Source organism: Corvus kubaryi, unplaced genomic scaffold, assembly GCF_017639235.1.
Source record: "Corvus kubaryi isolate FWS band 111438036 unplaced genomic scaffold, C.kubaryi_AGA036_p1.0 74, whole genome shotgun sequence".
NCBI lineage: Eukaryota > Metazoa > Chordata > Aves > Passeriformes > Corvidae > Corvus > Corvus kubaryi.
In genome coordinates this window covers 10,588,257-10,731,208 of record NW_024582061.1, presented here as the reverse complement: position 1 = coordinate 10,731,208, position 142,952 = coordinate 10,588,257, and the positions used below count along the sequence as shown (strand labels likewise).

Sequence of the window (142,952 nt, the reverse complement as noted above, 5' to 3'; positions counted from 1 at the left end):
CGCTACAAGAAAGACATTGAAGTGCTGGTGCATGTCCGGAGAAGGGCAACGAAGTTGCTGAAGGATCTAGTGCACAAGACTTACGAGGACCGGCTGAAGGAACTGGGCTTGTTTAGCATGGAGGAAAGGAGGCTCAGGGGAGACCTTATCTTTCTGTACAACCACCTGAAAGGAGGTTGTAGTGAGGTGGGGGTCAGCCTCTTTCCACAGGTAACAAGTGGCAGGACAAGAGGAAACAGCCTCAAGTTGTACCAGGGAAAGCATAGATTGGATGTTATGAAAAATTTCCTTGTGGAAAGGGTTGTCAAGCACTGGAACAGGCTGCCCAGGGAAGTGGTGGAGTCCCCATCTCTGAAGGTATTTAAAAGACATATAGATGTGGTGCTAGGGGACATGGTTAGTTGTGCACTTGGCAGTGTTTGGTTAACAGTTGGTCTCATTGATCTTAGAGGTTATTTTCAGCCTAAGAGATTTTATGGTTCTGTTTATTTTTGCTTGAAGACACGAGGGTTTTTTCTAGTTACAGGTCGTAGAGGCATACACAGGATGGTGGATAGCTAGCAAGCTCCCCAACTGTTAGCTGCATTGATGGGGTGTTAGGCTTCTGGAGGGAATGTTACAGCAGGTGATGGAGTGGCGTCGTGGAGACTTGGACTCTAGCAGCAAGACTCAGAGAATATCCAGTCCCAGAAAACTTGCTGAACATTTCAAAGAAAGTTTGTTTTTTTCAGGAAGGTCCTTTAGCTTGCCCAGAATATTTTTAGTTGTAGGCAAAATTTGTAAGCATTCTTTATTTTTAAAGTGCGGTTTATATTCTGCTCTTGTCTGCAACAACTCCAGCACCGTTGATGTATTTATCTTTTCCCTGTTAACACTTGCCATTCCTGGAACATCTCCTGCTCAGCAGCTGTTTGTAGGTGGTTTTTTTTTTCCCTCTCCCATCATCCTGTACCTTTCCTTCCTGTTCAAGGCATCCATAAACCTCTTGTAGTGACATCATAGCTGTTTCCATAGCAACAGATTATGATACTAGAACAGAGGATAATATCAAACAGGAGGAGGAAGAGATAAATTATGGTGTTTGTGTGCGTGTGTCTGAGGGCTTGATTATATTCCTACATTTCTTCCGAGGATGTTGTCTGCCTAGCTTCTCCTCTGTTTATCTTACATGCCTTTTAAAGGTTAGGAAAATGTGAAGGAAGAAAAAAGATCTGGAGGTCAGAACAATACAGACGCATATTTTTGATGGTCTCTGTGTAAACCTCGTAAGCTGAGATTTATTTTTTTATCTCTGGTAGCTCTCCTGTGTCTCCTGAGAGTAGTCTGGAGAAAACTTAGAGGCACAACAATCCCCTGGTATGGCTTCACTTTTACTTTAATTACCAATTATTCATAGCCACTGGCAGCTGGGATCCGAAGTCAAGGAGGTCTGTGCTGCAGATTTTCCAAAAGATGGACAGTTGTGGCATGGCATTATCCCAGAGAATGCACAACCTGTATTTGAGAAGGGATGGTCATGACAGGTGCTCAAATCAGCCAGAGGTGGCATGGGGAGAAGAGGAAGTACCCAGAAGGATGTTAGTGGGACTGTGATCTCTAGGCTGCTTCAGCCTGCCCAGAGAGAGGTCCGAGACTCATCCCAGGGTTAGCTTTTCATAGTGGTGTTTGTGGAAGAGCTGTGCCAGGAGTGGGCTGGTTTTTGACCTTCTGCACGGTTCTGCCATGGCTTTGGGCTACTCCTCTGTCAGGACCTGACAGCAGCAGGATTGTAGAAGGGTGAGTGCCCATATTGCTCCACATGTACGTGTGTAGGAAGGCTATCTGTTTGCTTAAAGCAATAGGCTGGAGGAGAAGAATGTCCAGCTAAAGTGCATGGGGGTTTACTTTCTCCTAGGCAGCATTTAGTGTTGACAAATTCCACATAGTTTGGCAAGGATTTTCAGCAGGTCTCTGTTTTACCTCCAAATAGTGGTAATTTCCAGCCATCATTGCTACTTCCTTATTTAGATGTTTGACTTCAAAAACTGGAGAAAAACTTCTAAAAAAACCGTCTTTGATATCCTCATAGCTCTGTATGTATGTGTGTGTGTGTGCAACCTTTAATCTTCCTCTTGTGACAGAATTTCTGAGGAGTTAAATAGCCATTACTAGGTCTTCAAAATACCCAGAGCAGAGTCATCTCTAACTTGGAAATCTCTGGCGGCACACTTGAGCACCTTAACGTTGACAAACAGAACTGATGCCATGTTGAGGCCCTGTGGGGCTCCAGGGAGGAGTGAAGTGGAGGGATCTGAGGACAGCAGTGCCAAGTGATGTGTCAGCTCGCCTTAGCAATACAGTTGGCTAGGGCAGTGCGTAATGGTGCTCTCTCCATTATGGGAACTCGGCAATGTGCTGCGGGATGAGCCCTGGGTCAGCAGCGGAGCAGTGCTGGGATTAGGTGATGCCCATCCTCCAGCTCCCAATATGTCAGTGCCCAGGAACTTTCTGGTAGTGGGCAGGCTGCTGGTGTGCTTGGTGGTGATGCAGAGTGAAGTTTTTGGTTGAGCTTAGAGTGTTGCCAGGATGGAGAGAAGGTGGCAGATCAGACGAATTGCTTGAGTCACACTCAAGCTCTGCAAGGCCATCAGGAGTTAGAGCTGTACAGAAGACATGTGAGCACACAACACCTTGACAGGAATTAATAGTTAAGTCACCTTAATGGAAGCTTATTGGGAGCCAGTAGAGACCCCAGAGACTGGTTGGGTGTGCTTCCCCTGCAAGCACCCACATGGCACACTAGGCCCAGCTTCAGAGCAGGCTGACAGCATTGTCCTGTGGGGAAGACACTGCCACAATCAGGCCTCAGGGTGATGGAGGCTAGGGAAGCAGCAACAAGGTCCTTTGTGGAGAGAAGAGAGATCACAACCTTTTCTCTGAAATCAAATTAAAACAAAAGGACAGCTCTTGGCTACAGCCAGTTTGTGGACAGCATGGAGAAACCCAAGATCTCATAAATCCTCCAAGGCATGTGTCTACAAAGAAACTAGGGATCACATTTTTTTCATGAGTACAATAAAAAACTTTCTTCATCTCTTCTAGCACTATCAGTGGCACCACCAGAAATCTGCTTTCCCACCTAACTCCCTCTCCTCATTCTTTCAACAGCAGAATATGTGTGTATTTAGCAAGTGGAGATAAGAAACAGGTTGCAACCCCCATTTTAAAATAGCTGCACCACCTGAGAAGGACCTGTGAGACCCAGACACAAGCATATCCCACTGATGGTGACAGTACTTCTCTTGCAGTGTCGTTCTCCTGTCACTTATCTGAGGCTGTGAGCACCTGTGTAATGAAAAGTGCACCTTCCAAAAGTCTGTGCTGCCTGAAAGCACGTGTGAGTCAGAAGGGACAGCTGGTGCTGTTATTGAGCAGTGTATGTGAGAGCACAGGTGGAATAGTATCTCTGTGTGTGTGTGTGTGTGTGGGACTCCTTCCATGTTTGTAGGCATGTGTAGGAGTGTACACATGTGTTTGGTGTGGCTTTGTCCTCTTTATCTACAGAAGAGCATGGGCCTGATTCTCCTTAGAGCTGTTACACCATGTTCCCAAAAAATTGTATTTGTACCAGGGCTCTTTTCCGCTGCAGTGAATGAAGAAGGGAGATTTATTATAAATATAAATTAGGCTTTGTGTGTGTTTGTGAGCTGTCACAGCCTGTAGAGGAGGAAATATAAACAAGGTGAATGCAGGGTGTTTACGTGGAGCGATGCTGTGGCAGAGTATTTGTTGGCAGGAGTGCTGTCTGCAGTCTCTGCGTAAGGGCTCGCATTGCTAGTGTTAGTGTGGAAGACTGTAAATCACAGTGTGTTCAGGAGGGGACACTGCCACTCTGCCTTTAAAAGGCAGGAAGAGATTTTTATCAAGCAATGTGACTTTTCAGGCTGAACAAAAGGGTTACTAGAAATCCAAGCTTGAGAGAAATATCATTCAAGACATTTTGATGGAGAATGATCTGTAATCCACATCCACCAGCTTGTCTCTATCCTGATCCAGAAGAGCTGCATGGCAGGCATCTTTTATGCATCTTCTCCCAGTGCCAGGTTTTGGTGTCCCAACTGGACCAGTTCGTGGATATATCTTCATCTCTGCTAATGTGTCTCAGGTCTGTCTCTGTATTCTCAGTTGAAACTTTACCTAGTGGTGTGATTTAACTGGGGTCTGTATGCAAATACAGTATTCCCTGAGGAATCTGTATCCCTTCAGATGTGTTTACTGTATCACTCACAATGTATTTAATGTAGTTGAGACTACCTCAACAAAGTAGCTGTATCTTTTCCAGTATCTCTGCTGGTGGGCGCCTGAATCCCGGCTTTGTTCATGCTCTACTGTGAACTCAAGCTACAGCGTGTGGAGTTCCCCTCTCCAGGACTAGGCTTGGCTTAAAAGTTATTTCATCTTCCTCTAAAATCACTGCTGTTTCCCAGAGGAGCACTTGAGTCATTACCAATCCTTGCATTTCCTCTCAGCCAGGAAGGGTTGAAGGGGTTTCAGGAAGAGGATGCTTTAGGAGATGTCTGCTTTGCCTTGCCATGCCCTGTTGCAAACAGTCACTGAGACTCCTGCCAAAAAGCTGCTGCCTGTAGAAAATAATGTGCAAGAGAAAAAGAAGATGGGATGTGAGTGAATGGCAGGAGAGGGCATGATTTCAGATGCAGATGCCTGGTGCTTTTGATACCGTGTACAATAAAGCAGATGCTTGTGGCAGCCCTGATGGTGAGCTAGGAAGTGCGTTTCCTAGCCACATTTGTTACATGGCATCACTGGAGCAAGTTGCAGGTCGTAATTTTTAATTTGGGTTTTGTTGTGGTTGATACTCCTGTCCTTCTTGCCTTCTTGTATTGCAGGGCTGGTGAAAGGGATGGGGCTTTTATTCTCCCAGAGTATTTTGTGTCCTTTCTCCTGTTTCTGGCAGCTTCTTCCCCTGTGCCACCCCTCCCCAGCCCAGCCCTGTCATATTCAGCTGTCCTTGCTGGAAGGTGGCCAGCCCACCTGAGGTGTTCACGGCTGAGGACATAGTGTGCTGTGTATCGAGAACATGCTGACTTCACATGGGAACTGAATGCTGCATGTCAGACATCCCAAGCCGTGGGCCAGAAGGGTGGGGACTCTGTGGTCACCCTGGGGCTCAGGGTGAGCCATGGGGGGCCAGCAAGGATATGGGGCACACATATGGCAGCACAGGCTTGATCGCAGAGGTAGAACACTCTGTGGTTAGCATGAAATTAATGAAGGGGTGGATATTGGAGTTATTTGGCTAACTGAGGCAAGGGAAGCAGGAGCCTGCCCTGGTGATCTCAGCCCTCCCATCTTGCCCTCCAGGGACATGGGAAGGGCTGCTGGGATCAGGTGCTCCCCATCCTCTGCTCAGGATATCTGGGTGGATGGACTGCCTGCCAGGCTGCCTGCAGGGCACTCATCCCCTTTTCTGTTGGAGGTGGAAACCTAGCAGCACATGAGAGCTGTGAAATCCAACCCTGTGTTGGGACAGGCTGCGCTTAAGCCCCGTGTAAGCCCAAATTTGAAGGCTTAAAGGGAGCTGAAGTGTGACACCGAGTGCTGTGTCTGAGCTTCACCCTTCCTGAGCCACAACAGCCTATCAGGAGGGGAATCAAGGGACAGGACAGCCTCTGCCTTCCCAGCTGCTCCAGGAATCTTCAGCTGAACTTCTTGGTTCCAACAGAAGTGTCGGATTTGGTTGAGTTTTAAACTGTAAATGTGATAAATCATGGCTGGCAGTTCTGACCACTGTAGCTTGCACTGTATGCCCGAAGAAGGTGTTGCAGTAACAGGCCTGTTCTGGCAGTCCAGCAGGTCTCCCTATGTCTAGGTATGTTCATCCCTATAGTTCTGCCCCTGATAACTGCTTTTCATCTCCCCAGCCTGGTCACTGCTTCTCTTTCCAAGCTGGTAGCAGGTAACAGCACCCCTGTGCCAGGCTCCTAAAGGCCACACAGCCACTGTGGTGGGCCACTGTCGTGGGAGCCCCCCACTTCCCTCTCGTGCTTGTGTCCCCTTCTCCCCACGCTTGCTGTCTCCAAAATGACCCCTTCTATCTGGTGCCTGCTGTGGGGATGCGTGGCTCCCCACACTGCTGAATGGGTGAGCTGCCCAGCACAAGGTTAGTTACAGCAGGCTGATGAGGCTCACCATTTCTTCCTTTTTCATTTGCAGCTGTGGTGCTTTTTTATTTATTTGTGCCAATTGTTGTTGCTTTCATTTAGGGTCACTTTAGCAAGGCATGCCTTCATTTATTTCAGAGCCTGGTCACTGCTTAAAGCACAGCTATAGTTTTAAGAAAGCCACAAAGTGTGCAGTGCTACACGTGGGCTTGGGAGGGAGATTCTGACAAGGGGCAAGTCTGTGGCCAGATAGCTTCTGAAGGTGGCCCCCAGCATCGTGCCTGCTGTATTGCTGGGAAGCACAGATGTGCATGTGTGTGTCCTTACAGACCTGTGTCTGCAGATGTCCCTGGGAGTGTCCTGTGACATCGTGTCCACCCTCCTCTCCCAGCCAGGGCTGTGGGACTTTGGCCAGTACACCAGAGAAAATATCACTGGTGTTTTTCAACCTTTATGAGAAAACAGATTGTTTTTAAGTCAAAGCTAAGACTGTAGCACTTGCTGGAGGCTGGAAGGTAACTGTAAATCCTGGGTCTCATTTGCACAAACACATTTGCTTCCAATCCTTAAGGGCATTTTCCCTTCCCCTGCTTATGCCTTCGTTTCAGAAACATGTAAATTTTGTTTGGATTTGTTTTTCTCAAAACACCACAAAATGTGGGAAGGGGGCTTTTAAATTACAGTTGGCACAGAAGGGATAAGGACTATTCTGTATGCTCCACCGGGTAGGAGCCCATGGATGGTTGTCATTTAGGCTCTGTCAGCAGGAAACACTGAAGAGACTGGATACACCAGGAGAGTAGTAGTGATATTTGCAGTCTCTTGGTTATAAGTCTGCTGCTCAGATCAGACCTCTTGGCTTTCTTCTGGCCCAGCATATGAGACCTCACATAGTGGGTCTTGCTTCAGGTGTGAGCCTTATCTGCAGGGTCATTTGATGGATAAATGTCCTGTCATGTGAAGGGGTACAGGCTCTGTTGCAAGGTTACCACAGGAGTGGGAGGTGATGCTGGCCAGTTAGGCTCCTTCCAGGGCAGAGACCTGCAAGATGTTCCTGCTGCTGTGGCTGTCCCTTTTGTGTCAAGGTCCATGGAGCAAAGAAGAGGGGCTTGATTTATGCCCTGAAGATGTGGGAGGTACAGATCTACCCAAGAGCTCAGGAGGAGGCATTGTGGCAGTGATTGCCAGGTTCACTGGGGGTCACCAGTGATGGCACATTTTTACTGCTGAAGGCCTTACCCCCTAGCAAAAGTTTTGTTCACATTTACTGGCTGCTTACCAGATCTCAGAATTGTTAAAAAGAGCAACAAACCAGCTGAGACAGCCTGCAAGCTGAGGGTGAGGCTGGGCTACCCTGCTGTGGCTCCCTCTGGGGAGGCAGGGGGACCACGCTGGAAGGGGTATGTGGTGGGAGCTCTGCACCAACATGGGTCATGCAGTGTGTGCTTTGTGCTCTGTTTCCAGAACTGGCAGGTCGGTGTCTTTCACCTGCACTGGCTCCCTAGGAGGAAAGAACCACAGTGGCTTATCTACACCGAGACTGGCTGCTGTAGGAAGCACCCCAGCCTGCCGTGACTGTTGGCAGAGAAGAGGGAGAGGTCTGTGTCCTCTCCCGCCTTTTAGCCAGAAGGAATGCATGTGCTTGGGGGCTTCTGCGTGCTCTCTTGCCGTGCTGATGGGTTTCATGACACAACTTTTAGCACCTGAGGATAGGTGTGAAAAGGGAGGAGGTAGAGAAGTAGGAGGTGGAGGTGGTGTGAGTTAATACAAGACCCAGTGGGAAGCAGCAGCAGGCAATATTATTTCTGTGTTTTGAGCCAAAACTTTCTCTCTCACACTCATTAAATTACAACTAATGCAAGTAGCATTGTGAAGGAGGAATTTGGGAACTGTCGTTCATCATCCAATAGCTTGTAGCGAATTTGCTGCTCAGTGCCATAGCCCATAGCCTCGCTGAGAAATAATTCACTTGGTATTTGCAGGCATGACATGCATGCCATAAGAATTCCACTGTTAGCATTATGCCAGCATTAGTGAGAGGATATGAAAATAAATGATGAGCTATTGTTTTTCATTATTAAGTCCAGGCTTTTTGCTCATCTTGCTTTTTTCTTCCCTCCATCTGTGAAAGGAGGGGCCTCTCTGTTCTTTTCGTTTTCAGAGCAGACAGGTTGTGCCCTCACTCATCCCAGATCCCCCATCTCCCTTCCAGACCAGCACCCTTTTGCTGCATCCTCCACGTGTTTCCTCCTGGGTTTGGAGATCAGCTGCAGCAGTCCTTTAAACTGCTGTAGGGTATTACTAGGGAATGATATGACATCAGAGGGGACCTCAGTATTTTGTTATGGGACTACAGAACTGTTTTGCCCTTGGCATCCCTCAAGGGGACCAAGCCCTGCTCTTCACAGTTGCATTGGCAGATTCCGACTTTGGTAGTGGGTCAGCAATTTGGTACTTTGAGGTCATCCACAAGCCTTAAGTGGCTCTTCTATTATTAAAAGAGAGGGAGAACTCTTGAGGAAGCTGTCAATCTGGATGTGCAGGAACAGAGCTGAGCAGCCTCTGTCAGGGTCTGCTGGCAGTGGCCAGTGCTTAAAAAGAAGTCCACAAGGCAGAACAAGAGGGATCTGTGACCCATAGTTGTGAGAGGCATCCCTGTCCATTCCAATGGCCTTTCCTGTGTTTCCTCCAGAGCTCTGTAAGTGTAAAGGACTTAAACATTATAGGGGAGTGAGATAGTTAAGTGTTATTTATCCCTGTTTTCCAGTGGGGGTGACCAAAGAAGAAAGCATAGCATTTTCAGAGATGACCCCTGTTTCTGGGATCATCAGTTCATGGGGCTTGTTTAAGCTGACACACAAACACCCACCTGTGCAAAATAAAATACTTGTTTGGAAAACTGGGCTTAAATATCCGAATGAAATCCCTGAACTGAGTCAGTACCAGCGCTATACAGGATTCCTGTGCTCGTAATCTTATTCTTAATCAACTAACCCAGGCAGTCTTTCATGTCAGTGAGTTGCTGCTCACTCCAGTGGCCCCAGCCCACACTGGCTGTTCAGCAGAAGGCCTGGCTGAGCTGGAGGCAGATGGTAGGGTAAGAGCTTGTGCTGATCCTACTGCTATTAACTCTACCACTCCTCTGCACAGCAAGCTGCTCCCTTTGAACATCAGCAGAACCGATTTTAAAAGCCCTGCGGCCCAGCCTTGTGTGACAGAATAGCTCATTTTGTCAGGGAAAAAGATACCTTGGCAAACTTTTGAGTGGAATCTGTCAGGGGTAACTTCAAGATGCTGGAAGAAACACCCATAGACTTTGAGGAAGAGCAGCAGCCAGCTGTACATGTCATGTTCCCACCTGAGAGGGGACACGTGAAAGCCAGTGCTTTTTTCGGCCGTATTCTTTATTCATGCTCTCACAGGAGCAGCATAAACACCAGAGTGTTCTGTGACGTTGCATTGCACATAGTCAGGGTTATGAAATCCAAAGCTGCTGGGTCGCTGTACTTGTCCCACCCCACGCTGTGCTGCCAGCACATCCTGGCACACAGCGACCTCTACTACGTTGTGCTCATCCAAGTCTAGCCCTGACCTATGGGTCTCCTAAAATGTCTCAGGCCAAGTGACTCCCTCCCCCACCTCACTGACATGCATGCAAGCACACACACAGTGCACAGCCTTCAGCACCCATAGCATGTGTGGCTCTTGACAGGTCACTTCAGGGTAGTTGCAGTGTCCCACGTCTTGGAAACAGGGAAGATGTGTTGCTTTGCCTGAGCTCCTCCACACAGCCCTCTCACAGCCCTTGCAGTGATTGCCAAAGTCCTTTCCATTGGGAAGCAACACCTGCATTTGATTCTTCTCGAATTTTGCAATATGCATAAGTGGGGTGGTGGTGACACTGGGCTTGAAGCCATCAACTCATATTTACTTGTGATCTAAGACAGTGATTTCTGTTCAGACCTCAAAGGGCAAGCTGCTGGGTGATTTAAAGTCATGCTACCAGCAGGAGCATATGACCTCATGGTATGAAAAAGCAGGAGGAGATTAGCAAAGAAGTTTCTAAGGTACGCAAATGTCCATGGGAAAAAAAAAAAATATGTTAACAGGAGAGTCAGTCTGTCTGTGTAAGAGAAGGCTGGGGAAATGACTAATATGTGCAGTTTGATTCAGATGTTCCCTCTTTGATTCAGATGTTCCCTCTTTGATTCAGGCCCCCTCCTTTGCTTTCTCTACCCCCTACCTCGCCTTGGTTTTTCTGCCTTTTAGAAGAGAGCGAGCGAGGGAGAGTGGAAGGATCAGTGAGGAAGGAGTTAAGGGAATGCTCACTGGGGATTATAAAACAGCCAGGCACTTGGAAACAGTTAAGAAGAGAGAAACAGATCTGCCAGGAGGGAGTGTGGCACTGGAGCCGGTGGTTTATTTTCATGCCTCCCTACACAGCAATGCAGAAGGCTCTCCTACAATGGGGTCGGAGGTAACGGTGGCGGGAGCGGGGTCGGTGCTGGGGTGAGGGTATCAAGGTTAAATGGGGAATAAAATACTCCAGCACCAAGTTCACCAGCCTTCCCACTGATACTTATTGATGTGCTCTGCTCTGGATGTGGGTTATTCCCTGAGTGGGTGGCAGCAGGTAGTGCCTACCATTGCCTGAAGGCATGGCCTTGCCCTGGGGGCAAGACATCCTCTTGGCATGTTGGACATAAGGAAGAGTGGTCTTTGTGCTCTTGGCATCACCCTGGAAAGGTGGATACAACAAACTTGCTGCGTGCTCGAGCGCAGCTCTGAGGGCACAGTGTGGGCAGGTCTGTGGGTATGCCTACGTAAGCATGACCTGCATGCGAGGTCTTCTGGGAGCGTGGCTGTGGGTGGGCAGCTTGTGCAAGCCCACCTGGCCAGGAGGAGCCTTCCATCATGCTCTGGTGAGGTGGCTTTGAGTCACAAGGAGCTGTGTTTTCACTCACCCTGTATTTGTGCCTCAGAAGCCCAGCTGAGGCCTTCTGCGCATCGTGTCAGGCACCAGGCTCTGTAATGGGGGCAGAAACTCTTGAGCCCGGGAAGGAAAGGCCAATGCAGGCACCTGAAGACAATGTCACCCAACAGACCAGGTGACTGGCAGGGCTGCAAAGAGAAGCGAGGTGGCTTCAGGCTTCCTCCATTGTGTTCTCCACGTGCCTGTGCTTGGGACAGGAGCTAACTTCTTCCTAGTTTGAGGGATACTGCTACTGTGATGGTGAATTCTGAAGTGACCTGAAAGCAGGCCCTGCCATCACCTCCTGGCTCTTTGGCTCTGTGCCTGAAAAAGTGTGGTGTGTACAGCCTCCTGGCAGCGGGAGCTTACAGGGAGTGACTGGTCACCCTTACAGTGACTACTGGAAGAACTGCGCGTGTGCAACAGCGAGATCCATTTTTCTTGAGGAAAAAAACCAGATGCAACTGTTGGAACCAAAGTGTGGGGAGAGAGGGTTAGTCACTCTGCAAGTGTCAGGGGCTTGTGAGGAGATAGCAGGAGTTTGCTGACTAATGCCGATGATGCTTAAGGAGTAAATGAGAAATACAGAGGGAAAGCCCTCTGTTTCTGAATTTGGAAGAGAAAAAAAAAAATTGAGGGGGGGAAAAAAAGGAAGGAAGATGTACAGAGTTACTAATCCACCCCCAAAGTCTCTGACCTATATCTCCCTCCTTTCCCTGGAGCCATTTTTGAAATGAAAAATTAATAGAGAACAACCAGGTTTTACCTCCAGGGTACCCTTTCAGGCTGCCATGTACTATGGGCTGGGACCAGTGGATAGGACTTTGGAGTCCCTCATCATGATGCAGAAAGCAGAATAGTCTCAGTCCAGGGTGTTGCAAGGATGTCCAGAGAGACTGAAAGCGAGAAGGTAATCTCCTCTCTGGGAAGGATGGTCTCTGGCGTCAGGTGGTTGAGAAAACAATGTTGAGCCGACGCATTAGATTAAAGCAGACCAAGAAAGAAGGATAGTCCTTGAAGTTACTGTAACTTTAGCAGGGGAAATGGAGATGAGAAGGAAAAAAAAGTATATCAGGTCACTAGTCCTCTGAGGGCGAAGTTCATTCTGTCTACAGAATATTCCTCCCTCTCTTCCCGTTTTTAGTTTTTTAATGAGGAAAGAGAACCCTTATTTAAGAAGCTAAAACCTAGGGTTGTGGGCCAGGAGGTTTCATTTCCCAGTTCTGATGCTCCTTGCTCTTTAAGCTTCAGCAAGTCACTACACTTCCTTCTGGCTCCATTTTTATTTCTATAGGATGTGGATTGTGATACACTTTGCAAAATATTTTCAAACCTACTGAATATAGGAAGGGCTGCATTTTCTGAGGTGAGGAGGGCCTGGGCATTGTGTGTTGTGTGCTGTGTGCTTTGCAGGAGGAGATGGGCTGATGCTGTGGGGTTTTTGCCTGCACTGGAATAGGCTCTGTGCCCACAAAACACACCCACAGCTTTGGACACTGCTGGATTCGCCCTCCCACATGACATGGGAGGGATGGAACCCTGTAGCTGTGGAGTGCTATGAGAAGAGGTGTTATCACCCACTGTGGCAGCAGGGCTAGGCAAGCTTTGAGGGGATCTGAACATACGGGAAAATCTGGGCCTTTACCATCTCCTTATGCTGGATGACCTCAACTTAGGTGCCCAAGATTACTAGCTCTATTTTATGTATAGGTCTGGATGCATCATGTTGTCTTCGTTGTGGTCCTTCAGAGCCTGCCTATCTCCTTAGATCTTTTCAAGATACCTCACTTACTGCTGTCTTCTGTGATAAATATCCTCCATAACCCTGAAGGGCCAGAAGCTGAGCCATCCATGATGTCTCTGCATGGACTTCTGCCTCTTCAATATTAGGATGCCTTATGCAGCTTGAGAAACTAGGTTATATAGCAGCTTTCATGGGGCTTTTTCCAGACACTGATTGACCTGATTCCTTGGACCAGCTGTTTTATTTATTAAGCAAAATAGAAGAAAAAGAATGCATCTCCTACATAAATTTGTTTAATTGTGGAGTACTTTTAAACTTTTTTTTTTTCATAAATTGATATGGAGCTCTTACTTTATATTGATTTTGTAGATATTAATTTATGCACTTGGAATGAGGAAGATTTGCCTCTCCATCTAATCCTATTTCTAGAGAGAGATTTACTTAATGTGCAGTGTAATTTGTCTAATGTGCAACTTTGTATGTAGAGTGTACCCAGATTCAGCAGAAACCGTGGGTATAATAAAAGAGAGCGCTGTAGTGCAGTGCCATAAATCCCTCTGTAATTAAAAATACTAAATTAGTCAAAGTTAGTGCAGTCAGGAGACATTACTAGCTCAAAAGCAGGGATATGTGGTGAGAGTTTTTAGTGCAGGACGGAGAAATTGGGTCTGTGTTCCTCTCTGTGTGGATATGGTACGTGTCTAGGGACGGAACTGTTCATAACATCATTTGCCAGGAATACAGCTTGGGTGGCAAAGAGGAATTGTTGGGAGTTATCCTAGGGTTGTCCTTGCATGCTCCCGAGGTGATGGAGGAACCCGTTCTGCCAGCTCCCACATTGTCTCACACTGTTGTCCAGTGCCGTGTGTGTGTGTCTGTGTCTGTGCGTGTCTGTGTCTGTGTGTCCTGAGTCCTGTGCACAGTTGCAAGGTTGGATTTTACTCTCCTACAGAAGTGTCTGTAAAATTACTTTATTTCTCTGAAGAAGGCTGGCACCAGCAGTTGGTTGAATTATTCCCACCCCCCTACCGTCTGTCTTTTTGTCTGTCTGTCTTTCTTTCCTGGGGTTAGCACAGATAAATCACTGCCTGAAATTTTCAGATGGGCTGTTTTTTTCTTATAGGAATTTGTGAATCTCCCTGCAAATAATCAGGGGAAGGATCGGTTTATACCAGTGTAAGATTCACTACCTCTGAGTACTGTCCATCTGCCTGGCCTATACCCAGTTTATGACCAGTGCTGCCTGCAGTGCCTGACACTTGCTTTCTCTTTCCGAGAGAACAGGAGGAAAGGTGGGGCTTATGCTCTAAGCTATTTGGAATTGAGTAACAAGACTTTGTTGTGCATTAAAGTTAAAAATAAATTGATCTTGTTTATCTGAACAGAATCAGGATATAAAATAAAGTTCTAGTTACAGTTTGCGTTTCAGTTTGACTTGATTCTGTTAGTGTAACATCTGACCTGTGTGGTTTCTTCCAACAACGGAGAAGAGAAAGAAAAGTGTATGCTATGGCAATGACCTGCTGTTGAGGCCATCCAACAGCTTCCCTATTTTAAGACCTTCATTTTTAGTTGTTCACAACTTTACTAAACTTAAACTGTCTGGGTAGAAATTTTCCATCCCAACTACCTGCTTCAGAATGTATATTTAGAAAACAGCTCTTTTATACCTCTCCTGAATTTTTTGATGCATGTTAAATAAAACAAATATACAAAGAAATGAGAAAGCAAACCTCCACGTTAACAACCCAATAAAATTTGAATGGTATATATGTCAGGGATACCACTTCTGCTATCTCCAAGACCATCAACCCAAAAAAATGCTTGTCACCACAGCCTCAAATGGCAAAACTTATCTCTCAGGGATTTGTACCTAAGAGTTTCAACTGAGCATTTAAAATTAGTGGAAGCTTTTCACATTAATCTCTCTCTGCTTTGGTTTCCTGCCCATCAAATATGGGTAATGCAGTGTCTTATTTTATAAGGGCAGTGTGAAAATACATTCCTTTATGTTTGTGAAACATTCAGCATACTGTAGGAAAGGCCATGAGTAAATTACTAATTCCAGATCAGAGCAGAGTGTGGCAGGTACACAGTAAACAAGGCTCAGGGCCACACCTCCAACAGTGCCAAGAAGATGAAATAGTGACTAGGTGCTCGCTAGGTGAGCACCCCGGATCCTGCTGCACTGGGTGAGGCCAAGGTCCTGTGGAAAAATAGCCTGTGATTATGTGATTAACAGCTCTGCCATGGTACACAGGCAAGAAAAGAGGGTCGAAGGTTGCACAGGTAGCCATAAAGCTGAGTTTTCCTAAGCCTTGTGTTCTTGATTTGCAGCTTTAAATAGTCTTGCTTTCACCTTTCTCTCTTTTCTGTGTAGTTGTTTGGTCATGCAGAGTGGGAATGGGAAACAATAAACAGTTGTTGCACCTGGGAGAAGAGACAGGAAAGCGCTTGGCTCCATTTGTCATCAGAGAGGAAAATTCTTGGTGAAGTGTTCTGTCCAGACATTCTGTGTAGGAGCAAGTGTGACCCTCAAGATAGAAGTTCAGGGCTGGAGGAAAAAAGCAAATTAACTGAGTTGCCTTTTTTCCCTTATGATAACCGTCTGGTTTATGCTGTTTTTCTCTAGTAATGCTCTCTAGCATTAAACAGCAATGCCACAAACCAACAGACTGGCAAGTTATTTTAAGGAAGAAAGTGATCATGCCGTTGCTTTTTCTTTGGGTCTTGTGGGAAGGCGTTTCCTGGTTTTACCCTGGGTACTCCCAGCTCTGGTTGCTCCCTCTCCCAGATCCTGCCCTGTGGAAGTCCCAAATGGTACACTCATGAGACCATAATCTTTAAGCTTGGGAAAATGATCCAGCCCTGACTCACAGGCAGAATCAACCCCAAATCCCTCTGCCTTTGTTCACTTTGTTACCTTTTGCTTTCCTTCCGTTTGTGTTCTACCCTCAGGTAGAAGGAAGCAGTGCTGCCCACAGCCTGTTCAGAGTTGTATGTGGGCAGCAGCAGGGGAGGAGAAAGCTCTGGTTGAAGGTTTGCAGTAGAGATCATGATAATGCCACCAATAGACAAGCTCTGGGGTGGCTGGGGTGCACACCTCAGTAGAAGTTTGCCCATGTCACAGTAGTATCAGCTATTTCTTCTGCACCAGCTTGGGTGGGAGTAGGCCTGTCACTCCAGCCCTGCAGAGGAGATGGGCAGGGAGAGCAAAGATTGCCATCAGTAGGACCTATGAGATACAAGAAGGCTGTATAGATACAGTGACTTTAAAGGGTTACATACTCACTGAGCTGTTTTTAAGTTGAGGAAAGTTGCTCATTCTCTGCCTACGTTATGAGTCAAACTAGGATGCACATTTTCTTGAAATCCCTAAACCCTAAAGCCCGTGCACAAGAGCCTGTTCTTGATGTCGTTTTCATAATTGATGTTTGGCTATTTCACAGTTGCTTTTCCCCATGGAATTTCTCTTAAAAATGCCCTATTATTTCTTTTTAATTTTGACTGTGTGTGGCAATTTTATATTTCAGAAAAAATATTCAGGCATGATTTTCTGTAAAGCTAGTATATCATTGGGGTACTTTGGGGAGGGAATTGCTTATTATTTGTGATGTCCCCTGAGAAAGTGATAATTGAAGTCCTACCAAGTATTTCCCCTTCTTCTGCATGTGAATTTTCAGAAAGGTTTGTCAAGACAGACATCAGTTTACCAGCACTGGCTGGTTATTCCAGTTGTTCAAGCATTAGGGAATTGCATTTTAGCAAGCAATGGTAGTCCTTCCCTCCCTCCCTCCCTCCCTCCCTCCGTTCCTTCCTTCCTTCCTTCCTCCCTCCCTCCCTCCCTCCCTTCCTTCCTTCCTTCCTTCCTTCCTTCCTTCCTTCCTTCCTTCCTTCCTTCCTTCCTTCCTTCCTTCCTTCCTTCCTTCCCTCCTTCCTTCCCTCCTACTGTCATGATGTGCCACTTGTTTAGTAGCCCTTGCTAAGGGGTGGAAAGTGTCTAACCCATAAGGTGCCTGTGTCCTCCCTCCTGCTCCACTCCACAGAGCAGCTCAGGGGTGCCACAGCCTGAAGATGTTCTGTGAGGCAGGAGGTGAGGTAGTGAAGACAACATCCCCCTCTGAAGATCTGGTACATGTTAGAACATGGGATGCATTACTCCATTTCTGACCTCTGAAAGTGACTTGTTTTCATCTCTTAACTCATGAAAACCTATTTGCCCCTTTGCCTGTCAGCCTGCCGAGTTCAGACTTAGACAGAGCACATAAGGCAGGGTAGATGGAATTGCTTTTCTTTCCAAAAAAGAGTTCAAGGCAACAGGAGCCCTTGTTTTAATTTATTCCTGCTCCCGGGTGTAATTACAACCTCTGGATTTCAGTGTAAAGGTGGAGGGGGATGTGGTTGAATGGAGTTAAGAATTTTTTCAAATTGCATTAATACGTGACCTATATGAAAAACAACCACCCTCACATAGGAATCCAGGCAGTACTTGCAAGTTGCCTGTGAGTTAATGAAACATTTGCAAACATGTGCATTATTTCCTGAGACTTATTTCTTTACACAGCAGTGCTGATTACTTATTCTGGGACAATGACCAGACAAGAAGGTATTAAAAACAAAAGTAAAAAAAGAATAGAAAATGTGTATTTCAAAAGCTAAAAGGGTCCCGTTTCTTAACAGAACAGGAGCAAAATGACAATTCTTTCAGTACTTTGTTGGACCTTTGAGATACTTGAGATACTTTGAGAGAACTCTGTTTATCATATGTTTATTTATACTTCTTTGAGAAAACTGTAATTGTCAGATGTGTATATATACTTCCTTCTTTTTTCCCCCTCTTTTTTGTGAAGGCTGTTTACACCAAAACAATATCTTTGTTTTCAGAGTTCATCTGCTCCTGCTGCTCCTTTTCCAGCTGAAGTCACAATACTCAGTCTGTGACATCACTGTTGGCTGCCGTGACAACGGAGAATTTTCACTCCAGGTGGAGAACATGCAGCAGTAGCAGCAGCAGCAGCAGCAGCAGCAGCAGCAACAGCAGCCACTCTGTCAAGAGCAGAGAGCATGTTTTGCTATGCATATTGCTAGTCATGGAGAAGGAAGGGAAGGAAATATCTGCAAGAAAACCAAATGTAGATTTTCTGAGTGTGCTGCTTCTGGGGTGGGCACAGGTACTGGAGACTTTACCTTCCACAGGATGTCTTTTGAAATCAGTCAACAGCGGTTAACTACAGATTATACACTTGTAGAGAAGAACTTGCTTTTTTAAAAGGGAGAGTGAAGGAGAGGGTTTTAATTTAGATTAATGTATCACTTGGATGCCTGAATTGTACCCACAAGTTTTATGGAGGGTTTTTGCTTTTTTTTCTACACAAACGCCCTTTCAAAAACCAAGGTAGATGACTAATGCCCTGTTCCTGCTAACACGCACACATGTAGTGGGCTTTCGGTGCATGAGTTGTCCTGATGAAGTCAGTTAAGACAATTCATGTGCTTAAACTCAGACACAGGCACATGTGGCAGTAATGTGAGGGTCTAGCCAGCTGTCCTAGGGGAACAGTTAAATCAGGATTTTATAGAATATTTTCTGATGCAGACACTGTCTTGGAAGACACTCGTCACCTGGAAAAGCTAAAGTCTCTGGACTGAATCTGCCAGGAAAAGCAAATAGAAAGGCCATAAACCTTTCCCCTGTGCTTATGTCTGCCTAATTCATCTCCTGGGTCACAGCCTTGTGGTTGCTGGTTGGAAGATGAGGGGGTGTCTGCAAGTGTTTGAAGGACTGTGGCTTAAGAGGCGACACAGTAGGTTCATTAAATAGCAGGGAGGAAAACAGAATGGAGAAATGGTCCCTATCCCCATTGACTGTATTGCAATGATACAAGTGAAAAATACATGTACATCCAAAGTGTAGTTATTAGTCACAGGTTCATGGTATGAAATAGTATGCCCTGATGGCCCACAAGCATCAATGGAGCAGTCATGCACTCCCAAGGCTGCCCCGAAGGGCAGAGGCAGCATGCAAGTCCCTCAGATGCACTTGTAGCATTATTTCCATGCTTCAGTCTCATGGCTGTACCAAGGACTACAGGGAAACCCTAAGCAGGAAAAGATGCTGCTGTTTCTCCTACATAACTTCCCAGCCAGTGTGGGAGAAGCATCACCTTCAGCTAAGTACATTCAGAGATGTGTTTTCTAAAAGGCCCGGAGCAACCTCTGCAGCCACATCCCTCGGTGACCGATGAGCAGTAGCCTTTGCTACAGGTGTTTTCTCTCACTTTCAGCATCCCAGGAAACCCAGGCATTTGCTTGATCAGGGTCCAGTTTCCCAGTGAGAAGAGACTCTGTTGGTCCTGTGTTCCCCTGGCCCCCTACTACAGCTCTGCTGAAACATTTCTGAGTTGTCACAAGTGAGGAGAATGTATATTTTTCCGGCAAGCCCTGTCATATAACTGTACTGGCAGCCTCAGGAGAGTGCCTTTTACCTACATCTGTATTTTGGGATGTCTTACGGTTGTCTGTTTGTTTGTTTGTTTGTTTTAGCAAGGCTGCACACGCTGGGTTGCTGTTGTGGCAGTCCATATGATTCATGTCTTGCGCAGTCTGACAGGTTTATTGTAGCTCGAGTGTGCTGAGCTGCGTGCTGCGGTTGCTGCTCTGCTCGTGGCTGGTGCCAGGCCAGCCTGTGGGGCTGGTGCAGAGTTGTTTGCAAGTGCCAGGACACAGAGGGTGATGTGCGTGGGAGGGCCACTCAAGCAAGCTGCTTGCCTTAGCTTTGGGAAGTGGAGAGGACATGAGAACACTTGCTTGGGCTTTATTTTTTAAAACTCCTCCAGGAATAGCATGTTCTTTGGAGCAGGCAGAGCAGAAAGCAGGAGGGTCAATTTTGGGATCTAGTGGTGATGTCAGGATCTAGTTTCACATTTATTTTCTGTCTCTGCAGAGCATGGAATAAGTTAACATTTCAACAGCTTGGAGTCTCTACCACTGAGCCTTTAAAAGACTAAATAATACGAAGTTCTTAGGAACTCTGGGATCAAAACACCATGGATTTTAGGTACTTTAATAGCTTTTGAATATTTTTACTTGAATTTCACTTAAACCTGTTTTTTACACCAGTTTATACCAGTTATCTCTGTTTGACATCTGTCTTCCTTAAGGCTCAAGCATTACTCTGTCTTGTGGAGCTCGTCATTCACTCATGACCACCTGAACCTTTCAGCTCTTATTTTTCCCTTTGTTTTCAAGTGGGGTGTTTTTTGGCAAAGGAAATAGGAGTGAAGGTGCAAAGGGCTGGGAGCAGAGGCACAGCAAGGTGAATACATCATGGCCTTGCTGAAACCCAGGGCTGAGCTGGCAGGAAGGATCAAGGCAAAACAGGAGTGCCATCATTAGTTGGGAAATTTTGAGCAGTTTCATGAAAACCTGTTCGGTGCCGTGTAGTCCCTGAGCACCATTTGCTGGTGCTTGGCCAGATGAAAGGAGTGTCGCTGGAAACTCCAGCCAATGGATTTTCTGGGTGAGCCACAGAGGGGCCTGTACTATTGATGTGCCACACGTGCTGTCCCTGTAACTCCCTGGTGCTTCAGGGTCCTCCATGCCTGGCTCAGCTGTAGCTTGTGGCACAAGGTCTGTGGAGTAACAGTGAGCTGTGCAGGGACAGGGTTCCCCCAGCAGCTGCGTAGTGCGACCCAGCCGCTGCCAATCAGGGTTGTTGTTCCATGAGAGCACAGAGAGACAGCTGTCCTGAATTCACTCGTTAAACTTTTGTAATCATCATAAAAAAACTGCTTGGTAAATACAGTTTCTGTGCCCAGAAGCAACTGCCCCACTTCCTTTTGTTCTGCAGATAATAGACATAAAAATGAAATATGGACCTGTGTTCTTAAAAGGTCACAGTTATTTGGTTGTCAGGGAGATTGCATATCGAAATAGGTCTTGTTAAGTTTTGATGATACGCTAAAGGAATTGAATAAATTAGGACTTTGGTTCACAGAAGCTGGAAAATGGGCTAGGAATATCTTATGATCTGGAAGATGGAGATGGCCATCCCATTTTCCTAATGCCACTGGAATGGGGAAACTGGATGGAGAAGGGCTTTGTGCCAGGTGCAGAACCAGTGGCCATAGAACCATTAAGGCTGGAAAAGACTCCTAAGATCCTCGAATCCAGCCTTTGACTGAACACCGCCCTGCCAACTAAACCATAGCACTAAGTGCCATTCTAGTAGTTTCTTGAACACTTCTAGGGATGGTGACTCCACCACTTGCCTGGGCAGCCCATTCTAGTGCTTAACCACCCTTTCAGGAAAAACATTGTTCCTGATGTTCAGCCTGAACCTGTCCTGGCACAACTTGAGGCTGTTTTCTCTTGTCCTGTTGCTGGTTGCCTGGGAGAAGAGACCATCCCCATCCTAATGTGCTACAACTTCCTTTCACGTAGTTGTAGTGAGTAATGAGGTTAGCCCTGAGCCTCCTCTTCTCCAGACTAAATAACCCCAGCTCCCTCAGCTGCTCCTCATAGGACTTACTCTCCAGACCCTTCACCAGCTCCACTGCCTTCTCTGGATATGCTGCAGCACCTCCATGTCTTTCTCGTCGTGAGGGTCCCAGAACTGAACACAGGATCTGAGGTGCACCCTCACCAGTGCCAGTTGCAGAGGGACAGTCCCTGCCCTGGTCCTTCTGGCCACAGTGTTTCTGATTTGGATGCCACTGGCCTTCTTGCCCACCTGGACCCGCTCCTGGCTCATGTTTAGCTGCCAATGGACCGGCACCCCCAGGTCCTTTTCCACTGGGCTGCTTTCCGGCCATGTTTGTCAGCTCTTGTTTTGCATTGTCCTGGTTTCATTTAAGGCATTCTTCTGCCTGGCTCAGAGTAACAGCTCATAGTGTCAGTGATCTCCAGCCCTTTCTGCCTAATGCATGGTTGGTTACTAGGGGTACTGCCGTCATCCACATTTTAGCTGTGGATGTGATGACCACATATTTTGTATTGCTTTCCAAGATTTGGCTGGATGACTCAGCTGGTCCTCTGGTGACTCATTTCAGTCTCCCATGAGCCCAGGAAGGAGTAAAGAGGGAAGCGTGGCTATTTTCAGATACGAAAAATGACCAAAACCAAGGACTGTGTCCACAAAGGAGTACTGCAAACATCGGATTAATTGGGCATTTGTGCTGGTTGTAAACTTGCTGCTTCCCACTGAAATTCTTTACACAGTTATTGTGCTTCTGCTGAATCTAGTTTTCAGTCTCTTCTTCCTTTTCATCCATATGGATGTTGGAAAGCTCTCAGTGAGTTTTGAGTACATAAGGTCTGATGGAAGTTCACAGGACTTTTGGTACTAAATTCCCCTGGCTGGTTTTTTTTGGTTTGAGGTGGGTTTTTTTATGGCAGTTTCCCCCTCTCATTTGCTGGGAGCATCACAATTTTTCTAGCAAAACCCATAGGCTCACCCCAGGCCATTTTACTCCCTAGTCATTCCTATGACTATCGCAAAGCTAAGATGCCCAAGGTTCTCCTGAACCTATTGAGAGCTCTTGTGATTTGACCACAAGTTGTTGTTAATCTGTTTTTTCTGGAACCTGTGGAAACAGTGGTGTATTGGCTCCTTGTGAGAAAATCATACAGAGCTTATTTTCACAGAAACTCTTCTTTCCCCCATGACTCAGTTTGGCCAGACTTCCCTTACATCGTTAGTCAAAACCCATAGATGTGACTGTGGACAGCTTGGCTGCGACATCACCGACACGTTGGTGATTCTGAACTCATTGTCCCACTACATCTAAGCTCAATCCTTTCATTCCATTGCGTAGGAAAAGGAAAGAATTGAATGTTCTGTGTTGAAAGCACATGGCTGCAGAACAGATGCAGCAGTGCCAAAAAGATGTTTATGAAGAGGTGGGGCAAGTGGCTGCATGCTGCTGGAAGTGCAAAGTGGCATGTCAACTCTTAAATGTAGGATCAGGAATGAGAAGAAGGCTTGACAGCCCCTTTAGCTAGTCTGTCATCTGCAGCCATCTCTCCTTTCTACTGTGGATTTTTGGTTCTGCAGGTTTGGTTTCAGCTGTTGGTGCCTTACCCATGAGTGCCGCACAGCAGGTACTCATGGTCAGCACTTGTACAGGGCCTGAAGTGTGCTCTGGTGCCTGGGTCTCTGCAGGGCACTGTGCAGGTTCTTGAAAGCACTGAGTGATCTGGAGTAAAGTCACACCTAGGGAGTGTTTATTGTCCAGGCTGGCTGTGGGGTCCCCCAGTCTAGCCCGTCTCAGTGGGCCTCAGGCTGCACTGCAGAAGGCATTTGGCCTGTGTCACACTGGATGTCCATGTTTAGCTTCACTCCTCTTCTGTCATGCTCTAATTTTGACAGTGCAAGAAGCCCAGCAGCCATGGTGTTAAGCACTGCAGAGCTGAGTAAATAAATATGTCAATAAATAATCATATCCTGCACAAAAGAGAAACCTGGGGGAGAGACTGATGGTAGCCAGGGAGTTCTGCTGATACAGGTGGAGATTTTTATTGTTTTGTTTCTCTTAATGACTTCCCTTGGACTGATTTCTTTTCTTTTAGAGCTTTGAGGGGGAGTAGGCTGTTAGTGCTGTCCCTGAGCTTCTTCATCACACACAAGAGCCTTATATCCTCCTTTCTCAAGTAGATAGCCTTTCCTGAGCTTCTGGATGTTTACTCTTCAAGGCTCTAAAATCCTTCATGTAGTTTATCCCCTATGCCTAAATCAGGAGTTTCTTCTGTGTAAGCAAGAGCTTTGTACATTACCTAGGCTGTCCTTCCTTGGCCAAACAGGCCTCTTCTCTGCACGCTGATCTGGCCTCTGTCCTATTAGACCTTGCTTAAAAATAAAGTTGCTGTGAAGACAGTGGGAGATCAGGTGTGCACCAGCCCCAGCAAGCCAGCCAGCAGTGAGGCTGGTGCAGGTGTCCAGAGGCACTTCTGGGGGGTTGCTTGGGGTAGCATCACTCATTTCTTTTGGAGATTATGACATTCATTGCCTTCGTGGGTCATCTGGCTGTGCAAGTGTTTACATGTCTATGTGTGCCTGAGCGTGACCACGTGTTTTGTATGACAGAGGTCAGTACAACCCCAAATATAGCAAACGGAATCATTGGTTCCCACACATAAACCTGTCAACACACCATATTCTCATGGAGACTGCAGCAGCTCTCTGTCTCTGTGGTCTCCTACAAGAGCCACTCACCAGTCTCAAAGGTGAATGGACCAAGAGAAACAGTTGTTTTCGGGAGAAATGAATCCACATCTGAATCCTGCACCCTGTGTGTCTCCTTGATGGTTTTCGCTTTGGGCCAGCTGGCTCAGTTCCACTGTGCCTGTTCTGGTCCCAGCTCATGGCCTGTTTCACATGATGCATTTCTGGGTTTATAGCCCTACTTTGGAATGCAAACCAAAAGCCACAGGTGACAGCAAGGAAAGGTTTCTGACTGTTTGCCCATAACTTTGGGGATGTTTTCTTGGCCTAAGTGATGAGGAAGATAAAGTCTGGAAGACAGGGTGAAAAATGCTCAAGGTGTGTTTCCTTGAGGAACTGAAGTCTTTTCTCTGTGCAGGTCAGGTGTGTGTTTGTGGCATGATGTGAAGGCAGGTTACTTACAGAATTGTTGCAACTCCTTAAACTGGAGGTCAGGTGATCAACCTGCAGTATCTTTTCATTTCCTAAAACACCCCATAGCCCTCAATGTCTGAGAGTGCTGTAGGTCCTGTGTTTGGTCATTCTTACTTGAAAGTGGTATGTGGCTGTCAGGAGGCCAACAAATCAGTCTGTCTCAATTTTCTGCTTTGGCAGAACCCTGTGCCCAGCTTCCCCACTTTTCTCCTTGCATCTCCATCTTCCTTTGCAGCCCAGATCCTGTGTATTCCATCCAGACCTCACCAGGGGCTTGTTTCTCTCCAGCAGGTCTGTATCCTGATGGAAATCAAATGAAAGAAGGGACCTTGTGAATAGGCAAACTGATGTTTTCAACCCATCTAGAGCTTGATCTGAGTTTCAGATTTCATAAACAAAGCAAGGGCTGAATGTCATGCAGTGGCCTCTTTGCAAATAAAACACTTAAGAAAAAATCCTGTGGGAGTGAGAGGCTCAGCCAGAGACTCCAGTGAGCCTTGCCCATGTCTTGCCTTCACAAGTAGTGTTGTTTCTAACAAGTGAGTTATGCGAGGTGTCAGGCATTCCCTGTGGTTTCACCACACTTGCAGGCCAGTTGGAGTCATTGGCATTACAAAGTTAATATTTACAAGTGGAAAGTCATCCAGGTGGGGAGACAGCCATCGTGGAAAAAGCCAAAATGACCTTTCCACTAGGCAGTTGTGAGAAGCCTCGAATATGCCAGTGTTGTGTGGGTGAGGGGAGCACAACCAGAGCAGCAAAGTAAACCTGATTCATTTTGGTTCCTTTTTGAGAGGCCTTGGTGCCCTCTCCCAGGAGCTAAGCTAACGGAGAGCCAGGTAGGATGGCCAGTGAAGTCTGGGGTCAGGAAGGTTGAGAAAGTCGCTCTTTCCCCTGTAAGATGGGGTACTGTGGTCATCTCCTGTTTGGAAGATGAACAGCAGTGACTTGAGCCATGCTGCCTGGAAAGCATAGCCATGCCAAGATCACCCTTCTTTCAGTTCTGCTTTCAGGATGCAGCTCTGTTAGCAGGTAGCAATCAGAGATGGAGCTTGTTGGAATCTAGAGGCTTCTGCCTTATAGACCTGCTTGGAGGTTAATTGTAGGGATGCAGACATTAGGCTGGACTACAAGGCAAACAAAGGACAGTTTCACATTTACTGCAGAGACTGTCTTGTACAGTTCTACAGAGGGAGCTTTGGGTGCTGTGGAAATGCCGTGGTTACTGTTTGTTCCACTTTGTGACTGTAGAGGACAGATGGGAAGGAGGAAGGTGGCCAGAACACATACGATGTTGCCAAACAGTCCTACCTGGCACATTGATGTGAGTAACTGCTTTTGGGCTCATCTGGCTCCATTTTGGCTTCAGGGTGAGGAAACATTCCTTGGTAGCTTGCTTTCCCCATCTCCTCTGGCTGTACCCAGTGCTTCAGGAGTTCATTCAGGCATGGCATTGTAGGAGCCTCAGCATGTCACGCCTCATTTTGCGTGGTGCTGTGGGTGTTGCTGCAGTCTTCAGCTCTTTAAACAGATGTGGTGCTGCTCCTAGGTCCCCCAGCAGCCTGCAGCACAGCTCCAGCCAGGCGTTCCACACTTGCTTCAGCTCTGCTGGGCCTCTCTCCAAGAAATCTGAAAGAGGGATTTCTTCAGCAAAGCATTTGTTAGACATCCTTCAGTGTCCTCCAAAGATAAAGCTTCAAAGCAGGGCTTCTGTCAATCCCACCTGTCTGATTTCATCTTGCTCTTTCTTTCTCATCCCATCTCTGACTCCCAAGCAGACTTCCTTCTCCTCTGAGGCCCTTGGGAGTACTGATCATTTGGTTGTAAAACTTCTACCTGACTTCCCTGACACCCACTTTCCTAAAATACCTTTATGCTTACATTGTGTGCAAGTTCCTTCACACTCTCATCCAGACCTTGAAGGCTTTCAGGTGCTGCCCCTGCCTCGTCTTTATTGTGTATCACCTCATTTTGCTCTTGGGACTCCAGAAGTCCTCCATGGCTTGGAGTACTGTTGCTCAGGAAGCTACGTCTGGTAGGGCTGTGATCTGCCTTATCAAGCCCCAGAGACCTGACATGGGCACCACAGACTCCCAGGTTTCTCACTTTATGTTTGGAGAGCACTTTGACATCTTGGTAGAGCATTTGCAGTGTCATTTCATGATTTCTGTGGAGGTGACAATCTTTCTGCCTGCTTTGATAGATACACTGAAGGGGGTTTACTTACTGGGGTCTGGCTCTGTTTTGTCAAGGCTGTAGACTATTAAATTGTATTCACTTGCTGTCTTCATTTGCTTTCCACTCAGTAACATTGAGGCATCCTGGAGAGAAGTTTTGCACTATTCCAGCTGTGCCAGGTTTTCCCATAAGAAGGTATCTAGGGGTTATCTTTCAGTTCAGGACTGCTGCACCTTCTCACGCCGAGATCTAGAAATTGGTGTCAGATCCAGTTGCTGCAGCATCTACAGGGAAGCGATGGGGCAGCCTCTGGTGAGATATATTTTAACCTGTGTCCTCAGGTGTTGCATAGTTAATTAACTATAATGTGAAACATAAACTAGTCACATGATTAACTGAGGAAATCTGTAATATCTCTTGTCATTACTGCAGTTCATTCCAGTGGGAGATGGAGGTGACCCTGAAAGAATCTTGCACTGAGGTGTAGTAAAGTATTCAAATGTAAATGTATGTATTTGTCCTGAGATTTTGCTTCATGTGCCTAAAACCAGGAATATGTCAGAGAAGCCCATAGCTTGTTATCCAGGCTCATCTGCCCCTGTGCCCACACCAAAAGGATGAATAAGAATCGTAATGTTTCTAAATTACACATAAGAAAGCTTTCAGTAGCCAGCAGACTAGCTGCCCTGGATTTAAGAAGTTAAAGGGAGAGTGAGGAAGGGAATAAAGATGGTTTGTGAGGAGAGACAACAGTATCCTGAGCCACATGCCGAAATAACCTGATCAGGCTGTGATAAGGAATAACTGCCTACACCACCTCCATGCTCAAGAGTACTAAGTAAGTCCAGGTCAATAATTTTCATCATACCTCTAAAGGAAAGTCATGACGTGCAGAATGAAATAGTAGGCAGGGTTGTTGATGCTATAAATGCACGAAAGGGATGTGTAAGAGGGCAGTTGGGGTGTTAGGGAGATAAGGGGTTTGAAGGTAATGATGGTGGGAGTGCCCTGGCCATTGCTCTGCAGGGATGTGCTTTTTGGGTGGGGATGAGAGGGAGGGAGATGGGTGCTCGGCTTTGTCCATTTGGTTTTGTTTGTGGCTATGCTGCGCATTGGGAAGTCTTGTTTTTCGTTTGGCCACAGGACATGGATCAAATATGGCAGGTTGGAGCCATGTGAATCCAGGTCTGGAGCAGTGCAGGGGACAGGCTCTGTCACATCTTACATCTTTGAGGACTGCTGTGCACTACATAGGCATTTAGAAAACTACTAATTAGGCTGAGACAATTTTACTAGCAGGACAGGAAAAGCAGAGCAGGAAGGCAGGGAGATTTTCACCTGGAACGAAGGCCCCCTTGACATCTTATGCTCACCAGGAACAGGAAGGAGCTGAGGTTGTTGAGGTCTGAGCTCTGCTTTGAGGTTGTCTCCAAACATTTGGAGCACAAGGGAAAGAATTTGTATACCCTCCAGGGACATAAATTTTCAGGAGGTTCTGAGAGTGCAGTGGTGCTGGGGACAATGCCTCCAAAGGAACCACACCAAGGCCACTGTGAAGAAGAGTGCTGTGCTTGAGACATGGCTATTTTGAAGGTGCAATGCATTAGCCATACCTGACAGATCCCCTTTTCATTTCCTTCTCAACCTGGGCGTGTATATGGGTTTGCAGGCTTGTGCCTCTCTGGGGAGAAGTGGAAGATACTTATTTCAGTATTGTCTTGTGAGCATCATTTATATGCTGAACACACGCCATGTGCTTTCTACAGTATTTTTCAAGCAGGCACTGTCATTCTGGCAGCAGCCAGGAAGCAGCCTCTGGTTACAGAGCACTGGCAGATCTGCAGGTACTGCAGAAGGTCTGACTTCCTACTTAATACAGGGCACCAGCTTGGTCTCTTGCCACCTCAAAGGCCACACTTAAAAATCAGCAGTAAGTGCTGGGAGTAAACCAGAAGAAAACATCAGTGACTTTCAAACTGTTCCTTCTTTAGTCCCCAAAGTGTATTTTTTGCCCTTTAGGGTGAGGTGGGTGGATAGGGAACTTTACCTCATTTGCTTTCCTGAAACCTGTTAGAAGTACAAGTGAGGCGGCTGCGTGATTTGTGTGTGCATGCAGAAGAGGGCCATCTGAATTGTAAATAGCACCTGCTAAATTATTATTAAGTGAAAGCTGACGTGGGAGGAGTTCTCAGGAACAAAAAACCTCAAGTCTTTTAATAAAAGTCGTTCCAGCTGTTTTAACACTGTCCCCTAGCTGCACACTACCTACTTCAGCTCATGTAGATGCTATGGGGAGTTATGTGAGTCATATCAAGGACAGGGGAGGCCCCATTAAATCCAGTTACTGTCAGTTTTGTGAGAGCTTTAAATGACTACACTAAACTCATTATTAAAGAAAAGAACTATCAATTTTATTTAATGCATGGTGCCCAACCCTGATTCTGCTCCCAGCCCAGAGATTCACCATGCTCAGGGGTGATACAAAACTTAGACCTACACTCTTCAGGACATGTATTTAGCTGTTGCAGAGTCCTGGCTGCATCCTGGCTGGCTAATAGGTGCCTGCCCTGCACCCATGCCAAGCTCAGTTGGAGTTGCCACTTGGCTTAGTCCAGCCAAAGCTTTTGGTGGGGTAGGTGGGGCTGCTGACCTGGGCTTCAGGTGAGCAGGAGTGTTCAGTGGGCAGAGCTGCTCATCCTGAGTATCCTCACCCGCTCCACTCCTGGCAGAGTGCAAAAAGGTGAGGAGCCAGGTGCCAGCCTTGGGCATGCCAGGCAAAATGCAGAAAGGTGACTGCTGGAATCTTCCTGTAGAGAAGAGAGATGATATGAGAGGCCCAACCTTGCACAGGTTTCTTGTCAGACCTGTGATTGGGGGGTTAAAAGAACTTTTCCCAAGTGAAACATCCCATTTTCCATCTCTCTGCAGCTTATGGCCCCTCTGCCTTTCCAAGACCCCAGGAGCAAGAACGCTCCCCAGGGGTGTCCCCACTGTCTCTGAGACATCAGTGTCACTGGGCTGGCATGGATCACCCCATTACTGCCGGCTTGTTTCCTCATGGACATTGTGGCAAGCTGTTGTCAGCCTATGTAATCAAAAGGCTGAAGGTGTAAATCATATTACAGGCTGTAATGAGGAATTTGATTCCTGTAACAAAACCATCCGACTTTTATTCACATTTATTATTGTTCCTGCTATTGCCATGGAGCAAAAATCCTTTTTGAAAAAAAGAATATGCCACCAGCACAGTTTTATTGTGTCCCCAGGAAATTTAGGATTGTGTTTTTCTCGCATTAACTGCACAGGAAAATTTGCAATAAAAATTACTTTGCTGCAGAAGCTGCCTTTTCCTATCACCAAGCTGTCAAATCAGCCTGTAATTTCTAGGTATCGGACTATGCTGAAGAACTCACTGAGTTATTCTCCCTGCAATGCGTGCCCCTAAAACCTCAAACATGAGAAAATAATTTTGGATGTAAGGAAGAAGATTGCATAGTTCTTTTTTTAGGGAAAAAAAGCAACCTTTTCTGTGATGAGATACAACCTCTGAGAAGGGCAGCACTGGCAGCAGAAGAGTCCAAAGTCCTCTCTTTATCCACAGAAGCACTGCTTCCTCCACCCCCTCCATTTTTGGGGTACCAGGGTGAGTCAGTGTTTATCCCCTGTTCCTGTCCTCTGCTGAGGCTGCCAGCAGTGTTTCAGGGACAGCAAGGGGCTGGTTGTCGATGTGGAAACCAGCCCCTAACAACAACTCGTTTCACCAAAGGGCACAGGCAGCCATCTGACATTGACAATGTTGAGTGACTGCTGACCTTGTTTTTAGCGTCAGCTGATATCAGCTGGAGCCCTGCCAGTTTGCACCAGTTGAAAGTCTGTCCCTTAATGGTGGTGATTATCCTGATTTTTACAGTGGCGCTGAGAAAGTTGCAGCTGCTGTGCTTCACATCCTTGACTTTAATTTGCTATGCCTCAGTCTTTTGGTGTTATCTTTAGAGGATCGTGCGAGAAGAACGTCTCTCCTTGTTCTGCATCAGTCATTTTTTCCCTTCTTATTTTGTACGAAGAGAGATTGCTCAAGCACACTGTGGAATGAAAGCCATAAAACTATAAATTACACCTCTGCTAGGTCCACAATATGTTACCAATTACATCTGCCATATTATTCGTGTCCAGGGGGAAAACATACATCAAACCACCCCCTCTCTCCAGGCAGGTCAGTACTGTACTAGAAGGAACACCGTGATTCTTCTTAATCAGTGGAAAAACAAACATGGTTTTGGCTCACTCACATGCGATCTTTGTGTCCAGGATGACAAGTTGAGTAGCACTGCTGCGGTTCTCCGAGCTCGCCGCCTGCCACATGCCATGGCATTCGTGACAGCATCATTGCCCTGTGGAAAGGAGAGAGGAGAGAAGGTACTTAGAGGGGCAAGGAGCTGGAGGGAGTCTGAGAACCCAGTTGCAGAGACCTTGGAAATTGCTGCCGAGGAGGTTGGGGGAGCAGGGGGTAGTGGAGTTAAAAAGAATGCCAGCAAACAATCAGAAATCCCCTCAGAGCCAGGAGTCATGTCTGCAGAGGGCAGCGCGCTGTGGTTTGCAGGGCTTCCTTGTTAGAGAGAGGTCAGCAGGGTGTTGTGTTGCGTGTTCAAGCCCAGGTGAGAGTTTCCCCGTGTATCCTGATGGGGTTTTCGTTTGCTTCTGCCCCGTCCTCGTAAATTCGTCACTGCAGCAGGGATGAAGGCAGGGGTGGTGAAGCAAACTGGAGTGATTGCTTGGCTGGTTACTTCTGAGTAGTTACTCATGGTGGGTTTTGGCTCACCACACCACCTCTCTCCTGAGCACTTCCTGGCCTTTGGGCTGCTGGGAATTAACTGGAAAAGAGTGTTGGGTATGTTTAGAACTGTTTACTTGACTACTGAGCTTTGTGAGTGTGGAGTGACATCCATATTTTTATGTATGGGTGTATAAGTTTATTTATACGTGCGTGTGAGTGTGTACACATGAGCTGCAGAGAATCTTCTGAAGAGGAACATGAACTAGTGAAGTATGAGGAGGCCAAGTCAGATGCTGTCAGGCCTCCACATGAAGAAGTCGTCCATGTGCACTGCAGAGTTTGTTGTGGTTTTGTTACTGAAGCATTCATTCAGCTTTTAACTTTTTAAAGTTGAAAACAAGTCAAGGTTATGTTTGTGCTTAATAATTCAACAATGGTGCCAGCTCAGCATATTGTCTTTTTCTTCCCTAGTCATTCTGGTTTATTAAAAAGAAACACTGATGACAGATAGAAGGGTGAAGGAGGCTGTGCCTTTCTGCTCTAACTCCTGCTGGGCACTGACTCCTTCCCCAGGAATCCCCATGGATTTGTGTTCTTCACAATACGTTTGCCCCAGCAGACCTATCCCTACCCTGGGCAGGGAAAGCTGGCAGCAAGTCAGGACTTAGCTGTCCCCTTCTCTGTGCACCACATCTTTTTCCTCTGAATAGGCACATTTTCTGTTTCAGTGGAATATTACTCAGAATCCTTCAGTAAGTCTGTCTCAGTGATACATTATTTTCACTTTGGTTATGAGGTTGTGGGGTTGTTTTTTGATGGTCTGGGGTTTTTTTAATAAAGATTTAGAAGACCACTAACTCTTCTGAAACCAAATGAGCTTGCAAAAATTAATTAATTTTTGTCTTTTCTGTAAAAATAAAGCTATATAAGGAGCTAATTCTGCCACATGCTAATGTGTATGTTGCTTCATAATCAATGCTGTTCACTTCCAGGGGATCTGCTTTCCATTGTCACTGTGAATAAGAATAGATGAACAAAATTTTATAAATCTGGGAGCACTGAGAGCACACAGTGAAGCTCATGTTGTGTAACTCCCATCTCCAGTGTCCCTGAGCACAGAGTAGCATTGTGCACAATTCCCACTCGCAGACTTGGCAAGCAATCTGAAACATCATCTTCTGTTCTGGCTCCTCAACTTTATCTATGCACCTCCATTTTGTCACAGTGTATCATCTCCTGGTCCCATCTTGACTCTGTGCAGGCCAGAAGCTACACGGTGGTTTTATGGGAATAAGTGGAGAGCGTAAATCAGATCCACCAAACTGCTTAAGATTGGATGAGCCTGAGGATTTGAGATTTGGCTTCTGTAGTCAGAATACTTTGCGGTATTTGACATGAGTTCTTCCAGAGAGCTAGATATATTCCTGGAGACAATGGGAATAGGAGTCTCTTTAGGCAGAGGAGGTAAAAATAACATGTACATTCCTGTTATTAAAAATGAAAGGGGGGAGAGCAAGAGAGCAGAAATCTTGAATGTTAGTACAGTTCAATCCGGGGTAAGGATTTATTTTAGAGCATAATATTTTATTTGCGTCAAATACACATATCTGGAAGAACTGGCTTTTTGTGTGTGTGCATGTGCTGTATCTGAAGCTCGTATCCCATTTTCCTTTTCTGCCACTGAGCAAATGGAAAAAGCTGGGGAAGGCATCTTGACCCTGGTTTCACTCTGATGTTGTATTGCAGGTATGGCCTCGCATGTGCAAGTTTTCTCTCCTCATACCCTTCAGTCAAGTGCCTTCTGTAGCGTGAAGAAACTGAAAGTGGAGCCGAGTTCGAACTGGGATATGACTGGGTACGGCACACACAGCAAAGTCTACAACCAGAGCAAGAACGTGCAGTCCTCCCAAGCAGCCGCCGCAGCAGCCGTCAACGCCTCCCTCCAGATCCCCAATCCGAGCATCCCTTACGAGCAGACCATCATCTTCCCAGCAAGCACGGGGCACATCGTGGTTACATCTGCCAACAGCACTTCTGGTGTGGTTGCAGTGTCTGGGCAAACACTGGGCGGGCCACACAACCTGATGCGTCGCAGCACTGTGAGCCTTCTGGACACCTACCAAAAATGTGGACTTAAGCGCAAGAGTGAGGAGATTGAGAACACAAGCAGCGTGCAGATTATCGAGGAGCATCCACCAATGATTCAGAACAATGCCAGTGGGGCCACTGTAGCCACTGCCACCACCTCCACGGCCACTTCCAAAAACAGTGGCTCCAACAGTGAAGGGGATTACCAGCTGGTGCAACATGAGGTGCTCTGTTCCATGACCAACACGTACGAAGTGTTAGAGTTTCTTGGCCGTGGAACCTTCGGACAAGTAGTCAAATGCTGGAAACGTGGCACTAATGAGATTGTGGCTATCAAGATCCTAAAAAACCACCCTTCTTATGCCCGGCAAGGCCAGATTGAAGTGAGCATCCTGGCTCGGCTGAGCACAGAAAGTGCGGATGACTACAACTTTGTCCGTGCTTATGAATGCTTCCAGCACAAGAATCACACATGCTTGGTATTTGAAATGTTGGAACAGAACCTCTATGATTTCTTAAAACAAAATAAATTCAGTCCCTTGCCCCTTAAGTACATTCGACCAATTCTCCAGCAGGTAGCAACTGCCCTAATGAAGCTGAAAAGCCTGGGACTGATTCATGCTGATCTCAAACCAGAGAACATCATGCTGGTAGACCCATCCCGACAGCCATATAGGGTCAAGGTCATAGACTTTGGTTCAGCTAGCCATGTGTCTAAAGCTGTGTGTTCTACCTACCTTCAATCCAGATACTACAGGTAAGAGACCGGGCTCATGTAACACTACTAGAAGTATTTTACCTATGGAAATTTTCCTCCATTCATTTAAATGAATGAGAGTCATCCCTTAATCCTAAACAGAGATGGCTCGTAGAAAGGCTTGTTGATGATAAGAAAAAATGATGTTGTAACCTCTTAGAGTTTACTTGCATTGAAAACCATTGTAAGTTTGTAAATAATCATAAAGTGTTGTAAAAATAGGGTTTGCCAACTACAGTTCAGAAAGCCTTTCACTTCTATCAGTACTTTGTTCTCTCTGGAACTGTTTCCAGAAGAGGGGATGTCCATGTTTCCATTCCAAGTCAATGGATATAGGTTCTTCATTTCAGAATTACTTTAACCTAAACAATCAATCTATATTTCAAATGTGTCTTACAGTCTGTACTCATATATGAAACCAGAGGCTTTACAAGTGCAAGGTTGGCCCACAGGAAGACTGTATGGATGCAGAAGATGGTTTGTCAAGGATTAGTTTTCACACAGGCTGTGAGTCAACAGTAGTATTCTGGCTGGCTCTTGTCTGCTCTCCTCCAGGCAAGTAGACAGCCTGGCCAGGCTGGAAACACCTATGGCCACGTGGGAAGCTGTTGGTAGAGGTGAATGAGTATTGTCAGTGATTTGGTGTTGGACTGAGGACCTGTTGTTGTCTGTGGATTTCCACTCACGGGGCTTCGTTACGTGCTAGGATGGGGTTCTGACCTCTGCAGAGGTGTGCCTGAAGTGAAATGTGTGAACCAGCTATAGCCCTCTTCAGTCTGTTGAACAGTTTCAGCAGAGCAGCCTCTTTTCATAACCCCTGGAGGGGCATCCTCGCCCTCTGTCTTGACTCCAAGACACAAAATCTCTCTGTAGATGTTCTCAGGTCCTCTCTTTGGTACCAGTCACCTTGATTCAGCATCCTAGGGACGCTGAATTCTACTGCAAGAAAAGCAATTCTACTGCTGCCTTGGGGGTGGGGGAAAATAGTGAACAGGGTGAAGGGAATTTGTCTTAAGATAACAGCTGAATTTAGAAATGTTCAGACCACATTTTTGTTGTTGTACTTCTGTGAAACAGGGGCAAGGAGAGAAAATGCGATCCTTCTTGATGACTGTTCTAATGAAAATCAGTCCTGGCAGCATCCACAGCTCATCAGATGGGTTACAGAAAAGCAGGGTGGTTGATCTCTTTGTAAATAGGAAAGAAATCTGTCTGCATGGGGAGGACTGGGGATGAACAATTAACGTGAGTTGATAACAGACCTCTTTCCTACTTCATAAACTTCACAGTGGCAAAGCCTACCTGAACTCTGAGCTTGGAGAGAGTTAATTTTCACAGGAACAGGAACTTCGATAGTGTAGCACTGCAGCAGCTGATTTTTATCTGCTTGTCCTTTGCTCTGAAGGAGGCCAGGAAAAAATCCCCAGCCCTAAAATAGTTTATACCTCAGAAGAGGGTTATTAAATAAGATACTCTACCTGATGACAGTCCCTTCGTCCTGGAGAGACATGTTTCTGTGGTAAATATGCAAAAGCTTTTAGAGTTGCAATTACCTGACAGACTAGAAAAAAAAAAAAGAAAGAGAATACAGGCATTTTGTTGCTGAGTTACCTGTGATTCTGCGTTAGCAGCCTAGGTCCCTAGCTAGGGGGGACCTAGGAGGGGTCCCTAGCTAGGAGGGGCACCCAAAATGAAATGTGTGACAGAAAGCAGAAATGAAAGAGAAAAATGGTTCATTCTCAGTGACAGACAAGGAATATTTTTGTGGCAGTCTCTGGGGAGGAAAAGGCCTGATAAAATTTGCTTTTTATATTTTAAATGTTATTCCTGCCCAGTCTGAAGTTGCAGCTTGATACAGATAATAAGTTTTGTCTGTCTAATTCTTTCCTTGTTTTCCATGCCTGAACTGGTGGGAGGAGGGGAAAAGGGGCAGCAGCTCACCAGGAAAAAAAAAAAGAAAAATCTCATTGGGTTGAATTACATCAGCAGGGGGCTGCTGATTAAGCTAAATTCAAGTCATGAGGAAAATTTATGTTCTTCTTCATTTTCTGATGGGGAAAATACAGCACAGAGTAAAACCCCTTCCACTCTAAAGTGAAGGAACTTTCATGCTAAGGGAAACACTGGGCTTTATAAAGATTTCATGTGTCTTCCATTTAATTTACACTTGTTTTGCTTACTAGAGTATAAAAGGCAAGGGGGGCTGACTTCAAGAAATGGCACATTTAAGCTGGATGTGAAGGAAAAGCTTCCTCAGACTAGTCAAACCTCTCAGACTCTTAAGCAGTTGTGCTAAGAAGGGACAGAAGCCCTGTGCCCCATGCATATGAAGTAGAGGCTGGATTTCAGCTGGAGGTTTTTTATCATGGACTTTTGCGAGCAAACTCCTAAGTTGTCTCCATATTTTATTAACAACCTGCTTTTTCTTTTTCGTATCACTACTTTTGAGAATGTGATGGCCAAATCCTTTGAAGGATTGAAAGGTGTGTGGGATCCTGCTCCTTCTCAGAGCGGTGTAAGGCCCTTCCCCTTCCTGTAAATGATAGGTCTGTTTTCTTCTCCTGGAGGTAGAGGACAAAATGTCTTTAAACAAACTCTGTGCTTTTTCTTGACCTGAATCTGCATAAACCAAGAGAGCCCCATGGCTGCTTGCAGACTTTCCATGAGTGATTGGCCATTGCTGCCGTGTAACGTGCTCTGAAGATGAACGGGATCCCTTGACCAAGTTTCTTGTGGGAGGAATGGTGAATAGACTTGCTGTCATGCTGCTGGCACTGCTCAGGGGCCCTCACTGGGTGCCCCAAGCCCAGAACTGTCTCTGTCCCACCTGGGATATTTCTAAGCAAATGCTCTCTGGAAGGATGGTGGTAGCATTGAGGTGACAGAACAGGATGAAAAGTATCAAAATGTCTTTAGTACAGCAGAATTGAGCTCCCAACCTTCTTAAGAGGATACAGCCTCCTCCAAGCTAGATCTGCTGCCACAAGTGGTACTCTGGAGATTGGAGATCTGTCTCCCTTGCTCCTGACTATAGGGAGCCCATGGGAGGCAGAACATGATGGTCTAAGGTGGGCTTTGCAGGAACTCCCCCGCTGCCAAGAATCCCTCTCTGGGAGGGCAGTGCCATTGTGTCGCCAGTGCCTGCTGCAGGCCTCAAGAGAAGGGAATGAGCCCCAGCAAGGTCACACCATGGGCCCTGCCTGACATGACAAAGGACATCACAGACACAGTCTGTGGTCAGAGTAGTCATCTAAAAGGGGAGTGCTGTGAAGAGGATCATCCCTCTTCTGCTCACCCATCTTCAGCCGGTGGTGCAGAACTCCCTGTGGTGCAAAGTGTCTCTCTCATGGTATCCTTAGCCAGCGTGTGTAGGACCTGACTGGTCGCTGTCCAAAAGTCCTTTCCTTGGGAGAGGAGTCCCAGCCTGTCCACTCGGTCACCATAGTCCTTCATCTTGTCCCTTACCACCAGCTGCATCAACCTGGGCCTGATTACTGACCCTTCAGGGAGGTTTGTGGTGACGTGGCCATGGTCTGGAGGTGCCTGTGTGAGGAACTGAAGCTAAAGATGAAGGGCTGCTCTGCCCAGCTCGCAGTGCAGGAGCAGGGCTCTGCACTTGGCAGTTTTAGCCAGACATGCTTAAGCTAGAAATGAAGCCCTGTTCACAGAGTAATGGATCAAAAAGCTGTGATAGCCTCTGCATCACAGGGTATCTTCCTGGGATTTTATTTTTGTCCTTCTCCTTTTCATGCTGCAGTTGGAAGGGGAGATCATTGAGCTAGTTTCTATGATATCCATTTTGCAGAGGGTCAGAGGAATGAATGACCAGAGAGATCCCTTCTGGGTTGATAAGCCACGTATGAACAGCTTCCTGGGAAAACCCACATCCTGAGAAATACAAAGCTCAGGCTGCAACAGATGGCGCCTTTGTTAGAGCCCCCATTCATGCACCCAGGTGGAAGAGGGGGTACTGCCCTCTGGGAGGTGGGGGTGGTTGGGGTGGTAAAGAGAGAGTTGAGGTCATCCCTTGTTGGAACAAGAGTGCTTTCCTGTCATGAGGTGGCAGCGTGGGGGTGCCTGGAGCAGTCGGGCTGCTCATGGGGGCACTACCAGTTTGTTACCTTGCCCTCTTGGCTTTTCTTTGCTGTTCAGCTGAAACAGCTACTGTGTTGGCACCTCAGGGATGATAATATTTTGCTAATTAATGGTGTAATCACCTTATGAGATTTAAGTCTTTCAGAATTTGCAAAATATTGCAGATATAAAATAATGGCTGTCACCCCTTCACTATTAGCGAATAAATTCAGGTTTGGTTCCTTGTTTCCAAAAGGCTTTTGGTATGTGGCTTGTCTGGCTTGGGTTGAGATGTGTGCTTTGTAGGTAAATGGCCTTTGATGAATGTTTGGATAACAGAGAATGAAGCTGAGTATCAGTTTGAAGAGGTGTTTATCAGTCTAGTTTCAGAGGCTGCAAGAAAATAGGCATGCATAAAGGCTACGTGCATGTTGTCAACTGCCCATACAGAGTGTGTAGTGAGGCTGTGTGCAGGCGTGGGTTTTAACTGGCTCTACATGCTTAGCTGGGTGAATGCAGGTCTGAGGGATGCAGGGGGCTAAACTGGATCCATCTTGCCACACATGGACATTGTGCCATGACAGGTATCCATCCCTCGGCCGTACTGACAGGAAGCCAAAGCAAGGTCGATTTCTGAGCAAAGTCACAACCTATTCCCCATTGTGTGACTCACAAATGTGTCATTCTGGTCAAAACTGCCCTTTAAATGAGGCAGTTGTAATGACACAGGGATGGGCTGTGCTTATTTGTTTACTCACTGAATTGGCATCTGGTATGTCCTTGTATAACAGTGTAATGCATTTGTATTTCAAAATCTTCTGCCATTCTGGACTTGCAAAAACTTCTCTATCTCAGATTTGACTGCTTTTGCAGCTGTGGGAGCCACATCGTTCCATTTCAGTCCTACCTGCAAAATTCACTGCTTTACTGGCTCTGCCTCGCCAAGGTAAAGCGCAGGATGGTTTGAGAAGGAAAGTTTCTTGTGAGGACTGGAGTGAAACCACAAAGTTCATTGCTGAAGTCTAAGCTCTGTTTCACTTGGTGACGATCACGCCTGGTAGGACTGCAGGCTTGCAAAACCGGCAATACATTGCAGAAGACTTTGTGGAGGAAAGCAGACTTCAAGCTATACTATTTTAAGCAGTTGTTAATTTCTTTCCCAAGGACACTTGGAGTTTGAAGATGTTTTTTTCAGAATCGAAATTCAGCAGGATTTTTTTTTCAAAACCAAAATCAGGATTAATTGAATCTCAGTTTTATTGTACCCAGACCACCAAGTCTTGGAAGGCAAGAGACATTTAGCTGAAAGCTTTTGGCTTTGGCCCACCTTTGGAATAGTCAGGCCAGATTGGTTTTTTGGTCTTACAGGACTGAAGCAAAGATAGTTCTTTGCCAAGTTCATCTGTATATAAATCACCTCGGAGAAGGGATGGTAAATCAGCGTTGTGCTCATGGTGCATCCAACAGGAGAGTCACTCTGCCTGTATTCCCTATCTGGGTTCTAATTTAAAACAGAAAAGCCTGTATTTCAGCCTGAACCATCTCCTCAGACTAGACCCTCCCTAGTGTTTTCTTTGCTAAAACCATCTTACTATTTCCGTAGTACGTTTTATTTTGCTCTGAGCAGACATGCCAGCTCCTCCTTTATCTCATCAAAGCTGGTGATGTGCCCCTTTCTTTGAGGCGCCACAGCACCTCCCTGCACAGCTCCAGCTCATGATGCTGGCCTTTCTCCGAGAGGAGCCCTGCATCCCTGTGTGGAGTCAGAAAGGCCATGTAACACAGGAGGGCTTTGTTTATTTATTAACTAAATGGATAAAATATTCCCAGTTACGTGCCTCCTGGCCCAAGAAGATTTGTAACAAAGGGCTGTTTGCAAGGAACCTGACAGGGAGCCTTTTCCCAGCAAAAGAAGTCTTCCGTAGACCAAGGAAAGGAGAACTGTCATGCTGTTTCCTTTTGCTTCATCTGCGTCTGAGAGGTGGAAAATCAAATATCTCAACTGAGTGCTGAGCCAAACGCTTCAGTCCCCTCTCCTCTCTCTGGCAACAGCTCCTATATGGCAAAGACAGGGCACTGACAGTAATTACTCCTGCAGATCTCAGTTTTGTCTCAGTGGCTGGAGAGGAAGGAACCTGTGTGTCCACTGGCAGGGATCAATTCATTAGGGGTGTTGTGGATCAGAGATGAGCATGTGAACAGCAGCCAGAGGCAGGTACCAGGGTCGGAAGCACTGTTCTTCCGTCAGCTGGTGCCACCCCTCGGGTGAGGGGCTCTGGGTCTGGTGTAAAAGAGCAAACAAAACCTGGGGAGAAGAAGGTAAGTGTAGTTTTCCCAAGGCTGCTGCAGCTTTTAAGCACATCAGTGATCCCCTCAAAGGCAAAGGCAGCCCTCTGGATGCAAGCAGCCCCCTTCACCCTCGGGGGCACTGCCCACAGCCCAGGCAGTGCTGTGTGGGCAGGAAACAGAAGGAGGAGCCACGGTGATGTGGCTGCTGACCAGGGCTCAGTGGTCAACCACCAGCTCTGACACAGGTCCTGCCCAAACTGGGGTAACTCATGTCATCCTTCTTCACATCACCTCCAGAGGGACATGATTTTGGAACTGTACTCCCCTTTCCCTCCACCCTATCTACTCCATGACTTACACGTTTAAACAAACCTTCCCTCTGTGGGCATTTGCACCACCCAGTGCCACGTAGTTCCAGGCCTGGGGCTGACCTCCCCAAAAGCAATACCTTACCATTTGGAAACAAATAACACTTCAAATGGGGCTAAGCTGGAGTTCCCTCATGCTTTCTTCGAGGGCTTGCAGAGAGGAGGCAGTGTGCAAATACGCTTGTTACCAGTCCATGTACTACCACCTGAAGTCATCTGGGAACTCTAACATGAACATCACAAACCTTTTTCTTTTAAACCCAGCAGAGAATCCTAAACTAATCCCTACCTTCTTTATACTTGCTGTCAGAGTAGTTTCAGTAGCATTGTGAAGATCAGGGAGTGGCTTGGAAGTCACACTCTCCCCACTTGTAGGTTGGCTACAGTACAGGTGTTGGGTTTATGGGGGTTTTTTTTTTCTCCTTTCTTCTCCTGCTACTGTTTCTCTCTCATCACCACCAAAACAAGCCTGTCACAGGATTTCCTGCTGTCTATTTTTCTTCTCTTAAGCTTTGTAAACACAGTAAGTCCTGTTAAGGCTGCAGCCTGGCGAAATGATGTGAAAAATCAAGGTCACTCTTGTATTTACTGTACCAGGGCAAGCCTGAAACAGCTGCAAATGGCCAGGTTGTTTTACTTAAAAAGAGCTATTTACCTACAAGAAATCAAAACCCTTCTAATTGCAGCTATTGGCTGTAGCACTCCGACTCCATCTCTGTAGGATGTAAAAGACATACTGTGTTTTGGTAAAGATACCTGTGCTCAGCCCAGGGGCTGGGACATGACCAAGCTCAGGACGGTGAGGAGCAGTTGCTTCTGCAGCGACAACATGAGTGGAGGTGCAATTCACAGGGCTGCAGCAAGAGCCAGCTGCAGTCAGAGACAGCTGTTTGCACGTGTAGGAAAAGCATAAAGTTTGGTCTCTGCTTCTAGTTGCTTACTTCTGTGGTTTTGTGTTTGCTCTTCCTCCTCTCCTCCCACTCAAGTCACTTCCTCACCAAGTGCAAAGGAAGCAGAGCAGGGAGAGGGTGCTCTTCTTTTCAGCTCCGATGACAAAACAGCAGCAGCTCACAGGAGCAGTGGTGTGGTGACCCACAGATGTTGCTCCAGCAATAGGTGGCCAGTGAAGGAGAGTGCACTGCAGTCACTCTTACACACTAGTAGCATTTTCTATGTCTTCCTACATTTATTTCAGTGCATGTTTGGGTCAGGGCAGTGATGGCTGCTGAGAAGCAAAATGAGGTGGGGGGCTGTTGGGATGAAATTGGTGCTCCAAGTGTGAAAATAAAAGAATTATGAGTAGTGAGATTCCTCATCCTCTCCTGAGTATGAAAAAGCATTAGCAACACAGTTTGCACAGGATTTCAGGGATACTTTGCTCAAGTACCATGTATTTAAATCCTATCAGGTTTTTACCTCCCCCTGTACATTTGCTCAGTGCAGGCAAGAGATGTAAATGTAACATGGAGGAAGCTTACTGTGTATGTCTGTGCATTCATTAGGTTCACAAGTTTTAGGCCCCAGCACAGCGGTACTGGAAAGCTGTGTTACACTGAAGAGCATTTTCTGGTTAGAAAGTATTTCTGCTCTGCTGCTTATTAGCAATGAGGTTAGAAAAGTGACTGACGTTGGTTTATAAATGAATGAGTCATTACCAGAAGAGAAAAATTACCTGAAGATGCGGTAGTTAACATAGGGTTATACATTCCCCATCTTCAGACCCCTGAATGACATGACTCCAGTCTCCAGTTTCTATCTTCTCAAGCCATTTGCTGCACTGATGCCTCCAGTTAGCCTAAGCTTGTGTAAAGGCACCTTATTCTCAGGTGGAGGCTCAGTAGCTACCTCCTTCACCAGGTTATGCTGGGGAAAAGGAGTAACTCTCAAGCAGTTGAGAGTGGTTTTCTTGCTTGAAAAACCCTAATCTTGTGGCCTGACTTAAGCTGAGTTATAGCCACAGCTGTTACCTGTTTAAGAAGGAAGGTCAAGAAAATGTCCTTGCCTTTTAGGCCAGATCATACAAGAGTTGTTCTGTGGTGCTTTACAAGGAAAAAAGAAATGCAGAAGAGAGGCATCCATATATATACACACACACACACACACACACACACACACTGAGAGATTCACAGTTTTAAGAGGAAGAAAGAAAAGGGAAGTGGCTCTAGGAACTGAGAGAGGGGAAGGGCAGAGGAGGAATCCTCTTACAGGCCATGGTTACCTGGAAGTTGGTGTTTCCCATATAAGGAAAGGTGTGGGAGGAAAGAAGATGAAGTTTCACCCTTGCTATTTGGAGACTTCAAGGCCAGAGATAGCCAATTTCCAAACAGGACAGCATCCTTCTCCTGCAGTGGGCTGGAAAGTAATCTGTGAGTCCCTGAGTGGCAGCTTGACCTTTGCTTTTTGCTTATTGAAGGACAAAAGTAATTGCAGACATAGTTTTACCTGCACAGACATGAGTCATTTTGCTTTACCTTTCATTTTTTGTTTTACCTTTACTTTGCCTTTGTGACTTCATGGGACCAGTACTTGGGTGGACATCCAGGTTCTGTCCCTGGTTCTGCTGGTTTGCATTAGCCAGAGTAGCAGACTTCTACTCACTACCAAATCTAGTGTTTGTCTGCAAAGGCTTCTGCTCAGGGAGAGAGGTGGGGTAGATGGGGGGGGAATTGACCTGAATCTAACTGGAGTGGCTCTGAATTGAAAACTCTGCCGTTCAGAGTGTTGGGTTAACTCCTTGTCATTATTTTGCTTTTTGTTAACCACTGCCATTTGCAGCTCATTTGAAGCAGAAGTTCTCAAGTGCAAGTGTAATACCCCAGGCCTGATAAGACATGAAGAGTGCCAAAAATTTTATAGTGTTATCACTGAATTTCTACATTTTTGAGAGGCTTGGGGCAGTTTTCAGATAACTCTAGTGACTTGCACAGCTTCTGAGCACAGAAGGATCATCAGCTGAAGCCTTTAGAGGAGAAGGAGAATTGTGTGTTCTAGCAGCTGATGCTTGTGCTCACATAGAGGCAGACAAGGAGAAGTTAGCAGTGTTTCAGTGAATTGACATCAGGAGCAGCTGTACTGCATTGAGTTGTTTTAACTGCACATAGCATGGTTGGATGGCTCGTGGTAGTAACTGCTGAGCAACACCATATTTTCTGCCTGTACTTTCCAGCCTAGATGTAGGTGTCTGTGCCATTTACCTTGTGCTGTTCTCCTGGAATGCTGTGTTTGCAGACACAGGGCTGTGTTTACAGCACCTCGTGCACAAAGGTTTTTGTGGCTGAGGCCCTTAAACAAAAGGGCAATAGGGTATAACAGTACATATGACAATGAGGGGTAGCACGCATGTTAATGTGACAGCTGGCGTACAGAAGGAAAGCTGATGGCCTTTTTTGGATTCACCAGGGTAAGAATTTGTGTTTCCAATAGTTGCTTCCATGCAGAGCTTTGCACTCACCGTCTGGGAGGGGGATGAGGGTGTGGAATGAGCATCTGATGAGTTAAGAAAAGTTTCAACATATTTAGTCTAAGAGTGTTTTACTTGCCAATGGGAGACTGCAAACAGAGAATAGTCATCCAAGAGGAAAATGGAGTATTTCTTTGATGCTCACAACAGTATTAAGAGGGGCAGATGAAATCCAAAATGTAAACAGGTTCAGCTGAGGCTAGATGAATTTGCTATGCTGTGCTAAAAAGTTAATGATGAAATATTGCCAGTTGATTTCAGTAGGAAGGAAGTGATGGTGACAGCCTATATCAGAAATAAAAGCTTATCTAAGTTATCTCATCCCCATAGTTGTCAGAAATACAGCTCATGTTGTTGTTAGCCTGTTAAATCAGTAGACTGGATTCTGAAGGGCTGCATGAGCACAAGCAAGAGCAGGAGGTAGTCATATTGTTGTTCCTGGAAATGCTTTTCTGGAGGCTCATTTGATAAGCTATCTCCTCTTGGCAGGTGCATGAGGGAGCAGGGAAGAGAATGGCAGTATGGGCTGGGTTTCACTTAGCAATGCCAGTATGGGTACAGGGATGTGGTGGCTCCAAATGTATTCCTTTGTAAGGAGGTCAAAGTACAGCTTGATGTGTAAGATATATAATGAGCGACAGAAAGAAAGGCATGTTAACTGTGTTGGAAGATAACATTCTGTCTTTTGAATGGATTCTTGTTATTGTCACTGATGTTACTTTCAGCAAAAAAATTATGTTGAAATTATTCTTTTTTCTCCATTGTTTAGCTCTTGTTCTCAGCTTTGTTATGGCCACAAAGAGAGGATAAAAATGGATTGGCACAAAGTTGGGTTTCCTGTATCATTTAGAGTTATGTTTTCAGCGCTTAGCACTTTGGTAGGGTCTGTACTTCATTTTGAAAATAGCAATAAAAGAGCAGAGAACATAAGAAAACACAATTCTATCTTTTTTTTTTTCCTAATGAAATTGTCAGTGCTAGCCTGAACTCTGCCTCTGATCTGTATGAAGTCTCTGAACTGTGCCGTTGGAAGAAAGCAGATCCAAAAGGAGAGATAAAATATCCATGTGCCTGGCTACTTTAGAAGGTAGTAAAAAGCTCCTGACGTCTTGCTTGTTTTTAATCTGTGTGTTTATATCTACATAAATCCTTTGGGAATAAACTTTAAACATTTACATTGGATTTAGGGAATTACCTTCCAGCATCAGTACCTATGATCCAGCAAGAGTAACTAAGATTATGTGGATGGCCCTCTTGGCTTTCAGAAATACGGGTAATGTTAAAGCATATGTTGAATGGCTGCTCAAATGAGAAATGGTAGTGATGAGCATGCAGTGTTGCAGTGGATTCGCTGTTCATATGTGTATATTGGGTGTGCATGGGGAGGTAGCTCATGCCTTGGGAAAAGGATCTGTCTGCAGTGTGTGGAAGCTGAGCACCAAGACACAGTGGACAGATCCCACCCTGTGCCACTTTGTTGGGCAGCTGCTGTTGAATGGCCTTTGAGCAAACCCAAGCTTTCAGTTCCATCAGAGAGGTGAAGAATTGCCAGCTGCTTCTTTCCAGCAGCTCTCGAAATGCAGCAGTGTCTGCCACATGTAAATTGTCAGGATCTTTTCCTAGCACCTTGATGCCCATCTCAGGCTCTGAAGGGCAGCCAAAGCAGAAGCTGGAGAGAGAAAAAGCAGCAGCAAACCCAGGATATGAGAGGTTGGTTCAGATGAAAACAGAGGATGGCAAAGGTCAGAGTTGCTCTAGATGGCCGACACAGCCATACAGACCACCCTTCGCAGCCCAGTCCTGTGGTTTGGTCTTACATGGGATTTGAAGAGGCTCATTTCCAGTTCAAGGTGTGCGCTTTTGAGCAACTGTGGAGCTCTAGCTCCTAGACACACTCACAGCTTTTACCTTAGCCTGAGGCTACAGGATCTGATTACTGCCCACAAAATGACATTTGAAGTTGTGTAAGAATCCTGTGTGCAGTCTGTAACTCTAGTCACTGCATTTGTAAGGGGGCCATCACAGCAGCCCAGTGACAGGGCGGACAGAAGAGCGTGGTGCTTGGTTCTCAGCAGAAAATGTGCCTGACTTGCTATATCACATAGATCACATTGCTTGGCAAGTGAGGGCTGGGGGAGTGGGGATGGTTGCAAACTTTGACTGGGGATTTCAGAGCCACTGCTATACTCAAGTACCTTGTGAAATGGCCACTTCCATTACATTTCCTCCATGCTTTTGCCTTTTGAGAGATCCACATTGTTGGGTTTTGCCTTCCCCAGCAGGAACGGTGCATTTGCTTGATCCTGTGTTGCCTTGCTGGCGTTTTGGAGCTGTGCCACACTATAGTATTCGCTGCTGTCGCCGTGTTCGTCAGCAGCGTGGCCAGGCACTGGGGTGCATTTCTGCACAATGCTTTGAAACGCCTGGCATGCTCTGAGTGTGCATCCCCACGTGCCTCGCAGTGAGCCAGGGTTCCTGCATGCCCACGTGGTGGCCGGAGAGCTGGCAAGTAGGTGGCATTGGCAGAAGCCCCCATGGCAGACAGAGGGGAGCAGGAACCCTGGTAGCAAGGGCAGGAGGCTGCTGTGGCTACAGCCTGAGCTTGCTTTGCTCGAAGCTGGCACAAGATTTTCCAACAAGGTCTTGACTGACCAGGAGCTTAAAGGCTTTCTTATCTGTGGAGAGTGACACAGACTGGTGGCAGCCCGTAATTAATAAAGATACTAACCCTCCTTATGCAACCAGGGGATGTCTGACAGCGTTACTAGGTAGTTGCTCAACAACAAGGCATGTTACAACTAACCAGCTGGGACCAATTATGAAAGCCTCACTAATGCTAGCAAGCACTTGCCTGTTCACATTGTTGGGCTGAAGTTGAAGAGATGAATGACTGCTGTGCAGCACGCGGGCAGGCTCGTGGTCGGGCAGTGCGTGGTGTGCAGCTGAAGCACAGCCAGCACATCGAGCACGGAGTGTCTCTGCACTGGGATGTGTTCCCTGAGCGTGGATGAGCCCCAGTGCCCAGCATCGGCACTGTCTGTAGCCTGTGCTCCCAGATGCAGGATGAGGAGGCACCCCCAGGGCTGCAGCACCATCTCCCTCCCCATCCGCAGCTTCTCCCACCCCCTTGCTGCTGCGGCAGCACCGATGTATGCCCAGTACCTCCTCAGCTGCTTGTTACGGGTACGAAAAGGGGAGGGAGGGAAGCGGGGGCTCCTACTTAAGGCTGCCTCATGAATTTTTAGTCACTACATGAAGATTTCAAGAGTGTGCAAATAAAACATAAAATGAAGCAGAAGACTAAGCGGCACTGCACAAAAGGAGGAAAAAAAAACCCAAAACACTGAATCATTGTCCAAAAGGTGCAGCCATTAGAGAATAATAATAGTTTTTGTGTGCAGTGCAGCTGGGGCCACAGTTGCAGAAGGAAGGTCCTCGGTGACCTGTGTGATGGCTCTGTTTGTTTAATGTGCTAAAACAAAGAACTGAAAAGCAGACAGGGTCCTTGCAGATAGTCGCAGGGCTTCTCTCTCAGTTCCTCTGTCTGTGCCCTCTTTCGCTGTGTGCGTGTGTGTCTTCATGCTCCAAATGCAACTAATCACAGCTCCATGCTCTTGGATGCCTTCCGTTGTGCATCCCTTGTCACTGCGCCCGGGCACTCCCTGGTTGTTGACTTGCTGTTTTTGTAATTTAGAAACTACAGCAAATAATAAGAAGTCAAATGGTTACTATTTTATTGTCTGTTTTTGTAATTCTCTGTCCTTCAGAACGAGCTCAGCATAATGACATTATTCCCACCCCTCCATCCTGACCTCAGTCTTTTTCTATCCATTTAGCAAATGCTGCAGCCTGCTCTGTTTTTAATGGGTGGGAATCAATGTGGCTTTTTAAAATTGGATTCTCTCTGCCTGCACAAACAAAATCAATGGTGTTACTGAGCATGTGCAGGTCTGTGTGAACGGGAGCAAGCCAGCGGGGTTTGCCACCTCAGCGAGGCTGGGGCAAAGCCTGTAGTTCACACAGGGAGGATCACTCTTCATTTCTCTGTCATTTTGGTAAGGGCTGACGAGCAGCTTGGTACTGTTTAGAAAGTAAAGCCTAGGCTGTGCTTTTCACCAGGGTAATAAGAGTTTTGAAGTGGTCAGTGTGAGGCTGTTAAAATGGGCTAAAACCAGACTAGTTTGAGTGCCCATAGGAGGTCTGAAGATCCCAGTAAAATGAGGTTTAATCCAAACCATGCTTTATTTCAGTATGACTTTACAATTGGTTTTGCCACATCTTCTGAGGTTCTCTGACTGTAGCCTGATTGGACCTTTACTCTCAGAAGTGAGTTTCAGGCGAAATGGGGTTTTGCTTCCTTCAGGCTAAGCATTTCTATACAAAAAAATGGGATGGGGAATTTATGTATCTAAATCTGTCTTTTGTGGCAGATTGAGTGTACTAATACTGAGCTGTTGTGGGAAAGTTGACTGGCAGAATTGGTCATGGCCTTGGGAGATGGAGGGAAGGGCAGATTCCAGATGGATGGTATTGTTTTGGGTTTTTTTAATTTACTGCTTCTTCAGGGATGATCTTCAGATTTAACACTATCAGGATTTTATTGCATGGTGTGGAAGGAATGGGTTCTTCCAGCATGTGCTCATGGAGACTGAAGTGTCATCCATGAGTTCACGAGGCTGTGGTAGATGATTGTGGGACTGTAGGAAATGGTAATGTGGAGGATATTTTCAATTAAAACTTAGCTGTGGAAGGTATATCACAATCTATACCACCAGTGTTGTCCTCACTGTGCAGAGCACCCCAAAACAGCGTGTATAGTTGTCTTCCAGGGGATAGAGTGATACTACTGACTCCGTGAGATGGAACACAGCAGTCTTCCAGCTGCAGCCAGTTCCAGACACCACTGACGCGGATCGGGTTCAAACCGATGACTTTAGTTGTATGTGAAAGACTCCAGAACCTTTTATCAACCTGCAGGGCCATTCAGTCATCTCACATAAACGCACATGCCAATGCTTGTTTTGAACAGGGCTTTGTTGGGAGCACAGCAAGCTCAGTGTTTTGAGTGAGAGCAAATTTCTGGCTGTATGACAGAATGGGTTTTCTAATCCTCCTGGCAGCTGAGGAGCTCTGGGTCCTGAACAGGAAAGGGTGGCAAGAAGGGACCTTCTCCTACTGACTGCACCACCAAAAGATGTTTGTTCGGTGCTCTACGTTTTCAAGATGAAATAAGAGTTCATTTTAAAATGCTGGAGTAGTGATGAGCTGAAAGGAAGACTTGTGTTTCTAATGTCTTCATCTGCACAAACAGGAGGAAAACTTAAACTGGTGTTTGGTTCCTGACAGCAACTTCTGCTGGGGTGACAGCCCTGGGATTTGTCCAGTGAAATCCTCTGACTTTGCTTTTCCTGACCCACTTCTAATTTCTTGATTGGTTTTTTGTTTTAAATACTGTAAATTCCTGTCATTCCTGGATTTCCCTTGTAAATGGGGGGGGTGGAGGGGGTGGGTGCATTTCTAACAAAACAAGGAAATTGATCTTCCCCTCCTGTTCTCTGTTGGAGTGAGGATTTCTTTATGGCCATCCTTTCATTGTGTGATTGTGAGTGGCCTGGACAAGTGAGACAGTTTAAGTATCCTGCACTCGGTATAGCTCACCCACGCATACATTATGAAGTACACAGAGTAGCTATAAATGATGCACAACTCGTTTCTCAGTGCAGGGCTTGGTGCATGTGTATGTACTGGTGGACCCCCTTTTTCGCTGTGCAGATACAGTTCTATACGTCCAAAAAGCTTGGTGCTCATTAAATATCATTTAAAAGAAGCTAAAAATGTGTCTTTATTGGCTTATTTTCTTTCCACAGACAACAAAGGTCCTACTTAATTATTTTCAAATGTTGGCAGCAGTGGGGTTTTCTGCAACTTGCAGATCAGTGCAAGAAGTGTTCAGCAAAGGGTCTAGTCATATAGCAGTTCTTTAACCGCCTAATTTCCACATGTAATGTTATTTTTAATCAATACAGTGGGGTTTTTTTCATATGAGCTGGTGTGCTGATTAACTCTGCAAAAAACTCAGTGTATTCTAGAATGTGCCAGGATGTGCTTTTTCTTTGTGAAGTCCCTAGGACAGATAGGTCATTTTTATTGTGGAGAGGCTTCTGTTAACTCTGAGAGCAAGAAGCTTCTCATGCTGCTTCTCTCCAGTGTCAACAGTGTGCTCTGCTGGGAGGGCTGGACAATGTTTAGACCAGGGCAGAGACTTCCAAATGTCCAAGCAGGAGTTCTGCTCCTTCCCAGGGACTCCTGCTATCCTGGGTTCCCTGTGTACTAGTACAGGAATGGGTGAAATATGTTGGTCAGTCTGTGTGTAGGGGAAAAAATAACAACAGATTCTTCTGTATTTCGGGTTGGTATTTATTGGGTTGGAGCCTTTATGATTAGAAACTGAATTAAAATGAAAAGCTAAGCTTCTTTGATGAACCCATGGTTGAGAATTAAAAAAAAAAAAAAGTACTGACTTTTTGAAAGAGTCATCAAATAATAGTAATAGTAGTGTTTGGTCTTCTCTAACTTGTTTTGGTGTGAATAAGTGATCTCATGTAAGGCTAATCAGAATGTGATTTCCCTCCAAAATTCCACTTCTTCAAATTTTTTATGAAAAAAACCCCCAACAGCAACAACCCTACCTTTTTCTTCCATTTTAACTGAAAACCTACCACTGAATGAAATTAAGTAAATGAAATTTGGGGGTTGGCTTTATTGTAACATTTTTGGTGGTTGAAGAACCAATCCAGTTTTACTTTATCGAGAGGAGAACTTTTGCCTTTTTTTTTTTTTACAAAGCAAACCAAGCCCTTATCCTCTTACTACCCTCCAGACTGTATGCTTAAACATTCTTCAACATTATTAGTTTTTTAATTGTAATTTTATTTTTTTGCAGTGGAGTAAAAATAATAAGCTGCAGTCTGAAATAGAATTGTTGCTCTTCAACTTCTCAAAGCAGTAAGGGAAAATAGAACACACAGTGAGTTTTAAAAATCAGCCAGTGTGTGGGATATGCTACACTGAACCTCTTTTCAGAAAAGAACTGGATTGCAGCCTTTAGGAACTGTGTTTACTGTAAGAGAAACTGAATTTAGACCAAGCAAAGGATGTGGGAAGCAGCAGCTTGGTACTGCTGTGATGGCTGCAAAGCAAAAAATTTAAAAAAAAAAAAAAAAAAAAAAAAAAAAAAAAAAAAAAAAAGAGCCACAGCCAAAACAGGGATTTTCCACCATGTGGAGAAATTACTGGAAATGTCTGAAAACCGTTTGTTCTGGGAACGTGCACCTCATAGTCATTTCTGCTCTCTGGCAATCCAGCAAAGGGTTAAATTGAGCGAGAATTGATTGGGGAGAAGACTGCCACAATGCTAAAGACTCATTTATTGGGAGAGCGTTATGCTGCTTACTGTAATTGCAAGAAATTAAAAGAAAGCAAATTAGCTGGGAGCTTTTCAGAACTCTTCCTCCTTTTGCTGACGTTAATGAGATTTTCCCCGTACCAAAGCAGCATTAATAACTTCTGCTGTGTGGCTTCTGTAAAGCCGTCGCTTACAAAATGAAGCAAACCCGGTGTGACAGCGAGGTGGGGAGCAGGGAGGGCCAAGGGGACGAGCACAAGGGGCTGAATCCTTTGGATAGGTTATGGATCTTGCAAATCCACGTGCAAGGGTAGCTCCAGGCCGAAGCTGTGCCGATGGGATGGATGTGTGTGGTGGATTGCCTGCTGCCACCCGCGCTGCTGCTCCGGGGAAGCGCGGCTCTCCCCAGTTCATATTCTGTGCTGGCTTTTGCTGGGATGATTTCGGCGAGTGGAAAGTTTATGTAGTAAAGGGGAAAATGTCACAGGCTGTTCTGAAGGGCTGTATTTATAGCCAAGGCATTTCCAGGAAGGTGAATTTCCTAAACTGGGGTGGAGGTCGAGGCAGAAGGGAAGGGCTTGATCGGGATCAGCTTCCGTAACAGGAATTCCTATCTTAAGCAAGAATCTATTGCTTTCCAAGAAACTGGGCTTTTCCACAGCTAGCAGAAGGGATGCTTCAGAGGCAGGGAAAGAGAAGAGTGAAATTATCCGCATTTGGAGGCCCCTCTGTGGGGAAACGCTGAGTTGCAAGCAAGTTGCATTGCAGGGAAAGGCTTTCAGCGGAGCAGGAACCCGTTCTGCTCCTCCATCTGCCCCAGGAGGGAGGTGGCCAACAGAGCTGTGCTGAGTGTGGTGCCTTGGGAAGTGAGGCACAGAGGAGTTGGGATCCCAAAGTACTTTTGGAATGAGGGGAGTGGATGAAAGCAGTGAGGATGTAGTGCTTGCTGTCTTCAAGTGCAGTCCTTTCCTGTGAAGGGATGGAAAAATACCTTTGTTTTTCTGAAAGCTCATGGATGCAAATGTTTGTTTATGGTGGGCATCTCTGTAGCTATGTACACACAGACCCAATGTATACACACATGAGTGCATGTTGAGTGGGAGTAATATTTTGTAATTTCTAAGGCACTCCTACATGAAGAGACGTGGGTGCCTAAGAAAACATAGCTGAAAGCAAAATCAACATGACCTAGTAAACAACAGCTATCTAGCACATGTGTGCCTACTGTAAAGCAGATCCTGCCTTCGTCTGTGGAAGCATATCCCGTGTGGGCTCTACATGCTTTCTTAGACAGAGAGAGAAGCCAGAGTCATTTGGACTGAGAGCTCTCTGTAAGATTTTATTGAACTTGGATGATTTTTCTGCAGATCTTCTTCTGCATTATTTTGCATGTAATACCCCACTGTCTCAGCAGAACAAATTGACACCCAACAGCTACAATGCCTGCTTTGTGGGAAGTGGTACCTGCTTGGTACAGTGAGAGTGGAACTGGCTTTTGGCTGTTGCTGCTTGGCACAGGCACCTTTCTGGTGCTGTCCTGTGGGTGACAGCACGATTTGCAAGTTACTAGAAGTTTAGGAGGATTCAGAACATCTTATTCCAAAAGTTTCTAAGTATTTCATGCCTGTCATCTAAACCAGTAGTGCTTCAAAACAGCAGGAGACAAAAAATTATGCACTGCATATTTATAAAACATGATTGTTGATATCGGTTGACATTTATCTCTGCTCTAGAGAGGAGACCAGATTACTCGTTTGTGGCAGGGAAGCTAAATGTCATAACCAGGATAGCCTGTTACAGATACATATTAACCCTTTCGATTAATTTTGTTAATCCTTTCATGGGCTTAATGAAGGGTCATGTGATGAATCAGGCCTATGCTTTTGTTCTGCTAGGTAAAGGGGTACACACTGAAATTCACACTGTTCTGGGTACAGGCACAGAGATGTGAAACATAGTGACATCCCGATGGATGATGGCAGGGAACAAGGAATGTGTATGGGACCCCACAAGTCCGTGGCTCTGTGTGCCTTAGCAATCAGTGAGGCCAGGTGGGAGATGGTTTGGAGAGCATATCCTTTGTCAAGGACCTGATGGCCATGGCTGGGGCATTCTGAGGGGTGGCTGATTTGGACTAGGTCTTGTTCAGTGGGTGGATGCTCATTTGTGCACTCTGAGACCGCTCTGCAGTGGAAGCAACTGAGAAGCTTACCTCAAAAGTGCCCAGCTGAAGCACTGGTATAGGTGCACTCTATTGTACTCTATTGTTTATTTTCGTCAAGTCTTATAATCTGCTTTTTTGGTTGTTGATTTGTTTGTGGGTTTTTTTTGGGGGGGGGGGCGGGGGGTGGTTTCAGGTAGGACATTCTACCTACCTGGGAGAATCTGGTTTTTAACTTTAAAAAGCAGGGAAGCATTTCTAGATCTCAGTGTTATTGCAAAAAGGAGTTTAAAAACAAGCTAGATATAAAAAACTGAATATGTTCCTGAAAAAACAAAGATATAATCTCATTATTTTGGTGAATAACAGGTGACTTTTTAGGTTATCCTTTCCTGGGAGAAAACCTGCAGGAACAACCTGGGTGGGAAAAGAATACCTCTCTGATTCTCCGTTACATGGAAGTCACAGGAATTGCTTCTCTCTTGATTTAAATCCATGCATCTCCAGTGCAGCAGTTGTTGAGTTATTTGTGGTTCAGGTTCACTGAAATGACATCTCTTGGAAAATCTGCTTTCAAAAGGAGCTGCTGAGGAGGTCCAGGGTATGGTTTTTTTGGTTGGTTGGTTGGGTTTTTGGGGGTTTTTGTGCTTTTCTAAGTTTTAGAGACCAACCTCCCTTTGCATGGGGGATGTCCCGGGGCCAGTGTTTTTTCTACCCCTTTTGCTTTCGGCGGGCCCCGGGGCATACCCCATGAAAAGGGGTTTGGGGTGGTAGATGTTATTTGCCAGCCCTGGCCCTGGAGAGTGGGAAGGTACCCAGGTGGGCATCCTTCCTCAGTGCACAGCTGCCCAGAGCCTTTCAGATTCTTAAAATCCTCAGCATCCATTGTGGGAAGAAATTGGGAAGAACGAGGGGGGAAGGTGATAACCCCTGTGCCAGGAATCCCTCATAGTGGGGCAGCCAGGTGCAAGATGAAACCCTGGAGCCGGAGAGAAGCACAAGGTCATTCCTGTTCTGTTCTTTTCCTGAAACCTCCTTGTTTGCAAATGCCAGGTTCCAAACCCTCCACTGCCTCCCTGCATGCTCACCCCTGCGCTTGCTGCTTCTCTCAGAAATATGCTCGTAGTAAGAAGGAGTTGAAGAGACCAAAGCAATGAAACACAGAAACCACGGGCACCCAAGGAGGGACAAAACCACCCTGCAGTCACAAACCAGCTGGGAAGGAGGGGTTTGGACAAGCATGGTGTTATTTCATCTGCACACTGGCCATACCAGGCAACACACGGCTTAAAACCCAGAAGAGAAAAACAGAACGGGCTGTAGTGGCTTTGAGGGGTGTCACTGTGGCATGGAGAGCTGCAGCCCGCCACTGAAGCCCTCAAGAGGGAGAGACAGGCTGGATTACCGTGACCTGGATCATGAAGAGATTGCCAGTGACTTATTAAACACATAAAAATCCCACTAGGGATTTTTGCTTCTCCTTCCTTCCTGCTATTTTGAAAATGGGGACTTCATGTGTAAGGTTTGAACCTTTCTTAAACAATACAGTAAACCAGAAGTCCAAAATGCTTTCTATAACAACAGATCACCACCCATCTGCTGAGATAACTTCTGGAAAACTATATGTTATGGCCAGGTTTTTTTAAAATATCTCCACATACAATTTTTAAAACGTGCTGATAGTTCAGACTCAAAAGGCATCCAAATTTCTAACTGCCTGGCTAGTTCTCTGACTCAAGAATCTAAATGCATAATATAAAGTTAAAATATTTTGTATATATATTAAATACTTTTTATATTTAGAGAAATTTTTTTTCAGATGAAATACTTCATTTGAGGACTAACCTGAAAAAAAAAAATCATATACCATTGTTTTGGGTTTTGTTGCCTGTGTGAGAGGGCAAGTAATTAATAATTTGTATTTTCCAAATGATTTCTAGTGTGTTGTAGTGACGTAAACTACAAAGCAATACAAGCTTTAACATCAAACTTTAGGAAGACAACAAGCAGGGAATGGATGTTTGCTGGATGAAGCGAATCTGTATTTTGAAAATTCCCAGAGCACTTTAGAGATAATGCTGAAAAGTTAAACGTCAGAAAAGGGCGTATTTGCACCAAAGAGGAAGGTAGTTCCCTTTGACTTGTATCTCCGTTAGCTTTTTTGAAGGCAGTGTGACTGTGGGAAGTACAAATCCACACTGAATTTGCATTAGGCATCTTCTGGATTCAAGGCAAGCCTTTCCACATCTGCAGTCCCTATTAATTTATTCCATTAATAGTGGAATACAGGTGAGGGTTCCTGCTGCTCTTGTCGGTGCAGTTACTGTCTGCCAGGCTGAGTGTCAGCCACTCCTTATTCTTGTGTCTTTGGGGTTTTTTCTCCCTTAATTTACGTTTCTGACTCAAGAAGGGGAACGCTGAAGAGCGCAGCCCATCACGGCTGGAGCAGCTGCCCACACAGCTGGGGTGTGACTCTGCTTGGTTTCACTGGTTTTCACTTGCTTTTCCTGGGGGCATTTCATTCTGGGATGAGCACCCACCCTTCATGGCACCTTTGCTTGCTCAGCTCCGACCGTCACATTGTGATCCATGGGGGTCAGGAGGGAAGGCTGGGGCTGAGGCAGGTGTGGACTGCAGAGGGAACAGGCTGGTTTATCTGCTCCCATCCCATGCCACAGCGGTGACAGTGAGGGCCTTGTGTTCCTCCACCATCACTGCAGGAAGGTGGGCATGCTGTGATGGGCCGCTGCCCAGGCAGCACCACTGTGCAGGGATGCAGTGGCCCAGCTCCTATGGAGGTCACCAGGGTTACTGGGGAAGAGTAGGGACACGCACCCTGGAGCAAGAGAATCTTGAGTGGCTGCTGAGGTCAAAATTGCAAGGAACTTGGAGAAAAAGAAGGCAAGTGTAGGATGTGAGAGAAGCTGAAAGGCAGAGATAATCTGCAGGATTAGTTTTGTCAATTAGAGAGAAAAGGGAAGTAATATAGACATTGCAAGTTTATTCAGAAGTTTTCAGTCTGGAAAGGGCCCTGCCTAAATCAAAAATAGCTTCCCTTTACGGAAGAGGCTTCCTTGCTCATTCTTTATGTATTTATATCTGACTTGGGCTGGCTCAATGGACAAAATGTTCTGTACTTATTTCCTCTTTTTTTTTTTCCTGAACGAAGGCAGCCGTCAAGTGCAGGAGAAGTGCAGCCACGGGAACTTGCTGTGTGTACCGCACCAGGGCTGCCTGGTCCTCACCGACCGGGGACAAACACCCTGTTTCTAGGGCAAGAGCTGGCACTTGATGGAAATCTTTTGTCTGTACCTTTGTGCCTTTGCCATCAGGCAGAGAGAAGAGAGCTGTTCCTCTGCCTTTTTCTCTAGGCTTTTTGCTTTATTAAGCAAAGAGCATCGGCCTCCACTGTGGTGGAAACAAGGGCAGAGGTGAAGGATGGTGAGACGGGCAAGGCCAGTATGAAGTAACCCTACAGGACTGCAAGAGAATGTGTGGAAATCTCCCCCTGACTTCTATCAATTAAAGGGAAAAGGGGAATAGTTTCGGCATTGCAATTAAAAAAAGGTAATAGAGTCTGATTTACATTTCAGAATGTATTAGCTTGGTTTTAATTGGAAAATAATTTGAATTGCAAGTGAAATAATTAGATTAGAAAGTCACCCAGCACTTTACTACTCGTATTCCCCAGAACTGGACTCATAGAATACTGTTGAACATTAAGGAAGCTGCGTTTGATTTCCTTCTTCTTGCCCTCCCCTTCACTCCTCTCCTAATGAATTACGTTCTGGAAGTAGAGGCACATCTTCATTAATGACCACATTTTATGTCTGAGCTCTTGGCTGTTTGCAGGTGCTTTTTGAAGGTATGAAATTTGTCAGGACTTGTGAAAAAAGGGCAAGGGGAGTTATTCTGGATTCCTCCAAGCCATTTATTCCAAATCTAGGTTGTAAAAGAAAAGTAATTGTCAGGCCCTCCTCGATATCCTTCTTGAAGTGGTCAGGGTCATTCTGGAGTTGTTAAATGCAGGAAAACTGGCAATGGAGACATGTAGTGCCTGCAGTGAATACATCCAGCATGTGTAGCTGGTGCTTCATTTCCAAAAGGCACAGCACATCCCCAAGCACACTGCAAGCCAGGAGCCCTAGTTCCATGCACTTGTATGCATGAGTGAGCCCAGCCATCATTTCCCTCCTCCTTGCTCCGGGGCGAGCACTCAGGGATGGGGACAAAGGCAGGCTGCAAACTGTGTTTGTGTCCCTGACAGGCACACAGGACTTGCTTTTGTGGTTACTGGATGGTGCTAATGGTTTTGTGAGATTCACTCTTCTATTAGAAAGGAAAATCTTTTCCATCCCTGTCATGGGGAAGCACACAGGGAAATCATATTTGGGGAACTTACCTATTGCTGCTTATTAATGTTATAAATCATTGTTTACTGGCTGATAAAAACAATCTGTCATAAATTACAGATCTCAGAAAAAATCCGCACAGATGTGAGACAGAAAGCAATCCATTACTGCTGCTTTTTCTCATTTCTTCTCTGATAGACCCCAGCAACTGCACCATCAGCCTGTGTTTATTTCTAATTATTTATTTACACACAAAGCCCCTGCCTTCTCTTCCAGGTCAGGAATGCTTCTTTCACTTGAGGAATAACTTAAAACCAGTTTGATTGGGCATGAAGAGTAATTGGACGTCATTTTGAGGAGCAATCCCTCTCCATAATCCATCACTGTTGTCACGCTAGCCTGTCTCTGAGGCTGGGCCGCATTTGCTCATCCGAGCCTGTTGTTCCTCCTAAGTAGAGGCCTCTTTTCCAAACCGATTCTTTTCCAGCCTCTCTTTATTTCTTTAATGACTGCAAAAAAGGCAGATATTGTTAGGTAAGTGTCTATAAATTATTCTGGCAGCTTTGTATAGAGGCGTGTGATAAATTTTCAGGAAAGAATTTGTTGCCAGGATAGCTTCTGGTGCCAAAATGTTGGTGCCAAACTAAATGGGAAGAGCACATACGAGACACGAGTAGGGGTGCTACGCTGTGGGGTTGCAGCCTTTCTTCAGGTGGGCACCCCTCTTGTGGTGGTGGGATGATGCTCTGGGACCTGACTTCTTCACCAAAGCCATTATCTGCCCCTCTTCCTGCTGTTTCCTCATCCCATTCGGTATGTGTAGTCCTATCTTATTCTTGGGGGGTTGTGTTTTCTTTTTTTGTTTTTTTTTTTTTCCCCAGCAACTCTTAACCCTCTACTTTGATCTCAGAAGCTGTGCCAGGAGCCCTCTGGATGTGCTGGTGGGATTTCACACGCATGTCCATTCCCAGTGGTGCTCTGTCCGTGTGACTGGGACATGACTGGGACATGCACTGCATGGGGTGAGGATGCTGCAGGTGCTGTCCTGGAGCTGGGCAGAGCTGAAGGAGGTCCCAGCACAGGGCAGCAGCGGGGCTGTGTCCTGGGCCTGTGGTTCACCACCAGGAGCTACTCCTCATGCCTTCCCTGGCATAAGCACCATAACCCAAGGCTCACAGTATCTCGGGCTAGGCAGCAATTTGAATTCCCAAGCTCAAAAGCTGCGGATTCCTCCATCTTAAACAGCTATTCTTCCATCTGTAAGCTGGAAACTCATTTGATTTTTAAATTGTGTTTTCCTGTTGAAAGTAGAGACGCAGGGGAAAGGCCCCTGTGGCAGGACCCTCACCTCCAGCAGCAATGTGCACACACTGTAGTTGCCATTAGTTCTTGTCCTCTCCAAGTGGATTTAACTTTCATTTTTAAATGGCAGCATTTGAAAGGCATATAGGGCTGAGCTAACCGTGTAAGTAATTAGACTAGGAATGTAAGCAGAGGGGGCCATCAGCACTCATTATTTAAGAGCCAGCTTCATTATTTTTACTGCTTGGATGCTTATCTTAACATCAGCAGCTGCTTTTATTTAAAGGGGCTTTGCCTTGCAGACTTGACGTGCCTTGCTAGGCTCGCCTGGAAGGGCACTCGGAGACTGCAAGCCTTCCTCAGAGAGGTGAAACCAATGTAGTTTGCTCCAAAAAAGATGCTTCCCAGTGTTGATGCTCCCAAAGAATTTACACCCTGTGCTGTCTCTGTGGGGATTTGTGCCCCCATACCTGGAACAGTGCTCCCACCATGATAAAAATAAGATGCTCTTCCGCAGCACGTGGTGGTTTTTTTATCAGACCAAAGCATGAAAATTGTCCTGGGCATCTAAAATTAGAAGATTATGAGGTCTGTAGAGAAGAGCAGTGTCAAATCACACTGCTGCATTCCCTGCCCCGAAGTGCTTGCAGGTAAACACCCACCTTCGGCTCCAAGCTTCCATTGGATCTCGCTTAATATTAGGGAGCTGACAAAACTACACAGTCCAGGGTGAGCCCAAGTGCAGTGGTAACTTTTATTCTGACACCTTTTATTAAGTATGTATGTGCCTAGAACTGTATTTGGGTGGGAGATTTGAAAGGTGGGCAAATAATGTAATATTGTATACCAAGTGGTTGTACCAGTGTGCTGCTGCATCCCTTCCCTGAGCCCTTTCACTCTCTCTCCTGGTTTTTATCATTGTTGTGTATGTGGTGGGTGCCTGGGCTCTGCTCTTGTGAGTGGCCTATAGACAAGGGTGGGTCATGAGGGAAGAGGGATATGCTGCCAGTCTTCAGTAGGAAAGACTAGTCTGAAATGCTGAACTCCTTTGTGAGGGGCTTTGAGATCTATAAGCATGTGTAATGCTCTGGAGTTCTCATGCCACCCAAAACTGCCTGGAAATTTGAACACATCATGCAGGATGTCTGGCTGTTCTTTCAGCAACCCCCTGGGTGCTGAGCAGTGTATTTTTCCAGGCATCCAGGGAAAGGAGAGGAGATTCTGTCCTTTACCTTTGCAGTTTCTTGAATGCTCTGGTCTTTTTTCTGCAAATTTGTGCCCAGCCCAGCAGAGTTAAATGCTGCCGCGTTGCGTGCAGGGCTGCTTTGTTGCCATGTCAACTGTGCATGTCATTTGTTTACATTTGATTTGGCAGAACATTTCATGATAAGAACCAAGGCCTCCAGCGACTTTGAACTGGGGGGTGACTGGGCAGGGGCACGGCAGGATGGGGAGTGAGGGGGAAGGTCTGCAGCCACCTTCTGCTGGTTGCCCACCAGATGAGCAAAGGGAGCTGCTGCCTGGGACCTTGTCATCATAGTTTCCAGGAAAATAGGAACAGGGGAAATAAGTGTTGATTCTCATATTAATACCCATAACAGTGTACCTGAATTCTCAGGTGGCTTCTTGCAGTTTGACCCATGGAGTGTGAAGGGTATTTCACAGCCTGTTGTGGCCAAGGTTGCCACAGCTAGGTAATTTCTGTGATCCTGCCAAATTCCCAACAACCAGATCTTGATTGTTTTCACGTGTGTTAGTCAGTGATGGGAAGAGATGAATCTTTACAGGCAAAGACCCATAATTCGAAACAAATCTGCAACAGACTTTCCTGAGGACTTTCCCCAAGTAAAAAGAATACCAGGGCTTGGCCCAAAGCCAGGGAGAAAATATGTCTGAAAGAAAATCTGCAAAGACTGGAGTAGTATGTGAACTCCTGAGTCAGTGCTAAAGCAATTCAAGAAAAGTAGGTGCAAAACTAATTATTCAAAATGCCATCAATGACAGTGGATTTTTTTTTTTTTTTTTTTTTTTTGTAAAAAAAAACAATCTGGTAAGAGTTTGGTAAAGCATAAGAGATTTTTCTCCCAACAGGGATGTTTTTCTCCCATATTTGTTACCTGATCAGGAGTGGTAAATTTTCCATTTCCTTCACACTGCTGTTCTTTGCCTTTTGAACATGAAACGCGTTATTTGTGCTGTTGGTGGGAAACACATTCAAGATTCAAGTGCTGGGAAACTGGGGAGGTGATGCAATTTCCCCCTTCCTTCTAAAAAGAAAGAGATTTAATTTACTGTGCGCTAATATGAAAAGCCAAGCTCACCTCCCTGGAGGCTCCACGGGTGAGGACAGAGGACAGCACAAAGTCTGTGATCCCTTATGAGGTGTGTGCCTCTGCCAGTCCCTCCTCTGAATGCTGGGTGAATCATAGCCTGCTCTGGCAGGCTGCCTTCTGGGGGGTTTCTGCTTTCATGAGAGAGAGAATACCCTTCATCTGTGATTAATGTCCAAACCACCGAGCACCACCTGAAAGACCACGGTGCCGGGAGCGTAGGAGAAATGAGCCGTGGGCCGGTGATGTGTTCCCCACTTTGATCTCCATCACTCTGCTTGTTGCTCTGGCTTGATTTTTACATACCTGTGTGTGATAGCTTGGTCCTGAGCTCACCAAGTTGTCTTCTTGGGGCATGCTCACAAACCTGCCCTTTGGTGACAGCAGCTGCCTAAGCACTGCTGCCTCCCTCCCCATCTTACCTCCGTGGTGCGTCGGAGCTGGTCCACCTGCCCGTGATCTGCTGAGAATTTGTACCAGCTTGTCATAAGCAGCAGGACAGTCTGGGGTTTGTGGCAGAGACTGGTTAAAACAGCAGTGCCACCAGGAGGAGATATATGTGGAAACCACAGCCTCCACAGCAGCCAGGCTGGGCCTGTGCTTCCCTGAGCCTTGCATGGAGGTGAGACTCCAGGTCCGCAGGTGGTACTCTTGACATCTGACTAGAGCTGTACAGGAGTTGCCTGTGTTGGTACCTTCTTTGTTACTCATCTTTGTTAATCAGGATGTCTCTCTCCAATACAGAACAGTTAAGCTCCTGCTGGGGAAGGAGACAGGGAAGGTGAGAAGTGAGAAGTGTGGTAGCATTACCAGTGTTGGAGCAGGGGTAAAATGCCTGTTCTCTATTTTATCTTGCCTGGCCTGGAGAGATCACATGTAGGTAAAGGGCTAAGCTGACCTTATGACTCACTTGGCTTTGGCCTTTCTAGGGCTGCCCAGCTGTGCTACCAGAAGTGACTGTTCTTTGTGAGGGGGGTCCAGCTCTTGGCCGTTGACCAGGCATTTTTTGATTTCTATTCATTCAGGCCTTGAAACAAGCCACTGAGTAATAAAGCCTGTCAGGTACTACCAACATGTGTAGGGTTCAGTCTGGATCCCAGCTTGTATAAGGTTTATTTTATCTTTAACCTTGTATAAGGTTTATATTATCACTGGGCACCAGTGATAATAATGGTGTTCTCCGGTTCTTGCTTTTTAATTTTCTACTTAAGGGTGAGACTAGGTGCTTACCTCAGAACATGAGATTCTTTAATTTTAGACACGAGGTCTGGCACCCTTTGTGGCAGCCAGCTGTCTTCTCATTTTCTTAGCAGTGCTTTCATTCTTCTGCATTGCAAGCCAGCTCTTTTTCTGTGTGGGATCCTTCTCACCCCAGCCCTTTCCCAGTTACATAAAGAAGGAAAAATGCTAAAAGACTGATTCCACTGAAATTTAAAAAAAATAACACTGTTGATCCCCTTTCTGATGTGTTGCTACATGCCACCCTATATTTCCAAATACAAGCCTTGCCCATGGAGCAGGTATGGATCTACAGGGTTATCTGTAATAAAAAGCAGTATGTGGCACAATAGTATGGAGTACAGTTAACAGCAAAGTAACACATCCTGGGCTTGAATCAATGATCACCAGAGACAGGATGTTGCTTTGCCAAGATTTCAGTTGTTATATTGTTTTGTAACCTTCTTCTCTCTCTCATTTTGAAGTTGGTATTTGCAAAAAATCTAAAACCCAGTGCCTGGAAGAAGCATGTGGGGATAACTTCTACAAGCCCTTCCTTCAGGCTCACTGATGAAGTGGTGTCAGCTGGAAGAGATGCCAGTAAAGGATGCAAGGTGTTCTGCTCAGTTCTTTCCTGAACTCCAGCTCCTTGGAGACTCACAGTTCTTATGCTAGGAGCAGGGATGTGTTGTTTCAGTATTTATTGGGCAAGACAGATGCCCTCGTTCCTTTGCCATTTCTAGCAGATGAACTTTCCAGCTGGGAACCTCATTTCCAAATAGTTCTTCAACAAAAATCACATTCCTTGGACTGCTTGTTCTCAAAAAGTGCTCCAAGTGACCTTAATGCATTCTCAGCTGTCCTTTACAGCTGAGAAATACTTCTAAATGCAAGGTCACCAATTGCAGTGATGTGCATTACTCCTAAACTTGGCACTTGTATCCAAAGATGATCTTTTGGCTAACATACAAGGTTGGGACAAAGGAAGTTGTTTCCTTGTTTGCTTCTGTGAACTTGTAATTATTTTTCTGCTACATCTCTTCGTCTTCCCAGCCATTAAGTGGGATTAATAAATTGCACTTGCCTTACCTGGGTATATTAAAGTTTCTGAAAATCCAACAGCTGTCTTCATGGAAATGCAAAATGCTTGAGTCTTTCTGATACCACCTGCACCCTAAGGGCTGACCTGCTGGCTTGCTTCTCACAGCTAGAGTCAAATGGAACTTCATTCTGCTTGCAGGCAGCTATGGTAGTTATCAGCAGCTCTGAGAGCGCCCTTGATCTAGATCCTGCTCCAAGGGGCCAGACAACAAATGTGTCAAAGTAAAATTTTCATTCTGTTCGTTCTCTTCAACACTCTCTGTTGAAATACATCTGCCCCTCGTCAGTGTTACACCTGGGGACCTGTTGATTGCCAGCAGCAATTAATGCAATGCTGGTAGCAGTGCTAGGGAAGGAATGGAAGTGATTGACTTTCAAATTCAGGGTTTCTGTTTGCAGGCCTGTGCTTTGGGGAAAACCTGTAACAAGGCTTCTGTCTAGAAACTAAGTATATCTGATGTGAAATAATAAACAGAAATAATGTACAGGAAAGCTGACTATTCCTTTAAGTGAGCAGAGTTGTACTTTTAAGTCCACTTTAGAGTTAGGTTTTGCAAGACAGAGCCTTAGATATTTAAGAGGGCAAGCCTCTCAGCATCCCAAAGAGAACCTTGCAGCCTCTAATTAAGCAAAGTATTAACTACCTTATCTCCTTGATGAAACTTGGTAAACTCTGCCCTTACAGACGTGCACACATGGCTTTCTCCCTGGAAATTTGGAAGCTAAGACATGCTTTCTCTATCATCTATATGATTTATTTTTCCCCTGGCTATTCCCCTGGAGTTGCAGTAACACACTGAACCAAGTGCAGCTGTCTTTGCGTTGAGCTGTATTTGCATAGAGCTCTATTTGCATGTTGGCTTGTGCTGCCGTATAATATTAATAAGGTATTAAAGGAGAGCAGGGAAGGGGGAGGGGCATGTTAAGATTTCAGTCTTGTCTAAGCAGGGCCATGCAAATACGTTTCCTTTTATCCAGAATTAATGACTAATACGTTAACTGGCCTCAGACTGGGATTTTGCTTTCTTGGGAAAGATGCCTGCAGCAAGAGGCTGTGTTTCCCTCTCTGTCTTCCATGCCCTTGGAGACACGAGTGGGTTTGTCCATTTTGGATGGAAGCTGCAAGGCAGCTCATGCAAGGAAATCTCTGTTACAAGCATGCATGTCTCTGGAAAAAAATGCAGTAGAAAGCCACAGCCTGGGAATGGATGAGGAGGGAGAAAGAGGAAAGGGGGTGGGGGCTGGAAACAAAGGAAAAAGTGTGGTGGCTATGGTTGGCATCCAGATCTGTCCTTGCCCCAGAGTCGGCCTGGCCTGGGCAGCTGTTGCCTGGTGTGCCGGGCTCAGCAGCAGCGTGTGCTAACCGAGGAGATGGTGCCATCACTTCACCTTGCCCTGCTGGCTGGGGCAGCATGGAGAGTGGGTGGATCCCTTGCCCGATGGATTCCCAGCAGGGGTGTGCCGCTGTGACCAGAAGAGACAGGGAGGGACATTGGAAACTCAGTGTTTGCACATAGTTAGCTCTTAGTGATGCTAATCTGATCGCAGGACTCTAGGAGCCCAAGTAGTAATGGCTCTTGTGAGGGGGATTAGTGTGATCTCTAGGCAGGAGTCACCTTCAGTCTGCAGGGGAAGGAGTACTTCTGGAGCTGCCACACCCGGTACCTTTATGTCAACAGCCTGGAGAAGAAGGGGAGCTGTTGTAGAAGGACCTGTTCATTACCAGGGCTTTATTAAGTTTCTCTGTTCTGAATACATGGGTGATTACAGGGGGACCAGAATTCCCATGTGTAGGAATAGAGGTGCCTTAGCCCCAAGCAGGTTTTACATTACCTGTCTTTGGGTTTGGTGGGCCAGAAGTTTTCCAAACCTGGCTTGTCACTAGTGTAATTACCTCCTGTGCTGTCAGAGTCAGCTTTCCTCGGGATGCTGTCCAGCTGAACCAGGCTGGCTTATCCCAAAGTCTTGGTGTTTTAACTCAGAATGGAAGGATAGGCAAGGTGGTAAGGGGGTGCAATGCTCCTGTCTCCATGCTCAGTTCATGCTGTGGACATTTTGGTACTAACCTGGTGTTCCCACAAGTCACTTGGGGGAACAGTGTGATCTTTCTGTGGGGATTGTGCCATATTATGGGGGAAGCTGTTCTTAATCAGTTCAGAAGCCGTGAGGGGAAAAACAAGTCTGCAACATCACTTGGCAACACAATTATTATAATAGGGTTTGCTTCTTCCTACACTGCCCAACTGAATTATTTTCTCCATATGGTGGAGCTACTCTGTTTTTAACTGGTTCTTCCTGCCCCTTCACCAGATGGCTGTTTTTCTGCAGGACCTCTCAGCTCTTGCGCATTGTGCCTTGCTGAGCTGAGAGCAGGGAGAGGAATTCTGGTGAAAGCAGGCTCAGGACAGATGCTGCCAGCCCTGCCTGGTCAGGGGGAATGAATATATCTGGTGCTGGACCTTAGGTATCAGTGAGATGAATATTCAGTGTTACCTAACAGGATAACTCCAAGCAAGCATCCTGTTTATATTTGGTGGTGGTGAGATTTTGATGAGATCATGGAATTGAAGGAGCTGTAAATGGGCTGCACGGGGGAATCTTTCCCTTCTTGGTTTCCAGCTCATTTCAGGCCTGACCTGTAACAGCTCATAGTCGTCCTTGTCTTGGGTGTTAAGCACAGCTTGGCTAATACATTGCAATCCTGTCTATCTTCTTGCTATTTTTGTCTTCCTAGGGCAGGGCACCCTACCTGTAAGCTTCTTGTTGCTCTCCAGCTGCCAGGGGATCCTAGTTCTCCCCACTCTGCTGCTTGAGTGCATCCTCGTGATGCCAAAGAGGAGAAAAAAAAGAATAGAGACGTACAGAAATTCCAACAGGAGGTACACAGTGTTTAAGAAAGATAAATCATTTCTGTGATTTACACTTCAGGAAAACTAGCCCACCAGGGTTCTGGGCAACTGGACACTCTGCATCTGTATGCAAGGGCCTTCCTCATTTGCTTTTAGTCTGCTTTTCTAAGGAAATGAGGTGTGTGTGATCACACTGCTGCTGTGTTCCTCTTAGTTTTTGAATCTGGTGAACAAATTCAGCAAATTTGATGCAGGGAGAGAGGTCTCAGTGGTATTGAGTCCTACATGTTCCATGAAAATAGGCAGCTGGGCCTGTTATAGGCAGAGCCCCTGTTAATGCATGGCCCAGAGGTAGGGCTGTGGTGTTGGCTTGCCAGTTCATACATGATGTTGGAGGAGTGTCTCTGTACAGGAGCTCAGTCCTGAGACCTCTCTCTGTAGGAAACAGCAGAAGTTTTTCTCTGGCCTTTTCTTTTTTGATTTTTTTTTCATTTGGTGAGACCTGAAAATAAAAATAACACTTTTCATCTTCAAAGAGCTTTAGAAACATCAGCTAATTAATCCTTCCCTCATCTAGCTTGCTGCTTCAGGGAAAAGTGGGAAAGCAGGGATTTTTCTAAAAGTGAGTGAGATGGATCCTCAGAAGACCCATCTCAATTCTGAAGGGTCTGTGGCTGCTGCTCCACTCCAGAGCATGTGGCTCTGTACCATGCTGTTGATTGTTCTTTGTTTCTGTAACAAGTAGTTAAACAATGGAATTCAAAGAAACAACCAAGAGATGTTCCCAAGCACATATGCCCCAGCTCATGGCTAAACCATTGACCTGAAAGAACTGTAAATGGGCTTAATGAGGAGAGCAACAAAATTCCCATCGTTGAATTTTAGATTTTTTAAAATTGACCATGCATGAGATAGAAACATTTTCTCATAAATTGCCCTGAAAACACAATAAAGGCATTTCCTTTTCTTCTCCTGATGTCCCTGAGGATCTCGCAGGCAGTGTCAAAACCAGAAGCTTTAGTTATCTCCTGGTCACTCTTGAGGGCTCTCTCCCCTCTTAGTCCAGCAAACCATACATGGGCACAATGTCAGTCCTCACACTCACATGGCGAATCAGCATTGCCTTAGGGATTCAGGGAGTGGTGAGCACTGCACTAACACTGTCCCTCTCCACTGGAAGAAAGAAGATCACTATAAACCAGGCCTGACTGTAGAAGTCAGCACAAGGGGTGTGGATGGAGAGTGTAGGTGGCTTTCACTCTCTTGCATTCAAATAAGCTCTGTGATAGGGGTTTTCTGCTGATGGTAACTCTGACTTCTGGTCAGGAGCCACCCATGCCTCCTCTGTGTGCGGGATGGGCATCAATGCAAAAAGCCAGTGCTTCTGGTGGGTTTTCCCTTGCTTTCAGCCATCAACAAAGTCTGGCAGGGTGCCTGGATCACCTCCAGTCTCAGGGATGTGTTGTGGAGCACATTTGACACAGTGAATTAGCCTCAAAGGGCAGCAGGTCGGCAGGTGCCATGCTTTTGGTTTTTCTTGGCAGTGTGAAGGAGTACTATACCTTCTTGGTTTTTCTGGATCCTACTTGTGCTTTCACAAGCAGTGATGCACACTTTGCTATCAGGATCCTAAAGTGTGCATCTCCAAGCTCAACAGCATCAAAGACTGCAAAAGCTTTCACTCTAGGTTTTTTTCTCAAGAGAAATTCTTTATTTAATTTCCTCTTGAGTCTACTCCTACTAGCTTTTCCAGGGTGTTTCTCTTTTCATTACCATTCAATGGGTGTGAACTTCTCTGGGGCCCAAAACAAGACACACATGCAACTCTGTGTTGTGCTAGCTTTTGTCATGCAGTCTTCTTGCTTTTGTCAGCAATTTTTTTTTCTATTCCATTTTCCATCAATCCTGACTTCTATTGTAGATATGGTTACAATTAGAAAATAATTATTTTAGTATTGCTAGAGCATAAATTAATTGTAGTTTCTGGTGGGATAGAATAAAAGGAAGAACAGAAAATACTTCTCAATCAAGCAGAAGTTTTCCCTATTTTATGCATATTTACTATTATTCTACAACTTAAAAGCCTGGATCCAGAAATACTGCAGAAGGATGAAGTGGTGATTACAGAATGCATGTTCTCAAAGGAGGCTATTTTAGGTTTCCTCAAAGCAAAAAAAAAAAAACCTCAGGCTCCCCTGAATCAGAAACGTGATGCTGTACTTTGAGTAGAAACATATCGAGTTCCCTGCAAATTTGTTGTCTTCAAATCATTGCCTTGCACTTCCCCTGCCCATCTCTGCATAACTCTTAATTTGGCTGCTCGTGTCTGTGTGCATAAATATGCAAGAAATGAATCCAGAGTGGTTCTTGAAGCTGTGGTTGGGTTTGCTGGGCTGGTAGATAGAAAAATTACTCTTTTTTTCCTCTTTTTCCTTTTAAACTGAGACGTTCCAATCGGGCATCAGGAAGACACAGTAAACAAGGTGCCTGGCGTTGCTGTTTTTAGGCAGGCACTGTTCAGAGTAGGATTGCACTTTAGGAGGTGCTAAGTATGTTCAGCAATATTGGCATTTTGTTTCAGTTGGATGAAGATCCAAGAGAAATCTGAGCCCTTCATGAATGGAAGCAGTCTTCCCTCATATGCCCCTACATTGCTTCTCTCTCTCGCAGGGCAGATGTAAAGAGCTGCTTCCCTCCCACCTCCATCCCACCTCAATGGGGTATGGAGCTGGTAGCTTCCCCTATCTGGTGAAGGAAAAACAGGAAAGCCCTCAAGCTCCTTTTCCCTGGCCACACCACCCTGCGGAGATCACAGAAGTCGTACTGCTTAATCCTGCAGCCACTGTAGCATCTTGGGGGGGCGGCGACAATGGGCGTGAGCAAAATACATAATTAATAAAGCAGTGGTGGTTGGCATTTGCTGCCAGGCGATGGGTGGGATGCGAGGAGAAGCGGCAGGGTAATTATAGATGTGAAAAATGAGGCAGGAACACGGGGTAACCTTTCTAGGGTAGCTGTCCCGGTGATCGATGGGCCTGCATTGTTTTCTCGCTAACCTTTTGGTGAACCTCCCCTTAGAACAACAGGGGAAATACAGTTATTCCCTTCCCCATCTTGTTTGTTGGTAAAGCACCCGTGTACCACCTTATTATTACACCCTAAATAGTGCGTTGTGCTGGTAGTAAATCACAGGTGGGCAGTGAGCTGCCCCTCATGCAGGGCCCTTCTATTCTGCCCCCATCCAGCTGGAGGCTCCTGCCCAGTGTGGGCATCAGCTCTGTCAAAGCCCCAGTTAAACCAAAATGACAGCTTTCCTCACCTGAAATGGGTGTCGGGTGAGCTGCAGGGATAGAGCTGTGGAAGGGTGCAGTAAAGCTAACGAAACGTACCCTAAGATTTTTGGATGGAGGCACAGGGAAGCTCCGAGACATTGGGGCAGTAAATTCACAGGCTTAGAACTGGATGAAGATGTCTTTAAGGGGAGGCGTTGGTCCATTTGCATCCCCTGCTGCTTGAGCGTACAGTGGTTTTACCTCTCAAAGCCAAACCTGCTCTGTTTTCACTGATTTCTAACGCAGCTCTCACGTGATGAGGTTTCTGAGAGCTGCAGTCAAGTTTACGAAGCCCAAACTCCTCTGTGAGGAGGAAGAGCATTCGGTTCAGGCCTTTTGGGGGGAAGCATATGATACACACCAGATAAAATTGCAACATGTAAAAAGAATGTGAAGAATGCCAGGAAATGTTCTTGAACCCTGCAGTTGACTTAACAGAGAGCTAAATGGTTACAGGCAGTCATGATAATTGAAGATAGGAATGTATATGTAAGACAGCCCCTTCTTTCAAGAAAGGGTGGATCTATGCCTTCATGTCCTGGGAAGTACTTTTGATTGTTGTATTTATTTCTCTGGAGTAATTACTAAACTTCCTCTCAGCCAAAAGCATTCCTGATATGTGGGGATTTCTTCGCCCTTTACAAGGACAGTACTGGCTACTTACAAAACAGTGAAATTAAAAAATGACATCCGTACTGCAGTGTGATCCAAGGACAAATTAGAAGTTCAAATTAATCAGATGGGAATCAGTTCAGATTCCCGTTGTGTATAGCAAAAAGCTTCTTTTGTATGATTTTTTTTTTTCCCCTGCAAAATTTGTCTCTCTAAAATTTCTGTCATGGCCACCTTAGATTTTAACATGCGGAAAATGTTTATATTTTTTCAGAACATTGGGATAGCTTTCAGAATTTGTTTTGGCAAGAAAAAAATGAAACAGTAAAAGGAGACATTTGAAGAGTCCCAGAAACAGATATATGACTATGTGTTGACATGTTATGAAGGTGTTGGGAGCGACTCCTTACTTAAAATTGTGTTGAAATTTGCACTTACTATAGATTTAAATTCATCAGCTTCACACTTTAATGATTGAATTTAGGCTCCTGGTTTGGTACAGAGACGCATTAGAGAACAATTGAATTTTCCATATGATGGTTTTAAATAAAGAATGAACTTAACTTTGCAGAAGACTTTGTTTTAAAAGTCTTTCTTCTGAAGTGGTGCCGTTCTTCCCGCAAGCACCATGGTTCCTTTGGGACTATTTGCACACCACACTTGCGTTCTTGCTTGTATCCTGGTTTTCTGTCCAGCTCCACTAAGATGTGTGGCATTAACCGGTAAAGTCAGAGCTGTTCCTCTGCTACAGCTACAAGGGCCCTCTTCCATCTCTGGACAAGGGAGCAATTGCAGTCTTTGGCCCTAAAATATGGTAGCTGCAGGATGTAGACTCATAGTGGTCACCCCAGTGGGTCAGGGATTGCGTTTTGTTCAGGCTTGGTTGCAGTCCTGTCTTAGCAGATGCTGAGCAGCAAGTCCCAGAGCTTTTATTTCCAGGGTGATGAGGGATCCCAAATTAGGTTGCAAGTTTTTTAGTGCAAGGACTGTTTTCATACATTTTTTTGCAGTACAGTAGGGCTCTACTTAACACTTCCAGATGTTAGCCCTAATATAAATGTAATAAAAATAGATTAAATTCAGAGTGGGTTTGTGTTTCTGCAATCTGTGCTGTGCCCCGCTGCTTGTACAGGGGGCTGTTGTCACCTGCTCTGCCGGCTGTGCTGACTCAAGTAGGACTTGAGTTGGAAGTGGAAATTTTTGACTCTCTGCAGCAGGAATGGCCAACTGGGGCAGCTCCGAGGTGTCCCTGCTGTTCCCTGCCATGTGTATCTCCATGTGCAGATGAGCACACATTCCCAGGCTTTTCCTTGAACTTTTGTGTGGACCAAGCAGGTCCTCAGAGCGTAGGCAGGGTGCTGTGAGTCACCAGGCAGGGCTTAAAAGTGGGCCTTGGATTTCATGAGCTGTTCCCAGCATGGCTGCTGTCTTGCTGGGTGACATCTACAGGTCATTTTGACCTAAAATCTGCCTTACCTCGGTAATACCCCTCTCTTTTGAAGGACCCTTCAAATCTGTGTATTATTGTTGTTGTTCCCTGGTATAAGAAAGTAGAAGACGTGGTCTGATAGATAGGGCACGCTGTTCACAAGGACCCCGCTTCTTTTCTTGGCTTTGCTGTGCTCTCACTGTATGATCTTGGGCGAACTGCTCCACCAATCTGTTCCCCTGTCACCACACATCGTCTTAGATCATCCATTCTCTGGAGCAGACACAGTCCCTTAGCACGGCGTGTTTTAGCATCTAGCATTGTGAGGCTCTGGGCTCTGCCGGGACTTCTGTGTGCTACAGAAATACAAATAGTTGCGGCTAATAATAATATTAAATCTGTGTGGCTCTTCAGAGATAAGTAAAGGGCAATGCTCCTTTCTCCAAGGAGCAGGCAGGATAAGTACTTTATTTTTGTCTTTGTCTTTTTCTAATTATAAAAAAAAAAAAAAGGCAGCCAGTAGACATGAGTAAAAAAAGGAAAAAAAAAATAAAGAAAGGCTGCAGTAATCTGATATTTTTAGCCTCAGACCTGCTACTTGTTCTGTGAAGCCAATCTTAGGATCATGGCCTGAGTCTGGTTCGTATCCGTGTTTGCCAGGGATAGAAATGGTTTGGAGCCTTATATCGTCAGTTGGCTCAGTATTTGGGCTAATCCTATAAAACCACCATACAGCTTGGTGCAACTTTCAGTATTTGCTGTGAACAAAAGTGTCAGGATCGTTGCAGATCACACACAAGCTTCACTTGGCCAATATGTGGCAAGGCTCTGGGCTGGAATGATAAGGGGTTGGGATGGAACTGAGCTTGGCAGAATGGCTGGAGAGAGGAGAAGTCAACTTTTGTTTGTTTCTGTGTGCTGTGGGATTTTTTCAATTATTATTTCATTTCCAAAGAAATGCAACAGCAACAACAAAAGGTCTTAAATATTCAGCAGTGAAAACAATAGATTTGAAAAGGAAAACAAAAAGTTAGAGCCAGCTCTGGCATTGGTGGACACTTGGCTCTGAGGGAAGCGAGAACAGCTTGGATTTGCATAAATTGCATATTGCGGGTCAGAAAGCAGAGTCAGAATTATGCTCTCATTGCAGTGGCATGAATGGGAGCACATAATTGGCATTCTTCCCCTCTTGATCAGACGCCTCCTTCAGGGGATTGCTGCACCCAATACGTTGCGGCTCATCCATTCACTGCCTGGCATGGATAGGGCTTTTGTGTTCAAATTATGATTTTTCTATTCTCTGATTTCTTCCATAACCTGGGAAAGCCCCAGCCCTCCCCCCATGCATGGCCCGTTGTTGGGGAGAACAACCAGAGGTCACTCTGTGCTGAATGTAGCTGTTATTGCATCACCCCCTGTGCTGCCTCTGTGCTTCTGGCTCAGTGTGGAGCTGCCAACCCCCGGGGCGATGGTCCTGGTGCTCCCTGTTGTGCACCTCCTCTCGAGTTTATGGAGTCCTGCATTTCTGATTCCAAAGAGGTGAGTATGATTGTGGTGAGTCCAGTAGGGCTTCCTCCAGGGATGTACAAAGATGCTTGGCTGGGACAAGCTTAGCAGGCTCTTGGTCAAACCCAAGGCCTGGCTTTCTTTTTCATTATTTGGTTTAATAGCATTTTTTTGCCTTTTATGATTTCCAGCTCAATCATGGCAAGGACTTGCTAGGGGATTCAGGTTCAGTAAAACACTTCAGTGCATGTTTTACCTGAGTTGCAGCCAGGCCCTTGCCAGGACTCAGGCATGTATTTGCTTCAGATGGTGCGTACGGTAAATGCTTCCAGCAAGTGCATGTGGTGCTGCTAAAAACTATCGCCCATCCAGACCCTGGTAGTCACGTGGAAGCCTTTCCAGCTGGATGTCAGGTCACGATCGTCCTCCCTGTGTGTTTCTTTCTCAGCACTGCTCACCCAGGGCTTCCTGTCCCACCCTGGATGCATGGTTGCAGTTTCCCTCTCCACAGAGCCACTGGCCAGACCAGGTGCCTCGTGCCCCTTTGTCCTGTCCTTTCCTGGGACCGTGCCCACCCTGCTGTTGATTTCAGATCTGTTCAGCAGCAGTGGCAAAGAGCAAACAGCAACTAACAGCTATTGATGGCTGAGGCCTGCCTCTTCATTTAGTCACAGACAAATGTTTTAACCTGTCAATGTTAAGAAATCACATTGATTGGAGAGATTTTGTTTTATTCCTTGGGTCTGTTAGTCAAAAGGGCAATTCCTCCTTTAATATCTTCCCGCCGCGGGCTCGGTTCTACTGTACCTTGTCCAGAAAATCTTTTATTTTCAAGGCACAGGGAAAATGATCTTTATAAAATATAAACTATGGGAATTTTCATTCCCCTCTGGCTTTAGGAGGAGGAGAGCAGCTGGTAGAGAGTGGATGAGAAAGGCTTTATCTGCTATATTTTGGTTACTGCGCTTTGAGTGATGGGTTTAATAATTGATAGAGCAATTTAGCAATGATCCATAATCCTGAAAGAAGCCTACGCTCCCCTCCCTCTCCCTCTCCCTCCCTTTCTCCTTCCCTTCGAGACTGACAGGCTGCTCTCAGTGGTTTTGTCTGCAAAATTTCATCCCTTGGTTTCTGTAAACAGCCTGACATGGGAGAAGGGGGAAAAAAAGCAAGTGTTTCTAAATCTTTTGTCTTGCTTCCACAAACAGCTGCACTGCCTTCTCCAGCTCTGGGTTTCAGTCATTTATTTGCTCACATGCTCTTGCTGAAGAGAACAGGAGGTTTTCTTTAAGGCCCTAACCTAAATGAAGTGTGTATGTGCAATGTATATAGGAGAGCAGAGAGGTGCAGAGCCTCCCAGCAGGGACCCCTCCCTCCCCATTCAAACCCAGGCTTTGTTCATGGCTGAATTCAGCTTTCTTAATCCCAAGAAAGGTGCATAGGGATGGCAAGTGCTTGATATGTAAGTGTGGTTTACTTGAAAGTCTTCCAGGATTAACCTATGGAAATTGCTTTTTCCAAGAGCCTTGTGGATGGTGGCAGCGAGCAGGGGGATCCTATTGGAGTGCCTGAGATGTGTCTGTGTGACTCGCCAGTTTTAAAGATGGATTCAAACCCATGGCAGCATGGGTTGAGTTTCCAGGTGCGGGGTGTGCACCCCCTTCACAGGGCTAGGGGGTTCCTGTGGGGGCTGTCCATATTAAGTGTGGGAAGAGAGCAGAAAAGATGGAGTGGAAAAAAGAGACTGACACAGTGAGCAAGAGAGGAAAAGAGACAAGGTTATAGGTACTGAGTATGTGCTGAGGCCAAGGCAGAGTGAGGAGAGGGAGGAGGTGCAGCCTGGCAGAAAGCCAGGTATAGGCAAAGTCAAGTGAGATGCATTAAATTATGTTTTTCCATATGTATTACATAGATGCCAGATTGACAACAAGTTGTAATTAAGCACGACATAAAGTTAGCTATGCACAGCTGTATTATTCCTTAAAATTACAAGGGGTGAGGTCCTTTGGGGCACAGCAGAGTTTATGGATGCTCCACCATGGGAGGTCTCTGAGACAGGCTAGCTGAAAGCTTGCCAGGAGTGACACAGGCATTGCTTGAATGGCCCAGGATCAGGGCAGAGAGGGAGTGGGTGACTTCCCTGAGCTCCAGGTTAGCCTGGTCCACCTCTGACACCATCCTCTGGAGTATTTTCATCCTTCCCAGTCAGCACCCTGGTGGAACATGAGCAGTGTCCAGGGGTGGGTAGTCTAGTCTGCTTCTATGATTTATTTGCTATTAAATACCCTTAGCTAGCAGTGAGAGGCTCACGAGACTCGGTTGATAATTACACCAGTCAAGTTCAGAAGTAATTGTTGTGTAACTTGCTCTCTGTTTTTAAAAGACAGAACTGTGTGTATGTACACTTGATTAAAACACCCTGGGACCTGCGCCTGTACCACCTGAGACACTCCCAGCTGTGTAGGATTTTGCCTGTGTGTAGGAGAATCGTGGTGACCTTCCTATTGAGAATTGTATGGTTACTGGACCTTACAGAGTTAGAGAAGTTCAGGTGACAGGGGGCCTTGGGAGGTCACTTAGTCCCACCTGATAGTCAAGGTAGGGTCTGCCATGAGATCAAGATCAGGACTTTGTTTTGCTGGGCCTTAAAAGCCTTCAAGGATAGCAACGGCAGAGTCCCTCAGGGCAGCCTGTGCTGGTGGTTCATTTATCCACACCGTGGAGGTGTTTTCCCAGAGGGATCCTCTCCTGTTTCAGTTTGTCTGTCATCTCTGCCTTCTGCTACCGATCTGAGGGAAGAGCCTGGCACCATTTTCTCCATGTGTCAGAGGTGGAGGAGCAGGCTGCTGTCGTGGACACCATGGCTCTCCTGGATAAACCCCTGCGGTACCTCACTGGTTACCAGCCTCCAGTATATATTTATGTCCTGTAACATAAACCATCACCGAGGGCTGAGTGGATCCAGCTTCCAGTCCTTTGAGTTGATTCAGATATTTTTTGAAGTGTTGCAGACTAATCCTGAGGGATGGGCAAGGGCAATGTGAGCAGTGCAGTGTTGGAGCTCCCCTCTAGTGCTGGTTGTACAGGTGGTCTGGCAGCCCTGAAAATGGCTCTGGCTACACCCACAGTCCTTCCCAGAAACCAGGTGTACCTGTGTTTGACCTGTGAAATACAGAGCCTGCTAGAAGGTCCTCTGGAGGCACTGTCCTTCCTTATCACTCAAACCAACACATCTTTGTGGGCAGACAGTATACTGTGACCAATTGGGTGGCATTCCTCAGGGGTCCTTTCCCTCCCTCAGGAATAATCCTGTGCTGACTGGCCTCTCCATGGTTGGAACTTGATGCTGGAATCTGAAAGGCATGATGTGCCTGCATAGTCTGGAGTGAGTCTTGACTCCCAGGGCTGTCCCTTGCTCAGGGATGCAGGAGAAAAGCACGAGTCCTGCCGTGAGGCCAGCAGTGAGGATGAGCCCAGCATTTCCCTGCTGAGTGACACAAGTGGGGCCTGGAGCTGCATGGGATGGGGAGTGAGCAAGCAGGAGCTGTTGGTGCTTGTAGGGATGTTAAGCTCTGGCCATGGTGGCTGCCTTTATCACAGACACAAAGTCTGCTGATGCCCAGCCCTGGAGCAGAGGATGGCCTTAGTCTGAGGGTCATCCATATTTGATGTCTGCATCCCTTCCGGGTGTCGGTGTGAGTGGAGAGGTGGAGGGGTGAGGGAAATAGCAACTGTAACCTTTTACTTCCAGAATATGGGCCTGTCTCCTTTTACATCCCTTCATTTAAGAAATGATTTGGAGTCTGAGAGGTACAGAGGAACAAAAAAAAGATTCTGTGTGCATTCCACCTCCATTACCTAAGAATTAAGGGTACTCTGCATTCTACAGTACATGGCAGTAAAAGGTGGACACCGCCACAAAATACAAGTGAGCAGGTATGAGAAGGAGTCCATAGAGATGCCAAAGAAAAGGTTCATCTGAGAGGAGGATAAAGCTCCATCACTTGAATAAAAACCCCTTTGTAAGACACACAGGATGCAGCTCTTCGTCCTCACAAGTGGTATCTTGGTGCCTAGGAGAGCACAAGCCCTGAGTGGGGTGAAGAAGCCCCGGGCATGCAGCTGGTCAGTGCATCCCTGCTCTGGCAGAGGAGCTCAGCTCCTGCCTCTCTGCCTCTGCCCAGGGTGTTCTGAGCGGAGATGTGCAATCTCCTGCTTCCAGGAATTCAGGCTTTAGCAGGTGAGACGAGCAGGTAGAGCAAGACAGGAGCTGTGTGTACCAGCTCAGAGACATCTTCACTGTAGGTCTGTCTGCGCTGCCTGCAGCTGGCCCCAACCTTCTTCTGGAGCAGGAGCACTCTCTGCTCAGCATGCCAGCAAGTATCAAGTTTTGAGTTATATTTTTGTCTGATATGTATACTTGTCCATGAAGGACTCTGCTGAGACTATCACGCTTGGCCATGGGACCCTACCAGGGGTGGTAAATTATCCCTGAGGAGGGCAGTTTGCAGGGAAGTTTTAAAATTCAGAAAGAGCCCAGCTCTCTGAATCCCAGTCTGTGGAAATTAATTTTTTTGGCATTTGTTTTTAATGTCCTGTGATGTGTGGGTGAAAAAGCCAGCGAGCTAGACTGGTAATTAATTTTCCTGACAGAAACACCAGACAATGAAATTACCCTGCCACAAAGCAGGGTTGCTAAAGTAAATACTCTGCCAGCAGCAGGCCTGAAAGCAGGACGGGGTCGTGTGTGTGGTGCAAGCAAATGATGAGATGGCACTTGTGCCTCTGGGGACCTGCGGGTGCTGCCAGCACGGGGACCCTGGCGCCCTGGGGCACCATCACCAGCAGCTCTGTGGTGTACACAGGCACACTCAAGCTGGGCTGCAAAGGATGGGGGACTGACTGGACCCACTGCTGAGCTGAGGAGCAGGTCACACTTCGCTGTCCAGGCAAGTAATTTGGTCAGAAAGGGGTAGGAGATGTGGGAAGTGGGGATGGGATGGCTGCTTTTATCCTGGAGACAGAGGCTCTTGGCAGGGCTCTTCAGTCTTTCCCAGGCTGGTGGCAAGTGGTTTCTAAACCCTTGGTCTATGCTGGTGAGATCTGTGTGAGCTGTAGAACAGGTTGTGCCTGTGCATGCAGGAGGGGAGTGCCTTTTGTTGGAAGACATCGAGGGTAGCTCGTGGGAGAGGAAGGACAGGAGGGCAAAGTTTTCTGTTTTCCTTCTGTGTGTCTTGAACTGGAGGCAGGAATTACTGTGCCAAGAGTGTTGCAGATGCACAGCCAAGAAATGGGCGGAGAGCGGGAAATGGGGATGTTCTTGCACGTCTTGAGGTATCTGGCAGCTGGCTCCATTGTGTGCTGTCAGACAAGATCCTCACCACAATCGAAAAGTTTGGTGAGCCTGTGTTAAAAAACCTGTATTGTTAGTACAGAAAATAATTCCCTGTTCAGCCATGGAGAGATCTGCTGAAGATCTTGGTGCTGTTCAGGAGGATCTGCTGCCGTGTGAATCGTCCTTCCGATTTATGATTGCAGTACTCGGATGCGCACACTTTAATAGGGCATCTTCCCTTGTTACATAGTGTTAGCAGCTGCAGAATGGAGAAATCCCACACAAGAACTGGTTAAGACATGGAAACTGTTTTCTTTCCCTTTGGGAAGAAGAATTACACCATTTTAATTGCTGAGTTAAATCTGAGTGCTTTTAGGGAGACAAGGGTCAGTTGTGGACTGCATGCACATTTTAGGACCAGAGTTATTTAATGTATTAATTAGCTGTAAAAACTGCTGGACCAGTAGCAAAGTGTTCAAGCATGCAGATATCACAGACTTGCTTAGGTTAGGCTGCAGAAAAGAGTGAGGAGCATTTAAAGGACTTGATCTAGATTACAGAAAATATTATGCCAGATCAGTGCAGTACTGAAAGGCAGTAAACATCGGAAGACAAAAATGAACTATTTCTGCATAATTCTATGTCCTAAATTAACTGCAGCTTCTCTGGAGAAAGGACTGTATGTCTCAGAGGATCTCCCAGATAAAACATCTGCCGAAATGCCTCGTGTCACTCCAAAAGCAAACAAAATATTAAGCTTAGGGAAGACTGCAACGCAAAAGCATTCTGCAAATAGTGGAAAATAAGTCTGGGGAATATCCTTGTGTTTAACTCTTTCTAGGTCTGTTCAGCCTGTCTCCAAGCCGTCATGTCAGGAAGAGGAGTTGTAGGGTCAGGCAGTGGAAGTGGATTGAAACATCCATGGGATGGTACACTGAGAAGCCAGAAGCTGCTGCAGGCATGGGAGAACAGGGCAGAGATACAAAAATAACTTATGTTAAAGGGCAGGTGATTCAATCACTTCCATCTTCACCTCTAGACCAGTCTATATGAACATGAAGTGAGAGGTGACAAATTCAAACCTGATGAAGGAAAATCAAGCTTTAAACAGCTGAGTTAAGATGTTATTGAAAGCAGAAGGTTGCCTGTGGAACTCTGTGCCGCAACATGTGATGGAAATTAAGATCTCACCTTGTCTTAAAAAAATGACATGCTTATGTTAAGAGAGGAGTTGCACATGTTAGATATTATGTGTAGAAGGATGTATGCATCCATAACTGAGCATAAAGAACAATATCCACCACAGAAGAGGTTCAAAGATACTTTATCAGCGGACAGGTTATTTCGTTGCAGAGCTCATAGCATCCTGCCCCAAAATGCTTGGCATTGGCCATCTCAAGCAGGCAGAGCACTGCTCCTGATGACTCCAGCTCCCTCTTTCACACAGCAAACAGGAGGTATCTGCTGGCTGAAAATCTGGAAGCCTGTGTGGTGTCCACTACCTGTTGTTCTTGAGGTGTCTTAATGACTGCTTAATTAAGTTAACAAGATCTTTTTGTCTTAGGGCCACTCCCTCGCCATGGCAAAATCGCAATTATGATGTGAAGGCTGGGAGAAAACCCCAGCGAGTGCTGGCTTTGGTGTACATAGGGCACCATATCACCTCGATCTAGCCCCTTCTCACAGGCATTCTCACCAGTGTTAGAGTTCATGGAATGAATGGTGTTCTGTTTAGTTGCATTTTGTGTGTTTAAATGATAGGGACATTGGTTTGTGCTTTTCTTCCCAATAGCAGAGATGGAAAGCTTCTTCCGCATGTAAAAAAGAAATTCTCTCCTAATTGCTGCACTCCCGAAAGTGGAGCTTTAAGGAAAACCCACTGGACAGCCAAAGACTGAGGAGAAAAAAAAAAAAAAAAATTAGAGATTTTGGAACCTCAAATTCTAGGTCATCCCTTCTTTCAGGGGTCTGAAGGTGTTGGCAGCATAAGTGTGGGGAGAGAGCGAAGGAGGTGTGTGCTGCATATGACAGCAGTGCAAGTGATTTTTATGAACAGGGAGTTTTCCTCACAAAATCATGTTGGGAATATCCCTATAGTCCACCCCTCCACTTGAATTAGTGGGAGGGATTTGAAGTTCAGGCGATGCGTGGCTGAGCTCTCATTAGTGACCAGGGACATTTCGTTCACAATGTGGAAGGCAGACAGGGAGAGGCAGATGGCTTTGAATGCAGGATTTACATAGTAATGAGATTCAGGTCACCATAGCTGTCTTTTTCTCTCTGCATTTTGTCTAGGTGTCGAGTAGTGTGTAGGGATGACAGGGATGATGGGATGACGGAATAGGGAGGAAAAGAGGAAAATTAACCCCTTGTTCATGAGGAGAGACTGCTGTTAGAATAAAAAGTTTGTCACAGTGGACTAGAGAACAGTAGGGTATGGCAATGGCAAGCACAGATGAAGCTAGAAGGGCTAAGGTAGCCACTTTTTAAGTTTCTGACTTGTTTTTTTGTGGAAATGACACAAAAAATTCTAACTTAAAAATCCCAGAATTTATTGTAATTTTTACATTCTGCATTGCTGGTTTGAGAAGAGATCGTTTGGGACTTTCGTCATGACAAGTCCACCCAAAACTGGGGAAGTTTGTGGACTGAAGATGGGGCATGGATTCTTGCTACAGGGCCTTTGCTTCTTTGGAAAAAAACTATTATTTTGCTTGGTTTCTTGGCTAAAGACTTGTCTTGACATGACTGTGTAATGGCGTGATTAAAACATAATACTTTCCACTGCAATTGGTAATCCTTAGTATGATCTCACTAGTGTCAGATCTTATCCTGATGACAGATGGGAAACTGGGAACCATGGGTCCTATTTCGAGCTTTGCATGGTGGCACTTGATTTGCTCAATAGCCAACCCCAGGCATTCCCAAAATATGCATGACGGCCTGAGAAATCCCAAGGCTATATTTGAAATGATGAAAGTTTTAAAGCAATGTTTTTTCTTTTATCTGTCTTCTGCTTTTTTTTTTCTTTAGAGGAGTGTGGGAGAGTAAGTTATTCTTTCTGCTTTACATCACCTGAAACCAGAAGCTGGGGTTTTAGAAGTGTTGCAAGAAGAACAGGAAAGAAGCTGTAGGAGGTCCTTGTGTAAATAAGAACTGTGTCACATAACTGCATATGGACATCTAGGCAGAGGTGGGAAGAGTAAGGAAGGTGTTTGTGTGTATAAGGTTTTCAGTATTTGAAAAATACTTTTGGTTCTTTCACACAGAAGTTTTTGAAATGCCTATGTGTTTGGGGCACATAGGTCAGGATTCATCTCGTCTCACCTCATCCTAAAGACCTTTCCAGCATCAGTGGAGAAGGATTCCAACCACCCCAAGGCAGTGGGACAGGTTCCCCCTGGAAGGGGAGGGAGCAGAGGTGCTTTGGTGGCATCTCCTGGAGCTGGCAATAAATGCATAGCCAGAGTGCTGGTGCATTTTGGCTGTTTGGGCTGAAAGGGAAAAGGAAATCTAATCAGGTGCTTGGGACAGACTGGGAAAGGAAGGCTTCTTGGCTACTTCCTCCTGAGGAAAAGGCTTAGGTCTAATAGATCTAATTACATTATTTCTCTATTTTATTGTTACAGCCATTTGTTTAAAAAGTCAGTAATCCTTTTATACCAGTCCTGTAATGATTATTTAATGTCTGGCTGTTTGTGAACCCACGGAGCTGTGTGAACAGAGGATGCTTCACTGCAGGGGATCTGCACAGTTCTCCACAGGACAGCGAGCTGAGCCTGAGAGCCTCCAGTGGGGGCCTTGATTGGGTGCCTTCATAGTCCCACTTGCTGGATGAAAGCAGTGGTAGTTCTCTGCTTTACAGAACACTGCAAAATGTAGGGCTGTCTCTTGGCTATATACGGCCACAGGACTCTTCTGCAAGGATAAATATTCACCAACTAATGTTTGGTTAGCAGGCACTGTGCCAGTGATCAGGGTGCCCCTCAGCTCTGTCAGAGCAGTGACACTTGTTGGCAGCAGCTCCACGAGTGTCACGATGGGCACCAGCTGCCCTACGCTAGCCGAGTGGCTCTGCTCCCCTTGCTGATGTTTTCTGACCTCTTCCTTCACAGAGCCCCCGAAATCATCCTCGGTTTACCCTTTTGTGAAGCAATCGATATGTGGTCATTGGGATGTGTCATTGCAGAGCTGTTCTTGGGCTGGCCCTTGTACCCAGGAGCTTCGGAGTACGATCAGGTGGGTGTGGATATTGCCCTGGGTGCTGGTAAGTGCACACATCTTTTTCCCTTCTCTTGTCAGAGTGAACAGATACCAACTTTTTCGCTTTTGCTAATGACGGATGTGTGTTTCTTGCTCTCCCAAGTCAACCTTGTCATTATGCATCTGGGGTATTTATTCCAGGTAACCAGTGTGCAGCTTGATACGCTGGCTTTTAAGACCTGACCGCCTGAGTGAAATCTCAATCAAGAGTCAACGCTGCCATTGACAGGAGAGCTCTGTACATGTCTCTCCTCAGTGAGCAGAGCAGGCACCCGTTCTCTGCTGTAACAGCAAGTGCTGTATAAAGGCTTATTTGTTAGAAGAAACTGCATGAACTCAGCTGCATTTCATAACCCCTTTTATGAGAGTGCATATTAAAAGCAATGACAAGAAGGAGAATGTTGGCATTGATGTAGGTTTCCAGTTAATATAAGCTGTCGTCCCTTTTTTCCCTATAGGCTTTTACGCCCTTTTAGTCCTAAAACCGATAATGCAGCAGCAGCTAGAGCCAGGGCTGTAGGATACTTTACATTCCCATAGTATTCTTCAGACTGATCTTAGCTGTCTGCAATTGCAGCCTGAAAAGAGTCTTTTTTCTTTCAGGAAATAAATTTTTAAAATAGAAAAAAAAAGGCAGGATAATAAATAAGTTTTTCACATACTGAAATGTTTTCTTGACTTTTCTTTTGAAACTTGTATTTTTTTAATCAGAGCTCTAAAGGTAAAATTTGGCAGGGGAAATAACTCGCAGCAAAGAGCAGGGCTATTAGTGACTCTAAAGGAAATCAGATGTAGCTGAGAAACTTACAAGCGTTTGAAAATCACATACCAAGCATGAAGAGTAGATTTCATTCTCTTCCCTGTTGCACCCCAAAAGCCATAAAACACACAGCTGAAAAAGAAATCACCATACCTTACTGGCCAGTTTAACTGCCCAGCACAAAGCTTCCTCTGGTAAAGTATGACGAGAGCTCCTGGGCAACTGGGAAGGGAATAGGGGCTGATCCTAGCCCCTGGCTGCAGCACTGGCACTGGGCAGCAGGCAGGATCCTGGTGCCTCTCAGAGGTGTGAGCTCTGAAGGACCTAAAGAGCTGCAGAGCTGAGGAAGCCATGCACAGTGAACTGGGGCCTGAGTGCTTGGAAGTGATTGAAACCACGGCTGCTTTTCATGCCTTTATTTATTTAATGTTTTTATCCTCTGTTTCTTCTCTCAAAAACACTTTCCATTCTTCCCTAGAATTTTCTAGAGTAAGTGACTGGTTTTAGTAGTTTTGCAGAGTTTGCAGCAATTTTGCAGAACAAAGCCTTTCAGGAGTCAGAAGGTGCCACGGTTAAGGTTTTGTGTGGCACCCCAGGCGTGCATGACATCGGTCTTCAGTGGTGTAATCACAGACCCTTTCTCCTTTATAAATAATTAAAAGTTTGAGATCCTGGAAACACAAATAGAGTATCTTTTAGCTGTGTGGGTGCCAATGAGGTCATGCTTGTGGATGCAACCCAAATAACGTCAGGTAGTCGGTAGAGACAAGTACTTTCCATACCATGAGGGCGTCAGTTGGTTTGAGTGTATATTTCACCTCGGTTCAAAGGCAGTCATTTCATAATCCTCTGGTTGGAACTTCAGACTGCTCCTAGGACAGGCTGTGTGCTCAGGTGGAAGAAAACCGGCAAAAGTTAGAGAGCAAATATCAAATTGTTGAAATTACTTCCTGGAGAGGAGAGGGTGACATAAAAAGGTGCAAAGTGTTGAGACATCCCATTGAAATAGCTCCATGGGTCCTTCTCTTTGACCTCTAAACACTTTGGAACTTTCCTCTTTTCATCCTTAGGCCTTGTGGGAGTGCACTGTAAGGGTGAGTTTCCAGTGATGTATGTGATAAACAAAGGGAATTCCATACAGAAATTCTCTTCCTCTCATTCCTTGCACTGAGGTTTTTTGGGTGAAGTATATTTATGTGCTACATCTTCTGGGTTTTGTTTCAAATGCCTCCTGCACTCCTTCAAGGAAGACCTCCAGAGATCTTCACAGGACAAACAGTGATCTCTTATCCTTCTCTTACAGATTCGCTACATTTCACAGACGCAGGGCTTACCAGCAGAGTATTTGTTAAGTGCAGGGACAAAGACTACGAGGTTTTTCAACAGGGATACAGACTCACCATATCCCTTGTGGAGGCTGAAGGTAGGAAGATGTTTCCGTGTTTCTTTTACCTTGCGGTTGTTGGCTGGAAGTGAGGAGAGCCTAAGTTTCACAGCCTAAGTTTCTGCTTTTTGCAGTGCGGCACAGACATAGGGGGAGTACTGCCCAAGGTAAAACCGCCATCCCCAAAATCTGGAGCCCATGATACACCTGCTTGGCATGGCAATGTAGGAAATTTAGGTCCAGAACTGACCTGGAAATCTCCCTCTCAGTAGTCAATGAATTGTTGTGTAGTGGGAAGACATTGCTCTAATATCTAACTCATTTGGGGGGAAAAAAAAGGCAAGCATTTTAATTCTACAGTCAAAACCTCTAGTGAGCCCTGAGTGTCCTGTGCCAGCGTGTTTGGCTGCATGCTGTCCCCAAGGAGAGAGGCCAGTGAGCTTCTGGCTGGGATGGGATGCTGAAACTCACACTGGGATGGATGTAAGAGATCCACCACAGCTGGGAGGGCCCTCAGAAGTGAAAGAGAAGAGATAAATCACCTTGTGTAAAAGATGTCACATAACTGTGGCAGAGATCGTGTAAATGGTGTCTCGTCAGGCAAGAGAGGCACAATGGTCTCTGATGAGGACACGATGAGGCACAAATGGGAAGTGGCACATAATCTGCAGCTGGTTGCAGGGCAGTGTTGGTCAATGCCTGTGTCCTGTTTTGAGCAGACGCCAGATGATCATGAGGCAGAGACGGGGATTAAGTCGAAGGAAGCAAGAAAGTATATTTTCAACTGTTTGGATGATATGGCACAGGTAAGAGCATTGGTGAGTAACCAGCAAGACTGTTTACATACTTTCCAACAACACTAACAGAAGGGAATTACATAAGTTCTCTGTGTATCCTATTCTTGGGCCAGCTCCTGAAAAATACCAGGGTTATGCCACCAAATTAGCTGTTATGTGCTGCTTTGTGGGGGTGACTGCACACAGGGGCGTGTATGCTGTAGTAAAGCAGCCTTGGAAAGTGGCTAAGGCATGTCTCTGAGTGTTTAAATCCTGCATTTTCTCTTGTCTCTCCAGTGCTCTCCTGTACGACCACTGGCGAGTCACATAGTTCTCTGTGTTTTAATATGTCCATTTGTTAAAGGTGACAGTGGAAATATTCACCATGGCCACAGAAGAGTGTGCTCACTGTAAACCGTGGCTGGCTGGGGCAACAATGAGAAGTACGAATTCACTGTGCCAGTCCCATGTGGTTGTGAGAGCTGATCCCAGCATAACCACTCCTGTGATGGGAGTTTGTGCTGACAAGCAAACCAGTGTGCAAAACTGGCCCAACTCTAGCACCAAACTGGAGTTTGTGCTAGCAAGGTTTAGACATTGTAGCAAGTAAACATGTAAACAGGCAGGAACTGAGGAGTGGAATCAGAGGAGACTAGATAAAGCGTGAAATAATGTAATAAGTCTTTTTTTTCCCTGGCACCTGATACATGAATGGGATGTTTCTTATAAACCTACTGACAATTTTTATGTATTTTATATATTTTTTGCTCATAGGACACATAGATAAGTATCTGATGGCACAGCATATGATAAATACTCTGATTATCAGAGCTTGCCTGCTACAGCATGGAAGCTGTTCATCCTCAGTGGAGGGTGACTAAGTGTTTCATTAGCCACTGACCCAGGCGAGCTGAACGCTTAACAGTCTGTCTGGAGATGTGACGTGCACAAGCCAGACGAGTGGCCACCACGGAGTCTGCCGTGGCTCTTCAGCAGCTACTCCTTTAGACAGGGAGGCTCGCAGGGCATGTGCTCCAACGAAGAGTAAACACAGTTTGCTGGAGGCCTGACCATCTGCTCTTTCCCTTTGGCGCTCACTCCCGTCCCTTCTCCTTTAGGTAAACATGACAACGGATTTGGAAGGAAGCGATATGTTGGTGGAAAAGGCAGACCGGCGGGAGTTCATAGATCTGTTGAAGAAGATGTTGACGATAGACGCGGATAAGAGGATAACACCCATTGAAACTCTGAGCCACCCTTTTGTCACCATGACGCACTTGCTCGACTTCCCTCACAGCACACAGTACGTGGCTTTTGTTCCCCTTGGGTTTTGAATTGAGGGGTGATGAGGAGAGCTGGTTGTGGTGGAGACCAAGTGTATCTGAGGGGCTTTGTTAAGATGTTTAATCCCTAAGTTTTAATCTTTTCCTGGTTTAAAAAAAAAGACAATTGCCAACTCAAGGTTGCAAGAATTGTGTTGTAGGTGCTTGGCATTTAAAACGCTGCAGTGTATGCTACATTAATTATGTAAATATTCAGTAATTACATTTTTTTGCATTAAAATGCAGAAGAAATTATGCAATTAGTGCTGAAAGTATCAGTCTATTTCAAAGTAATATAGTCCTGATTGTTACTGGAGTAATCAACCTTATCTGCAGTGGGGAGTCAACCCTTCCTCCTAGAACCTTCCCATCATGCCAGGAGTCAGCTTGGGGCTGTTTGCTTTTTAAGGGAAGAGCTGTTCTGCAGCAGGCTGTTTTACAAGCATAAGCAACAGGACAAAGAGTTCAATTTTCAGCTTGATTGTTGTCCACCTGTGTCACCTTAAATACCACGCTCTGACCTCAACTGACACATGTGGAATGGGGATGGGCTCCACTGCCTGATGGAGAGGAGGAGAAGTCACTCCTTCAAGCCTGACTGCCCCTTCTCCTAAGGCTGCACTACAGAGCACAGCAGCCTGAGATGTAGGATACCTGCACCCAGCCCACTGCCCATGTGCAGTTCACATAGGGACAGGCTTCTCAGGCGTTAGTGGAGAAGGTAGACACATAGTGGGAGTTTTCCTTCATGACACTTAGCTTTGAGCATCCAGCTCTACAGCACTTGGCAGTTCAAGGTGCTTTCACAGGCTGTCCCTTCCCCTTGACAGGAGAACAATTATTGGCACAGTCCTGTACTTCATTGGGTTCCATTTGCATGAGCGTTTTAAAGGCTGTCAGAATCTCAGGTACAAAATTAAAGAGGGCTGCTTGAAGAGCTGCAGAGTATGTTTTTGTGCTGCAGAGCAACAGGTAACTGTGTCAGTTCCCCTGCCTGTATGTGTGGCTGCAGCATTTTGAGTTTGTTTAAGGTAGCTTTCCCTCTTTGAAGGAGCTGTAGCTGCCTTTTTGTTACATTTATCACAAGATAAGAGCAGCTGCTTACCAGAAGGTGGTGGGTGCACGATCTGTGTAGACCCAGACTTAGCCTGCAGAGCCGTCTTTGAGCATTGTTACCTATAAATAGATAGTAAGTGATAAATGAAAACAAGATGGGGGATGATTGTGCTAAACAGGAAGAAAGTAAAGTTTCATATAAAAAACATTCATGAATAGAAAATGACAGTAAGAATACTAAGTGAGCATCATAGGCAAAAGTCTTTTAATTTGCAACAGCCCTTCTGACTGTGCAACTGATTGTGTAAGATACGAGAGATGTGTGACCTAATGCATTGCCGTCAGAGATCTTCCCACTAACGCAACAGACCATAACCACATCTTCATTTTTGAAGTGCTCACTTGTGGCTGCTCAGGCAAAGGCCCAGAGAGATTGAAAATACCATTGGAGCCAATAGCAATGAGAATTTTACCCAAATAAAGAATTCAGCATCACGTCTCTGAATACTAAATACGTGCCAGCCGGGTGCGTGACCCTGCGAGCCCCTCCACACTGGAAGAGGTGACTGGCAAAGAGAGCCATAAGCTGTAACCAGCATGGCAAGTGGATGAAAGTTTTGTCTGTGATTACCTGTGGTTTGGAGAATAGAAACTTCAAAGCCTTGAAAGATGCAGGAAGCTGTAATCTCTCTTGGAAATAAATTGGGCAGCAGAAAAAGTGAGAGTATAGGGAAGCTGTAGCTTCTGGAAGGAATGTCTGCTGTGGCACGTTTCAGAGAGGCTGCAAGTTTGAGCAGCACAAGAGGGGCTGTTCTGCTTTCATACAAGCAGACAGCAAAGCGAGCTTAGCTTCCCATTTCACATATTTAACCTCCTGGCTCTTAAATTGCTGAGTACTCCTCAGACTTTCTGTTTGTTTTGCTTTGTCCCTGCTGGGTTTTTTCCCCACCTTTTTTTAAAGTAAAGCCAGAGAACATGGTATTGCATTTGTAGAGCTTACACTTTGTTAGATAAAACCATTTGGTAACACACACTATGTGTACAGAACATACACTCTTCGCAGTGCTTTCTTCTTTGTGCACGGGGAATTATATTCATACTTGACTGAAAAGAAGTGATCCAATAGCCTTCTGTATTTCTGTGGCAAGTGTTTGATTTTGCTGGATGTTCTGTGACCAACAGGTATAGTTCTGTTAGTGAATGCACATAATGGGCAGCTGTGCACAGTGTCCAGAGCCTGGCTTGTCTGCAGGTGTTCATGGCCCAGATCCAGTTACCAAGATATTACTTGTAGGAAAAGAGAGGTGACCATTTGAGTAAGAGACAAGACAGGGATAAAAAGATCTAGGTCCTCTTCATGATCAATCTTAGGGATTATATAAGGTTGTTGGTTTTGAAGGGACATTTTGTTTCTTAAAAATTGTGTGAAGATATACTGCCTACCTCCAGCAGCTTAGATCATTACAAAACGATCAGCATACAGCTGATTTTCACTTCTTGGAATTTCTCTTTCTCCGTGTTGGGATAATGGAAATAAAATAAATGCCCTTATACTTTCTGAGGTTGTGTTTCAGACTCTGAGTTCGCATTTGTAAAATCAGTTATTGTGGTGGAAGTGTGGAAAACCCGTATTGGTTTTTACATGTCAAAAAATGAGATTGTACTAAAAATACACTGTTGCCCAGGTTCACTGTGGTGTTGTCTCTTAACCCTCTGTATGCTTTGGTATTCTAATTATAAAAATGAAATACAGACAGTTTCATGTACCGGGTGCCTACTGTGCTCTAACAATGTAGAGAGTATTTTCACTCATTTACTGGGGCACAAAATAGGATACTTCTCAAAATTTCCATTGCTATATCAGTAACATTTAAGGGAAAGTCAGTGTAGAGGAAGAAGCTGTAATAATTTCCCCAAGAGATCCAGTTCTCAGTGTGAGATAACCTCAAAACCAGATTCCCTCAGGGCATTGAGGAATTTGCTTTGGAATAACTTTTTGATATGAATTGTCCCATTGACTGCAAGAGGAGATGTCATGCTTCAAGATAAGCATCTGCACAAGCATTTAGCCAGACAGGGGCAATGTTTTAGCTGCTTGTCTGGACTCAGCTCTCAGCGAACTGCTTCTTAAAAGGAACAAGGATGATTTTTTAGGGGTGTCTCAGTGATCAAGAACAGTAAAATTCTTCCTTGCAAAATACATGTAAAACTATCTTTATGCTTACACAGAGGCAAAAAGCATGAGTTGTCTTTTCCTCTGGGGCTCAATCATCAGAAAAAACCCAGTATCTATCTTTCTTGCTCTCAGTCTCTTTCAGTCTTTTAATATAGCCACTTTGTATTTCTTGCCCTGTCCCCTAGAGAGCAACTGTGACTTGTATTGCAGTGTAGGGGCCCGTGGGAGCACCCAGGAGTCCCATGGCAGCTGCTCTCGTCTTGGCCTTCTTCAGTGCAGGGTTCATTTGAGTCTCACCGGTTAAGAGAGACCTGCATAAAATAGCAAAGGGCTTTAAGAGCCTAGAAAGTGCTAAAGCCTGCCATGGAGACCTGTTGCAGGGCCACTGTGATGAACTGTTACCTGTGTGAGTCGCTTGGTTGATTTTCTCTGCCTTCCTTGCCCCCTTTTGCCCACACAGTGTCAAGTCCTGCTTCCAGAACATGGAGATTTGCAAGCGGCGGGTGAATATGTACGACACGGTGAACCAGAGCAAGACGCCATTCATCACCCACGTAGCCCCAAGTACATCGACCAACCTGACCATGACTTTTAACAACCAGCTGAACACAGTCCACAACCAGGTGAGGGCATCAATCACAAGCAGCCAATGCTTGAAACATTTATGTCAGGAGGGCCTAGAAGATGAAAAGCAAAGTAGCATCCCATTTAACATGCCTGCCAAGAGATGGTGCCTTTTTACTCTCCTTCCTCTGCTCTTTTCCTCATTCTCTTTTCTTCAGGCAAGCAGTAATCTTGTGATATTTTGTGTGACGGTGAAATGTTGCCCTTGTTTTTTATGTTGTTGTTGTTGGGGTGATAAATCCTGCTTACTTGGGAAGTTGCTATGGGGAAAAGCTCATTAGTCCCTTAATGCAGCAAGCAGTACTTCACTCCCTGGGTGAGGCAGAAGTATTTGTGATCTTACAGCTCTTCTTCAAATTGACATTGAAGTAAAATGAATTTAAACCCTCTGTAACAGACACAGCACTGTAACTGATCAACAGGACAGAAGAGTTTAGTGATAATGTTTATTCTTATCTCTCATTGCTTTTACTTCAGGAGCCACAGTTGATGTGGGGACCATGTGCATATGACCCCACTGTGAACACATTGCATTCTAGTTTTGGGGGCTCTGGCTTTATAGTCATGCTTTGTATTAGTTTTACTTGCCCCATGGTTGGGGGGTGCTGTGTTAATAAATTTTATGTGACCAGCAGGCTAAGTTGTTTGCTGTGGTGCTGTATCACAGCAGTGAAAGGAAGCTCTCCAGGGAGAGCACTCTAGGAGACTGAAGCTCAAGAAATAGCTGCTGTCTTTGAAGCCTTTTGGGAACAGCCTGCTCAAGATTCACTCTAGAGATTGCAGGTGGCATTGCGGAAATGGTGTTTGGAAAACAAGGGAGCAAAAGGAGTCTGTGTAGACGTGTAGGGTGCTCCTGTGTCAGTCAGAAAACCAGACTTCATCACTCAGGTCTTGATACATGTGATCACAGAAGGTCTTTTGAAACAATTCAAGCAGGTACAGACAGAGATAGGTCATGACTTAGTGTGAGAGGGTTTTAGTTACAAACACCAGTTCCCTTTCTAAGCTGTTTCTGAGATGCTGACTAAAGAAACGCATGCTACATGTTCCCCTAGGCCCCAGCTGCAGGGCAGAGGCACCGTTTGTACCATAGTTACTTGTACAAAAGGCAGACTTGCTTTCATTTCCGTGCAATTCACTTGACATTAAGATCAGTTGTTGGCTGGGGAGATCCATGGTCATTTCTGAATTCTCCCAAGGGGTGTGTGTTGTGAGCAGAACCAGTATCCCCAGTGTTCCTAGAGGAATTGGTAGAAATATTTCTAGGAAGGGTGTTTTAATTTGAACAAGCTCTAAGCCTTTCACAATTCTCTTCAACATACCACTCGTCTTGGCTTTCTTTTGTTTCCTGTCTCTGCACAATATCAGGGGATCGCCTCCTTCCAGTTATGGCTTCTGAGCTTACGAGTGTGGGAGCTGCCGTGGTTGCTGCTCAGTGCATTGCACAGGAGAGCAGATTGCAATTCACAGCCCCTGCACCGAGAGGGGATGGGGAGGAGGAAGAAATGTTTTCTTGTCACATCCTTCATGGCTGTGGCTGTGGCAGTGCAGCATGGGTCCAGTGGCAACCAGGGCAGTGCAAAATGCTTAGTCTGCTCTCTCCTGCACCTTGATCAAAGCCTCCTCCTGGGTTCATACACTCACCATGAGAAAGTGTTGTCTGACCTTTCTCCAGCAGTGTTGCCGGCATGTTTGGACAGAGGGGAAGGATGGGCTCTGGTCTGGTAGTGTCTGGCTCCCTAGACATGCTTGCTAAGAACATATATTTAGAGCAGTGGCAGAGCTGTTTAGTTGCCTGCAACTGTTAGACTCAGTCCAAGTTTTAAAAAAAAGTCTTCAGATTTCTAGATTTTTGCGGAACTCTGGGCTGATTTTTTTGGCTTTGAAACATCCCCTTACTGGAGTTTCTGCTCCAAAAGATTTTAAAGACAAGTCAAGTGAAGTTTGGACTTTGCAAGTATTAGCGTTACCTCCTGTTATGCCTTCTGATTACTTCAAATTCCAAACATAATTCAAGGGGCATGTGCCATCTTAGATACAAGGTATCTAAGAGGAAAGGCCAGAAATGGATTTCCCCTCTCAGGATGAGATTTCACAGGGCATGGAGGTGCTGAGTCTATTTTACCTAAGAAATATGAGCAGCTTCTAGAGCTATGTACATGATGAGTGAACAGTGTAATTTATGGATAGCAACATTTTCTGAGCCCATCTTCATCATGCTGCCAATCAGAGCCAGTTGGGTGAGAAATGGGGCTGCAGTTCTGCTGTAGGGAATGTGCTGTGTCTCTGAGCAGCACCGTGTGGCTGGAGGTCCCAGGGCATGGTACAGCTGTGGTTACTCAGGCAGACAGTGATCCCTCCCCCAGCACTGCCCTTGTCTCTCTGCTCCTCAGTGTCCTGTTCTACCCCTTGTTTGCTGTTTTAGTTTGGTTTTTATTTCGTCTTACACTATTTTACTTTATTATTTTTTGGATTTTGCTTCTTCCAACGTACCCATCTCCCTCATTTTTTGTTTGTTTTTTGTTTTAATTCCCGTCATTCCTTTAGACCACCAACCTGGCTCCCACCTCCTCCAGTGCCACTATTTCCTTAGCCAACCCTGAGGTCTCCATACTAAATTACCAATCTGCACTCTACCAGCCCTCAGCGGCATCCATGGCTGCGGTGGCCCAGCGGAGCATGCCCCTGCAGACGGGAACAGCGCAGATCTGTGCCCGGCCAGACCCCTTACAGCAAGCCCTCATCGTCTGCCCACCAGGCTTCCAAGGTAAGTGACAGCCTCACCAGGTCTTGGCCTGCTGCTTTATCCAGATCTTGTTGGAAATGAGCTTTCTCAGTGCAGGTCACATGGCAGAAAAAAGGGCTGGCCTAGTAAATCAGAGCAGTGAGGTTGTTGCAGATGGAAGGGTTTGCGTTGGCAGAGGATCTTGCAGGCACCTCTAACATCCTGAGTTGGAGGCAGCTGGTCTAAAACGATGGGGCAGATACTGAGAAGGGGCTGGGGGAGAATATGTGAGACTTGTCATCCTTTGCCCTGAGCAAAGTTCAAGGCTCTTCTGACATATTTAGGTAAATTGAAAGTTTTCCCACACAATACCAGTAAATCAGTACATGTGTAATGGGTCATACTGTCACTTCTCAGTGACTCTCAGTGCTAAAAAGGGAACTCAGGAGGGTAATGCAACAGGGAGTGTGGTGCTGGTGGAGACGAGGGTTCTCCCCCATAACAGATGCTCATGATCATTTATGAGGACAATTCCCTTAGCTCCAGCCCTGCTGCAAACAGCTCTGCCTGTGTATACTAGTGGTAGGTACTACTGTCAGACAACTTGGGAGATGCTCAGTGTTAACCTCTTGTCCTTCTCTTGACTTGACATGCTGTAGCAATTTGGGAAAACTAGCCAAGTATCTGTAGGAAGTGGTCTAAACAGACCTCGGTTCAGCTGGTGCAGCTTCTGCTCTTCATTTCTACAAGCCTGTCTGTGCATTAGTCTCCAGGCACTTGTTAAATATTCTGCAAGATTACCAAAGCTCTTTTGAACTAGAGAAGTTTAGCTAGACCTCTTCTGCGTAGTTAAAATGCATCTCAAGGGTTTGACTTCAGAAGTGGAGTATGTAAGCCACCATCTTCAGCTTGCTGCCTTGAGAAGGCTCTGAAGTGGAGGAGGCAGCACAGACTGTGCCATGCACTGAGATGCTGGAGAGGGAAGCGTCCTCCAGCTCAGTTAGGCTCATGTGGGGCTCAGTCAGTAGTGATTGGAGTTTGGGGTGTGCTAGGGCTTTTTAAATATGAGTCCCAAGAAACTGTGCGAGAGAAGATCACCTGTCCCCATCAAGGCTGAGGGAGTATGGAGTTCTGGATCCCCATCCCACTTCGGTGTAAAGAGAGCATTCTCACATAGCAGTGGGTTTTGGCTGACAAAGAGCATTTCTTGTTGTTAAACCAGAGAATATGGGGAAGAAAAGCCATTCACTCCCCTCTTTTCCTTTTCTCCCTGTACACACTGTATTGAAATATTTCCTGTGCATTTGAGGTGCCCTAAAAATATGAACTCAGTTAGTCCCTTAGTGCCTTTGGAAATGTCTTTTCTGCACCCTTATACACACGTGTCATGTTTGTGAACATTTGATGGACGTCTTTGGGCCAGGGTAGAACATGTGGCACTCTGACAGCTGATTATTCAGAGGGTCTGAGCACTGCAGTTTAAGTGGACATCAGTGAGTGCCTTTAGGCATCTCTGAAAGCCAGCCCCTGTTCCTGGCGATGCTGCTGGTGGCTTATGCTGTACCTTCTGTGCTGGTGGAACAGGGTTACAAGCCTCGCCTTCGAAGCACGCTGGGTACTCGGTTCGGATGGAGAACGCCGTTCCCATTGTCACTCAGGCTCCTGGGGCCCAGCCTCTTCAGATCCAGCCAGGACTCCTCGCACAGGTAAGCAATTCTAAAGGCACCGAGCTCAGCAGGTAATTGCTATGGTGTTTAGCTCTTGGAGGCTGAGGAGAGAAGCTTTCTCTGAGGGCCTTCTGTGGTGCAGTTCAGAGACTTGGGCAGCTGCACGTGGATCTGCAGCTTTCTCTGAAATGTCAAAATCTCCCCCAGCTCATTGTTCTGCTCAAAGACTATGTCAGAGTTGTGAAAGCCACTGGAAAAACCTTCTTTCCTTCTGCTTTTCTACTGGAATCAGTGGGAAAGCCTCAGAGAAAGCAGTGTCAGGCCTCAGCTGAGAAGAGACCAACAATAACCTTCTTGCATCCTCCTGAACTTGTAATCTTGGGGGTAGTTTGCAGCCAGGAGTTGCATTGAATTCCATGCTGCTGATAAATATCTTTCATGCTTTAGGTTTTCACTGTTCTGTTTTATGAGCTGCACCTCTGCTCTTGAGGTATGAGAGAGATGTAGGAGGCAGAGGCAAGAGCCCCACACTCAAGGAGCTCTCCTTGTCAGCAGTTCTTATTGGCACAATTGTCTGAAATGTTCTCACAGGAAAAGCATGGTTCCTCCTAGAAAAAACCAAACAGGAATGGGTGCTACTGATCACATGCACATCCACAAGGCGTACCCCACCTCCTCAGACCAGAGGAGCAGTTCATTCCTCCTTGTGCTGGCTTCAATGAATCTGCCCCGACTGTTTTTGGACTGGTGCCATGCTGATACCAGACAGGGGGAAAAAAGCCCCTACTATACTTAAGACTAAGTTGTGCAACCTGGAAAAGATGACCAGTTACTAGTTACAAAGGCATGTCTCTGTCTCAGGCTTGTTTGATCTTCCATGCCAGCAGGTTCATATGCAGTCAGGTACCAGCAGACTTCAGGGTTTACGCCTGTGCATTGCACTGCTGGGGTAAGACTGTTGGTGTTATTGCCTTCTTTTGCCAGCTGCCAGTCACACTTATCTGGTGAAGACAGATCAAAATGCAACTTGCAGCTTGTGTGGTTTCCATCAGCTAGTGTGCCCTGCCCCTTCCCAGTAGCAGAGCCTTTGTCAGAGAGCTGTCTGAAACATCAAACCGGTCTCTACTGCAGCCTGTTTTAACAGCTGACATGGGCCACCTCCCTTGTTTGGTAGGAAAGGAGAGCCTAAGAGGCAGGGGAACAAAAGCCATGGCAAAGCAAGGAGAAGTCTGTGCAGGCTCAGTGGCTGGCACCTCTTGCTTGTGCAAGAAGTCAGCCAAGGCAGTGAGCAAAGGAGGTCACAGAGCTTTACATGCCCCCACCATTCTGCCAGGCCTCCTGTGGTGTGCTATTCTTTGGAGCTTGAAGAGGTGAGGGTTGGATCTGAAGCATCTCAAAGACAGCAGGGTCCTGAAAGATCTCAGTACCTCCTGTTCCTTCTTTCTTCTCGTGGTGGTCTCGTTGGGCTCTATGCAAGTGAGGAGTGCTTGGTAGTAAAGCTCCTCCTGAGCACCCTCCTGCCCACAGGTTACCAATAGCAGTGCTGCCTCTGAACACCCACTTCATGGGCTCCTCCTTTCATACTTTCTACTGACGCTTCATTCGCTGTCACTTCCAAAGGGGAATTCTGGCTGTTTCTGCAAAACAGAAACATGCCACTTGCATAGATTTTTAATTTTTGATGTAATCCAAGAGCGGCAGTGTGCCTGTTGCTGTGCCTGTTTGTCTCGCGCGATGAGAAATGCGAGCTGTCTCTGATGGCAGGGCGCTCTGATTGATGCCGGTGGCATCTGGTGTCCATGGGCCTCGCTCGGTTCGGGCTGAGCAGCTGGTCTGATAAACAAATCTGTACCCAATTCCAGTTTTTCTGAATGGAAAAACACAGCTTCTTTGTGATGCATTGTAGTCACATCTGATCTCGGCGGCTGCGTGTCTCTCTCCCAGCAGAGAGCTGTTCCTCTCATGCACAGCTGCTTATCTAATGCTCTTCAGCCTGGGCCGTGTGACTGCTGCGACTGCAAGAGGGACTGGCCCCAGCAGAGAGTGCAGCACCTCCAGAGCCCACTTCTGTCTGTCCCCTGCTTTATTTGTCCCACTGATCAGGCATGGTGCTGCTCCTTGCTCTCCCAGAGCTGTGTAGTGCCATCAGGCTTTCTCCCCTGTCCAGCACATGGCACAGGTTTCTGTACTTGCCCTCCTCAGGATGCCTGTGGCTGGTAAAGCCTTACTGCATCTCAGTGCAGGTGGCATCGGGTTCTTCCTGAGCATTTTGTGCAAGACCAGGTGTCCCGGACAAGGGATCCAGGGCAGAGGCACTGACAGAGCTTGAGCATCATCTCTGGCAGCTGTGTGTCTGCAGCCTGTGGCATGGAGCTAGGCAGTGCAAGACAGAGCAAGCAGGCTGCAAGATGCAGGGTCAGTGGCTAAAGTAACTTGGTTGTAACTTCTCTGGGTCTCTTTTCACCCTCTCAAGCAAGTGTGGTCCACATACTGTATGCACAGAGGCCAGTGAAAGGAGACTGATCCTGTCTTTACTAATACCTCACTGCGGCTTCAGATCTCAAAAGAGGCAAAGCTGTACAGTTTTCTGGCAGGCTTCCATGGTGTGACCCAGAACTGTCCCCTTGTCCTTGAATAACACCCTGGATTCTGGATTTTCTCTCCTTTTAACTCCTTCCCAACAACACTTCCCACAGAGATCCTGCCACTGGCTTTCAAAACAAACACGTTATTCCATTAGTTGTTTCTGCTCTATATCCGGAGCACGAGCTCGGTCACACCAGGGGACCTACCAGCTCCTGAGGACAAGGGCCAGAGCATTGCTCCACCACTCCAGCAAAATTTTGTAGTAATGCACTAACTGGGACCAGGCTGCCGCTGCCAGCACAAGCCTTCCATGTGTAAGCACAGCACACTGTGCTGGTGGATCAGCCTAGACAAGTCTTATCTGCAGATTAAATGATTCAGTGGTCCTTACCTAATAAGTGAGGAATTTGTGCCTAGGCCCTGACACTGCATCTAAATTTATGCACTGCAGTTGGACAAGGAGCTTAGATTTGTTCCATTCCCTTCCTGAAAAGGGAGGAAGCAGTTTTGTCTGCAAGTAAATCCAGGTAGTCCCCTGGGATTGACTGCAACAGTAGTTTAGTCTCCTCTTTTAAAGCAAAGCTGAGGTAAAAAAAAAAAGAGAATAATAAGAAGGCTTTTTTCCTCCCTGATCTTTTTGTGCCTTTGCCTTGTCCTTTTGCCTGCTCCAAGCAGCACCAGTCCATGGTTGTGGCTCCCTAGATGAAGGGCTCTCAGGAGCCTTGTGACTCTCCATCCTTTGCAGATGTTGCTGAGAGGCCTCACTATAGCAGCCTTGATCCTTGTGAGGATAGGGAAGGGGATAAATGCATGCCTGGAGGAAGCCTCCCCTCAAATTTAGCCTCCTTGGAGCAGTGAGATAACACAACACAGGTCCAGTACAGTAGTGCAGGTTAGGACTAAGGTGGGCTGCAGCTCATACCCCTGAGTTCCTCAGCCCAGCAGCGAAAAGCTGCCAGAGCCACGTTCAGGCAGCACATAGCAAAGAAAGTTTCCCAAGTTCTAAAAACAACCATCTGACTTGTGTGGAGTCACTGGAGCAGGACAACCTGAGTCATGCCTGTGGCAGCACAGCTGGAGGGGTGATTGCATAGCAGAATGATGGCTCAACTCACAGGCAGAGATTTTCCTCCCTCTAAGAGGGGGGGTAAAAGCTGCAGAACACGTGGAGAGGACAGGCATGCAATGTGTAGCTGTGCATTATTTGAGAAAGTAAGCTGGCTGTAGAAAGGGGAAATTAACAATGGAGCCAGTAGTGCCCAGATGATCTAGGGATCCAAAATTAGACGGTGCTAAAAAATTTGATGTTTGGGTTGAAATGCCAACAAGTTTTGATCCCTTCCATTCCCAGTTTAACCTAAAACACAGCTGCTGCTTTGTATGGCAGGGATTTTTTTGCCCCCTCCTTTGCATTCTCTATATTAATAACTATTCCTGCTTTTGCTGTGGTTTCCTAACAGTGTTCGTCATCTGTGACTGAAAGGTGGTAAGAGCTATGTAGTACGACCATGATCATTATTAGGGGCCCCAGCTGAGCATGGACCATCGCTTGTGTTCCGTGCTTGATGCCTTTTGTTAAGAAATTGCTTTCCCTCTGTCTGACAGCAAGCATGGCCCAGTGGCACTCAGCAGATCCTGCTCCCTCCCGCCTGGCAGCAGCTGACCGGGGTGGCCACCCACACTTCTGTCCAGCACGCGACCGTCATCCCAGAGTCCATGGCAGGCACCCAACCGCTGGCAGACTGGAGGTAAACTGGAGGTGTTTGGAGGTGCCCTAAAGTACCCACAGGTGCTGGAGGAGGCATGAGGGCTGGGGTCTTGTGAGGCTACAGGGCTGAGAGGAGAAGGGCTGCAGCCTGTGATCCCACTGTCTGAGAGCTATGGGAGACTTCTCTGCTCCATGCCCTCGGAGTGGAATGCTGTGCCCACACCACTCCTTCAGTCTGTTCCCTGGGGAAAACGCTCCATCCTGGGAGTCCAGCAGGCCCTGGAGGAGAGGGCACCTCGGTGACGGGCGGTGGGAGGCTGTGGAAGAGCCTGCTGAGGAGCCGCCGGTTGCATTCTAAACGTGTGCCTGTGTCCCCGCTGTGCAGGAACACGCACGCCCACGGCAGCCACTACAACCCCATCATGCAGCAGCCCACGCTGCTGGCCAGCCACGTGGCCCTGCCCGCCGCCCAGCCCGTCAACGTGGGCGTCGCTCACGTCATGCGCCAGCCGCCCGCCGCCACCTCCGCCAGGAAGAGCAAGCAGCACCAGTCAGCTCCACGGTGAGTGCCGGGGGCTCCCCGCCTGGGCGCTTCCGACTGCGGCCCCGCCACGCCGGCGTGCTGGTGAGGGAGGTGCTCGCTGACGCCTGTGGGGGATTAGATCACACATTTTGTGATGGGGCTCTTCGCTGCCTCATCTCTTCGGTACCCAGGAGGTAGTCAGGTGTGTTATATACACAATGAGCATCGTTTTGTGTGGGAGTTAGTGGCGGGAGAAGATGCAGGATGGGAGGCTCAGGCCCTGTTCATACAGTTTGTTACGCTGCTGCAGTTACCCGAGGCCCTGTAGTCACCACGATTTAAAAATGTAACCATATTCTCAGGTCGGTGTGGCACAGTGCCCAGTTGCCACACCTTTTCTTCCCACATCATCTGGAAGAAACATTGCTGAGGTGCAGTGTTTGCACCTTGAGGGGGCTGCATCTTCAGGAACATGTGCCTGATGTGCGCACACAAGATCTGCCCTTTCAAAAGCAATGGGGTGATGACCAGTCTCCTGAGCTTTATGGCCACGTGGAGTGGAGGAGTGGGGTGGCTTTAGGCCACCTGAGCTCTCTAGCTTCTAACATAGATCATTAGCCCCTGTCTTCAACAGTCCACACCAGCAACAGATACCCATTATTATATCCTGGCCTTATTATAATCATGGCAGCATAAAACAGGGAGCATTTTATAAGGATATCTCATACTGGGCAGTCTAGAATCTGTCATCTCTTGGTAGGACCATTTGGCTCTGGAAGGAGGAGTCTGGGGTTTCTTGCACAGCTCAGATTGTAGGATCGTTGCAGTGCCTGTCACAGCACTGTAGTCTTGTTTAGAGGACAAGGCTGTTCAAGGTGTATGCACAGTTTTTCTGGAGAAGGTCCTTTGGGCTGTGCAACTATCACACTTCTTTTTTAAATGAAAAAACCACAAAACAGTGAAGGGGAGAGAACCAAAAGGGGTCACCACTTGTGCAGTGGCAAAAACTTGAGCTTGTGGCTTTCCTGGGTGACTGGACTGGGGCCAGAGGGGCTTTGAGTTTACAACCAGTTTGACTCAAGTTAAGAGGCCACTATTTAAATCCTTCCCATTTATCTGGTCTCTAATGTTGGATTTACTTTGGGTGGGCTCCAGCTGTCTTAGTCTATTCATAACACAGAGAGGCAGCTCTGTCCCCAGCAAGCCAGCAAAAGAGAGTGCCTGTTGCAGCCAGTGTGCCTGTGCAGGGTCTCCCCTCTCCCGTCACTTCTAGGGCAGGGTGGTGGTGTTCAGGAGGAATGGGGCACTCTCCCATCAAACGGTTTCTACGAATTCATTGACTGTGACTCTTTTTGTGCCAAATGAGGAACCATGCTCCTTTTCGAGAGGAGGGTACTCCACGCTGCTCATTGGTATTCAAAAACCACTTTGAATGCTACTGTGCAGCCATTTGTTATGCAAAAGAGCCTGTGTAAGTTGGTGTAGTGTGATATACTGCCAGGGTGACTTCCTTTTGATGGATGCCACCTATTCCTTTTGTTAGCTTTCAGGCCAGGCTGAACACGCAGCCCAGGCCCCACTGTAGAACAAAACCAGAACTTTAAGGTTTTCTTCCTTTTTGAATCTCCAGATGTTCTGCAGTAGCAAAAAGAAACACAACCAAGAAAGGAAGTGTGGGAAATGAGTGAAATGGGCTTCAGTCAGTGTGCTTTGGTAAATAACCCCATCTGTAGACCCACACTGCACTGTTTGGCAGATAGGGGTGTGTTTGGATCCCTGATCCAAGTGGGCCTTTTCCAACTGGTCAGGCGGGTAAGCTGAAATAGGAAAACTGGGAATGTTTCTTTACTGTATAATAAATCTATTGTGTATTTCTTCCTGATTTATATATGTTGTATGCTGCTTCACATGGGAATGAAATAAAACTGAGTATATGTCCTCCCATCTGCCTGCTTTCATCCATGGGACATCACATCCTAGAGGATAAAGTCTGGAGCAGGAAAGTTCATTGAAAAAGATTCTTAAACAGCAATTCATTTCTGTTTAAAAAGAGCAGTTTTTCTGATAAGTGATTGTTGTTTTCCACAACAAATTCTAATTTTAGCTCTAGTTTTTTTTCTGGCCAAAAAATATCTGGTCACGATGCATCCATGCAGGATACAGGAGAAAGGGATTATCATTTGGGTGGCTCTTCCTCCTGTGTCAGCCGTGCTGTGCCTGCCTTTGTTCTGTATGTCTGGGTGGAGTGACTGGCCTTCACCCTCCCAGTGCAAACTCCTGAGAGGCAGCATTTCTCATATGGAAATTTCTAGGGGAAACAAATTTAAATTTTTTTACTAAAAGAAACTACTTTTCAGCCAATTATATGAGTAAGTCATGCAAGGCACTGTCTTCTTTGAAGAAGTGACTCTGCCAATTTTGCAGTTTTCCCAGACTCCATAACCCAGTGCTACTGAATCAGAGACCAGGACTCACAAACCATGGCAACGGGCGACTTAAGCATACAGAGTTTTAACCAACTAACACTTCTTCCCCTTTCCAGAAATGCATCCACCTATGAAGTTTCATCCTCTCAGTCCATCAGCTCGCCCCAGCGGTCAAAACGAGTGAAGGAGAACACCCCTCCCCGCTGTGCCATGGTGCACAACAGCCCTGCCTGCAGCACCTCGGTCACGTGCGGCTGGGGCGACGTGGCCACGAGCAGCACGCGGGAGCGGCAGCGGCAGACGATCGTCATCCCCGACACCCCCAGCCCCGCCGTCAGCGTCATCACCATCAGCAGCGACACGGATGAAGAGGAAGAGCAGAAGCATGCACCCACCAGGTGAGCAGGAGTTCTCTGCTCTTCTCTGGCTGCAGGAGAAGGAGTGAGGGGCGTAGAAGGGTTGGAGTTGCAGGTTGTAGGGTTCCAGGAGGTACGTTTGGGTCTCAGCAGCCTGGTTGTCTTTGATTTGTGAGGAAAATTACCAGCTGAGGACTCTACAGATTCAGGTGCTGCTCCCTTCTGTGCTTTACATTTGCTGTGTGACCTTGGAGAAGTGTAGTAGTCTTTTCCATACCATGGTCTCTCATCTGTAAGAGGAAAGAACAGTTTTCTCTATCTCCTTTTTGTGGAAAGGAGACTTTAGATAGTGGTGATGAGCCTCTGTAAGTGAGACATATATTTAAAACGAAGACAGAAAGAAGGGCTTGGAAGGAAGGGACCTTAAATTTGCCTTTTCTCTTTCTAAGTGATCCAGGCATCTGTAAAGAGCATTAAATGACATCTTCCATATGTAATACTTTTCTTTAAAAAGCTCTCAAAAACAATGGTTCTGTCATAAACACTCAACAATGATAAATATATTGCAAGAGGTTTGCTCAGTCTGGATTATGTTGCCAAAATATCCTTGAACTATCATAAAAGTGGCAGAAACCACTTTTTGTCTGACACTGCAGAGAGGCATAGATGAGGCTAGAAAGTGGTGGCTGAGTTTGCTCCTCAGAGACTTAACTTATCCAAGTGAGCAGCGTGGCCCAGGACTGCTGCCACTGCTGATCATCCCTTGTGGATCAGAAAGGACTTAATTTTCTAGGACTGTCCTTTCAGCACCTTTCATCACATGCAAGTGCTCTGGGTTTCCCATCTGATGCCAGTCACAAGACATCGCTTTGCTTTGTAAGATGTAGAGAAGTAGCTTTGCAAACAGCTGAATAATTATACCATCTCTATATTGGTAACTCAGGTAGGAAACTTTTAACCTTATCCTTCCAGTGTTGTCAAGAGATTATTATTTTTCACTTACTTAGAACACACTCCATGGCAGATTTTCCTTTAATCACCAAAGATACCTCTCTGTGTCTCTGCATCTTTGCAGCCTGGTGGTAAGTGAAGCCTGCAAATGTGCACAGAACAGACGAGACACATTTGGCCTTCAGGAGCTAAAAATCTGTAAAGAAAAGCCATATGATTCAGGCATCCAGGCTGGAATTTCAGCATGCCTCCCAACAGCCACTGCTGCTTTCCATTCCTCTCTCCATGCTAGTGAACTCCACCGGGCAGCAAGAGCTTAGTGCCTCTCAGAGTCAGCCTTGCCATGAATGCAGTGGTTCACAGGACAGCCTAACCTATTTCACTTTAAAAATAAAAAAAATTTAAAATTTCTACAACATCCCTTACTTAGATGGGGGTAGAAAGCATGTTTCCAGGAGGAGTTGCATGAAGACCAGTGTGAAAGTCAGGGGGACTATAAATAAGAAGCCCCTTCTTCCAGGGCTCTTGTGGGAAAGGAAGGGCAAGACAAAAGAGATGGTGAAAACTCAGGGGTCGTGGGAGCTCTTTTAAAGCATGTTTACCCACAGTGCTGATCCCAGACTTCAGAACATTATGTGCAAATCCTTAAACTTACCATCTGGGTGTCATTCTTGGGTCCAGAGAGGGGTGAAGTAAAGAGCTGGGATACTGTAGCCACTTCAGCCAGTGGTTGTCTCCTCTGCTTCAACTTCACTGCCATCTGACCAGTTTCTTCACTCAGCACCTCTCCAGGAAGACAGGCAGAACAAAGTTTAGGAGCATGTCTGGAAATCGAGTTGGGAGTTTGAAGTATTAAAAGATTTGGGTCTGCCGAAGGGCTTGGAAAGTTGTCCTGGGAGCCAGACTTACATAAACAAACTGGCTTTGATATGACTAAAGCATATTCCGGACACGTTCCTGCCTGGGATCAGATCCCTGGCTACTTTTTGTATCCATATGGCATATCTATAGAGTGCCAGGGTGCCAGCATTCCAGAAAGGCCAGAGCTTAAGAGCTAGATTTAACTTCTGAGCCACGTAGAGACCTTTTGCATGGACACGAGTGAGTTAAATTGCCTGTGCAGATGTAACCAGAGCAAATAGAGAATTAGAGGCAGAGACACAGGTGGAAAACAGCGTGGCCAGAATGAGAATTTTTTGGTGAAAGTCTCCAGGAGAGCAAAATCAATTTGCTCAGTACCTTTTGACGTGGGTAGATGTTAAGACTGGATTCTCAGCTGGAGTGAGAGTGTAGCTTCCAGTCAAGGAGCTGTATCAGCATTTAATGCCAGTGGACTTTGTCCCTGATGAAGTCTTTCTCATTCAAAATTTGTCTCATTCAGGGAAGTGCCTGTAAGTTTTCTTACTTGCCTGTTTTATTGGCTCCAAGAAAAATGGGAGTGACAGTGAAGTATGTGCTTACTGTAATCAGTGCCGAAAGGTTCAGGATCCAAGTTGAAAATGGAACCATGCAAAGAATGCATTGTCTGGCTCATATATGCAAATATTACCATATTGGGCAATAGCTGTGGTGTGGGGGTGAAAAATAAGGAATCACTTGAAACGTGCTATTTTTCACATCCTAGAAACATTAGCTTTTTCTAGGTTAGAATATAGAAATCATAGGGCATTTGACAGATCAAAGGTAGTTGCCTGATCACATCTTACTGATAACAGTGGTAACTTTGCATTAACTTCGCTGTCATTGAATCAGCTCCTCAATTTGCTACAGCACTTCTTTCTTTTACTTCTTACAGGGCTAGAAATTGCCCTGTGACCTGTGAGACTAAAAATGTTTATTTTATTGATTCCTCAGTGAAGAGAGATTGGTTGTGAGAAGTAGATCCTTTGGTGGTGTAAGAGTTTCGTCAGTCTCAGTTTAAGAAGTACTGGTAATGTTGGTAAAAATTGATACTGCTGATGCAGTAAAGGAGCCCTACAACTTGGATTTGCTCCGAAAGGAAAGCCTTTCTGCAATACCAGAGCAGCAGGGAGAGCTTTTCTCATACAGGGAATGCACATTTTTTATTGGTGAAAGAAAAATCTGAAAAATTGATTGTGATGTGAGTAGAATTTTCCTTTTCCTACTGAAGGGTAGGAAGTGTTATGTTATGTGTTTATGAAATACCAGCTGATCAGGAAGGCAGGGCAGCACATTGCTCGTTTTGCACTGTTGATGAAGGTAGTTTGGTGTAACCTTTATAAAATCAATAGTCATCTGAAAATGTTGGGCTCCTGTTGGGTAGAGGTGCTGGGGAGGTGGCGTGAGATGAGCTCTGGAGGACCTGCTCGGTGGAGCCTTGTCAAAGGGGGCCATCTACTGGGCCCCAGCCCTGTGCCTAAGGCACAGTCACCGAGGAGGAGCCTCAGCTACAGTTCAGCAGGGCCCATCCTCAGAGAGATGGCCAGAGATTTTGCAGGGGGCAAATTCCTGATTAGAAAAGTAAGTTCATCAAAACCAAGGCTTTTTTGCTGGCTACATTGAGGTTTTTGTAGTAATACCCTCGACACAGTGAAATCTGGAAGAGCTTCAAAGCTGCAAAAGGTTTTGACCTTTGTTTAAGGGAAGAAAGTGTCAGGGAATTAACTAACTAAGGAGAAGACTTCTCTTTTCTGGTTTAATGGAGGGTTTTGTTTCTTCAAAATATAGGTAAATAATAGGAAAATAAAATTGAAATGGTCAAAATAAAAAGGGAACCTTTTTACCAAATGGAACCATTTTTACCTGGATTCTGCTGCTCACAAACTTTTGCATGTGATATTTTGTCCTATAGAACAGCAGGGGGGAAAATTGCTTATAAAGAGCATTATATGAACAGGAAACTATTTTGTCACCCTGTTTGTTTCATGAGCTTGTACACTCTCAGCGTCCTTTACAGGGAGATTTCATCGGGCAGAGAGACTTCCAGTGCTGTGCTGTAAGGTAATAACCCCGTGACTTACTCTTGAATAGGAGGTACTAGGTCTAACTGTTACTTGTAAAGCAGTGTAAAGAGAGCGAGACAGAAAGTAGATTGATATTTCTTTTTTAAAATTTATTCCTTTTTAGCTTCTCTACTTGCTCTTGCAAGGAAGTCTAGTGGACAGAGCAGCTGACTGATAGTGCAAGTGCAGTCGCAGTGGTTGGAGCACACAGTGAGTAGCACGTGGTAGGGGTTACGTACTACCCAGCATGCAGCTTCACCTGCTGCACTGGTTTAAATTTAAATCCTCCCTTGATTAAACATTTCTAAAGCTTAGAAGTGGAGAGAAATAAAGCAAGAGCTGAGACATAGAGCAGAGAGGCACAAAGGCACCTTGGAATTGTGGTGGGGAGAGAGAGCATGCAAGGTCCTGGGGAGGGATGCACTGGGCTGCACTGGTGGTCCAGTTAGGGACGTTTCTGCATCCATGCATTGCAGAGCATGGCAGGAGGAAGGGATGGAAGGAAGGGCAGTGGACATGACTGTTGTGATGTGCCTAGATGACTTCCTCTCCAAGCAATGAGTGCAGCAGCCAAGGAAAACATGACTCTCCTTGAAACAATACAGTGGTGGCCTTCAGCTGGGTGGCTTTGGGGATGCTTCCAAAGAGGCAGGAGAGCCCCTCAGTTCCCCACTACCTGTGCTGGTGTCATAGGTAACATCTCTCCACCTTGGTTTTCCATGGCTTCCTGACATTTATCACTGTCTCTCTGGGCAAGGCAGACTGACCACTGCTGTTGTGTTGGCACGTTGAGGAACTGCCTCATTGACCATGTTCACTGGCACAAAATCTTTGCAGCGTTGTGGGGTTTTCCCTCTTAAGATGGGAAACTCTGTGGTGTAGTCTCTCTGTGAGTCTCGGCTCTATAACAGAGCGTAAGCTGGTGTGGGTTGTTACTCACCTTGTTCATGTCATGCAGTGGTGGTGGAGCCCACTTCAGAAGCCTTACACACAGAAATTGCTGGCAGGCACAAACCAGGTGTTTTTGTCAACTTGCTGATGTGCACATGTGAGGGGCAAAACACCATTTGTAATTCTCTTTTGACATCTAGCCTATTGTGGCTGTGTTCTGCTGTGCATAGTAATGCACTGACTCTGCATAGCAATACACTGACTAACCACAGTCATTTGGTAAAAAGATTGCTGCCTTCCATCTCCAGAAGACACCGACCTGCAGCTAATACTTAAAATTACAGAGATAGACAGTAGCTCTGTCAGCAGACCTTCAGCAGCAGGACCTTTACAACTTGCTAAGCAATTCAGTTTATATGACTTAAATAGCAACGACACATGCTGTATAGCCTAATAAAATGGCCTCAGTGTAGTACTTGATAAATATTTCTTACCATCACAAATTCACAAAGAAGGTGAGAGCAGATTAACAGGTCAGGATGGAGGCTGAGCTGAAGAGAGGGGGCACGTTCCCAACACTGAGCTATGCATGGCATAAGATTTCAACATGAGGAGAGTGATTGCAGTTGTGGTGTGAGTTTTTGTTGGCTGACTCCATGCTTTCCTAGAATAGGTGGATTATTCTGAAGCAGCAACCTAAAAGGCTTACATGTTATTAAGTTTTCAGAGACCTGGAACAGAGTTTTTGCAATGTGAGGTAAAGCTAACATGCCCTGGTGTATATGCATACCAGTTCAAAGGCACAGTTGTGCGACGGCTGCCTTCATCCTCCAGGCCGGAAGGCCAAGCTGGTGACCTTGAGAGCTAAAAGACTGTTGCTACAGTGTCAGCAGCACTGAAAGGTTTTGTAGCTCTTGGAGTGAACCACGCACTGAAGAATTGCTCCCACTAGACACCATTTGGTTTTTCTGTGATTCTGCTGTAACTCGAGGTATTCAGGGAAAAAAAGATCTGTTCCTGCAACGCTGCCACATACCAAGCTTTTGGGCTGGGCCTTCAGCAAGTGAAAATCATCTCAAGTTGCATTGTTACAGGAGTTGTTGTCTCCTTGTCCTTGGCTATTGAGGTGGATTCAGCATTGTTTTAACACCTAGTTCAGCATCTTCTTTTTCTGAATTTCCTCTCACTTTTTGTTCTCAACATCTGCCTTTCAGCACCTTGCCATTAACAGTATCTCAGATGACCACCTTAGTTTCTTGCCGGGTGCCTGTGCACAGACTGCCTTCCTTCCCTTTCCTTTATCAGACTTCTCCTTGCTGGAGGGAATAGGGACCCACATCCATCTCTGCTGTGCACTCACGAAGGTTATGTGATGAGAGCCATCTCCAAAACCCACTTCTACTTAAAAGGCATGGTCATGCTCTGTGTCTGCACAATGGACAGACAGGAATTGGTTTGGGTCCAAGTTTGGGGATAAGCTCTTTAGGACCAGGTGGGAAGGGGATACTACTCACAAACTAATAATAAATGTACAAAGCAATGCTTATTTTATCTGCTGTTCCGAAAAGGAGGACACAAACCCTGGCAGTAAGGGTTAAAAAGCCTTCCTGGCTCAGTGTTTTTCATTCTGTGTAGATGGATTCACTGCCACTTCACCAATCTTCCCCCGTCCCTCCTCTGGAGAATTAAAATATACCTCCCCACATAATGCAGGCAGGCACACGAGCTGACCAGGAACACAGAGCGACTTCCCGAACTGCTAAATCACATTTGCTGCCGCTTCTGTGCATGCAGGAGGGAAAGCAATTACCAGGCTTGGAGAGAGCTTAATAGGAAGGGGGCAAGACTTTTAATAGTATTTTTCTGTGTAAGCACAAACATCCCCAAAAGCTGTGGCTGAGTTATAGGAATACAGTAAGCTTGCTGAGTAGGCAAGTGCTGTGTCAACAGGTAAAAGCTCTCAGTCCTGATAGTTTGTGAGCAGGGAAGGCGATCCATCAGCCTGGGCCTCACGCAGATAACTCCTGGGTTACTGAGAGGTGGGACGAGCAGCTGAGTGAGTCCTTAGAGGGAGCTGGAAAGAGGCAAGCTGCTGGCTAGCAAGAAGACTCTGAGTAGGGGGAATGCTAACTGCTGGGCTGAATTTTCAAACGCCTCCATTTTGGATTAAAGTGTATCTTTAAGCTGTATGATTTTCAGCATGAGTTGGGCCTTTGATGTTTTTGAAATTCCCGCCCTTCATCTCTGGGGCAGGCTCTGATACAGCAGGTGCTGAGCTCTTGGCACGTGTGATTAGACCAAACTGACTTCTCTGCCTGCTGTAACATTAACCACAGTTGTTACCTTTCCTAGAGACAGAAATCCAGCTGCTTACAGTGGGACTCCTCATGTACTTGAAATGATGCAGCCTGCTGAATCGAGAGGCTGATCGCTTGGGCCCTAATCCTGCAAATATTTACCCATGGGCTTTAACTCTGTTACGGGAATAGTCCAGTTGACTTTGGGAGATGACATGTATTAGCAGTGCTGAGCACTTGCATAAGGCCTGGCAGGACCATAGCTCTGGTGCTTTTCAGATTCCCATCCATGAAATGAGTTACTACCCTGATATGGTCCCTTTCTCTGGAAGGGTTTGGGGTCACTTATTTATTTAACCAAACAGTTATACTTGAATTTTTTATTGTAGCCAAGGAGCTTTAGCACTTTGAAGGAGAAGACTTCCCAGGGTACCTGCTTTGACAAGCCCTCAATCAAACTGGTGAAAAATATGCCCAAACTAAAACAATAAATTGCACAGATTACACAGAAAATTACCCGTCCAGTTCTACAGCTCAGCCTTCTCATGTCAATTGTCAGCTGAGAGCAAGTATTTCCAGTTCAGCAGCTCAGCCACTTAGATCAGGAAGGGACTGTAAAAGAACAGTTAGACCTTACCAGTTGTCAGAAAACTCTTTAGTGACTTGATTTTTCTTTATAAAATGTAATAACTGTCAGAGATAAAGAATATATCTCTCTTCCCAACTGGCAGCCAAGGGTAGCTGCAAAGGGCAAGCAGCGTGGATACTCATAAATGTGTGATTACAGGCCTTCCTACTGATGGAGAGGGGAATATTGATGCAATATTAGTCATTTTTATTGGCTTAATATTCTTCTTTCGTAGCAGCATATCCAAACTGCAACATCTTTCTTTACACATAGTCATTGTCCATCTAAGATACTCTGCTGCTCTTTCCATTTCTAATCCAGTGCTCTCCAGCTCCTCATGAAAAGCCAGAATATGAGGGTTTGCTGTTGTACATTTTCCTTTTTCATCCATCCCTGCCCCTGGAAGGATTGCTTTCCAACTGCTGTGCAATAGCTCCCTCTCCTTCTCTATCATGTGCCCTGTTTCAACTGACAATCTTTTAGGATGGCAGGGGCCTCTCAAGTTGTGTTTTTCACTGTGAGTAGAACAACATGGTCTTTTGTCCTCCTCGGGGCACACCAGGATCCTGTGATGATAGCCCAGGGAAAATCTGTGTGATGAGAACTTGTTTGTGAATGCAGCACCCCAAGCTGTTCTTTAAAGGGAAAAGAAAATAATTTTTCAACTCCGATGCATGGTGAGTTGCAGTTTGTGAATGCTGGCAGAGAGACTTTGGGATGGGCAAGGTGAAGGGAACCCACCAGTGCTCCTTTAGAACTGCGAAAAATAAATAAGGCAAACAATGTCCTTGGAAGGAAACTGTTATCAGTGTCTCCTCCACCTTTCTTTGGGCAAGAAGAGATGCTGAGACCAGGGGAAAAACAGCTCTGTCACAGACTTGAGACCAGATTAATCAGCTGTTCCCTGGACTGGACTGGACTGGACTAGCCAGACTGAGAGAACAGAGAGGACACTCCATGGGAAAGAGATCTCTCTGCACACTCATGAAGTTAAGATGCCTTTTTCTCCATGGCATTTCTGTTCCTGTTGGGGCTGTTTCCACCATTAAGCCTAATTACTTAGCTTTTTATGTGCTATCCATTTCTTTTCATCATTTTAAAAACTTCAGTTGCCATAACAACATAATGCAATCAGTGAAACATAACAGCTATTTTCTGTAGTCAAGGTCTGCGCACTGTCAAGGATGTGAGCCATTTAAGCAAATCTTCACCATCCCCCTTCCTCCCTCCTCTTTCTCACTCTCTCTTTTTCTCCCTAAGCAAGCTCATAACAGGAAGGAGAAACCATGAGGAATAATTAGACACAATAGCAGAGCAAATCCCAATCGTACTCATGCAGTCTAGTCTAATGAACTTCCAGCACTAATCTTGGAAGTGTTGATGTTCCTTTTTAATCACTTTTTTGATGTCATAGATTAGTTGCAGCAGGACCTTGATAATCTACACTAGAGTCAGGAGACCCAGAGCCTGTTCAGAGAAAGGAAAGAAAATCAAAAGCATTGCATACTTTGCTCATTTCTTTGTAATTTGTTCCTTATTTTCAAATGCTTCTTGAGAATATGTCCATTGTACCATATTAGTAAATAGAATTGTGTGTGTTTTGTAGATTCATGGAATTTAAGCATGAAAAGTCATAGCATCTATTATTAAATCATTGCTGAAAGGCTGGGAGAAACCGCCACGTTCTTGTGTGGGTGGTGAGACTTGCAACAAAGCATAGTATAACTGCTGGGCTTCTACTGCACACATACATAAAAAGCAGTCTGAAAATAAATCTGGCAGTCTGGTTCAGTGCTATTCTAAGCAGTGTGAATATAAGATCTATCCACAATGTCTTACTCACTCCTTGACCTCCATGAAGGCTTTCCTGGAATAGTAACGAGGGAGTTTTGAAGCCCGGGATTTGGCTTAAGGAGCCTCTCTCCGGCGGAGGACTGAAGGCCGTGCTTTGTCCTTACAGACCTTGTCTGCTGCGGGCAGAGCTTTCTGATGGCGTCAGGTTGATCATTGTCCGTTCACTCTTTCCACTTGCCTGCTTGTGTTGCAGCACCTTGTCCAAGCAAAGGAAGAATGTCATCAGCTGTGTCACCGTGCATGACTCCCCCTACTCCGATTCCTCCAGCAACAACAGCCCTTACGCCGTGCAACATCGCACAGGGCAGAATAATGGGAACAGCTACGACACCAAAGGGGTTCCAGAGACTCACTGCAGTGGGAACCCCCGAACGATCATCGTGCCACCACTGAAAACCCAGGCCAGTGAGGTGTTGGTAGAGTGCGATAGCCTGGCACCAGGTAAATTGCACCTCTTCCGTCAAGAAAATTAGTAAGAAATAAATGATTTATCTTGGAAGAATCTCATTGTTCAGTTTCATTTTGTTTGGTTGATTGGTTTGTTTTCCAAAGAAGGTGTGCTCCTGCACTTCTCTCAGTGACACATCTGTTCTTGGTAGCCATATTGCATTAATTATGTGCCGTGGTTCACTCAGGAGTCATGGGGCAAGTGTCGGTCCCAGTTAGTTCTGTACAAACCCAAGAACAGAATGCAGCCTTTAGCTCAACATTTGACATGAAAGGCACCCAAATGCAAGTGTGAACCTTTGCTGCCTTGCCTTTCTATAGGCTTACTTTAAAATGGGTAAGAGATTGAAAACACATGTGAATTTTCATCCAAACTTGTTGACATTTCTGGGAAGAACATCTCCCCAGGACCTTCATTGTGGACTGACGAGGTTTGCTCATCCAGAACCTCTGCAATGCTAGATAGTACTATGTGTTGAAAAGGGCTTTATGGTGGAAGTCTGGCCCGAAGCAGTTGCCTTTGAGCTACTTGGCAGTCCTTGCTTTGGACGTGCTGCTGGTGAACACAAAGGCTCAAAGGGTGAGCTCCCCACCAGCTCCTTCTCCCTCCCTTCCCGCTCACCTGACGTTAGGCAAGCCAGGGCTTTTTTAGGCTGTGCACACCATACTTTCCTTCCTCTCCTTGGGATTTGTACCTACATTGTACAGTTCTGCTGGCAGAACATTGTCTCATGGTTCTGAAGGATCTATAAAGCTTGCTCCAGACCTGCTTTGGGTGCAGTTAATCAGGTCCGTTTGTCTGCCTCTAGGATGACAGGCTGGTCGTGTATATCAAGCCCTGCTGAAGTATTCTGTTAATTGAGAGAAAGAGTTTTCTTAACCTGCTTCTGTTGTATGTCTCCTCCCAAAAGCCGCTCTGGAGGAGACTCGGTGAGGAAAAGGTAGGGTGAGCAATTAAAGAATGTCATGTAAGCTACAAATGTGTTTCCTTTCCTGGCACAGTCACCACCAGTCACCACTCATCCTCCTACAAGTCCAAGTCCTCCAGCACCGTGACCTCCACCAGCGGTCACTCTTCAGGGAGCTCGTCTGGAGCCGTTGCCTATAGGCAGCAGCGACCAGGAGCACATTTCCAGCAGCAGCAGCCTCTTAATCTAAGTCAGGTAAGTCAACTGAAACTGATTTTGGTGGTGCATCATCCAGCTATTACCTACCACTCCTCCATCGTGGGCTGTCCTGTTCCAGTCTAGTGATAGTTGGACCCTGTGTTGAGTTTGATCAACTTCTTTCTACTTGACTGCAGACCCTGATCTTCCAGCTCAGGCAGAGAGGTAGTGCAGATCACACCCCTGAGTGGGATGAGGGTACTCCTTCTCTGTGTTCTGGAGTCTGATGGTCTAACAGTGTGAGTGGGAATAATGTGAGAGGGAAAGTGCAGTGGCTCAGCCACAAAGGAGTGGAGCAGGAGCATGTAGGAAGGACTGAATTCTCCGTGCTGTAAGTAACCATGGGGAGAATATCTTCAGCTGAAGAAGGTACATGAGCCTGGCAGTGGGACTGGGAGAGAAGTCCCCGTCAGGTGGGACGAGGCAAAGCAGAGCCTCTATGCATATACGTGACCTCATGTAATGAGTTTGATCCATCCTCTGATAAAGCTGGGCTGAGATCTGGACAAATGCCATTTCTTGGCAGCATGGAGTTCTTGGGACGTTTCACAATCTGTGATCAGAACTTCCAGGGAGCTCCCCAGGAGCTGCAGGAAATAATGCCCTTTTCACATCCTCCACCTCGGGCCTCTCTCTTCCCTGAGGTGAGTTGACAGGAGTAGGGAGGGTACAACTCAGTGTTTCAAGAGAAGAAAGTCTGGAGAGCTCAGAGGACAGTGCTGGTGTGCATCCAGAACTGGATATAAGCAGAACTTATTTTTTAAAAAGAAAAATAACTTGGTGGAGAAGAATATCTCTTCTCCCTCAAGGTACAGAGGAAATTTAAAAACATGAACAAATTTGAAATAAAAGTGTGTGAAAATGGAGGAAGTGGGCAAGATGCTCTTTGCAAGTGTTGGGGAAGAGTGTGGCTACTGTATTTCAGACCACAGTAGCAGCACAGAGAGTGCTTACAAAGAGGATGAAAAGGTTTGGAAGAATAGAAGGAAATAGCATGGAGCATTTTCCTTCTTGTCTTCTAATTCCTACTTTACTGGTAACTTAACACTCTGACTACAAATGACTGGGAAAACTCCTTACATTTTTGTGCAATGCTAGAAAACAACTTAGGAAATCCATGGCAAAAAAAGTACATTGGTCCCATCCTACTGCTAGAAGTTGCCTGTGCTCAAGTAATTTTAGCTGATGACAATGAGGTCACCAGGCACCTGCAGGATCTAATCAAGCTGAGGGTTTTCTCTTTAAAAAATAATGTGGTTATTTTTACTTACCAAGGAAATTATTAACTGCAAATACTCAAACTGAGCAAAAATAAATTGCCCGTTCCAGGCATAGTTAGGCAATTTCGTTCCCCTGAGCTATCTGTGCACCACAATTTGTCATCAGAGTTCACTAACAAAAACCATGTTTTGCCTGAGCAACTGGCCTTGTGGAAGATGTTTTTGGAAGCTGGGCATGCAAGGTTGTGTCTTTTGGTAGCTGTGTCAGCAGGCTGTAGCTCAAACTGGGGGACTTGTTGACCTGCTGGGGGTCATTTTGGTCAAAGTATGAAACTACAGAGTCTTCCTAGGCTTGTGAGGGATCCACTGCTGTCACTCATTTCCAGGGAAAGACTGGTGATGCTGAGGGTGTCGGGAGGAGCTCAGGAGACTTTCCTGAGGCCATCCTGGTGTTGCAGGGAGGCTCCCAGGCGCTACTGAGAAGGTAAAGAGCCATCTCTTGTCTTGTAACTGCCTATCACTGTTGCTGTCTTTATCCAGGCCCAGCAGCACATCTCGACTGACCGCACAGGGAGTCACCGGAGACAGCAAGCCTACATCACTCCAACGATAGCTCAGGCCCCGTACTCTTTCCCACACAATAGCCCCAGCCACGGTACAGTTCATCCCCACCTGGCCGCGGCTGCCGCTGCTCACCTGCCCACCCAGCCCCACCTGTACACATACACTGCCCCCGCCGCCCTGGGCTCCACGGGCACCGTCGCGCACCTGGTGGCCTCGCAAGGCTCCGCCCGGCACGCGGTGCAGCACACCACCTACCCCGCCAGCATCGTCCACCAGGTCCCCGTCAGCATGGGCCCGCGCGTCCTGCCCTCGCCCACCATCCACCCGAGTCAGTACCAGGCTCAGTTTGCCCATCAGACCTATATCAGTGCTTCTCCAGCCTCCACAGTCTACACTGGATACCCACTGAGCCCCACCAAGGTCAACCAGTATCCTTACATCTAAACACTGGAATAAAGAGCGAGAGACGCACCCATCCCGGAGGGAGTGAGGCAGCCGCTTTTGTATTGAAGAACATGACAAACTAACAATGCAATGGGAGGCTCATGTGAAACTTGAACGAAGGAGACTTTAAGGAAGAAAAGAAAAAGAGGAAAGAAGGGGGAAAACCAATTCTACAATTTTTATTTAAAAAAAAAAAAAAGAAAATGGAAAAAAAGAACAGAAAAAAAAATAAACCACAAAAAACCAACCATTCTGCACCAAACTAGAGAGAAAGAGAGAAGCAGAAGGACCCTTCAGCGGGTCCTGTCTTTTGAAGAACTTCACCAACAGACTTTTAAAGGTTATTTTCATCCAATAGTGAGCTACATTTAGAAATTTGTTGTCCAGAACACCTAAAATTAAATCCATTAGGTTTTTAATCCTGTAGGTATATGGACTAGGGATTTATCCAGCATTTCAAAGGGTTTATACAGCAGTTTTTGTATCCCAAAGTATACATAGGTTTGGGGGGATTTTTAATGGTAAAAGAAAGTGGGTAAGGGAGGCTGAGGGCGGAGGACAAAATGTTGTCCCAGTGCTCTAAATTTGGACCTAACACTGCTAAACTTAAACACACCTGGGCAAAGCAGGCTGCGCAGCACTGGTTGAGAGCAGAAGCAGTGGGGTGTTTCTCCCTCTTCTTGAACACACTGGATAAATCCCTGAGAAATGCTATTCCTAAACAAGATCTCTAATAATGTATGTTGGATTTCAGTTTCTTTTTTTTTCTTTTTTTTTTTTTTTTTTTTTTTTTTTTGGTTTTTTTTTTTGGAAGTGTTCGTTTTCAATCCCTAGCCATTTTAGTATAGGAGGAGACATTTTAGCTGCCCCCAAACCCCCTGCCCCCAGCCCCGGTAGAATGTAGCACTATACAGGTCATACCCCTTTTTACTCTTTTGTGTTGAACTTCAACGATACCAATAGACTATTCCTCAATGTGATTGCACAAAGAAAAGTGATATAACATAGGCATGTAACAATGTGATTGTCCAGGTGTGTGTGTGTGTGCGTGCAGATGCTGCCTTCTCTCTGTGGTGTGTTCCTCAGCACAGCCATTACAACTGTCACAGTCTTAGTTTTACATCATTCCCTCGTAGTGCCTTACCAAACTACAGATGCGGTTTAAGGGTTTACTTCCACTGGTACTCCTAGAAACTGACTGAGGCTAGTTGGAATTTACTCTCAGCTCTTTTTCTTTCTTTTTCTTCTTCTTCTTTTTTTTTTTTTTTTTTGGTTGTTACTGCCGATTTTCTCCTGCTGGTGGTGTTGGGTTTTTTTCCCACGTCGTCAATCGTAGCTGACTTGGCGAGGTGTTGGGGAGGCTCGTTGGGGTCAGGAGTGCATATAACTGGGTGTTTTGTCGAGCACTGGATGGGCTGGAAGCAACCAGGTCAGCTGTGAGGACCCAGAGGGTCTGGGGACTCATTCATGGACTGGTCTGTTTCTGTCCTGTTGAAATAGCAGGTTTCCTCCCTGGAAACTGAATTCTCATTCTGCTGTTTGCTGATGTTCTTGATGGAGTGGGAGGACACTGTCCGCCCTCATCATCAGGTTGTCCTGGTCATGTGTCTGAAATGGGAAGAAAAATTTAGTCTTTGAAAGGGGAAACACTAGTTGTTGCCAACATCTCTCACTGTGTCTGTTGATGAGAAAGGGTCAGGAAAGGGCTGGAGTCCCAAAGCAAGCATGAGAAAATCCAGTTGAGAGAGTCAATCTCAGGTTTCTTAAGTGAAAAGAGTATTGTAATACATAGAGCCTTACCCACTCTAACATAGCTGTGACACTGTGTGCCTCCCCTCCTCTCTTCTCACCTACACCCCAAAAAACTGCCTGCAGTGGCAGAGTGACCCTGGAACTGGAAAGCACGTTGGTCCTCCACACCAAGGAATGCTACATGGTCGTCTTTTTTTCCAACAGTTTCTAAAGAGAGCCTTTCCTATCGTTGGTTTGGTTCAGAGGGGAGTTTCCCTGGTAATGGCACTTGCACTTGTGCATCAGTACCATCATGCCTGTGGATGTCCTGAGGAGGAAGGAGAGAAAGGAGTTTGGTAGAATGTTTCCACGAAAGCTGAATTCTATGGGGCTGCTCAGTTCCTCTCTACATTTCCTTGTAACTAGAGCATGAAGTAGTCAGTGTTTTGCAAGATGCTGGAAAATAGCAGGTTTGTTGGCAGGGTGGCGAGGGATGGGTTCCCTGAGTGGCAGTGAGGAAGAAGGCTCTCTCAGGTTGGAAAAGCTGACAGAAAGACAAGCACAAATGTATTGTATTGCGGCAAGTGCTTGGCTGGCCTGGAAGACGAAGGGATCCTGCTATGCATAGGCTGTTCAACAAGACTATTGTCTTCTGGCAAACCACCAAATAACCTTCCTGGTTGCCAGCTCTGGTTCCTGGGCTACTCTTGCACAGTTTTCTTCTCCTGCCTGTCCTTCATTCCAGCTCAATATACTGTAGATGAGGATGCAATCTCCCAGCGGCCTATGCACCTTACCCCTGCTCTTCCTTTGGAAAGACATGTCCCCTTTCATCTGAGGCAGGAAAATAAAGCCCTGCTCTCTCTCTTGCATTCCTCTCCTCTCTCAGCAGTTTGGGAGCGAGAGCGTCATGCTGCTTATGTCATGAAAAGGAAAGATAATGTTATTTTATTGTATGGTTATTATGATTATTATTTTATTATTATTATTATATTTTACTCTGGGTTTTAATTGCACACGCATTCCTTAAATTTTGTGGGGTTTTTTTTCTCTTATTGTTGTTATTGTTGTTAATTTTATTTCTATTCATCAGTGGCATTGGAAGGTTTACTGTGATTGTGAGAACTGCAGGAGGAAGGAGAAACAAGATTATTCCAATGATGAAAACTCTGCCACTAATCTGTGGGAGTGGGACTGCTCAGTGAGAGTGGTTACAGCCTTGAGGAACAGGAGTTATCCTCTGGGTCACATCTGCATTTCAGAATAAGTCCAGAAACATTCCTTCAGAGGCCAACACCTGACAGCAGCTAATGTAATGATCTGTCAGGAGAGCTGGATCAAAGGCAGGTAAGGACCTTGGTGCCCCAGGGTCCAGCTCACCATCGCTTAGTTTGAAAGGACGTTTATATAAGATTAAGACTTATTTGTGCTCCAGGCCATGATCATTGAGCCCTTGCAAGGAACACAAAACCACACTACGTGCTAAGGGTTTGGATTTCCTAAAGGAGGACACAGATGGCTCTTCAGAAACAGGGCTATTGAAGGAGCCGCGGCAGAGCCGCAAGGGTGGCTCTCAGTCCCATCACTGGATAAAGTACACTGACACACACAGATGGCATTATCTGGGTAGAGCATGGCTGCAGACAGGGCAGTGCTCCTCACCTGCTCTTCCACTCTCACTAAAGACTAATTAGGTGTCCACAGGCCAGGATGCTTGGTTTGATTTTTTTTCTTTGTTTGTTCCTGATGTAGATTTTCCCTTCTTTTATAATTATTTTTTGTGGAATTTTGTTAAGCTATTCTGGTTGCTACAGTTTAGATATTTATGGTTTCATTTGTATCACCTGCTCTTGTAGAATAGAGGGAAGCGGTGACCGAATTTAAATTCCAGTGAAAAATTATAGGACTTCAGCAGAGACTAGAAGTTAATCATGCACTTGAGTGCTTTGCTGAAGAATTTCAAGTTAAATACTTGTTTATGTGCTCCTCTGGCCTAAAATTAGCAAAGCATGGAAGGTTGCTGTCTCGATCACAGTAATGTTTTACTTGTATTAATTGCATTTTCCCTGTGTACCTATGTGGCCTGCTCCCCCACATAGGCTCAGATCTGCGTTTGGGGGGTATTTGGCAGTGGAACTGGTACAACAGCACAGGCTGGCAGAGAGAAGGGTTGCAGTGCATGTCAGAGGAGCCACCTTCCACACTGTCTATTGTGGAATTGCTGGTCTGCCAGACGATCATGATAATGGGATGCTGATTGCAAGAGATGCACAGCACAGCCATCAAATTGCTTTGATGGTGCAATACTCTGTGAGAGCTGTGTTTTCCAGTGGGTATAAGGGAGCTGAGCACCACCTCCTCCCTCACACCTATATAAAGGAATTGTATGGATGAAGGTGTGGTTGGTCACAGGGGAAACAGTCATTTCAGCAGAGGAAGTAAGAGCTTTGCATGCTGTCAGTACCACACACATAATAACAGCCAGCTGGTTTTGCTTGCAGAGTCCTTTGGAGAGGAAATGGGATTGGCATGGTTTGGTTCAGTTGGTGTTCCTTTTGTGCGTGGAGTAAATGGCGTGGAAACTTGAGGGGGTAGGAGAATGTTTAGATACTGGATGTTTTATGGGAGGCTTTTGGCTGGCAGAGTGAAAAAGTGGTCCTTTTCCCCATCATGTCCTCTTGCATTCTGCTTGCGCAGGAAGCAGAAGGGAGCACAGACATTGTCTCTCCTCAGAGGTGGATGTTCCGTTGCCTGCTGTGAGGTCAGAATGCAGGAGGGAGGGTAGAGAACCACTAACATGAGCAGACTGGAAAACCCAAATGGAAGCACATCTCACTGTAGAGTGGTCAAATCCAGTCATTTGAGAGAGCAAATGCAATGGCATCTTTGGCAGGTTTTACCTGCTTGTACCAAACTAATTGGGTTTGGGCAGGTCTCTGATTTCTCTCTCTTTCTCTAGTAGTTTTGCTGTAATATGTAAAACATTCCAAGAAAGGGACACTTTTGACTGTGACATTTTTCCTTTTTTTATACATTCAAGGGATTGTGTCTCGTAATTTGGTTTGAAGGCAATTCCATTAGCAAATTTGAAGGGCAATAAACCTGGTTTTTTTCTTTAACCAAAGAAACTTTAAAAAAAAAAAAAAAAAGAGGGAGAAAGAGACTCCCATCTACTCCAGAAATTAAATGAAGCCACGAGTCATGAGCACCAGGCAATGAGGATACACCGTGGAACTCAATCTTTCCATTCACTTCTTTCTTTTTCTCTCTCTCTCTCTCACAAGTTTCTGACATCATTTTGAGTAGCTAGCTTGATGAGCAGAGAAATTCACACTAAATATTGCTGCTATCCTAAACTGTAGGGGATGTCAAGAACTTTTTTCTTCTCTCGTTATTGTTCACATTGATTTAAGTGTTTCAGTGGTGACATTGCAGTGTGCAAATGGTGAGCTGTGTAGTGGGGGTAAGCTTCTGGATGATCTGCATGCTTCTGTAGTGTTTCCTCTGGATTTGGAACACTGGGTTTGCTCTGTGGGTTTGTAAAATCAGAGAATATGCTGAGGTGGAAGGGACCTATCAAGACCAAGTCCAACTCCTGGCCCTGCACAGGGCACCCCAACAATGACACCATGTGCCTGAGAGCATTGCCCAAATGCTTCTTGAACTCTATTAGGCTTGGTGCTGTGACCACTTCCCTGGGAAGCCTGTTCCAGTGCTGAACCACCCTCAGGGTGAAAAACTTTTTCCTGATATCCCAAACAGTGATGCCATGGTCAGGCTAGCTTGGCAAGGGTGTTGGACTTAGACTTTTGTTCTTCCATGGCTTTGCAATCATTAGAAATCTGCAGTGCTACTTGTGGGCCAAATCCTGGATACCTGTGTGCAAGGTCTGCCATGGGTAGGCAATACAGAGGGGAAAAACGTGGGAAGGGAATGTTTTCCCTCTTCCTGTTGACATAGCTCTCCCTGCCGTGGTCCCATTTGCTGTGTAAGCTTCAAAGCAGTTGATCTGTGGTCCTGGGCACTCATCTACATCACCCTTCTGGTGCTCCTGTGAGAAGGACCTGTGTTCAAAGTACCTGGAATCCCCAGCTTACTTCTCGAGGCCCACTTCTGTGCCTACAAATCATTTCTCTCCCTCCAGACACAGGGAGGAGAAGATGGTTCTCTGCTGCTGAGGTTCCCTCATTGCCGTACTCCAGCAAAGCTGCCTCTGATGACAGTGACAGTTTCACCCTGGGTTGCAGATGTTGAGTGAGGTGCTCGAAGAGATGGTGCCAGTCCTGTTGTCAGTGGCTGTGCATAGACTCCTTGCTGGAGTACTGCACCGGCTAAGAGGCTTTCCAGGCTGGTCTCCATCCCTGTGGTCCATCCTCCTCACCGCTACCTGTGTGAATATCACCGTGATGCCACCATGCTCACCAGGCACCCCAGGCACACAGCGAGACCCACGGCAGGGGTGGCCCCTGGAAGAAAAGCCTGGCAGCTTGCAGAGGAGCCCTGCTCATGAGGGCTCTGCTCTCAAGGGGTTCTTGTCCCCTGTGACAAATGTGATCGCTGTGAGGGACCCCAGAGATGGTGGTTACCTGTGAGGAGCTGCTGATGCAGGTGGAGGTGCAAGAACTGGTCTGGAGGTAAACTGAGCTGAGCTCTGCATGTGTCAAATGCTTTCAGTGGGAAGACATGGTTTTAGAGCATTTGGGTGTGTTGAGAGTGAAATTTGAATGGTAGATTGGCTTGGTTCTTCAGAAGTCTTAGGAAGCATACTAGGAGGCTTTGCGTTCAGCATTTGTGGTTTGAAACTCCTGTTTCTCATTTACGGGTTAGCTTTGTCCTTCCAGTTTTAGCAGTGCTGCTATAACAGACTATTCATGTGTGTTTGAAGATAAAGTTTTTGTTTTTAATCTTTTGCTTATCATAGTTAATCTAAGAAAGGCAATACTAAAGGTATATTTTTTTCCAAAAATGATATTTTTTACTGCACTGATAAATATTGTGACATCTCTGTTCTTAACTCTTTCGCTGTGAGGGGAACTGTGTGCAGATTCACACAAACCTTGTAAATACTTGTGTGTACTTCTGACAGCCAGGGATTATTTTTCCTTCCTTCCTTCCTTCCTTCCTTCCTTCCTTCCTTCCTTCCTTCCTTCCTTCCTTCCTTCCTTCCTTCCTTCCTTCCAAATTCCTTCCTTCCTTCCGAATTCCTTCCTTCCTTCCTTCCGAATTCCTTCCTTCCCCCCTTCCCCCCTTCCCCCCTTCCTTCCTTCCTTCCCCCTTTCCCTCCTTCCCCCCTTCCCCCCTTCCCTTCCCACACCTTCCTGCACCTTCCCTCCCTCCCTTCCTCCCTTCCCTTATTTCCATTTTCATTTCCTCCCTTCCTCATTTCCTTCTTCCTCTTCTTTCTTTCTTTCAAACAAGGTTTCCTCTTTGAAACAAAGCAATGGGGCAACAATGCTCAGCAAAAGCAAAGCTTATCCCACTTTCAGAACATAGCCAAGGAATTTTTGCAGTGCTGGCATAGAGTTAATATTTAAGCCGATGTATTTTGATTTTTCAGCAAACTGTTTGGAAAGGAATAAGACAGATAGAAAAGCTTTGGTCTGGAATTCTGATCAGAAAAGTTACCCATCTATTTTATGGCATTTTTTCTTACGTTTTCTTTTTCTTTAAAAAAATTTTGAAAATTAAAAAAGGCTTGTTGCAGGCTTGCTTGCCTGAGCTCTAGGCTGGTTGGCGACTGTCCTGGGACTGCCTTGTGCTCTGGGACCGCTGGCTCCTTTGGAAGCAAACCCACTGATCAGGATTCTGGATTCTGATTGCTTCAATGGGTATCCCCCAGTACTGTGGGATACCTTTGCTTTTTTAAAAGAAGGATTTAAATACACTTACATTAAGCAAACTGTGACCTAATGGCAATAATTACCTCAAATGTGGGCATTCATCCTGGTTTTAGCCTTTCTGAAATCATGTAGCCAGCTTGAACTTTGATTCAAAGACTCTGAACTCCATAGGGGCAGAATAGCGATAAATGCCCACCCTGGTCATTGTTGCTTGAGTGAATTCTGAAGACAGTGAATCTTTAAAAAGAAAAAAAAATTTAAACCAAGGAATAGATTACTCTTTTATGTATTTTAATCAATTGTGATGTTAAAATGCACATGTAAGTATATATGTTTATAGCTACTGTAAAATGCTTTGGCCTTCTAGAAGATATTTAATGAGTCACATTTTAAACCAATATGAACTGAATAATAGACTGTGGCTACTTAAACAGTTTTCTGGCTACATTTTATAGTTATTACAGTGTTTTATAGTTTACATTTAAACTGGTACTTTTTAAGGGAAATCTTGTGTTTATAAGTGACACCTTCAAAAACTCAATACAGCTGCCTCTTTTTAATTTCGCCCGTTAAAAATGGAAAAGTACAAGTGTGTTCTTAATATGTATATTCTGTTTTGAGATATAACATAGTGTTGGAAAGTCAGTCCAGAGACGAAGTAATCCAATGTATTCCAAAGTCTGATTGAAAAAAAACACTCCACCCACTTTGAAGATTTAGTTCAACAGATAAGCTATTTGTTTGTTCGCTTGTTTTAATAACGTGCATTATCAGGCCTCCCTGGGTTGAAGTAGGGAGCATGATACAAAATTCACTGTTCTGTGTAGGATCCTCATCTGGATGAAGATACCCACATCAGGAGAATGAAGGATATTCATTAGAAGGATTGTATTGTACTGTGATAAATCATTAGCCAAACAAATAATTCCTGGGTTAGTGAATGCCTGTTTTATTTTGGGGGGGAGGGGGGTTTTTTGTAAGAGTGTGTGTGTGTGTGTGTGTGTGTGTGTTTATGTGAGCCACTCAGAGGCAATGCTGTAATTTGGCTTTCATGTTTCACCCCTTTCTTACAAATGATGCTCACCACCACAGAAATGTTTTAAACCGGTAAACAAAACACAAAGTTCACTGGCCATCTCCTTGTCAACTCTGTTTTCTCAGCACATGCCAGTTCCCATTAATGCTGTTCCCCACTGCTGCTACCCTGTACTTTGCATTTTGATATATCACATTCCCCACTCCCTGGTCTCACTTAAGCTGTCTAGTTTTTTCTGTTGTGTTCTCTCACTTGGGTAATCAATGAACATGGTATAAATGTCTGCTGGGCAAAATGGTACTTTGAGGTCCCGACAGTACAGGAACTGGCATTTAAAAATATGTATATGTACATCTGAGCTTCAGCTGTGGAGCTGGGGTGCTCACGGGAGGACTCCTTTCGTGTTTCCACCATGCCTGAGGGGGCTGTATTTGTCAGCTCCCAGCAGAGGTGGTGGAAAGGAGCAATCGGCGATGCTTTGCAGCTGCTCCCGGTGCTGCTCCCAGTACAATCAGAGCCGTGGGGCCGGGGATGCCGCCCGCCTCCTCCTCCCTCAGCGCCATTCCGGGGGTTGCCATCCCCGCCTCGCCGTCCGCATTGCCGCAGCCATCAGGTGTCATACGGCAAGGCAGGGCTGCCAGCAGCACTCGGGCCAAGCTGGAAAACATCCACCCTCCCTCCCTGTGCACCACCACTCAATCAACAGGCTTCACTGCCCCCGGCTCCTGCCGGCTCTCCTGTTCTCCCGAGCGGAGTCACACAAATACCAGCACACTCAAGGAGCCACAGAGTCTTGTTGAATACCTTGGCTTACAGCTTGGTAGGCAAGAAGGGGTTTCCAACATTGGCAACGCACATCCCATAGGATCTGGTTGGTTACATACAGCACCTCTGCCCTCAGCAAGGAAAGAAAGCGCTTCTGCAACGCTTCCACCTCACATGGTTACATACAACACTTCTGTTATCCTGTTATCCCTTATGTGTTTGATTTTTTTAATTTTCTCTGTATTTTTTATTCTGTATTCTTGAAACAGAACTTCCACAGATATTCCAGGGCACAACCATTTCAGGTGTAAAAAAGGATCTCCACATCCCATGTTTCACCAACAAAGCAATCAAGGCGTTTTGGGTACCAGATTCTACTTGGGCAGAACCAGAATGTAGCCTGTATATTTCATACCAAATCCAATTTCTGAAAGGAGAGAAAGTGTCATTAATAGCTTTAATAAAGGAGTGTGTGTGAGAGAGAGAGTAAGAGAGGGAGTGAGAAAGAAGAAAGAGGGGCATCTCAGAAGGTGAAAAGTCTAGATTTCGGGTAGTTAATAATTAACCAATGGGTGAAACATTTTTTTAATGAGTTGTAAAATCCTTTAAAAACAGGAGGGGTGAAATGGAGGGAACATTTTATACCTTTCAACTGCCCACAAGCCCAGCATACTCTGGATGGAAAGTGGAAGTTAATATACACTGCACCAAAATTATTAAGGGAAGGTGGGGGTAGAGCTGTGAAACGCTATTGCAGTCGCAAGGGAAAAGATGCCCCTGCCCCAGCTCTGGATCTCAAGTGGTTCTTTCTCTACAGTATCATCTCAGCCCAGTAACCCCACAAAAGCCCTGAGCCGTTGTGTTCCTTCACTGTACGGTTTCTGTAATAAGAGTGTTAATCCATGTTAATCTTCGTGAAAATTATTGTGTGCAACAGTATTTTCTTGTGTACTGCTTTTTACCTATGTGAATTGTCCCTTTCTGTTTTCTTTTTTTTCTTTCCTTCCTCTTTTTCTTTTTTTTTTCTTTTAGTAATATGTCTTTCTTCTTTTAAAAGAAAAAACAAAAACAAACTGATGTGTTGTAGACCTATATGTAACCTATTCCTTAGTCTCATATTATAGGTATGTTATAAGAATGGATATTTTACTTGGCTTTAGAATGTTTTACAAGAAAACTAATTCTTAACCAATCAAGTTCTTGCTACTAAAAAAAAAAATGCTTGTGTTTTTCATCATGACGTTGTGTGCTTCTAATTAATAATCATTTTCGTTGTAGAAAAATGGAGTGAATTTATATTAGTCTTGGAAACTAATAATAGCATTGTAAATTTATGAGATGATTTTAACAGAAAATACATTATAGAAGAATATAGTTATTTTAATTGTAATATTACTAACTGTAGGGTGAGAAAGGAGGTCCCGTTGTGGTGAACTATGTTATAGCTTGTTATTCACGGTTTCTTTTTGATCATTTTTTCGGTCTCTGAGGTGAAACGAGTTATTAATCAGAATTTGTCAACTCACATATGCATATTGTATATGTGTAGAAATGTAATCACACTTTGTCTTGGAATTACATTAAACTGTTTTAAGTCACTGCAAAGTTTGTGTATCTCTTTGTCTTCTCACTAGGTGAAGTTTGGTCTGAACATCTGGTTAGTTTTCAGATACTATTACTTAATCTCCTCAGTCTGTTGAAAAAGAGCACTAATAGTATCATTAATAATAAATAGTTTTGTCTTTGAGGTAACATGTTTAGGTTCGTGGGATGTATTTTTTTCCCAGGGCAGAAGAGCATCTGCATTCAGATGCTTCACAGAAGGTTGCTCAGAGCTGCTGTGTTCAGCTCTGTCAAGAGCTCCCTGCTATATCCTGCTGTGCCCAATGGATTATGGTCATCAGCTGCAAGTACAGGTCTGGATTTTCTTTTAGCCTGAGCCCTCAGTTCCTTTGCTCCCTTTCCTCCCTTTGCCAAGTCCCAGCTGACCTTTGAAAGGCTTAGATAGACATTAAAATGCTGAAGCCACCATGTGTTGGCAATTGCCATACCTGCCCTTTTGGGCTGTGCCTGATTTTCACCAGGAGGTTTGCTCGGGAGCAAGCTGGAGGCATCTGTGAAGTGTCTCCTATTATACTATAATGTCACCTTGGAGGAGGCCAATGGCTCCTCAGCAGCTCCTCTTAACAGAGGGAGAGTAAGACTGGCCTGAGTTTGTTGCTGACCTTTCCTAACGTCATGACTCCTGCATGGGTTTCCAGCCCACAGGATTCATCTTGTTAGGTCAGCTTCTCCCTTCTTAGGGATGGCCAGAGGGATGCTTCGTGAGCTGCACTGGCTGCCCACGGTCCAGGGCCACACTCTGTGTTCAGTGTCTGGCAAATGGCTTCTGCAAACACAATAACCACTGGATGGCCCTGCATAGCACTGCCAGGCGAGGGGATTGCCTCAGGACGTAAACCTGGAGTTAGCGCGGGAGGCTCGTTTTATCAGTGAGTACTGGCACCTTGGTTTTACAGCCTTCTTCTCATGTTTCCTTGGACTAAACAGGGAGCACTGCAGAAATTGTTGCAATGAATTTCTAGAAAGATATGAAACTTTGGTGACAGGAAGTCATGGACCGTTTCTCCCAGCTGCCTTAAACTGGGTGAGACCCAACTGAGCAATTGCAATTAAAACTCTCTCTGTCCAGCAAACCAATTAAGTCAGTGTTTAATTTAAAATCATGTGTCCTATTAAACAGCTAGCAGGTAATTGCAGTGTTAAGTACTCTATGGGAAATTAGGAGTTTGCTGGGTCATGATATGAGAGACATTAGTGAATGATCTAACGTCAACAGCTGTAAATCCAGAACAGATAGTTTAACTAGTGTAGTTTCTCCATGTCTGTGATGTGTTATGGTGTCTTCTTTATTTGTTTCTTCTTTTTGCAAAACTTATCAATAAAACTGTAAAAAGTATTTGTCACTCTGTTGTCCAAGACCAAAACACATTAAAAATGCATTGTAGTTGGAGATTGTACTTTCTGGCCCTTTTTTTCCCAGGAGGGGAAAGTGGTTTCTCACTTTAAGCAGGGTTGCTTTTAACAAAGCCTGCAGTGCCTTATCAGAGGAAACAGCGAGGGGTTCAGCCACCAAATAAGAGGCTGAGAAGGGTCTTCTCAAACCCACTGGAGCTGCAGTAAATGTCAGCACCTGGAGACCACAATCCTGAGCAGCTGATAAAAACTACCACCAACAAACTTGAGCAAATCCAGCTCTTTCTGGGCCGCAAGGAATCTCTGCTGATGCTTTCAGTGTTCACCTCAGCCAAACTGCTTTATTCTAGGTGGGTATGGCTCTTAAAATTGGGAAGGTGGGGGGACTCATGGATGTGGTGTATGCACAGTGATGCTGCTGTTCCTGGCATGTGCTGCTTGTGCTTTCCAGTGCAGTGGCTATGTTTTAAATCAGTGGAGTCTAAAGTTTGGCACCTATATTTGTATTTATATGTAAGAGGAGAGCTTGTCTGACTTCCAATGCAGCTCTGCCCTCCTGGCTGCCACTCATGTCAAATTAAACTGTAAATGGGGGTCTGGGAGAAGGAGAATGGACCTGCTCTCTGAAACACAGGCTGTTGTCCTTTGGTCACCTGCACATGTGTGTTGGATCTCCACAGCAAACCCGTGCTGGAGCAGTGGATCTGCAGCTTGTAAATTCTCATGTCCTCTCTTACTCTTCTGGTCAGGCCAGGGCAAATACACCTGCATCCGCATTTCCTGCAATGTGCTTTTTCCTTTATGTTTTCTCCTGCAAGGTGGCTGTGCAAACAATGAGCGATAGAGGCTGTTATTTAAAGGCCCCTGCACTGTATATCAAAGGCTCTGCTGTTTGGGGCTTTTGCTCACAGGAAGACAGCCATGAGAGGAGCTCGATGCACAGATCCTGAGCCACACTTAAACCCGTTTGTCAAAGCAGCAGTTCCAGGGACAGGAGCAGGCTTCTCCAGGCAGCACTGCCAGCCCTGGGAACCTGCCATGAGCTAGGGAGCAGCACTCCATTTCCATGGGGACTCATCACCCTGTGTTAATGGTGTAAGAAGGTCCAGTGAAAAGGCACACCACGTAGCTTGACACTGATCGTGCCATAATCAAATCTCTCCTGATGCGAGAGAGTTTTTAAAGTCCTTGCTAGGAGTTCCAGAGACAAACGGGACTCTCAGCCTTCACTGCTTCTTGATGGTTGTTTATTAACTCTTACCAGAGAAAAAGAGTCACTAGCATGATCCAGACATAGCACAAAGCAGAGAATACAGGAGAAAGCTGAATTATCAAGATTAAATGGCTTTTTTAAAGGTAAATCAACCAGTGGCTACTAAAAACATACATTATTTTTACTTTTCTACCAATTATTTAGTAACACAGCCAGGAACTGCAGAATTCTTTGTCCAATCATCCCAAACTACTTTTACTGCAGAATATGGAGTAGTAGAAGAAGAAAAAGGAGGTTTGGAGAACAACAACAATCCTCCATTTTGATTGTTTTTTGCTTTTATCTATTTACTACATTAACAAACCCAAAACCTCTAAATTTTTCACCCTGTGACAATCTTACATGGTAGTCTATCACCTAATTCACACTAGTTTAGTTTCTAGTTCTTTTTTAATAGTGGGCAGTTTTTTTCCATGGACAGAGGTCAAAAGCTGTGTTGTTCAGGGGGGTGAAACCCCTCAAAACAGGCAGAGAAATATTCTCTGCACTCTGGGTTCCCACATCACTTAAGTACACTTAACTCCAGGCTGCACTTGTGCACGGGCTTTTCTAGGCACATGCAGACACATGCATATGGGGTGCAGGAGGCCGCAAGTCCAGGAGGCATCTGGAACACTTCCCATTTGTACTTGGACAGCATATTGCCTCGGGTGTGTGAGCTCTTTAAATACAAAGAAGTCACTTTATTCCCCTTTCTTTATTCCAAGCTCATTAAAAAAAAAAAAAATTGTAGTAATGTCAGCAGTAAATGTCAGCACCTGGAGAAAAAAAAAAAATAAGGGGAGAAGTACAGTTTAAAAGAAGGACTTACTGTAATTCCCAGTACTGTGACTGGACCCTGCGATGAGAATTCTCATCCTGTCTTGGTAGTCAGGGCCAGTCTGAAAACCACAGAGAAGAATTCATGCTCCTACAAAGAACGAAGCTGCTGTTGTATTGCACTTCCAATGACCAGGGTTTGGGGCACAGCTGCTGGGCTGCTCGAGAAAAGCTTTCTTCTGCTCTCTTGAAGTTGTTTCTTCCATACCCAAATATCCTTGATCTGCCTCTCTCCTTCAGACATCAACAGGCGTCCTCAGGAGTTTACAGAACAGGAGTGACAGGAACAACAAAGGCAGGTCTGGAAGGAGACTGCAGGAGGATCGATGAAGGTTCAACCACACTTCACCTGCACACACCAGATTATTTGTGTCCTGTACCCTGTTCTTTGTGACATAGAGATGCAGACGGCAGAGCTCTGCTCTCCTCTATCTGTGTGCTGGTCACATTTCTCTGCTTACCCCTGCTTTCTCTGGGTTCAGACTACCTCCTCCTTTTTTTTTAAATGACCCCTGTCCTGCACGATCCCATTTCCTCACCTCTCCCCTCGCCTCCTTTCCTTTTTCTCAATGTGGTGCAACTCCCAGGGGCACAGGGAGAGGGATGCGGCTTAAGAGAGGCAGCTGTGGGTAGCGGGGGGTGACAGGAAAAGCAAACCCCATAGGGCTGGGTTTGGGGGTTTTAGGACTTTAAAATTAGGAATGACGGTGTTTGCAGGCAGGCAAGGGCTGGGGACACTGCCTCCCGTGACAAGATGCGAGGGGTTCTGGAATTACTGGGAATGATGCATAAAGGGGGTGAAATGCTTTGAGAGCAGATACGAGGGGAGATAAAAGACAGCTGTGGGGGAAGCAGGCTATAGGTTGAAGAAGAGTATAAAATCGATGGGAAAGTGAAAATTTTTTGACTTTCCGAGTTTCCCCTACTGGGAGGGAGATCAGAGGGGAAGGTTGTATGCTCAACCCCTTGTAAAAATGTGGTCCCCTCGCCACCAGATTTTTCCATGCAGCCTATGGAGCAGCGGTCTCCAAGTGGGGTGTGCACACAGCAGTCCATGGGAGTGCTGGAATAACGTGTTTTTCTTCCCAGCTCTAACGGTGGAACCTCCGGGAGCCGCACCTCAGAGCCGCCGCTGCGGGCGGGCACCGGGCCCTGACCAGGCGGACCGACCCGCCGGCCGCCAGAGGGCGCCCGCACCTTCTCGCGGCTCGGCTCGGCTCGGCTCGGCTCGGCTCGGCTCGGCTGCCCCGGGTGAGTGTAAGGCACACTGTCAGTACCAAGAAGTGAAGGGACTTTAAAATTCTGCCTTATTCCTTAGCTGTAATTAAGTGGCACTGGAAAGTTAGTCTTGGCCAGCGTGCTGTGCTGGGTGCTGTACATGCGAATGACACAAAGTAGGTTGGTGCTAGATGACATTTTTAAATGCTGAGCACGGTGCAACTATCCAACAACACTGGGGTGAAATAAAGCTGAGTTGAGATTAAGACTGCTTAATAAATAAAGAAGAAAACTCAGTGTGATGCAAGGTCACTCAGAACCACCTGGCAGCAGAGCAAATCTCAGCCAGTCCCTGAGCAACTACCTTTGGAACCTCCCCCTTCCTCCCAGTTTTTATAGCTGAATATGACATTCTATGGTGTGGAACATCCTTTCGGTCAGCTGGGGTCAGCTGTCCTACCCCAGCCTCTTGCCCACTCCCACCCTTCTTGCTGAGGATGCAGACAGAGCAACAGGGAGGGCCTTGACCTTGTGTGAGCAGTGGCCAGCAATAGCTAAAACACTTCCATGTTACCACTGTTTTGGACACAAATCTAAAACATGGGACTATATGGGCTGCTGTGAAGAAAACCAACTCCATCCCAGCCAAGCCCTGTAGAGCTGGGAAACATTATAAGAGATATTATAATCCAGGTGCCTTGAAACAGAGGTAGCAGAAGAGTTTTCAGAGAACATACAATCACAAAAAAAGGGACTCATGGATTTCAGTCAGAAAAACAGTTGATGCTAGAGGGAAAGCAAAAATGAACAGAATACTCATTCAGCACTCAAGTAAGGGTATCACTGGTGCTTTTCTCCAGAAGGAGTCAAACACATACCTTTGATCACAGGCCTTGCTTTTGATCCCAGGGAACAGTGCTGTGCCCGCACAGAGGATATATAGTACCTTAGCTGGATATCAAATATTAACAGCTCTGACACATCTAGTGCTGGAACCATTGATTGTGAGATTCATGGCAAAATGATGGAACTGTCTGAATGCAAAATCTGGATGGCAAAAGGTCATGGGGTTCCCTTCATCCATTTCAGTTGCCCTTCCTTTGAATACCAATGGGAGTCCCTGGCTTCTCAAATCCGTTGCTCTTTAGATGCTTTTTGGCTACAGTAAGGAAGATGGAGAATATAACTTGTGATGAAGGTGAGGAGCTGTTTGGATTGTTGGGGTTTTTTTCATACCTTTTCCCCATTCCCAAGTATATTTCACTTCAGCTGCAAAGGCAGCATCCTGATTTCAGCCTCATGAGAAAAAAAACTGAGTGGAGAAGGGTGTCAGTTTTGGATTTTTCTCATTACCACTTTCAAAATGTTCAAAGGAGACCAAGCTTTCACCAATAAATGCTTCAAGGTTTTGAGTGATGTGAAAGCACCTGAGAAGCCAATGATCTGCTTTGCTGAAAAAGCATAACTTATAAGGAGTCTCTGAGAAGCAAACTGCTTGCAGCTTACACCTTATGTTTAAGGAAAACTTGGGGAAAATTTTTCAGAACCATATATGACCTTGCTTTACCACAAGTGAAGGTCACAGAGAAAGGATCTGGGGTTTTAAAGAGATGTTTAATAAGGTATGTGCCTCCTTGGCCTCTAACTATAGGCAGACAGTGTCACAGGTCAATGCACACACTTACTATAAAGCTCAGCTTTCTGTGGCTTCCTTCTCTTTCACTTTTCTTCTTCCTTCATTTATTTTCTCCCATCATTGTGATTTTTCTCTTTGTGATAAGCAGAGTTATCAATGGTCTGAGCAGGTCTGTGCCGAGCACTCTGTAACTGAGCCATCTCGCTTCCTTGCCCAGGGCACTGTATTTACTCTCTGAACTGTGAAGCAGTTGCTCTTTAGTTTGTTATGGCCTTTGTCTCCATTTATTAATAGGTTTTCTCAGCAAATGGCACTTGAAGTGCTTTGCTGAATACACTAACCTCATCCAAAACTGACTCTGCTGCATCTACCCTCTGTAAAGTGCAATGTGTGTTTCTCCTGTGCTTTTTAGGGCCTGAAATATGCTCTTTATACAGGCTTCTATGACAGGTTACCCCAGAACAACAGCTGCATGATCTTGAGTCTGTTTCCTGGTGCATAAGTGCTGATTTCTGTCAGGACTTGTGGAGAAAATCTATTTTAATCCTCTGGTGAATCCTGCAATCAGAGAATCTGGCTTGCTGGAAAGGAGCCCCACCAGTGGCTCTGAAGCTGTATGCTGCATGAAAGGGGCCTGGCGAGTGGAAAGAAACCCTATAACTCCTCTGGAAATGCAAATGCAACTGCTACTGCTGTTCTGCAGGGGAGACCCTCTGACCATGCTGAGCATCCCGAAAAGGAAGAGGAGGAATGCGCGCATCTTTTACACCTCCAGGGAAATGCAAGCATAAACTCTGATCTGATGCTAATTGATGCTAATGAAAGGACTCCAGCAGACTTCGGAATAGGCCTGAAGGTAAGGAAGAATGGTATCATTTGAACCTCGCTTCTGATAATAACCAAAAGGATGATACTATGCCATCATCAACCATGGCAGTACTGTTAAACCTTTTGGACAAAGGTTAGGAGAAGTGTAAGCAGGAACAGGAGAACTCCCCAGCTCTGCCCTACTCACTCCTCCCTCTTTTCTCAGACAGGCTGGTCCCTCTTGTGACCAGGACTGTCTCTGTAGGACAGACCAGCACATTGTGGAGGTGCTGAGGTGGTGCTGTGGGCATGCAGATCTCCACAGCTCTCTCTCTTGCCCTCTGCCCTGCCAGAACCCAACGTTTGATACATGCAATAGCTCTGTAGTGTTCTGCAAAGGAGAGGAAGAAGCCTCAATCCCTTCCCCTAAGCCTCTCTAGGAGCAAAACAGAACCTGCTACTCTGTGAAGGAGAGCAGGGCAGGGACAGTCAGAGAAAGGTAGGGTCAGGGCACATTAAAGACATGGAACAGAGCAAAAAGACTAGTATTAGTTTTGCCTCAGGGAATGAGTCCAGTAATTGGAGGCTGGCTAAACTTAGTTCCTGGGGAGGTAAAGGAAAGCTTGTATGGATCAGTCAAGAAAGAACTAAGGGAAAGAATATGATTAATGCCACTGACCGAGTTTTATGGGACCTGTAAGCAAACTTGTCAAACAAACCTGATTTTTGTGCTTTGATGAGACTATACATTTGGTATAGTAACAAAGGTAACTGCATAGTGATAACGTATGTGAAACTGTGTTGGGCATATGAGTCAGCAATACACTGCATTTTGAGTCTAAAAATGACATCAGTACAGCTTGTGTGAACAGCACCAAGAGGAGGCCAAATGATAGAGACAATGAGAAGTCCAAAAGAAGTTCATGCAGATTAGGGCAATGCTGGAAGCAGTTTAATCCATTAATGTAACAATGTAATCTATTATGTAAATGAACATGAAATCACTTGCTAACAGCAGGGGTTGGCAATGAGTAGCAGGACAGAAGACAGTGATGCAGACAGTTGGGAAAAGTGATCAAGCATGGTCTGACAGCAAGGGGCTAGTTAGGCTTGGAAAGCTGGGAGATGTGAGTGGGAGTAGACAGGGAAGTTTTAGCATAGTGGGTGGTGTTGATGAGTCTGAAACCTTCAAGATCTGAGAGGAGATTTAGTGAAATGAACAGGTTTTGACCCAGAGTGCACAAAGGGTCTGTCTTGGATCCAGAGGCAAGCTCCAGGACACAAGACCTCCATGGTCAGGACCCTCTCTGACTCCCTCTCAAGCTTCCTAAGTAGCAGAGAGCCTTTTCTTCCCCAGTACATCTACAGACAGGGATGTGGAGGGGACACTGCTGCCTGCATCCCATTGCCAAGATGTCCTGTAGTGCAAATGGGAATTGAGTAGTTGAAAGCCCTTGTGGACAGAAAAAGCAAGAGCCTTCAGGTTCTGCTTCCTGGTGCCATTTGCTTGACTAACGTGCTCAGTTCTGCCATAAGGGAAGATTGTGCTGTGTCTGTGAGGAGTAGGATCGCTCTCTTTTTGCAAACTGATACTCTTTTCCCTGCCATCAGCCTGGCAGGGGCAGGCAGCAGCAGGAGAGCGGTTGCCTGGGAAATACGCAGCACAACCCAGTGGGAGAAACAGTAGAGTCAAGTGACAGTAAACCTTTCTCAGGTTTACCTGTTTGTTGGGGGGTTTTTCTTGGTTTTTATTTTCTTTTGTTTTGTTTGCTTGCTTTGTTTTGTTGTTATGGAGTTGCTTCTTTTGTACGAGAATAAAGAGCTCTCACACTCGTGTACTGCTGCCTAGGGGAGGAAGCACAGGCTTGTGAGGCAGCTGGCATGCTAAGTCATGTCGTGTCACTGCCAGCCAGGGATGGTTTTTTTCCTCCACATAGTCCCTTCCAGGGTAGTTGAATACAGCACTCAACATGTGAATAGAGAAGCCAGCAGTGCTTGCTTTGCACTGCACTGACCCAACACTTGGGGCCAGCAGCTGATTCAGGGTCTCAAGAATATCTTCTTTTCACAGAAAATATGTTTATTCAGCCAAAGGAAATCAGAAGATGAAACACCAGATGAAACAAAGAGAGAGCATTTGTACATAAGTCTTACCAGAAAACACGTTTGTTTCAACAGTTTCCACAGAGCATAAACACACCTGTTCGAGGTCAAGTGCCAAACTCAACTCTCTCTTAAAGACTGGCATTTTCTGACTCATCTCAACACTGCTGTTCATCCATTCCCTTTGTCTAGCTGTGGTTTTCAGCAGCTCAATGTCTTCTTTATTCTCCTTGGACTCAGGAGAAATTAACACTTGCCTGCCTGAAGGTATGTGGGTAGATATTCCTCGATGTACTACTTCTCTTAACAGCACTGTGATATTTGAAACTGTATTGGTACATTGTTGCTGTTTTCTTCCTATTTGCTTCCCTCTAACATTCTTCTGTACAGGCTGACAGGAAAATAGCCAACAAGAAAACTGAGATATTGTTGACATTCATAAAAATAACTTGTCTTCTCCATCCTTTTTTTTCACACACAGATCTTACTACTTCTGTTACAACCACCTCAAACTATCGGCAAGTGATTTCAGCAGAAAAAGATTTCAGGGATTTTAGTATGGTGCATCTTTCGGGGCTACATTTAGGTGCAATGCCTTAAACAAATGGACCAAAATGGCCAAAAAGTCCAGATTTCCCAGGCTTATAGTGAGCAATGGCACAGCTCTGTCCTGAGGCGTAAGCCGGTGGAAGTCCCAGAAGAGGCACAATGGCTCTGGTGCCAGATCTACTGGACATGTGCTCAGTGTTTCCGTGGTGGTGATTGCATGAGAACACCTTCTGTATATACATGCATGGTTTGGCCATCTTCAGAATCTTCCTGTTATGGCTCATAAACACACAGAATGAAAAACCCCTCAGCAAGCTCCAAAAATGAGTGTCTAGAAGAGGAAGGGCTGAAGCACCTCTCCCTCACCGTAAGCAGCAATTGTTTTATTAATGTGGTCTACCTTGTTTCTCTCTCCCTAGAAGTGTACTCTGAGGAATGTTTCAGTTTCCACGTATCTGACTTTTCTTTGGTCATCTGATAGTTCAAAGGTTTGCAAGGTAAGTCTGCTTTCCTTTTCGTGAGCTATTGTTAGGCTACGTATAAAAGCATGGCAACTACCCTGAGTGGTGAATTATCAAGACGTGCCCAAAGGCACCCCTCTTCCCCACGAGCTTTTTGTGAGTGTGTGGCTTTTCTTTCCCTTCCTGCAGTTGCTGTGTTCATCCTCCCTCTCGTGCACACTGAGGAGCGGAATACACTGATATAATTCCACTGAATTTGAGGGGAAGACCTCAAATTACAAATTACATTGGTGAGTCACCCTTCTGTCCTTCACACAGTCACCCTGATCAGAGTTGTATTTAAAGGCATAAAATCAGTGCAACTGTCAGAAGCTATGAACTATCCAGGTGGAACTCATTAGACCTTAGGCGACCATGCAGATCTGTAACTTGCCTGAAGGTACCCAAGTTTAACCTCCTAAAACTCCAAAATTTTATCTCTGGCTATGACTTCATCTAATTTATTCTCTAGTTGATGCAGAGTTTTTGCCTTCTATCTTCCTCCTACACAGTTTCCCATCTTTTGCATCTTCCTTTTTTCCCCCTCATTATTGCTTTTGCTCTTCAGCTGCATGATATAATAAAGTGTGCTTTTTTCCCCAAAGCATTTCTGCATGAGGCTGTAGTGAAGCTAAGGCTGTGGCGAAAGGAAAGATACCACAAATGTATCAAGTGGTAATTTAAATTGTACTGCTGAGTAATATAAAAAATAATATGTCTCGTGTTAGTCAAACAATAGAGCATTTGATAAGCTATCTGCAGCTGAGAGGATCGTTTTCAAAGGGCTGTCCACCTGCAGCACAAAATTCAAGGATAGGAGGTAAACTTCAGGCTGAACTCCCAGCCAAGGATCCTCGCCACCCTTTCCTATTCTTTCTTTGTGGTGGAGGCCAGGATGCAAGAGCTGGGGACTAGAACATTTGACAAGGTTCTTTTTATTGTAGCAAGAAACAGCGAAATGGAAAGGAGGCATAAGGATAGTGAGGGATGGAAAAGATTGATAATTGTTTCCTTGGCAACTGAAACTGTGGAGCCTCATGCAGGAATCCCTGAGAAAAATCCTAGATGATCATAATGGTCTCTTCTGCCTTCAGACTCTGTTCCAGGCTAAGTTTACACATCACAGTGTGGTGCTGCATAAAGGGATTGAGTTAGTGCTAAATGGAAACCAGAAGCTGTAGGGTTGTAAGAAATCCTTGGGAAGAAGAGAAGCACTATTGTCTCCCTTTCACAAAATGGGGAACGTTTTATAATGCAAAAGATGAAAAGATTGAATAACTTGGCAGAGATTATTAAAAATGTCTTTTCAACACAGAGGACAGCGACATACAAGCCTCTGCTATCTCTCACATCACTGCAATGAGAACATAACCCTCCTCACTTGAGACTGCACTGTCCAAGGAATTAGCAGAAGGGCTAAGGGAGCAGAAAGCAGGTGAAGTGGCTGCTGTTTAGTAAGTGCTGTTTGCCCACCACGTAGTTCAGTCCTACACAGGGCAGCACGAAAGGGTCCCAGTCCTGCAGCGTTTGGCTGCAGCAGCAGTGAATCTTCATTAGTGGATTTAAATGTAAGAACTGGGGCATATATATGAATATTAATGAAAGGAAGATTGACTAACTTCATGCTATTAAAAGATTTCTAGTCTCAGGGAGTAGGTGGAGCCTTTTGAAAGATGTATAATGAAATACAATATGTGATACACAAGAAGCTCTAAGAATGTGGATTTTGATCCCTTCCAATTTTCTGTTTATATAGTGCTTTGGAAGTGGGAAATGGAAAGATGCCCTCATTTGAACATTTTTCTTTTTTTCTTCTTTATGTCCCACATGCAGGTGTTTGTTAATGCAAAATATCATGGCCGTGCATTCTGGGGAGCCACTTGGCAATGGGCAGCTAGTATTGATTTCTGCTCCAAAAATAGGGCATCAAATGCTTGTATATTTATAGATGTATGGGTGCATGTATATATATATATATATATATACATATACATATATATATGAATGGGTGCTGCAAAGGTGTAAAAGACAGAGGAAGGTTACATCAGAATAGTAATTAATTACCTTGCCAGTTCCAACACGAAGTTTTGTGCCAGCATTGCTCGTAGCAAATAAATGCTGGAAAGCTTTTATACAGTTCCATGCCTGTGAAAGGCATTCCTGAGAAGAGGCTGGTGTATTACTACACATTCACTAGAAACCAGAGATTCAGGGCAGCAGAATTTCCAGACAGTCATGTGAGAATGAAGTGCTGCAGCATCAAGACAGCCAGTCCACTTATGTCTGTCTGTTCAAAATGTTAAATAATTGCCAAGGCCTGCATTGCTATCAGTAACTTCTTAGAGAGGCTTAATGAGAGGAAACCAGCTTTGTGAGTGATTCCCTGTGCAAGTGAGTGGAGATGTTACACGTCTGTCTGAGGCTCTGCAAGGAGCCAGCGATTGTGGCAGCTCTAACAAAGCAGACAGAGAAAATGAAAGGATCCTTAGAGAGCCAATATATATTTTTTTATTTTTTGACATCTGTGATGGGGATGGCTGGCATATAGCACAAAATGAAATTTGTTTTCCCCAAGACATTCTTCTGGGCTAACAGTAATTTCACAAATAAAATACTGTGTAAGTACAATGCCAGAATGGCCACGTTTGCAGGTTCAGTGACAAGGGACTAGCATAGCGCATGCCAGCCAAAATAAGATGGGAGAGTCTTGCCTTACTATCTGCAGTATTTCTTAAAGATAATTAATAACAGGGTATCTATGTGTGTTTAGCAGGGTGTGTGATTATACAAGTAGTATATAAAATGGGAAATGCAAAGGTAAAACCAATGTGTTTGTTCTTTATTGCTCTCCTGTTTAAAAACTTACTGGTGTTTTTTTCCCTCCCCTCTTTTTCCAATTATTTTTCACCCTTTAATAACCAAAATATGATGTCTCCAATTCCTCTTCTTTGATGAAGGTCATTTGGAGACCTGAATAACAATGCCAGATGGATGTGTAGCTTTTATAAGGAACAGAAATTTCACTGTCTGGAGAGGCAGCTGTTCCTTTAGGGCAAAAACAAGATGGAAGATATTTAAGGCAGCAAAAATGAAAAAGGAATTCAATTTTACTATTTTGACTTATGGGTATCCAAAATGAGACATCAAGGTTGAGATTAATTTCGTGTAACATTCTCAATCTACAAGAAAAGCCCTGGTTATCGAAGCCTTCCTCTATAGACAAAGGAGAGAGCCAGGCAAGGCCAGAGGCTGATGTCTGCCTTATCTCATAATGAAATGAATATTATTTCTTTCCATTCACAACAAAGGAATGGAGTTTAGAGACTGAGTTTCAAAGAAATGTATGTAGGTAACTTCAGTTAAAAAGGATCTATTACGTCTGTCCTGGTTGAATCGAGCAAGGCAAGTTCTCTCCAAAGTAGATGTAAAAATGGTTTCCTCCTACCCAAAAGGTCTGTAATCAATCAAAAATACAGTAAAAGAGCACAAATGAGGAAATGCAGGATAGGAATTTCTGTGGAACAGGAAGAGAGGGATGTACTGGAACAGAACCAAACCTTCCAAAGTTTCAAGGAAGTACACTCCACAGTATGACGTTATCCACATTTTTCAAGATGCACATTTTCTTTCCAGAAAGGCAAGTCAGTTGGCTAGGTTAATTCATTACCTTGATTTGGGGAACAGCACATTGTCCCTGACTCTTATAAGTTTCAGCTTCTTTGGTATTTTTCTTTAAGTCCTAGTTCCTGGAGTCATGTGATTTAATAAACCCTGGATTTTACTTAAAAAGAAAAAAAACCTCACTTTTTTTTTTTTTAATAGATTGTAGAGTAAAACTTGCAGATACAAACTGTAAAAGCCCCAAATAGGGAAAAGTAAATACTAAACCAAACATGTATGATTCTTTTGCCAGCCTTATGATATCTGAATACTCAGACTTGAACACCAAGTTGGCATTAATGGAGTGTTAACATGATCCACTGCTTGCCTTCCAAAACTGTGTTAGCTGTGTTATAGATGTAAGGAAAAGAAGGATGTAATTCTCTGTGTGGCCTTCCTCTTTTCTTCCCCTTCCCCTGTGTATTCATAAAGCCACATTTTGCCCCATATGTGCAGCTCAAGAGACATTTAGAGGTACAATTATGGTGCAAACATAACTGGGTCATTACCACAAAAACACAACAAACCGCTCTAGCTAAAGTATATGTATTGCAAGCCTGTGATGTTAAAATCAGATTTCCTTAAAGTGCTTTCGGTTGCAGACAATGAAAACAGCCCGTATGGCAGGAGACCACTGAAAACAACTTCCAAGGAAAGGTTCCAGTTTTTACAATAGCAGCATTCCATCTGATGTGCAGACCTTGGTTCATAATTCAAAGGGAGACAGCCAAGGGAACTAGTAGGATTAGACTATGGGAATTCAACTGAACAATGTTTTGCATTCAGATAATTGCATGAAATTGGGCTATTAGTGTAAGTTTTGTAAATTG

At 45.6% G+C, this 142,952-nt stretch overlaps 1 protein-coding gene across 4 annotated transcripts; it reads left to right on the top strand.

Moving 5' to 3' along the window:
- The first annotated feature begins 33,210 nt into the window (after positions 1 to 33,210).
- Positions 33,211 to 117,425, top strand: HIPK2 (homeodomain interacting protein kinase 2). 4 transcript variants are annotated; one of them, XM_042051298.1, is made up of 14 exons: positions 33,211 to 34,309; positions 83,548 to 83,671; positions 85,759 to 85,878; positions 86,559 to 86,645; positions 87,734 to 87,918; positions 91,630 to 91,792; positions 94,434 to 94,560; positions 96,103 to 96,224; positions 100,377 to 100,519; positions 100,865 to 101,041; positions 103,545 to 103,826; positions 113,562 to 113,809; positions 114,818 to 114,978; positions 116,742 to 117,425. In XM_042051298.1, the coding sequence occupies exons 1-14, from the start codon at positions 33,213 to 33,215 to the stop codon at positions 117,207 to 117,209; spliced, it is 3,504 nt and encodes a 1,167-aa protein (XP_041907232.1). In that variant the 5' UTR covers positions 33,211 to 33,212; the 3' UTR covers positions 117,210 to 117,425. The 4 variants fall into 4 exon arrangements, with proteins under 4 accessions (XP_041907232.1, XP_041907230.1, XP_041907231.1 ...); XM_042051296.1 differs by having other exon boundaries at positions 94,341 to 94,560; XM_042051297.1 differs by having other exon boundaries at positions 86,559 to 86,657.
- The last annotated feature ends 25,527 nt before the right edge of the window (positions 117,426 to 142,952 follow it).

What these genes read in the sequence shown, in the direction of transcription:
- HIPK2 (XM_042051295.1), top strand. Translation starts at nt 33,213, where the DNA reads ATGGCCTCGCATGTGCAAGTTTTCTCTCCTCATACCCTTCAGTCAAGT. An exon ending in GAGCTTCGGAGTACGATCAG is followed by an intron (nt 83,672 to 85,758) that starts GTGGGTGTGGAT and finishes CTTCTCTTACAG; the next exon opens with ATTCGCTACATTTCACAGAC. An exon ending in CAGCACCAGTCAGCTCCACG is followed by an intron (nt 101,042 to 103,544) that starts GTGAGTGCCGGG and finishes TCCCCTTTCCAG; the next exon opens with AAATGCATCCACCTATGAAG.